We start from the raw sequence: 144179 nt of genomic DNA on the forward strand, positions 1-144179 counted from the left end.
TGCTGCTTTGAGGCAACTGTCCTTCCCTTGTAGCTACACACCTGTAAGGAAGATTAATTGCACGTTCAAAATATGATCGTTGGTCACATGTAAAGCCTAGCCGTTTCAAAGGGTTCCACCCTTAAGATCTTTGCTATCTGCGAGGCCGGTTGCAGATAAGATTGCAGGTTGACTGAGTAAACCAGTATCTGGCCACAAACTTGCAAATGTTTGGGATGGCATGTCGGTGCTGAGCAGTGGTGGCCTGTCATTCTTGGCCCATGTTAGCGCGAGGAAGTGGGCTGTTTAGGTGGGGCTGCGCAGTCAGCTGCATTATATTTGGAGAAGAAAAACGCTAGACTTGCTAAGAGTTGTGTTTGACACTTAACCTCCTGCACTTCTCGGCAAATAAACTATAAGTCGTTTGTTGTTCTCCATCTAGACCATACTTCCTTCTCAAATGTTTTTGTGTCCCATCTGCCGGGGAGCCGCAGGATCTTAATTGTAGGACGGCATCAAAACCTGCCAGTGAGTTGGTGGGAATGTAAATGGGTGCAGCCACTATGGAGAATAGTATGGAGGTTCCTCAAAAAATTAGAGCTACCCTATGACCCAGCAAGCCCACTCCTGGGCATATACCCAGACAAAACTATAATTTGAAAAGATACATGCACCCCTATGTTCATAGCAGCACTATTCACAATAGCCAAGACATGGAAGCAACCTAAATGTCCATCAGCAGATGAGTGGATAAAGATGTGGTAAATATATACAAAGGAATACTACTCAGCCATAAAAAGAATGAAATCATGCCATTTGCATGATCTAGAGATCATGGGTGGATCACAGGGTGGATCTAGAGATTATCATACTAAGTGAAGTCAGAGAAAGACAAATATCATATGATATCACTTATATGTGGAATCTAAAATATGACACAAATGAACTTATCTATGAAACAGAAACAGGCTCACAGACATAGAGAACAGAACTGTGGTTGCCATGGGGGAGGGTGGGGAGGGGAGGGATGGAGTAGGAGCCTGGGATTAGCAGATGCAGACTATTATATAGAGAATGGATAAACAACAAGGTCCTACTGTAGAGCACAGGGAACTACATTCAATATCCTGTGATATACCATGTTGGAAAAGAATATGAAAAAGAATGTATGACTGAATCACTTTGCTGCACAGCGAAAACTAACACAACATTGTAAATCAACTGTACTTTAATAAAATAAACTTCAAAAAAAACCAAAAGCAAAACCTGCTAGTGAGAAGTGGTCGGCAAGGAGGGCACCTCTTTGCCCAAGGCTGTGTGTTAACCACACACTGACGTGAGCATAAGGGTTCGAGGCCACACAACGAGCACGTTTCGTCTGGGTTAATTGGCCCTCGGCACCACCTCCTGCCCAAAGCCCACTGAAAACTGACCAGCAAGGGCTGTTGTTGCCCTGGGCATAGAATAGGTGCTCAACAAATGCTTATAGATTGGTTGCCTTGCGACATGTATTGAATGTCTGGAGGGTACAGAAACGGTGTCTATGCATGAGGAGCGTATGGGTTTAACAGGACAAATAATTTCTGAGTTGGGCTAGAAGGTGTGAGCCTGTAAAGTAGGTAAAGAAAATGAAGACGTGAAGGAAGGTAGCACAGGGCTTTGGGACGTCACGGCTCGTGGATTCCTGTGTTGAAGCCTGAGCCCCACCTCTCTGAGTCACGTCTGGGCAGCAGGACGCTGGAGTGATGCGGAGGTGATGGGAAGGTGTCTGTCCTGGCTTTGACCCAGGGTCTTTGTTTTTCTGGAAGCATTCCTGCCTTTCCCCTGGACTCTTGGGGCTCCTCTGCATGTGTGGGAGGGGTTAAATCATGGATGGATGGATGGATGGATGGATGGATGGGTGGGTGGATGGATGGCTGTCTGCTTAGTTTGAAAACAAACATGGGAAACTGGGAAACTATGTAGGTCAAATGGACAAAGTTATTGGGAATGAAGATGGATCACTTATTGATTCAGAAAGCCTTTAGCTTTCAGTTATAATTGAAGAAATACAATAGGGATCATTCAAAGAGATGATGACTTCATTCTGAATCATATGAAGAGAAGTATCACTATTGCATGGGGGCGCTGAGATGGGGAGAGGAATAGATTCATGCTGTTTTAAATTTCAGCTCTAAAGACCCAACCCTAGGGCAAGGAAGAGAGGCAGTGTGTGGACTCGAGGTAAGAAGCCAGGGCAGCACTAAACAAACAGAGCTGCCAGGTCCCAGAGGCTTGATGGTTTCAAGTCCTCAGTCCTGGTGTCTGGAGCCATGTTTTATGGCACCTGCCTGAAGCTTCTCTCTCTTTCAAATTAAAAAAAAATTGGAATTTCAGAAAGATCATAGGGCACTGTTGGTTTCCCCAGCCTGGCTGAGCCTGACCTCTTCTCCTGGTTTCCACTGGCAAGCGAGTGGGAAGTGTTTTTTTTTTTTTTTTTTTTTTGTGGTACGCGAGCCTCTCACTGCTGTGGCCTCTCCCACTGCGGAGCACAGGCTCCGGACCCGCAGGCTCAGCGGGCATGGCTCACGGGCCCAGCCGCTCCGCGGCATGTGGGATCTTCCCAGACCGGGGCACGAACCCGTGTCCCCTGCATCGGCAGGCGGACTCCCAACCACTGCGCCACCAGGGAAGCCCGGTACAACCACTTTTATGCTCATTTTATCTGAGGCAACTGGGGGCTCAGAGACACTAAGTTACTGTCCTAAGTGAACAGGGGTGTGGAGTGCAGATCCTGAGGGGTCCATTCAAGAGCTCACGCTGTCTGCAGCCCATCCCCCTGCCTCCCAAAGTTCTGGGGCCCAGAGTGAGCAGACAATAAATGGCATCTAATTATGGCCCGTGCTTATCTTGCTGTAACGCATTTGGCAGCCAGATAACTTCAGATCCAGATGCTTTCCCCACAGCAAGGTCAGACTGTGAGGCTATTGGATGAGGGTCAGGAGAAGCTGACCAGTGTCGCGGGCTGGGGCAGTGTGGAGGAGGCAGGACACACAGGCCCACGCTGCCAGGCTGCCCACCACCCAGACACCTTCCCTCTTCCTGTTGCTGCTGTGATCAGCTTCATGGCCTTTGCGGGGGATGGAAGCCTGTTTCCCACGCGCTCACCATGGAAATTTGTAAGACTGATGCCTTGGAGCCCTCTGTCTTTAAGTGCTATTTGGATGGCTCGGACATTAGTTATTCCTCTGCTATCATGAAATCCATTCAACAAATATTAGTTATGTGCCTAGCATGCCGTAGGGGCTGGGAATTCAAGATGGATAAGAAATAGCCTCTGCCCTATAGGGACTCCCTGTTTGGTGGGGGACAGTGAAATACTTGTGGGAGGAAAGGCAGGTGGAGAGGTACAATGTGAGCGCAGAGGCAGACGTGAATAAATGCAAGAAGGCTCCGGAGAGGGTGACATTTGAGCTGCCTTGTGAAAGGTGAGCTTCCCGGGTGCTGAAGGGAAGGGCACCACAGGTACTCAGACAGCCCAGGCACATGGGGAGAACGCTAGCAGTTCAGGATGCTGTAGGGAAACTGGTTGGAGCTGGAAAATGATTTGACTTATCTTGTAGACAGTAGGAGCCTCTGAAGTTTTTTGAGCAGCAGAGAGGTGCAATCAGATCTATATGAATTTTAAAAATCACCCATAAAATAGTGTGAAGACAGGCTGAAGAGGAATAAAGCCAGGGTACACGTGTTAGAAATATTCTACAGCACAGAAGGCAGTGGCAGTGACCTCAGCTTGGGTAGTGGCACTAGGAAAGGGGGGCAGGGAACAAACAAGGGACATACCTGCTGTGGTCGCAGAAGAGTGTGTACACGTGGCCGTTTTCACAGATGTCCTGGTTCATTGGAAAAATAGCTTTCCCTCGAAAATGTCACCGACTCGAGTGACCCTGGTTAAATAACGTAATTCCTCTGTGCCCTATCTGTAAAATGGGCGTAATTCCATGTACTGAATAGATGTTATGAATGTTAAGTATAGCAAGCACATCATACTGCAAATTATGAATTGTTATTATGTGTGAATTATTTTCACCTTCCCATAATTTTCCTCACTTGAAACTAAGGTTAATATCAATATACTGCCCTGCTCTCATGAGATAATTGGGCTAATATTCCGATTGAAGATAAAGCTCCTCATTTTTCTGGGGTAGATTTTATTCTTGTGAGATGTGGGTATGTAGATATGTGTATTTATCTCGCTCTAGTGTCAAGATAAAAATAGATACTATCCTTCAAAAGAAAGCTAAATAAGTGAAGTGTGTTTATAAAGATTTATGTACGGGGCTAAATTAACTCTTGAGAACTGAGGTATTTATAGTCATTATTTCACTTCATTTAAGAACAAGTACAGATGAACATGTCAAAAATGCCGACAATTATTGGGCTCTTATAATTTGATTTCTTACATATTCTAATTATATTCTTTTAATTAGTAACCACTCTTGTTCTTTTTTTTTTTTTTTTTTTTTTGCGGTATGCGGGCCTCTCACTGTTGTGGCCTCCCCCGTTGCGGAGCACAGGCTCCGGATGCGCAGGCCCAGCGGCCATGGCTCACGGGCCCAGCCGCTCCGCGGCATATGGGATCCTCCCAGACCGGGGCACGAACCCGTATCCCCTGCATCGGCAGGCGGACTCTCAACCACTGCGCCACCAGGGAGGCCCCACTCTTGTTCTTTTGCTTCCCCTGAAGTGAGACTGAACTCACTTCCTAATGCAAAACAGTTTGTAATTTTTATGTAAGATGACATGCTATTAAGTAAAAAGAATGACAATTGTTTTTCCACTAAAGACTTTTCCACTAAAGAGAACTTAAGTAAATCACTGAGTATGTATCTCATTTTAAAAAGCATCTTGAAAAAGTCACGGTGTCATCACTCCCAGATTCATCTGATTCGAAGTAAAGATGACACTAAAGCTGCCTACATTTTAACTTTGGGAATTTATCCAAGATTTTGACCAGGCAAGGGTGAAGTGGAACAAAGATGGCACATTTCAAAAGGTTTTTAAAAATATAGCTGTGAGGATCTCATTAGGAATGTGCTTGAGAGCTTGTTCAGTTGTTATAATAACACCAGACAGCATGCATTCAGCTCACTGGCGGGTCAGGAGCGGCTGCACCACGTGCTTCACACACATCATTTCACGGAACACGAAATGACTGATCGCTTCACATCACCAGAATTCTCTTTAGCGCGATGCTTTATCATCACCTCCCATGCTCCCAAATTTAATTTTCCTGCTTCAACATGATATCAGTTCCTGGGGATAAAGGCACTATATATCAGGTTGGACAAATATTTAGAGGGGGAAAAAAAGGGAGTAATGAAGTCTTGAGAAGTTAGAGATACCTAGTCTCTGTGATCCCATTTCGTAGGCTCTGCTTGTCTCTTATTATAGAATAAGACATTTTTGTTCTTGCAGATACATGCTGAAATATTTAGGGTACAGTGTCTGGGTGTCTGCAATTCACCTTCAGTGGTTGAGTAACAAAAAAATTCTTGTGTGCAGAGAGGTAGAGAGACAGGGATAGATAAAGTAGCAGCGGGAGACGGGGGGAGACAGAGACTGAAAAAGATTGAGGGAAAAAAAAGTGGCAATGTGCAGACAATTGGTGCATCTTTTACCCAGAGCTAAAACTGAAAAAACAGTATATGTGAAGAATTTTTTAAGATTTAGCAATAGTTGAAGGGCAATAGAATTTGTCTGTGAATGCATTCAAGGTCCATAAATAAAACAAAGGTGACTCCTCCAAAGCAAATTTTTTCTCTTTATTATGGTAACCTCAGTATGTTGACATCATTACGGTAACTATGATTCCCATTTTTAAAACAATGATTAACAGACTTTATTTTTTAGTACAGTTTTGGATTTACAGAATCATTGGGCAGATAGTCCATAGAGTTCCATATACCCACCCCCTACCCCTCTAGCCCCGCACACAGTTTCTACTGTCATTAACATCTTCCTTTGGTGTGGTTACAATGAATGAACCAATACTGATGCATTTTTATTAATTAAAGTCCATAGTTTACATGAAGGTCCCATTTTGTGTTATACATTGGGTTGTACAGTCTGTGGATTTTGACATATGTATAATGACGAGTCCACCACTATAACAGCATACAGAGCAGTCTCACTGCCCTAAAAATCCTCTGTGTTCTGGGCTTCTCTGGTGGCGCAGTGGTTGAGAGTCCGCCTGCCGATGCAGGGGACACGGGTTCGTGCCTCGGTCCGGGAAGATCCCACATGCCGCGGAGCGGCTGGGCCCGTGAGCCATGGCCGCTGAGCCTGCGCATCCGGAGCCTGTGCTCCGCAACGGGAGAGGCCACAACAGTGAGAGGCCCACGTACCGCAAAAAAAAAACAAAAAACAAAAAAACTCTGTGTTCTGCCTGTACATTCCTCCCTCCTCCTAACCCCTGGCAACCACTGATCTTTTTCTTACTGTCTCCATAGTTTTGCCTTTTCCAGAATGTCATATAGTTGGAGTCACATAGTATGTAGCCTGGCTTCTCTCATTTAGTAATATATAGTTCAGATTCCTCTATGTCTTTTCATGCCTTGATAGCTCATTTCTTTTTATCATTGAATAACATCCCATTGTCTGGATGTACCAGTTTGTTTATCCATTAACCTATTGGAGGACATCTTGGTTGCTTCCAGTATTTGGCAATTATAAACAAACATTTGTATGCAGGTTTTCATGTGGACCTACGTTTTCAACTCTTTTGGGTAAATACCAAGGAGCTCGATTGCTAGATTGTATGGTAAGACTACACTTAGCTTTGTGGAAAACTGCCATGCTGTCTTCCAAAGCAGCTGTACCATTCTGCATTCCCACCAGCCATGAATGAGCATTCCAGTTGCTCCCCACCCTTGTCAGCATTTGGTATTATCAGCTTTTTGGATTTTAGCCATTCTAGAAGGTATGTTGTGGCATTTCATTTTTTTAACTTGCAATTCTCTGACATATAATGCTTATTTGACATCTGAATATTGCCATCTCTATTTTGATGAGGCATCTCTTCAGATCTCTTGCTCATTTTTATACTGGGTTGTTTTCTTACTGCGATTTGAATGGCTTAAAAAAAAGTGGGTCATTTCATGAATAAATAAACAGGAGAGAGTAGGGAATGTCATTTATTCAGCAACTGTGGCAGAAACTGCATTCCCCCTTTCCCTTACTAACGGAACCCTCACATTGGTGCAGACAAGGTGTCTGGCTTATATTACTTAGTATTTCAGACTCTTTGGCACTCAGGGGTATGTCACAGTGTGACACAGGTCTGGCCAATAAGAAGCAAACAGAAGGTGCTGGTTAGGGCCTCCCAGAAAGGTTGTTAAGGGGAAGATTCAGTTGGCGGGCATCTCTTTGATCTTACGTCCTTTACCCATCCCCCTACCATTTTCCAGAATATGATACAATGTCCAGAAGGGGAGCAGCCATCTTGTGAGAGGAAGACAAAGTCACATGTCAAGGACAGCAGAGCCAACGGGGAGAAGGAGCCTGAGATATACTGACACCCTGGAGATATTGCAGACCCTCCAGGCTGTCTCCAGACTTCCTGTCACGTGGTAAGAAGCAACCCCTGTTGGTATGCACTTTACTCAAGTTTCTGTTACAGGCAACCAATTTACTCCCTGATTTGGCAACATTTTTCCAGCTAAGTATGTGGCATTAGCCCCTCAATGCAACTGCTCTGAGCAATTTTATTTAAAGGGCTGGTTCACAGAAGTACTATATTTGAAGAAAATTCTCTACATTATGGACACAATACTAAGGGTAGGGTTATATTTACTACATATTCAGCACTGCACCAGACAGCACGGGGGAAGGAAACAGTAGTATAAAATAAGGACCTTACCCTTATGGAACTTACCATCTAATTAGAGATAAAACCGACTTATATGAAACAATCCTGAACACTTCAGGACAGTACAATTAAGGGCTAATAGTGGGTGTGAATTAAGTGTTGCAGCAGTTCATATAAAGTTGGGGGGGTCACTGAAGACAGGAGAAGCAAGGGAAATGTGATCAGCAACCCTGAAAACAGACTCTGGGTATCTTACACCTTCACATTTTTGAATTCTAAATCAATGACCTAAATATAGACCTGGAAGCTATTCCCCTGGGTAAATGAAGATAAAATGAAGGAAAGCCGTTTCAACTTGAATAACAAGTCAGCTTTGCATGCAACAGAAATTTATCACCCTAGTATCAATACTACAAATACAGAGTACTGTAATATTTCACTAAAATCCTGTTTACCTTATTAATGACCAGAATATTTCATGTTGACATGATATGGAAACTAAATATGTCACCTTAAAATAGAGCTTTAAAGACGCTTCCTTTGGAAGTAATGTAGGTTAATAGATTACACATGAAGAGTGATGCATGCGTTTTCTTCTGCATTTCTGGTGCTGCAAACTTTGCTAAAATTGTTATCAGCTGCTATGCATTTTTCCTAGCATTTAGTTGCTGTTACGAGCCGGATCAGATGTGGGTAGTTATCACATGTCTATAAAGACAACCTGAGTTAGTTTTTCTAGGACTCTTTATTGGGATTTGAACTTATTTCCTAAAAGCTTTTCAATTTAGTGACCTTATTGGTAAACCAAAAAGCATAAAGGCAAGTAAAATAAAGTGAAATAAAGATAACACTTCTGTTTGATGTTTTTAAACCCTTTTCCTTCAGGACCTAGGAGAACATAATTGGCTTCTCCTTTTTTTCTTGTCTTCCTTTCCTTCCTTTTCCTCCTCCCTTTTCTTTCCTTAAGCTTACCCCCGAGTCATCAATCAAGTCCCACTGCCAGGGGGCTTGGCTGGGTAGTTTAAGGGATACCCTGTATTTAAAGAGGTATTGTGGATTCTCTCACATCTGGGCGGAGGGAGACTAAAGTCGGAGGCGGGGGGAAAAGAAGAGAGGAATCTGCAGAGGGAATGAGAAGATTCTGCAGGCAGAATGCTGACGGATTTGAGAAGGGCATAAGACCAACCGAGGGCATGGCTGTAATCCTCTCAGGGTTGTGGACCCTCAACTCTGCAGCACACAGGTAGATGGACCTCTGTCTCCAAGAGCCCTCAAACCCAGGGAAGGTTAGGGTATGGGTGGAAACCCAAAGGGACTGCAGTGGTACATCGTAAGCGGAGGTGTGGCACGGCCCCCAGGCTAAACACTGCCCCAAGAGTCCCTACCTGTCCACTCCGGGAGGGACTCCGGCCAAAGCCTCAGCCCGACCCGGGGCGGAGGACGAAGGGCTAGAGCCGCCTCCTCCGCAATCCCCCGCCCCCCGGCGCCGACGCGCCGCGCTCCTGCCACGCCCCCATTGGCCGAGGCGCTCGCCAATCCGGGAGCAGCGGCCGGCTCTCCGGCCCTGGTTGGTGGAGCCGGCGCTGGGCCCCCCTCTCGCTCCGGCCTGGCACCCCGCCGGGAGGGGGCGTGGCCGCGGCCGTGGCCGGGCTGGAGGCGGCGTCGCTGGTGCCGCTGCGTGCGGGGCGGTGCGGGGTGGGGGCGCCGGGCGGCCGCGGGGCGGCGGGACCATGGAGCTGGGAGCGCGGCGCCGGCGCCGGCGGCGGAACCGCGGACCGGTAAGTGCGGGCTGCGGCCGGCCGGCTCCCTGTGTCCGGCCTTGACCCCTGCGCTGCTCGGCTTCGGGTCGGGCGGCTGCCCCGCGGGCAGAGGCGGGCGCGGGCCCCGCAGCCCCGCGGCCAAGTGAACTTGCTGCATCGCCCGGGCGCTCGGGCGGGCGGTGGGGCCCACTGCGGCCGCGCCGCCGCCCGCGCCCGCCCTGCAGCCTGGCGCATCCTCCCCGCCGGCTCCCGCGCCGGCCCGGGCTTCCCGCCGTCGCTGCGCGGCCCGGCGCCGTTCTCGCCCGCGCCGCCCCCCGACCCTCGGCCTCGGTGTGCGCCGCCCGGCTGCGGGGCAGGCGCCCGCCATCCCGGCCGCAGGTGGCGCCCGGGCCTCGGCCCGCGCCGCACGCATGGGCCTGGGGCTGCCCCGCGTCCGGGAGCCTCGCGTCCCTCCGGGCTGCGCGCGACCTCGCCGCACCTGGCCCAGTCCCCGCGTGCCCGCCGCCCGGGTCCGGCCCTCTCCCCTCGGCTAAGCCCTCCCCGCGGCCGGTGCCCCCTCCCCCGGGGCTGCGGGCGCCCGGGGTCCCGGTCCCGGCCTCGGTAGCCGGGCTGGGCTCCGGGTGCCGGGAAGGGGTCGGCAGCCTGCGAGCGGCCCGCTGCGGGGCGCGGGGACTGGGCGCTCCGGGGCCCGCGGGCCGGAATGCGTCCTCCCGGGAGGCTCTCCCGGCGGGGCCCGGCTCTCGCGCCTCCTCCGCGCCGGGCCTTCGGCGAGGGGAAAGCTTTTGCCTCTCCGTGTGTGCTGCTTAATCGGCAATGGCGATTTCTTCTTGGTTCAGCTTCTGTGCAAGGGAGAGTTCCCCACTGGAGAGCAGAGTTCTTAATTATTAAGAAACTCAGCTGTGGGTTTAAGGATGAATGGAGCATCTCGTTTCTTAGCTGCTATTGGGCGCAATAGGAATTCTTTCTCATTTGGGGATGAATTTTAAATTCTCAGTTATTACCAGCAGTAATTATTAAGTTTTTAACAACTGACAATTAAAAAGACCTGTTTTTGCTTTGAGGCTCTTCAAATCAAATGCATCGTGAGGCATGAAAGATTAAGAATCGGAATCCACATTTTTTAAGGGCAGGAGCCAGCCATTAGAAATGTTTTGCACCTTAAAAAAAATTAGGTTTGTCTAAAACTTAAAATGTCTGCTTCTCTATCAAAACTAGGTTCAAAGTGTTATAATTGACTTACTTCTCTATTGCCTCTACGGCAAATTCTATTGAACGCTGGTTGCTTCTTTTTTTACGTGCCTTACCCAACTTTCCTTTTCTAGCAGTGAAACAATGCAGAGATTCTTTAAAGCTAGTTCTTTTATCTACTTGAGAGGTTAAACGAAAGAAAGCCGGGTTTGGCCTTTCCCATAGGCAGTTCTCATTGTGTGTCTGGTCTCCTTCCTAAGAGCGTAGTCCACGTCATACTAATTTTTCTTCATTTTTTAAAAACCTCCTTAATTGATATTCATGAGAGTTGCGTCTTTTCAGATGTTTCAAGCTCACTAGGTTGGAAAGTTTGGTTGGCTTTATATAGTTACCGTCTGACCTGTAGTCTCTGTTTTCTTAACACAGTGAAAAGAAGCTCGTTCTGGAACTATCTCCTTATAAAAATTGTTCTTGCATTTCTGGTTGCTGTTTTCTGTTTGCCTCAGATTTATGACCTAATAGGCAATGATGTGCTACACCATTTTTACAAAATTCTGAAAATAAAGGTGAAAAAACACACTTTGCCGAGCGGTCCTGCCAACATATTATAGCACCCATCTCTTCTCAGTGTGTCCTTGTAGACGCGCCTTACCCTTCCCATGGAAGCCTTCATGTGGCAAGGAACCTTCTGGTTATTGGAACGTTTTGATTGAAATAGTTGCCTGTTATAAGTATTCAACATATAGCTCATGGGCCACTGCTTATGGTCGTTTAGAGTTCCCAGGACTTTCTCTGAAGAATATTCGAGATTGTGTTTTCCGCTCACAGGCTGCTATAACTCCTTATGTTTTCTTGGGAGCGCCTCCATATGGCTGGACAGACTGCAGATGTTCGACTTCTCTTTTCAGTCCTTTTTTTTTTTCTCAGGGCCTGTTTTTCCTCTTTGAGGTCAGATGTTCTCAGGAGCTGCTCTTGGCGTTGGGACCCATGCATGCCTCTTCCCAGCTGGTTCTCTACCCCTGACTTCCTTTTAGGCTGGTAATGCAGGAGTATCGTAGACCAGCAATGCGTAAATAACGCATGTTGTAACATACATTTACCATCACTGTAGAGATAAGTGGAGCAGGAAGTCTGAGTTCCTCTTCCTCCTGGTCCTGTCGCCCCCCGTCTGGTCCTGTTTCTTTCTCCAGGGGTGACCGCACTTAATGCCATGGGGTAGTCACCTTTTTTATTCAAAAGCCCTTCAGTGGATGCCAGCGAAGTACCGGGCGCTGCTATTTCAGTACTGGGATTGCAGAAATAAGAGACGACAGCTCTGAGGATGCTCATGGTGCGCCGAGTTCCCGTGCGACGCGGCGGCTGCTGAAGCAGAGCAGAGGGCCGTGGAGCATCCCGGGACTGGCCGGACCCACTCATGGGCCCGCCTTATTCATTCAGCGAACTCCAGGGTTCACGGGGTGTTCGGGGACACAGGGGAACAAGGCAGGTGCCTCTGTGGGCCCCGGATGAGCTCCCGGTTCGCCGGCGTCTGCGACCGTGGGAGCCGCTGGTCACGGCGCAGTGTGCTCCGAACGGGCCCTCGCGGAGCTCCCGGGATGACCAGAAACCCGAGCCTGGGGACGGTTCGGAGAGACGAGGAAAGCGCCCCCAGAAGTGCCAGGGGGAAAGGAGAGAGTACAGAGGCCTGTCGGGGGCACGAGGCTTTGGAGCAGCTAGAGCCGAGGTTAGGGCGGCGTGGGGGGAGGGGGCCAGGGCGCCGCGTGGGAGGAGGAGGGCTGGGCCGGGCCTCCGGGGCCCTGCGAGGCCCGTTAGGAGGGGCCTGGCCTCCCCGCTGGGTGACCCAAACGGACGCAGTCAGACGTGCCCTTGGAAAACGGATAGCGGGGCAAGGCTGGAGGGAGGGGCGCCTGAGGGGGTAGGACGGCGTTGTCGGCGCGCGTGTGTGCACGTGTGTGTGCGCGCGCGTGTGCTGGGAGAGCGAGGGGACAGGGCAGTGCCGAGTTGTGGCCGGGCGGCTGGTGGGTGGTGAGGCTGTCCTTAGGCACCAGGACAGCGAGCAGCCGCCGTTTGGGGGAAAGATGCTGCCCTTGTCAAGTTCAAGGTGCCTGCGGGACGCAGCGGTCAGTGGCTGCACTGGGATCCGGATATTGGGAGGTGTCTGGACTGGAGGCACGCGTGTGAGAGTTCTCAGCACCGGTTCCCAAACTGCTTGCCACAGTGAACTCGCAGGGAGTATGAGTTCGATGAAGGATGCTCAGCAGTGCAAACAGCTGTCAGCCCTGCGGGACCTGCCTGCTCAGTTTCTCCAGGAGTTTATGTCACGTTCCTTCTGATGACGTCATCTTTGCAAAGCTGGGGTTTCACTGGTTGCTGTTGTGCGTGCAGATCGGTGTGGACCAGGGAACGGGGGAGGTGCTATCCAGTCTGACTCCAAGGTGTGAGAAATTATGCTGTTTGTGTTTTACTGAAGAGAGAAGTGAAATACCCACTTTCTCTCAGTTGAAGTGTGCTGTTTTCAAATGGGTACTAAGTTGCTAGGACATAGATACTTGTTATTTGCAGTATCTAATGGTTCCATTACTCAGTAGGCATCTGTCCTTGCAATCAGGGCTGAGTGAACGGGTGCAGTGAGAAGAGAAAGTTCTAGAACCTCTGCCTTTGTTAATGGAGTAGGTTCAAGAAGCTTGTGCAGAGCATGCGTGAAGAGAAGGAGTGGGGAGGATGGGATCTGAAGGACTCTTGTGTTTAAAAGATAGGCTCCCACACTGAGACTGAAAGGATGGGTGTCTGGGAAGCCACGGTCCAGGAAAACCTCAGCAAAGAGGGATGGTAACAGCCAGGTCATTGTAACATAGCTGACGGCAGTGATGCCACAGTGATGGGGACAGGAGTGAGACGGCTGGTTTGTAAGAGGGTTTCCTAGTGAGCGGGGCCACAGAGTGTGCTGGTGCTGAAGGGTGACGGAGGAGGGTGGGTGAAGGGGGCCCTTTTCTTCTTTTTTAAGGGAGGGATTTGTGCATATTAAAGTACCGAGAGAGAGAGGTTGCTAGACAGAGGTGGCTAGATGGTGCTTTCAAAATTTCCATTGGTTTTAGCCCTAGGATGTAATTACTGATTTTGGCAAGAGGCATCACAGTGGAGCCTTATTGCCGTGGATTAAGGGGTGACAGTGCTAAGGGGGTGAAGCCAGTCAAGGGAGGCTGGATTTTGAAGAGGAGAGAGGGGCATTCACTAGAGAGGAACGTCTGGTGCAGGGTGGAATTTTTTTAACAGTGACTTTATTTTCTCTTATTAAAAACAACCTTTTTAGGATGCTGTTTTCCTTTTAAGGCATGCTTTTCCTAGGACGGGTGGTCCTTCTAAGGGTGGGTTTGTGTGCGCACAGCCTTGTCTTTTTCCAGGTCCTGGTGTCCTCTGCGGTCACGTTATCTGTGACGTCCTCTCCGTTGCTGCCCTGTCCTGGCAGTGCTTTCTCAGCCACTTACCTCAAGGCCAGTCTTGTTTGTTTTGTGTCAGAGCCTATCCTCCTAACTTAGTAGATGTCCCTAGATTAGAATATTTTCCCATACTCGGGTTTCAGTCCTGATCTGTAGAGCCACCCTGTTCTGTCTCCTGTCCCCTGACCTGGGCCTGTTCTCTCTGACGTTAGCTCTTGGCTTCTGTTGGCTTTTTTTTTTTTTTAATTTTAAACATCCCAAACATCCCAGGGTATTCTCCCACCTTTCAGGTCTACTAGAGCCTCTGGGCCTTGACCCTGAGCACAGCATCTGGGATCATCTCTAAACTTTGTACGGGTGACATTGTCCCTTGCTCCTCTTGTTGGGATGCCCTTTGACCTTCTGGAGCAGTGGTCTTGAAACTAATGTAAAGACGTCTTCAGCTATTTTATATATTCTTGAACTTTTTCAATGTTTTATTTATTTTAACTTTTTTCTTTCAGTTTTTGCTTTCTGGTTCTTTTCAGGAGGTCCACACGTGTTTGAGTGCCTACTATATATCACGCTAGTTACTGCTGATAACAGTGTTGATACAGCCAAGCTCCTGTGGTCAAAAGCTAGAGAGCTGAGGCAAAGGGTCCATTGTCCTGCTCACTTAACTATAAACTCCCTCCTGGTCAACACCCAGACAGCGTGGTGCCTGTTTGGTAGGTGTGTCTGCCTTTGTCAGATAACCTCAGGTAAAGACCTCGTTAGGCCATGGCCTTAGCTCGCAGTGGTAACACACATTGTCTTCCCCCAGCTGATGTGACCTTTGGTCTCTGAGTACTTCTGATTTCTGAAAACCGTACTGGACCTGTAAACGTTGTGCTGCAGCGCAATCCAGAGATTGCGTCGCCTACTACAAACGTTGCATTTTAGTTCATCTCATAGCATCCTGTCATTGAGTGCTGGCACTTGTTTTTGTGCACATGAACAGTTCAGTGAAATTCTGTTGTGATATAAAAGTATGGATGTGATTGTAAACCACAACCCATGTAGCCATATTTTATCAGCTAAGTGGATGAAATAGTGTATTCTTTGCCATAGAAGAGCTTCAACAGATATTCTTTCATTGACTGAATATGTCATAAGTTTTGATTCATGACCTAAGCAGAACACTACCCCTACTATGTAATTTAAAAAACTTGATCTGAGTCATTTTGCCCTCAAAATATGTGTATGACACAGAGGGTGTTGGTTTTTGCCTATTACCTTATGTAGTCTTGTGTTAGGGAATTACCTAGGCTGATATCAGCTTTCAGTTGACTTTGTAACTCTTTGCTGGGTGGTGTTCTTTCCTCAGGTTAGAGTGAATGCTTAAGGAGAGACCATGGATTTGAATTACTCCCTGTGGTGCATGGAAGGAATAGTGTCTAAACAGGAGGGAGCAAAATATCCAATCCAAAAGGAGGATGGCATGAACCAGAAGGTTGCAGGGAGATAGAGCCTGTGCTCATGTTGGTCTCATCCTGTGCGAGGCTGTCCACAGCCTAGAAAGGGGAGGGATAGATTCACTTTCCATGTCTGCAAAGTAAGACCTTAATTTTGGGGGCATGATTGTACTTTTTCAGATTAGGACATTCGTCTGTTTCAGTAGAAATAGAAAAACATTTGTTTTATAACCAACCCTGTAGATTTAAAACATATCTTGGTTCTTAGTTTTCCATAGGATTTGTCTCCCGTTTTTGTACACCTTTAGAGTTAACTACCTTGATTATTGGTTTAAAAACCAGCAGTCTCAGAAACCCCCAAATTCCCCAGTCACCGGCCTTCAGATTTTAATTACACACTGCAAACAACTTTGTTTCCAAAGGCTTGACTGAAGTGGGAATTGCTCTTTGAGATATCCCAGGGAGGAAGATTATTAAAACGTTACTTCTTGGGCTTCCCTGGTGGCGCAGTGGTTGAGAGTCCGCCTGCCGATGCAGGGGACACGGGTTCGTGCCCCGATCCCGGAAGATCCCACATGCCGCGGAGCGGCTGGGCCCGTGAGCCATGGCCGCTGAGCCTGCGCATCCGGAGCCTGTGCTCCGCAACGGGAGAGGCCGCAGCAGTGAGAGGCCCGCGTACAGCAAAAAAAAAACAAACAAACAAACAAAAAAAAACGTTACTTCTTTTTAAAAATTGGCATTGTAATTTTGAACGGTTACAAGGCTTATCAGCGATAATGAAGTCCCTACCTGAGCTGTAATTAAAAATGCACAGCTTCTGTGCTGTTTGTCCATTGCATCACATAGGCTAATTAAAGACTTCTTCCATTTCCAATATGCCCAGTTTCTTTCATTCTATCCCTCCAAAAAAAAAATTATGGCCATGACAAAACTTAGGGTATCATTTGAAAGAATTGTGTTAGGGTTTAGGCATTAAAGGGTTTAGGACAGAATTTTTCTTTTAAACTACATTTATGGCTACTTTTTCTGCTATGCAGTTCAGAAGTTTGTGGCTTTATTTCTTAGGCTATTTGGTTGCTACTGATAGTCAAATTTCATTTGAGACAATATTGCCCTGCATTTTAATATTTACTCAGCATTTTTTCTCTTTTTGGACACTGATATAACTTAGATCAACTGTGTATAAGTAAAAGTTCCATGTACAGTTTTTTTAAATGGAATGTATATTTTATCCAATTTTTTACTGTTTGAGATGCTTATGATTTTATTGGACGTAAGTGGTGGGAGCTTGTCTGTCTTGTCCCCCATTAAATAAAGATTTGAATGAACTTATAGGAAATATTCATCATAATAAAGCTGTATATAAATAATGATAATTAAAACTACATGAGAGGGCCTCCCTGGTGGCGCAGTGGTTGAGAGTCCGCCTGCCGATGCAGGGGATACGGGTTCGTGCCCCGGTCTGGGAGGATCCCATATGCCGCGGAGCGGCTGGGCCCGTGAGCCATGGCCGCTGGGCCTGCGCGTCCGGAGCCTGTGCTCCGCAGCGGGGGAGGCCACAACAGTGAGAGGCCTGCATACCGCAAAAAGAAAAAAAAAAAAAAAAAAAAAAAACAACAAAAAAAAAACTACATGAGGATCAGGAATGAAAACAACAAAACCTGTACTTTCAGTGATGGTTGAGCCTTCCAAGTTGGTGTTTTAGATGTGGTGGGCTTACTTGAATAATGCAACGTGTCAGTGACTCAGCACGAGAAGCATCTCTAGGCTTGCAGTGGTGTGTGTTGGAAGCTCTGTTGGAATTCAGTTAGTTTATTCCTCCACTTACAGATGATTTGAAGGCTGTTGTATTCTGCCTCCTATATTAATGCTGGAAGGCATGGATCATATGTGGTCACTCTGCTTGTGTATGTTTTGGAGGGAGAATGTATGAGGAGCTTTGGAATCAGGTGGACAAAATCCTCTGAGCCTGAAAATCCTGCCAGGCCAGCATAATCTTTTTTTTTTTTTTTTTTTTTTTTTGCGGTATGCAGGCCTCTCACTGCTGTGGCCTCTCCCGTTGCGGAGCACAGGCTCCGGACGCGCAGGCTCAGCGGCCATGGCCCATGGGCCCAGCCGCTCCGCGGCATGTGGGATCTTCCCAGACCGGGGCATGAACCTGTGTCCGCTGCATCGGCAGGCGGCCTCTCAACCACTGCGCCACCAGGGAAGCCCTAGCATAATCTTAATATCTAATATTGTCAAGGATGTTACAAGAAAAAAACCTTAGGACAGTCTCATTCATGAACATGCTTGCAAAAATCCTAAAAAATAACAATTAGCTCTATCAACATAAAATGATAATATATCATGAACAATTTGTGTTTATTCTAGAATGCAGTGTCGGTTTAGCATTCAACAAATCCAATGCATCTCACCATATCGATGGAGAAAAAACTATACAGTCATCATTAGATGCAGGAAACACTAAAATTTAATATCTATTCATGATGAAAAACTTTTAAGCAAACTAGGAAGAGTATCGGTAAGAAAACTTAGAGCAAATATCATATTAGTGTTGAAATAATGAAAAGTTATCTTCTAAAATTGGAAATGAGATAAGGATGCTTGTAATTACCACATTTATTCAGCATTATATTGTAGGTTCTTGCCAGTGCAGTAAGATAAGAAAAAGAAATAAAAGATACTAGAGTTGGAAAAGAAGAAAAAAATTCAGTATATGCAGGCGAAACTATTGTGTATGCAGAAATATCCAAAAGAATCCGTGTAAGTTATTAGACTTAAGGTGTGTCTTTAGCATGGTTGCTAGATTCTCTATAGCCGTAAACAATTAGAAAATGAAGTTAATAAAGGTACTACTTATAATAGCATTAAAAATCCAAATATATAGGAATAGAACTTGCAAGAAATTTATAATACCTTTACATAGGAAACCATAAAATATTTAGAGAATTTAAGGAACAGGTAAGAAAAGAGGGAATATACCATGTTCATGGTATGAAAGACTAAATATAGACGTTCACCCTAAATTGATATAGATACTGTTCAACCCTAGTCCATAGCATGAAAAAATCTTAGGAGGTGGAACTTGACTATCTGTTTCTAGAATTTATATAAATGTAGAGGGCAAAGAATTTCAAGACATCCTTGAAGAACAACAGGTGGCAGGACTTATCAGATATCAAGAGTTTATAAAGTTGTAATATTCTAGACCATGTGGTATTGTCACAAGTGTGGGCAAACAGATGAATGAAACTGAACAGAAAGCCCTGAAACAGAACCAAACATGTGTAGACATTTGATTATGTTAAGTGCAAAATAGTTTGGAAAGGATGGTCTTTTCGGTCATTGGTGTGTGATCCTTGAGATGGATGTCCATAAATGACATTTGACCCCTACTTTATAACATACACAAAAATCAATGCCAGACAGACTGTAGATCTAAAGATGAAAGGTAAAAAATAATACAGGGTAGCTTCATGGCCTAGAGTAGGGAAAAATGTCTTAAATAGAAAGCCCTGACCGTGAATGAATAGATGCTAAATTCTTTGTTGGGAGTTTTTAACCACAGATGGGTGTTGGATTTTTTGAAAGAAAAACCTGTATCTATTGAGACACCCATGTAGTATTGTCGTTTATTAATATGACATATAGTACTAATTGATTTTTGGAGGTTAAACCAACTTTGCATTCTTTGGATAAATCCCATTTGTTCATGGTATGTAATTCTTTTTCTGTGTTTCTAGATTTGATTTGTTAATATTTAGTTGAGTATTTTTGCATCTAATTCATGAGGGATATTGATCTGTAGTTTTCTTGTGTTATTTTTGTCTGGCGTTGGTGTCAGCATAAAACTGGTTTCATAGAATGAGTTAGGAAGTGTTTCCTCTTCTAGAAAAATTTGTGAAAGATTGGTATTTCTTTTTTAGGTATTCACCTGTGAAGTCATTTGGGTCTGAGGTTTTCTCTGTGGGAAGATTTTTAATTACTAATTCAATTTCTTAACTTGCTATACATTTATTCAGCTTATCTCTTTCTTTTTAAGTCAGTTTTGTTAATTTGTATGTTTCCAGGAATTTTCCTTTTCATCTACGTTGTCTAGTTTGGTGGCATAAACTTCTTCAGAGTATTCCCTCGTAATCCTTGTGAAGTTTTTCTGGTTGGTAGTGATCAATGTCTATTCTTCATTCTTGATTTTACCAGCCTGTGATTTCTCTCGGGTTTTTTTTGTGGTCATTCTAAAGGTTTGCCAGTTCTGTTAATCTCCTACCATCTAGGTAGACCTTTACCTCAAAATTGTCGAAAAATTATCTGTGACTGTGTTTTACTTTTTATTTTTTTAAAGAGAGGTGAAAAGCATTTGTTTTAAATTAACATTCATCTTTTCAAAGAAACATTTGAGAGCTTATCTGAGGCTAAGATGTTATTCAGTAATAATTTGGTTTGGTAGGTTAAAAGTGAGAGGAAAAACGGAAATGAGTTTAAAGGAAATGATGGAAATCATCTATGTACCTATTTATGTTGACTGTGTTTTAGACTATAGAATTTTAGAATGGTAATTGTGTGGAACTGTCTTTCTATTGTGAAACTGTGAAACAACAAGAAGAGAGAAACTAGATTAAAATACAAAAGTCAATAAAATATCCAAGCTAGGGAGGGGGAAGGCTGGTGATGATTCATTATAAGCAAATTATTTAATTATTGTTTTTTTTGCTTTCCTTTTATTGAGTAATTTGAGATGATAGACAAAATTCAAATATTTTAATGTTCCATGGATTACATAGGTGAGTAGCCTGATTCCGGACAAACATTAAACTGAAGTGCCAAGAATAGGAAATAAGGTTGAATATAACAGTTCTCTTTTGCTGAGGACATTGATATTTTGGGTTGTTTTGCAGATACAACAAAATCTCACATCCATTATCACCGTGCCTGTTTTACCATTATTTTTTTGTCTCTTTGAACTTTTGGGGGAAAAAGAATGAAAGACAAGAAAAACATTATTCTCTTTGTATCTTGCTCCCTCTTTGTCCTCACCTTACGGTGATCTTTAGACATGATATACACCCCTGTGATGACCCTTTTCCACCAGGAGACAGCATTCCTAACGGTTAGCGTGCCCACTGATTGTGCGTGGTCATCAGAAAAGAATGAATGAGCCCAGAAAAAATGAAACTGAATCATGCCGAAAAACACGTGATTTCTAGATTGACTGCATTTCCGACACCTTAGATGTTGAAAATTAGAGATGCCTGTATTTCCAGTCATTTCTTACTGTGTATTTTTGGCTTTCCAATATGTAAATTTGCATTTAAAAATAACCTCTTAAGTTTTTCCATTTAGAAGGGTATTAGGATAGGTTTTTATTAATATGAATATGTTCAAAAGTTGGCTTTCATGTTGTTTTTCCCTCAGAAGTGCTGTAGCGTAAAGTAGCTTAAAGATTTGTGCAGTTTCTGTTTCTGTCAGGAACATCTCAAAGAACCTCAGTGAATGAAATCCCACTTTCAGTCGGCTTTGTGTAAAAGCGGCCAAGCATTAGATGTATATGCATTTATAGGTCCAGTTAGCATTCAAGTATTATTTCTGAAGTGTTGGATTTCATATAATACATTTTGGTGCTTGTTGACTTTTTTCCCCCCTTTAATTCTACTGTCAGCCTCAAATTATTTCTGGTAATTTTGGAATTTCTTTTTTTCTTTTTTTTTTTTTAAAGATGATGTTTGTTTTGCAGACATTGGTCATTGGTGAAATGAGGAATCCTTATCTGGATGAATGGAATGTGATTTCTTTTCCTAAATTGAGTGAAATTTGATACATCCTGGTCTTCTCATGAAAGTACTAAAATAAATCATAAGATTCAGCAAATTTCATTTAAATTTAAGTTCCCAGAATTTCTGAAGCGTTAGGGATATGAACAGTAGTTAGTTAAATCACATTTTAGGAAAGCTGAATAAATAGACACCCAGAGAGGTTTGAGTTGACCAGAGCTTTTTGATGTTTTCCTTCCCTCTCCCCCAGATGTATAAACGGTCAATGCTGTATCCTAATATTATATTTTAATACTCTCACTGTTAAATCTAGCATAGTTTTTTTTTTTTTTTTTTTTTTTTTTTTTTTTGCGGTACACGGGCCTCTCACTGTTGTGGCCTCTCCCGTTGCGGAGCACAGGCTCCGGACACGCAGGCTCAGTGGCCATGGCTCACGGGCCCAGCCGCTCCGCGGCATGTGGGATCTTCCCGGACCGGGGCACGAACCCATGTCCCCTGCATCGGCAGGCGGACTCTCAACCGCTGCGCCACCTGGGAAGCCCTCTAGCATAGTTTTATAACTTTTTTAGTCACTAATATTTCCTTGCTGCCATATGTAAGTTGTTGCATATTGCTTCAGTTTTCTTAATTTGCTGAGATATCCTGTATGTATGTTTTAAGAATGTATGTATTTAATAGACTTACTACCCTGAGTTTTACTTTTGCTGCTAATTGCTCCTTTTGGAAGGAAAACAAGCGATAAACTTGGAAGGAAGCAGTAGGAGATGGGTTAGCTGTGTCTGTGAGGACAGGGGTCAGTCCTGAGTGACTTGCTAAGTTTCAGAGAAGTTATGATGAAGATATCAGTTGGAAGCTTTCACTCTGGTTCCAACCAGAGTTACTCCCTTCTGGCTGCTTGGCATTCTGATGAAAATTTTGTTAAAAAAAAAAAAAGTTACAAAACCACTGCTCTGTGGGCAAGGGGTCCCAAGTTATATTATCAATGGAAGACAATCAGAGTTTCTTGGCTTTTTATTTTTAATGACCATTTACTAGAGATTCTTTCCTTGACAGTCATTTGCTATGATGCTATGCCAGCTAGGCTCTGGAATCAGAACAGAGGGGCCATCTGGAACATTGAAGAAAGAGGAATATGCCTTGGTGATTATTCAGCCCCTGCTTTGGGATAGGATGTCAGTAGGTGTGGACTCCATGTTTGCTGGAATTGCTTCCAGGTCTTAGAATCAGGAGTAAAGTCACTTTCGTTTAGTAGCTGGTAGATGTGTGGCTTGTGGACACTATTCTGTAAAACCTTAGATTCCCCTTTACAGGTTCTTGAACCAAATTTGTGGTTCACCTGAAGCAGATGTACAGGATCTAGGGGATGCCTTCTGTATGTGTCTCATTTGTAGCTCATTTAATGCTTCTATTCTTATTTTTCTTTTCTTTTTTTCACCTACTTCCAATAAATGCTGTCTTGTTTCTGGAACACAGTGGGATGTGCACAGGGCTGGATGATTGAGTGCCTCTCAGACCCGATGAGAGACAGAATTGCAACCCAGTCAAGAGCAGGTGTTTGGGGCCAGACTGATTTGGGGTCACATCTTGGCTTTGCCGTTTATTAGCTGTGTGGTTTTGGGGGCCATTTCTTTTCTTTTTTTTTTTAAGAATTAGTTCCTCAAAGTTGTTTATTAATTAATTAATTTATTTTTGGCTGTGTTGGGTCTTCGTTTCTGTGCGAGGGCTTTCTCTAGTTGCGGCGAGCGGGGGCCACTCTTCATCGCGGTGCGTGGGCCTCTCACTATCGCGGCCTCTCTTGTTGCGGAGCACAGGCTCCAGACGCGCAGGCTCAGTAATTGTGGCTCACGGGGCTAGCTGCTCCGCGGCATGTGGGATCTTCCCAGACCAGGGCTCGAACCCGTGTCCCCTGAATTGGCAGGCAGACTCTCAACCACTGCGCCACCAGGGAAGCCCCCTGGGGGCCATTTCTTAACTTCCGTGAGCCTTGACTTCCTTGTCTAAGAAAACAATGCCTGCGCCGCAGAGCTGATGTAAGGAGTAAAGGAAGCCATGTGAGTACTGAACGCAGGGTTGATTTCTGTACTGAGAGTAAAAAATCGCCCAGGAATCGGCAGAATAAAGAGCAATAGCAACAGCAAGAAAATTCCTAAGAAGCCTCAGGCCTGTGCGCGTGTCCTGGGACCACACCTTGGAAGCGAGATGTCCTTCTCAGCTGTCAACGGATCTCCTAAGAGGGTCCGTACCTTGAGGGCATATTAGTCACTAAGAAAGATGTCGAAGGGCACCTCTATGGACGTTTAAAAACGGGGCAGAAAGAAGTGAATGCTAAGTGATAATCTGCAGCCTGGGGTCTTAGTGAGAAGAGGGTGACAGCTAAGGTGCCGCGGCTTGGACAGAGTTCGTGTGGGCACCGTGTGTCAGCTCTCACAAGGGTGCACGTCTGATGATTTACGTGTCAGGTGTCTTCATTATGTGATCAAGTTCGATGTCTACAGCAGTCCTCTGCGGCAGCCCTCAGGTGGTCCCGGTTCATGTGAGGGCAAGTTCCAGAGGCAACAGAGACCAGCAAGGATGGGGAAAAGTAGGGTGACTTTCCTTAATGGATGAGACACAGAAAAGTACTCCTGGGCCTCAGGCAGCGGGTGAATGGGTAATGCCGGCTGAGGGCCTGATGCAGCGGGGGCCCTTTCTCCTGTACACCTGTTGTTATTGTGTCTGTGCCCAAAACGGTCACACACGAGATGCGGAGAGGGTCATGGTCATAGTCAGAGTCGGCACAGGTGAGGGGGAAGCAGGGCCCAGGGGTCCTCAAACCCAGGCACAGTTCTTTTATGTTAGGTGGTGTTTTCATTAAAAATGCCTTATTCTGTTAAAAAGCATTTATTTTTTTAATTATGAATTTGATGCTATTTCCTGTTTTTGTTGCTTCTTTGAGCAGTTTTTCAGAAAAGTGGCCCTAAACACACTGCACTGGGGCTTGGGGGCTGTCTGTAAATTATCCTTCTGTAATCTGTAGAATGTTCCTTCTTAAAGCTGTGACAGTCTTGTGAAGCCACTCTTGCTTTCTTGACGTCTGCCTTTGCGGTCGCGAGGCTGTGTCAGGCCCGTGTCCTTCCCCTCAGATGGTAGGAGCAGGTGGTAACGGGCCTCAGGAGAGTGGTGCCACCTCAGCAGCCCGAAGAGGTTTGGAGGGCGGAAGCCACGGCTCACCAGGAGGTGATCTGCTCGGAAAGATCCCGAGAGCTCAGTTCAGTGAAGTTCACTGTGGGCTCAGGGCAGTGAATCTCTGACCTCCTGGAAGATGCTGCATTTTGGCCTGATGTTGACCGAAATCTCTAACTTTTAAGTGGTACCTCTGGTGCTCGCCTACCGTCCCCCTCCCTTCCTGGAAAAAAAAAAGAAAAAAAAGACACCCCTGGTTTTACAGGGTTATGGAGATCTAGCAAGCATTATAACAAAGGCACTTCATCATGGCTTAGTCACAGGGGACCAGTAAATTAACAGAATGGGGAGCCTTTCTATTGCTTTTTCTTGAGGGCTGATGGTTTCTGCTGGAATACAAATGAAACATCTCAGGATTTTAAAGATCTTACTATGAAAACCCTTGACTGTGGCAAATGAGGGTGTCTTATTATAATTCAAGGGAAATACTTGCTAAGAGTGCTTCTCTAGAGCGCTTATTTTTAGAGTAAAAGTGTGACGTTAATTTCCAGTACTAGGCAGTGAACATAGTTTTTATGAAACAGTATTCGTAGGATCTAGAATTAAGACTGTATGGCCTCTGTTAACCTAACCTATATTTGATATATTCACTGCGGAATACTGAGACTCTGGTTGTTAACCAAAGAATTATTTATTACAGAAATTATTAAGGACAGCTTATTGGGATTGACTTATAATTTCATTCATTTCTTTATAATTACCAGATAAAAGGATGATTTATCTTGAGTTCAGTCGTTCCTCAAATTAAAATAAGGAACTTATAAAATATTTTTCAGTTTTATGTTATCTGGGAAGCATTCATGGGCGGCAAAGAAACACGTGAGATAATTATTCAGGAATTTTACTTGCTAGTGTCTGTGTGTTGAAGGTACATATAGGACAAGGGGTTTTGGAATCTCTTGCAAAGTCAGAATTGCCCTGTAGATGATCCTACCGAGAGTCAGAACTGTTTCAAAGTCTTTGTAAATGGAACGAAGTGAAAACAGTTCCTCCTTTGATAGTCCTGGTGGCTGGTGCCGTTTGGCCAAGGTTATGGAGGAGAAGTAGCATCCAGCCTCTGGGAAGAGACGGGGGGCTGGGCAGGTCCCTTCTGAATCAGAGCTTTCATCATGAAATACATAACGTCCTCCCAAGTGACAGTGTGGCAAGCAAAAGAGGAAGAAAAACTCTGAAAAAAATGACAGAAGTGAGTGAGTACATAATTGTAACAGGTAATATTTTCATGTCAAAGAGAAAGAATGAATGGATGAGAACTTGGCGAAATACCAGATAGGGATAAAGGGGAAAAGTCCACAAGAAGTAAAAATTGCCTGGTTTCTGGACCAGTATGATACTGAATAATGATTGAGTTTAAATAGCAGCTGTTTACATTACCCTCCAGATAGAGCGCCCACTCAGCTGATGGGCTGTTACGTGGTGCCTTCTGGTTTGGGGCCGAGTCACTTAGGTATACCCATGAACTAAGTTTTTAAAAATCCCATGGTTAGAAGGGATTTGCTTATAAGTAATACATTAGATAACTGTAATTTTGCTTTATTCAGTCACGTGGGGAAATACGAAGATTGAAACATATGTTGCTGCTGTTGATAAGGACATCCGTTCCTCACGGTTTGTTTCACTGATAAGTTAGATGGTAAGCTTCTGGAAGGCAGAAGGCTGGTTCTTCTTCATCTTAGAGTTTGGCTGACATGCGGCAGGCGCCCAATAGTGTCTGTTGACGTTGTAAACTAGGTGAGCATTCACTGCTGAGTCTGCATGCTGACTGTCAGACCATACATCCCAGAGCAGACTTATTCTGAAAAAATGCCTGTTGCTTTGCCATGTGTATGTTTTGCTAAAGTTAAACTGTGGCCCCCAACGCCTAATGAAAGACTTACTGCGTTGCTGATGGTTTCTGGTGTGAGTAGAGGTCACAGCTGAGGGTGGTGCTGTAGAAATCTCGCTCCACAGGCCTAGGCGAGAAAGAAAGGTTTGAGGTTGTTTCCATGGATTCTGTGAGGTTTAATTTTTTATTGTTTTAAAACTGTCTTCTGAGTAATCTGGGATTGTATGGCAAACAGAAGGAGTACTGTGCTTGGGTGGCAGAGAATCTGGGTTTGTCTGATGGTCAGAATTGTAACGCTCTGAAGGGGCTTCATTCGGTGAGTGATTTTGGCTTTGTTTTGTAGAATTTTCAGTAATGAAGTAATATTTGATTTTTTCAAGTAGTTTAACATTTGGCTTCTGTTGTACAATCATGTTTCACAAGACCTTCTCCACTGCAAGATTATTAAAAAAAAATCTTCTGTGTTTCTTCTGGTCCTTTGTTGGTTCCATTTGGAACTTCTTTTGGCATGGGTGGTAAGTAAGGACTGCGTTTGATTGCGCCCCCCCATGGATTGTTACAGTAGCATTTAATGAATAATCTTTACTCCAGTGATATGAAATGCCACATCCATTTTATACTGAGTTCCTAGGTATTGTGAGTCATTTCTGCATGTCAGCAGCACACTAATTAATCCCTGTAGCTTTACAGCGCCTCTGTATCCGATAGGGATGCTCTCCACTCTTTAGTCTTCTTTTTCAGAATTCTGTATCTTTGCTTGTTTTTCCGTAAGAACTTTAAGATCGCTGTGTCTAGTTCCTAAGAGGATTGTTGGGGATACTTAGAGAAAAACCTTCCTCTGTGCTGAATGACGCTCTGGAATCTTAGAACCCCATCTGTGTCATAAGTCTGGAGACTTGTTTTTAGACTTAGTTCTGACATTAACTGGCTCTGTAATAAGAAAAAAAAATTAGATTCATGTTTTACTATTTTACAGGTGTTTGCAGGTGGCTTTTAAAGAATTAACTGTGTACTCATGTTTTTTTTTCTTTACTTTCTCAATCACTAGACACAACTATTGTAAGAATCCTTAACATTTTTTAGCATCACAGAGGGGTCCTCGCCCTTGCAAAAGTTGGAAACAACTGAATTAGAGGACTCTAAGCTCTTTTTTGTTCTAAAATTCAATTCTAAGTAAATGAAAGGTGGTATATCATCAATCCAATCAAGGATTGAATTTAAATCATTGTAGCCACTGAAAGGGCTACTCTACCAAGAGAAACTGCAGAAATGGTTCTTGGCAAGATCATTTGTCTGTTTCTTTCTTTTTCTCTGGAAGCAGTTGGTGTTTTGAAAGGAAGCATATTGTCTAGATTTTCAAAGTTCTCTAAAAACAGGATGGGGGAGTGCGTTATTTTCGAAGCATGTAACATGATTGCATCTTCAGCAGAATTAAGTGCTTTGAGAGCTTGAATTCTTTGTGTTGTCATAGTTGACTATTATGATTGAAATAAGTATGTATATATCTTCTTCCCTTTCTGAGTGTTCATTGTTAGGTCGGGGGAGAGCCTTGGACAGAAGGATTATGGGAGAAGACAATCAAGGCTGTGTTAATTTTCTAAAGTCAGACTTTACGTTTTGAAGGGCACATCACATCTATAGTCTGTAGAATTCTGTAACAGACTGGAAAATAATGGAACAAATGATGAGAGAAAATTGGCCTTCATCTGTTGGCAAATGGCAGTTACCATTAAATTAAAGTGAGTTTTAAAAATGAGGAGACGATAATTCTTTTTTTGCCCCCTTTGGAAAATTACTTTCAGGATTCGTTGATTTTAAAATTGTTACAGGACTTAAAAAAAAAAAACCTAAAAAAATTTACCAGAAATCCTATAATCCTATCAGAATAATATTCTGAAGTGGAGGGCGAGTTTTGGGATTTGTTGAATCTAGCTACACCGGACTCAGTCTATTTAAGAAACGTAGATCATCGTGCTCTTAAACAGGAAGTCAATATGGTCGTCAAACTGGTTGAAATCAGCACTATGAAATTAGAAAGATTAGAGAAGGGAGTTTAGGAAAAACAAGAACATAAGCAGAAAATAATCCTAGAGTATAAATGTGAAAAATTCAAAGTGAAAGTCAGTTCACTGAATCCAGATGCCGTTTGCGTGCTAAGCAGGAAGAGAATATGCCAGGAACTCGAGACTTCTTTAGATGAAGCTCTTGATGTGAGTTTAGTTTCCTTCGTTCGAGCTCACGTGTTGGGAGTCCACCAGAATCAGGCTCTCAGATCCCTGTTCCTGGGAGGGAAGCCGACCGGCCCATTTTGGGTTGTGTCCGTCCTGGTCACCGTGTGGCCAGGAAGTGTGGGGAGTTGGGGGGTGTCACACTAACCCTTCCGGTTTCTGCCAGTGTTAAACAGCATCCCAAACTGACTTCTGTGTCAGCTGTCAATCACAGACTACCTTTTGGGAAATACATATTTTTTTCCTTAGATTCTAATTTGATCTTGGGCACCCTTTGCAGTCTAAAAAAAAGCTTCATTTATAGCTTCTGCTTGTGCCAGTGAAGTGTCAGAGTGCCTGAGGAACCCCATCCTGGCCAACACGGGGGTTTTCATGTTTCAGTCCTTGCTGATATGGTAAGTGAAGAGTATATGGCATTGCGGCTTTCATTCGCATATATGGATGTCACACGAGGTCGGGCGTTTCTTCACGCCTGCTTTTTTGTTAATCGCTGGATGGAGTGTGACTTGGTTCTCTTCTGTTTCTGTTCAGCTGAATCGCTGGGCTGCAGGGAGTCTTCTGTTTTGTTACAGGAATCGTTTGGGAAAAGTTTCAGCTTTTTCCATCAGGCATCAAATATAGCACTAGGAATGGTTCATCTCAAGACTGCGTTGGGCAGAGGGAGTGGGCAGGTGCCAGCAAAGCACAGAAGGAAGTGATCGGGGAGCAGGCTGTCTGGTGGGAACCGCTGTGAGGGGTGGATCGGTAGACCACACACTGAGCCCAGTGGGCCTCAGGAACTGTATGGTCTAGACCAGGGGCCCCCAACGCCCGGGCCACGGACCCGTAGTGGTGTGTGGCCTGTTAGGAACCAGGCCGCACAGCAGGAGATGAGCAGCGGGCGAGTGAGCAAAGCTTCGTCTGTATCCACAGCCGCTCCCCGTCGCTCACATCACCGCCTGAGCTCCGCCTCCTGTCAGCATTACGGTGACTTGTATAATTATTTCATTATATATTACAATGTAATAATAATAGAAATAAAGTGCACAATAAATGTAATGTGCTTGAATGGTCCGGAAACCATACTCCAGCCCCTGTCCGTGGAAAAATTGTCTTCCACGAAACCGGTCCCTGGTGCCAGAAAGGTTGGGGACCGCTGGTCTAGATAGACACTTGCTGATATCTCAAGTGACAACATTCCGTGAAGGTCAGAGATTCCAGCCTGGTGCAGCGTTGTCAGTAGACGATGTGTGGGAGGGGTGTGGCTGCTTCAGCGTTAATGGAATTCTACGAGGCAGCGCGGTACCACGATCATGCTTTGGGAATGACTTTGCTGTATCTGGTATTTAAATCTTCCCTTTTGTTATTTCTCCAGAGCACCACAGAGCTGGGCAAATTTTATGTGTGTACTTCTCTTGAAATTAAATTAAAAACAGCCCCGTTGGTGGAGGTCGGGTTGGAGTGGACCTTCTCCCTCCGAGAGAATGTTAGCCCTCGTGCTTTGGATGGTCTTGAACACAGAATCTCATGGCCAGACGTTTCTTTAGATTTTTGCATCAGCGAGCACTGTTGTCGTGCCTCTCATACTGAATTAGAGCAAAGCAGTGTCCTGTCCCGTTTCTGCATTAGTTCCTTGACGGCCCCCGCCTACCCCCAGTGCGAGTGAATGCGACCGCATCAGCTCGGGTTACAGGAGTGACTGGAAAATGTAAACATGTCTTTGCTCTTGTGTGTGTAACTTTCCCTCCCCCTGTGAATGAAACCAGTTCCTTTGGGGAGACTGATGCTGAAGGCCCATATCTGAGTAGTGTAACAACAGGATTTCTCATTAATATGCTTTGTCTGTCCACAGCTTGCAAGACACTGTCAGGGTATTCTTGGCTGGAGGCCGGGATGCTTGGGTTTCCATCCTGTTCATTTCTTATCCGTGATCCTCTGCTGAGAAGGTCTCCCCTCCCCATTTAATCATATTCAGAAAAAAAAGGGTAAACCATCTGATACCTGTTTTTAATTGTTTCTGTACTGATAAGATTGCCATCTCTCACTCTGTGTATAAAGATGTAATGTGGTATTTACTTTTGCTTCAATAATTTTTTTTGAATGTTGACCTTTTTCATTTGAGGAAAAAACTAAAAGGAGGCATAAGGTGGAGAATTAATGATTCTTTTAAAATGTCCTTCTCCTTAAACTGTCCTTTAAAATGTTCTTCCTACAGATCTCATCTTTAAATGTAGATCTTAAACCAGAAATATCCCCTAAAAATCTACTCGTGGAAGGTAATCTGGCTGAGATTTAAGTACAGGCAGATATAGATGAGATTACTAGATGAGATCACCAAAGAAAAGTTCCAAATAAGTGTATCTGAAGTCTGATAATCTCACAATTCCCTAGTTTCTTCTGTATAAAATGTAGGAATGAAATGCCACACAAACTTCCAGCCGCTAGCTATTGACTCCCTGTTACGTGCCGTGTACTAGCTGAGTGAGGTGACCAGCCCTTAGAGAGTTTCAAATCCAGGAGACACAGGATCCGACTTCCCTGTTGACAGAATTGCTCTGGCTTCCGAGTGGAGAACAGGCTATTGGGAGCCAAGGGTAGAGGTGGGAGGTCGGGTTGGCGCCAGCAGAGTTAAGGTGAGAGTGGAGGCCAGGTTGGGGGGCTTGGCGGAGCCATAGGTGAGAGCAGAGTGAGTGTACTGCTTTGAAATTCAGGGCAGTGGTCTGGTCTGGTGATGGGAGCTTGGGCGTTGTCTGGACTGGATGCGATCTGGGAGGAGGGGCTGTGATGGAGGGGAGCAAAGGTCCGGGGACCGAGCTGTGGGCCCTTCTGCTCTGCGTGAACCCCAGGGTGCTCAGCTGCGTTTTCGGGGGGGTGGCTGACTGGCTGACGGAAGGAAATATTTACCAGGGAGTAGCTTAGAAGGACCTAGAAGGGAAGAGGAAGTTGTTTTTCTCTTTTGCTTCCTACATCAGAGTGATTCTAGGTTGCTCCGGGCTTTGCCTGACCTCCATAGGATAAGCTTTCCTGTATTATGGTTTTAATGAAGTTGATGATGTCACCTACCTCTGCAGAATGCTTTATTTAACCAATCTCCATAATATAATGTCTCATTCTGAAACTTGACTTTCTAAACATATAAGTAATTAGTATGCATTTAAATCTTACTTTTCAGGAAATATTCCAGAATACAGGGAATATTTTTGTGGCTTTTTGCAGAGTGAATCGCAGTAGTTTTCCTCATGGAATTATATAGTATTCTTACTTTACAAGGTTTTCTCAATTTCTCCATATCTAATATGAGGACATTCTTACCAGTTATCTGCTGAAGGGTAATTCTTTGGAGGGTAAATGTCATTCGATTTGTGCGTGTGTTTTAAGTATAGACACATTATTTTTCAAAGAAGTGTCTGTGTAATATGTTGTACAACTCATGTCAGTATTCTCAGTGCTTTCCCTCAGTTTAGGCTTTTCACAAATGCTTAAGGAATGTAACATTTTCATTTGGGGAACTGGTCCTTAGGTTTCTATGGGGGATGTTGTGATTTTGAGGGAGTCCCTGCCCTATAATATGGGTTCAATGAATGAATGAACAAACTTAGGTGAGTGAGAGAGTGTGTGTGTGTGTGTGTGTGTGTGTGTTGGAGGGGGGCGTTGATCTGTCATGAAAATGGAAAGGTGCCAAATACCATTTTAGCTTGTGTTTGGAAGGATCACTTCTCTTGTGAAATTATGGAGGAGATCGTGGAGGAGATCATTTTGGTCCAGAGCAGCCCAGCAGGAGCACAGGCCTCCACAGGCGGGTTGCTTTCGTGCGCTTCCTGAGTTTTATGTTTGAGGTTGAGAAAGGTGAGAGCTTGTAAGTTCTGCTTCCTGGGGATGCTGAAGGGTAAACCATAAAGGGCCCAGACAGTTTCTGGTTATAATAAGGCCACCTTTGTTTTTCTAGACCATTTATTAAGCCACCTGAAATTTGCTTTTGGTTTTCAGGTTACATTATTTTTTACTATTAATCTTGCAGTTTATTTATTTTAAGTCAATTTCAGGTACTTTTTATAGTTGATAGTATTCTTTTTACATCACCTGTTATGTTTGCCTTGTTAGCATTTATTTCCTATGAGGTTCTCTTGCAGATTTATTTATTTACCTTTTCTGGGACACTTATCAGTAGAATCCATGCTCCACAAAAACAAGGACTTATTTCTTTTATTGCATTTTCTTCCCAGTACCTAGGTACTAGTGCATAGAAGGTATTCAACAAATAACTCTTTCATAAGTAAATACTGTATATACTATTTTATATGCTTTCGCATGTAATCTCATGTCATAAGACTTTTATCACATAATTTAAAAGTCTTCTAAAATGCAATGTAGGTATTGCATAATAATTTATTTTACAGATCTAGCATAATTTACTTTAAATTAATTCTTCTGTTTGGCATACTTAGTTTCTCTTGTGTTTTCTTATTACAAGTAACACTAAGGGGAACATCTTTATGTATAAATCTTTGCCCATATTTGTGTTTATTCCTTTAGGATATATTGCTAAAGAATTAGTGGTTTAAATAATTTAAATAATTTAAGGCTCTTAACATATACTGACAACAAAAGCGTCACAATGTATGCCCCACTGACATTTCAGGAGAGCCCCTTTTCCCTGGAATTTGGTCTCTGATGCCATTTTCTTCCCGTCTCGTGTTCATTCCCCTTGGCCTTGCCATCTGTCGTGTCTCTGTTCCATTCCCTCAATTACAGCAGCGCTGGAGGCTTGTGACTTCTTATTCCAGCCTCAGCTCTGTGTTCACTGGTGATCTGGAGGCCCCTGCACGTCAGTTCTCCACCTCCAAGTGTGTAATTATTGTCTTTCCATTGCGACCTGTTCTCCCCTTCTCTGTTCCCTTTTGAGACAGATTAAGGTTGGAGGCGGGGGAGTGATTCTCAGTCCTTCCCTTTTCCTGTTTATTCAGTGGTGATGAGTTACTCTCCAGGCGACTGAAATCTTGCCTTCCTTTCTGGGCGGTAATCATTCCCCCTTGTTCTATCTCCTCTCGTGGGCCGTGTTCTTCCTTGTCACCGTGTGCGCTGAGCCATTCAGCTCCCACACCCCAGACGCAGCTATGGCAAGGTGTGACTGGGGGCTAGGGAGCCTTGAATGTGACAGCTGCGTGTGTCAGTCTTGTTTGAACGCACAGGTCCCCTGTGGGGGGAAGTTTATGGACCCATTTGTTACAGTGGCTGCTGCTATACTTTCCTCAGGGAGAAAAATAACTGAGGTTACTTGGTGAATTGCTTGTGTAATCTTTATGTCAGGTTTAATATTACACAGAAAGCTTTGAAATAGATTTTGATTCTGGAATATGTAAAAATTGTCATGGTGATCGGAAAAAAACCCAACCGTCTGCTATGCAGCATCTACATCTGCTATTTCCATCTGATAATGTGCAGATTTCCTAAGTATTTTTGTATATTTATGTAATAATTTTTTGGTCCAAATTTAAGATTCAGCATATTTAATGAAACTAAACAGTAATCCTGATTTGGTTATGATCTATTTGGTATCTGACAGCATGTTGATTGCTGACTGTATGGTATTTTAGGAGGCTGTTATATTGTTTAGTCTGAGGTTGAGGAGAGAAGGATATTGTGTCACCGGCGGGGGGGTCAGAGTGACTGCTCTGGCACCTGTGTTACGTCTGTCCTTCTCTTGAAGGAGATGTGGACATGCAGAACTCCAGGTGTAAGCTGAAGATAAAAAAGAAGGCTGGACCTCTCTCTTGGTCAGTTGTAGAAGCTCCGCAGGTCCCTGTAGGGGCCGACTGTGGTTGATGTGAGGGTGGGCTGGGAAGTCAGGGTCGAGAGAACCAAGTGGGGCCTGGAAGTTCAAGCTGTGGGTCCTGGCGGGAACAGAAGCCAGGTGAATATGGGAGTCAAGGCGGGGCACATCAAGGGGATAGACACCATGGAGACACCCAGTGGGTCCCGTTCCCGGGGGCTCAGGAACCAACACACAGTCAGAATCCAGGGACCGTTTATGAATGTGGGGAAGCAGCAAAGACTCAAACCAGTTGAAGATGTAAAGCAACTTTAGTCATTGCTAAGGAAACCTCTTCTATATTTATTTACGATGGCCTGGGACAGACTTCCAGGATTTTCTAAGCTAGTTGCAGTGAGCAAGGTGGGCCAAAGCCAAGAGTCATGCCATAGTTGGGGTGCTGAAGTTAGACCTTGGTCTCCTTGATGACTCTTTGATCGGTGGCATCATGACAGTGATTCAGTGTATCCCTGTGATGCGTGTGGTATCATTCTAGACAGTACGAAATGTAAGATTCCGTTTTTACCCTCCAGGGCTTCTAGTTGATTGGAGAAGACAGAGCCTGTGCATTGAAGGTAAACCTCAGTGGAAAGGAGAGGTGTTGGGTGTCACCTGGGTTCTGCTCATCCTGAGTTCCTTTGGAGCTGGAGGATGGGAATTGTGTGAGTCTTAGAAGGGGCTGAGTTTGGAACATAAGGTGGGACTTAGCGTGAGGAGGATGTAGGTGAGGGCTTCTCCCCCCTTTACAAGCTGTTTCACTCTCGGAGGCTGCTTCCTCAGTTGTAAGCTGGTTAAAGTAATTTCTGCCTTGTTTGTGGCAGGGCTGTTGTAGAGATTAAACGAGATGATTTACGTGAAAACCCTTTGTAAACGGCACCATGGATTCAGATGTAAGGTGTTATTAATAATTTGCCATTTGCAGCGGGAGCCTGTTGGATCACAGCTCTGTTCATTCATCATATGTGAATGAGACTGTATTTTTGCAATCAAAGGTGTTTAATGAAGGTCATGATCAGATGTTGAGGAAAAGAGTCAAAGAGACTGTTTTTAAGTAAGGTGGGTGTATGTCTGAGATTTTACTTATAAACTTATAAATACATAATTAGTGTTGAAAATTAATGTTTAATGTGCATCTGAAGTGCTTTACGTTTTTGGTTAATAAAAAGAGGAAATATATTTGAAGAGTAAGTTACTGAGCTGTGAAAAAAAACAGGAGTCCATTTAGTAGCAAAATTACACGATGCTTCTCATTCCTCATTCTAGAACAGACTATTTTTAGCATCTCTTTGAATCAGTGATGAATTCCAGTTACAGGATTCAGTAATTAAAGCAGAGAAAAATATAACATGGTTTAGGCAAGAAAATCTTTTTACTTGAGTTGGATCTGTTTCAGGGTTTAGACTATTATCCTCAGCCACCCCCCGCCCCCTCCGGAATCGTTGGTTTGTCATCCCTGTGGGGTCACAAGCAACAGGAAGGGTGCCAGGACCTCGGCCAAGGACACAGTGTCCCATTTCTAAGAAGGGAATTCTAAAAACTCTGGGCTGTCTTAACGGGTAAGCTTGTTGTAACTGTCGTCTGCAGGACTCTGGAGCAGTGTTCAGGGATCCCTAGGCCTCCCCCCCGTTTTCCTGCCCCCCATCCCTTCCCGATGGTCGGTTCTGGCCCTCCCTCTCCTGCATCTGTCCTGCCGCTCCTTTGTTCTTTCCGTTCTCCAGCTGCCTGTGAATCTTGCGAAAGCAAACGGCGTGCTGCTGTGAGTTGGTCCCACTCCACGTTTGTGTTCAGTGGCTGTGGATTGTTCCATAACGTGGCTAAACAGCTTTCTGAAAACTTGCTCCCAGTCAGCAATCGTTCTTCAAGCTGGAAGCCTTATTTTATCCTGTGCAAGTTATTATTATTTTATCTTTTTATGCCCATTCCGCAAAAGCTCATTAACTGTTTGGTTGCACTGAAAGTGGTGTTCTGTTGACCCCAATTCTCCTGCTGTTCCCCTGGGCGGAGCCCAGCCCTTGAAATGGTGACCACAGGGCCAGCACCAGGTCACAGGACACTACTGGTTGAAGTAGGTCATGAAGATGCATGATGATTTTTTTAACCGAGTCATTTGAGAAAGTTCACTTATTTGACAGATGTTTTTTGAGTTGTTGCTTGTGTACCGGGCATTGAGCCAGGAATTAAAAAAAAGAAAATGAGAAAGGTCTCTGATAGTGAAGAGTGCAGTTTTAGGACTCAGGTGGCGGCCCAGGGCCAGACCTCTCTGCAACGAGTGTTAAAATATATATATATATTTATAAAAGCTTAACAGTCATAGGTAGGCAGAAGCAACACATAACTAGAAAATGCACTTTTGCTTTGAAAACTGATTGTTTACCATGAATTTCCGAACTTTTTCAGCCTCTGAGTTCTTTGATCTCTCAGCAGCTCGGTACTTTGTGTTGCAGTAATGAATAACCAGGCAAACGGGTAAGACCAGAACTAAATCTGGGCTTCTGCAGGCATCTTGGTTTTAGGCTTTTGTGTGCTCGTTTATTGATTCACTGTTTGTTTTGTTCTGGACTCAACACTGTGCAGGAGGCTTTGGAGCTCCTTTCTGTGTGAAGCCCTGCGGGTATAAGGACGTGGGTGACCCTCTTCCCACGCTGGGGGCTGTCACAGTGCCCGGGCAACAGGCAGGAGTGGTGCCGGGTCAGTGATGGATGTTCTCAGGGGCTTGTTATCACGTGTGAGGCCAGCCTTGTCCCAGGGATCACTCCTTTGATTCTCGCTCTCATTGTTGTATTTCGGGGAATTTAAGCTTAAATAACCTGCCTTAGAGGGTGTAAGTGGGAGGCCAGTTTGAGCTGAATCCTGGCTTGAGAGCCCACTGCACCATGGCATCCTGTGTCGCTTGGCTGATTTGGCGGGCACAGAGGAGGGGGTGGACTCTGCCGGCAGCTGAGCAGAGCTTTGCGGTGGAAGTGACCCCTCGCTGGTCAGAAGGTAGAGGGCAGGAGGGCAGGTGTGGGGAGATGCAGGTGTGGGGAGGGGAGGTGCATGTGTGGGGAGATGCAGGTGTGGGGAGATGCACGTGTGGGGAGGGGAGGTGCACGTGTGGGGAGATGCACGTGTGGGGAGATGCAGGTGTGGAGGGTGTGTGCATGAGGGCAGTGTGGGGAGGAGTGATGGGAGGGAAGCCTGCAGGCCCTGCCCAGGAATTGGCCTGTCCCTGTGGGGCAGGGCGACGGTGTCAGGGACCCCAAGGTGAAGCTGATGGAACAGGCCAACTGGCCGCGTTAACGGAGGGTGTACTGCTTCCCTCTGCTCCCCTGCTGTCCCTGCGTCTGTGAAGGGCGGACTGGGGCACCTGGGAAAGGCCCGAGGGACTGGGACGCCTCGCCTGCCTTCAGAGCCTTGGAAGCTTGCAGAGTTGAAGGCTTTGGTAGATCCTCTGGTTTCAGAGGGCAGAACAGAGGGCATTGGTTTGAAGTGTTAAGGACGCAGGCTTTAACCGAATACAGAGCCGGGGTTCTTAACGAGAGGTTACACATGCCTCTCCCTGACAGCGTTCACGAGAAACACCCAGGGACGGGGCAGACGGGAGTCCGCGCTGAATGGCGGGTGGGTCTCTGGGCCCTTCCGACTCTGGCCTGTGCATGTCCTGTCGCTGCCCAGGCCCAGGCAGGCAGTCCACACTCTTTATTTTATGAGCAAGCTCTGGACCTGGGAGCTTTTGGACCCCCTCGAGAGGTCTTCATGTTTAGGTGGTGAGGTAGCACGTGTCTTTATATTAACCTCGCATCCTCTGTGCGTTTCAGAGGACAGGAATCAGTCTCTCGGTGTCGCTTTGCTCCGCACGCACGTTTTAAGTCTTGTTTATTGAAGCCGGCACTGGTCCTTTCCTCCCACGACACTGTGCACGGATCTCTCTTGCCAGTTGGCACTTTCGGACCTCGGTGTGCTGTCTTTCTGTACGTAGTGTCCCTCCTGCCTGATTCATGGCTGTGTTGCTCCTGTATTGTAGAAAGGTACTGAGTGTCTGAATGGATCATGAGCGGTTGATGTGGCCCAGATCTTGATCTGCGTCATTCGATTCTCTGGCCGGGGGCTGTTAGCCCAGAGGTATGGGCCAGCTGCGGCTCTCTGCACAGCCACATTATATCAAGAATTGATCATTTTGTCTTCCTACTTTACTAGGTAGTTATTGTTCATCAAGTTAAGGGGAAGAAACTATTGTTTTATGACGCTAGTATTTAGGTCTGTGGTACATACTTTTTAAATGAACAAATTACTTAAAACTGGGAGAATTTGGGATTCCCTGGCGGCGCAGTGGTTGAGAGTCCGCCTGCTGATGTAGGGGACACGGGTTCGTGCCCCGGTCCGGGAAGATCCCACATGCTGCAGAGCGGCTGGGCCCGTGAGCCATGGCCGCTGAGCCTGCGCATCCGGAGCCTGTGCTCCGCAACGGGAGAGGCCACAGCAGTGAGAGGCCTGTGTACCGCAAAAAAAAAACAAACTGGGAGAATTTTTCATTTGCACCCTCATAGAATAATTAATGTGGTTTTATTAATTGTTAACTGAATGTGTCCCTGGCTGGGATGGGCTTATATGTAGGTGTTGAGTCAGTGTCAGCTGACACTGTTTCTGTGTTGTGTACAGCAGTATTCCTCCTGCTGCTTGTTTTATGGGTACACACCCACACACACACCCCCCACACACACACACCCTTCCTCACCAGGTGAAGCTCTCTGGGCACCAAGACCGTGTCTTATTCCTCATCCCTCCTACGTAAGAGCTCACTTACGCGCTGAGGTGAACTGCGGGGCCAGCTAAGTGTGTTCCTTGTGGCTCTGATCTAAGTGCTGCAGGGCAATTCTAGCCACGGGAATTGAAGCTCAGGTAACCGACCTGAGAGGCCAAGCAAGGCAGCACAGAAGCTGCTGTTTTGTCGTGTTGTTAGACACGCTTCTAGCTATAAACATTCCTGTTAGATGTGCTGATGAGATGTTTCTCTGAAGATGATGGAGTCTGCGTGTTGCAGAGTGTCCAGCGGTCTTGTAAGTAGAGCTTGCTGTGTGCATAGTGAAGGCATTGATGACACGACCTCCTGGATGGAGAGGAACTTAGGATCTGAGCCTGGTGAAGCAGGTGGCCCTGGAATGCAGGGCAGAAACTGCTGTCCTGGACCACGTGTGTGTGTTGTATGTACATGGCTTCCCGTTTCTGGAAAACTGGAATTCAGAAGCTTAGGTGAGATGGCAAGGACCAAAATAGTAAACAAATCCTAATACAATCAGATTAGGATAATATTGGCAGATTACCAGTGAGTTACTTAGACACAGCCTGTTCTCAGGTTAAATGTTTTCACGTGTTTTCACGTCACAGAGTTCTTTCTTTCATGTTGACTTTGGAGGTTGTAGGTAACTAAGAGGAAAGGGCATATTCCTGGGAAACACTTTACTATCATTGACCTTTTAAAATGCTCTCTAGGACAAAATAAGGTATTTCATGAGTGAATTCAGTCTCTTCTCTCATCAGAGTACAGGAGAGTGTAGACCAGATGTCAGCTGAACTGCTTAGGAGCTGAAGGGTCTGTAATGTATCTGAAATTACTTGACCTCGTGGTAAAGCTGCCGCTCCTCTCCCCTCCCTGCTTTCTTTCATTTTTTTTTTAGAAAATAACATATTTTACTAGACAGCAGTTTATCCTGGCTTCATTGATTATCTTTAATCTATGATGATTTTCCAAACTATGGTTTCAAAAATATAGTTTTTCCTTTTTCCCCCTTTTCTCTCTCTCTTGTTTTCTTCAGAGTACAAGGAATTCATAGTATAGGGAATTTTAAGTTAGTAGTAGTATTTTAAGGATTAGGCTGCGATCTGGAGCCAGCATGAGTACATTTGGATGCCACCATGTTGAGGGCATTACTCAAGACCCGAATGGCGAGGACAGGCACCTCTTGATGGGGTTTTAAAGGGAGGAATCCTTAAGATCACCCAGTGTGTCACTCTGTCCGTTGGCCTGTTCGTCCATCTATTCAACAGGTACTTGCGTGTCCGCGTGCCTTCCTCTTGGTGATCCTTTCCCAGGTCTGATGACAGCCCCTCAGCTCAGAATCTCGAGTCTGCGATGTTAAGAGCTGCACTGTTCAGTCCCGTAGCCACTAGCCACGTATTGCTCTTCAAGTCAATATTAATTAAAAAGAAATAAAATGGAAAACTCAGTTCCTCAGTCACACTTGGCACAGGTAAAGTGGTCAGTCGAGTGCTGTCTGTGACTGGGCCCACGACGTGGGCCGGCGTCCATGTGTGGAACACGCCCATCCCTGCGGGGGGCTGAGCCTGGCATTCCTGCCTCTGCTCCTGGGCTCCACCCCCGAGACCCCTCGGTGCCTATCCGCTCTAGTACTCAGTGCCTACCTCTCTCAAGTTCATTCCCATTAAAAAATTCTCCCATCTTATTGTAGGTCTGGGTCATCTGTCATCTGAATTAAGGCCACAGTGTTACCAGGGCTGTGAAGCCTCCCTGCCCCGCCCCCCCGGCTGCCCCCCACCCCCCCACCCCCTCTCGATACCAGGCACACACAGTTGTCACATTGAATACCAATTCCTTGTTGATACAGCCTTTCTTCTGGGGGATCAAGAGGTTCTTGGGGGTGCAGGATTGGGTTTTGGCTTTCCAGGGCCAGGGCACACGAAGCCTGACACATCACCACAGCAGGCAAGTGTTTATTGAACCGACAGAGGGAGGAACGGTGGGTGGAGGAGGCTTCACAGGTTGCGCTGTAAAGACTGGAGCCAGTTTGGATGCACAGAAGCCACACGACGAGAGGCGTTCGTGGCAGGGGAGCATCACAGATGCAAGTCAGTCGGCAGGAAGTTAAGGGTGGCTGTGCTCCCAGGTGCAGCCCGAGTGGCATGTTCAGCACCATGGCCAGAGCTTAACCAGTGACAGAAACCATGTAAATCCTGGTGCTTCATATAAACGTGTTTCCCTGTCCTAATGCAACACCTCTTAGTAGAGGTGCTGCGTTTCACACTTAACAACCTTAACCTGTACCTTCAAAGGAGTTCAACAGACGCTTTTCCCCTGTAAAGTGAAGCAGCACGTTCACAGAGTCTAGTTAACTCTTCAAGACCTTGGTGGTTCCTGACTTAGGTTAGACGGGTTATCAGCTCAGCAGGAAAGAAACGCGCGCGTATGCACGTCCAGAGGAGGCCATCTGATAACAGTCACTGAGAGCAGTGACGGTGGCCGGACAGCCCTGTCCTGGCTCCGCCTCTTCCAAGCTGTGTCGGCCTGGGCAAGTCACCTTCCCATCCTCGATTGCCTCATTTTTAAAATTTATTTATTTATTTTTGCTGTGTTGGGTCTTTGTTTCTGTGCGAGGGCTTTCTCCAGTTGTGGCAAGCGGGGGCCACTCTTCATCGCGGCCTCTTGTTGCGGAGCACAGGCTTCAGACGCGCAGGCTCAGTAGTTGTGGCTCACGGGCTTAGTTGCTCCGCGGCATGTGGGATCCTCCCAGACCACGGCTCGAACCCGTGTCCCCTGCATTAGCAGGCAGATTCTCAACCACTGCACCACCAGGGAAGCCCAATTTCCTCATTTTTTAATGGAGATGTTACCTGTGTTGACTGAAGAAAATCACACAAGCTAAATGCTTCGAGTTATGTTTTATTTGGGAATTTACCGAGGACTGTAGCCCAGGAGACAGCCTCTCAGATACTCTGAGGAAGTATTCCAGAGAGGTGAGGAGGGAGCCAGGATAGGAGTGTTTGCTGGGGGTGGGGGTGGGGGGGGAGGGGCATGTAGAGGAACATCCAAAGATGACTACCAATCACAAAACCCAAACATCTCAAGGTAATGATTTTAGTGTTTTTCTATGTATGGGAAGATGCAAGGGTCTGGGCTCTTTGACATTCTTCCTTAGACGTGCATCTTAACCATCTAGGACCAGTATCCTATTTTTCTCCATCCTGAATCCCCTCAGGGCGCACCGTCAGGGCAGCTGCAGTGGCTGCTAGCTTGATGGCGGGCAACATTTTTCAGTCCTGCCTTGTGAAGATTAAGTTGATCCTAGGTGACTCGGCACTCTGCTTAGTCCTCAGTAAGGCATTCACCAAGGGATAACTAGTAACAGAATTCTACTTCCATAGCCTTTCACACAAATGGGAACATTCATAGTTGTGTTTCCCAAAGGAAGAGTTAACACATGATTGCGAATGTAAAGGGTCATCCAGGACACACACATTTGGATTGCCCTTAGGTACAGTTAGTTGTATAGTTACAAAGTGCTGGTTACTTTCAAAATCATGCAAATAAGGTGCTCTGGTTCAGGTGAAATTTGGCCTGGATAATCTAAAACCCAGGGATGCTTCTCTGTATTTGGAGATAGGATGATCACTTATGCAAACGACAGGAAAAAGTCACTTTCGCATCATCAAGTGCTGTCCAGCCGCTCCGAAGGAAGTGGGAGAAAGTTATGTGCTGCTTTTAATTCTAACTGTGTGGTATTATCGAATGACCTTTCTATTTTTTTTTTTCACACTTTCAAAAGGATGGTGACAGTCTTAACTGTGGACGTTCTCATTATCCACTGGCCCACATACAATTCACGCACAGCCAGACAGTCCCTTCTAGACTTCAGGTTGCTTTCTTCCCTACGGAGATCACACCCCCTCCCTTCCAGGGCCTGCATGGCCTTTTCCCTCCCCGCTCTTCCTTGACCTCCCACGAGGCTTTTGCTGTACCCCAGCCCGCTTCTGGGCTGCCCGGCTCTTTCCTGCATCTACTGTATTATAATTATCTACGTGCATCAGTCACCCTTGCAGGACCCAGTTCTTTCATGAGCAGGCGTTTTCTCAGTCATTTTTGTGTCTGCAGGGTTTAAAGGCGGGCCAACTTACGCAAGATACTTGGAAATGTTTTGCTGAATGAACGAATGCTTGTTCTCTACGTGTTTCTTAAATGTATTCTCCTAAGTGAGTGGTAACTCTCTTTGGGTAGGAAACTGTACTATATTTTTGGTACTGCAAACAGTGTTTATCTTCAGATAACTCTGTAGGTTGCTGTTAATATCAGTTATCCTGGAAACAGTTTCTAGGGTCAGTTCAGCAGGTATTAAGTCGTTGTTACTGTTTTATCCCCACCTGTACTATTAAAATATTTGTGAAGTGATCACCAAGATTTTTATTGACTTGAGCTCTTATGCGAATGATCTGTATTCAGTTAATCGTGGGCGGTCACAAACCTAAAATGTGTGTAAGCAGTTCAGTTGAATAGACCTGTGGTATACTGGGCTTTTTTGTTTTTCTTCCCTTTGGCTGTTATTTACTATGCCTTAAAGTTAATTTCAGAGCTTATTCCAGGATAGAGATTGGGAATTATACCGGAATTCACATTCCTTATTAGCTCCCTGCTTAAACTAACTTAAAAAGAACTAGTTCTGGGACTAGAGCTCCCTTGACGAAATTATTGGAATGTGAAATTTGAATTTAAGACTTTCTTGGAGACGTGAATGCATTTTGCTTGCTGGTATTTAATTATTTTTCTTTTTCTTTCTTCTTAGTTTTAATTTTGATTGCTGTTACTACTGATATCTGAGCCAAAGTGGTGATGCTACCTGAGGGACATTTCTGCAACCCATAAGTCAACAGTTACATGGTAAGACTGTGTGCCTTTTACCCTTAAAGCCATTTAATTTCTATAACATTATAGTTTAGAATTTTAATTTGAAATGGAGTAGGATAAAATATGTTAGTGTTTCAAAATATTAAAATATCAATATATTTTAATATATAAATATTAACAGCAGATAATATTTTAGAGCTTTTGGTCCTAATCAACAGTGAGAGGTTGAAAGAGAAAAACTATAATTTGATATATTTGTTTCCTATTAATTTTTACGTGAACAAGTATGGATATGCAGTTTTTGACTCATTAAACTGGGGTCTCATTTCCCCCCCTATATATCTTGCCCATTTACTTTCTGTTTCCTGAGGTTTAACCAGTTCGTTACTTTTTTGGATCTTGTTAATGACGAGTGGGTATGAGAAGCTGAGATGATAAAACTTAAACCTCCTCAGGTGTTACTGTAACTCACTCTGAAGTGGAGTGGTGATTCCAACAGTGGCTCAAATGAGGTTTTGAATTATTTACGGGTTTGAATGACCTGTATTTCTCTACCTTTGAGGAATGCCTCAAGAGTAACGAGGATGGTGGACTGGGAAGGCAGGTCCTGCTTGGAACCTCACTTTCCTTCTGTACAGAATTCTGCCGTCTGTCTCGCCTGCTTTACAGAGTGAAAAAGTCACGTGATGTTTGTGGAATTGTCCTTTTTTGCATTAAGGGCAGAGGGAGAATGACAAGCCTTGGTTCTGAGATGGTATTGAGAGAGAGCGCATTACTCTCGATATCTGTGTGGGGGGCGTGCCAGGAGCCTTGACCTCTAATCCTGCCTCCCCTTGACCTTGGCCATGGCGGTCCAGTAACTTCCTATCAAAAAATTGATGTTGATTCCCATACTTCCATGTTACAGGTAATTTTCTAGGAATATGTATGAATTCTTTGACCATAGCAGAATTAAGCTAGAAATCAGTATCAGATGTTTGGGAAATCACCAAATATTTTGAAATTAAATATCACATTATAAAGATCCCATGGGTCAAAGAGGAAGTCACAAGGGAAATTAGAAAATACCTTGAATTGAATGAAAATGAAAATACAATAAGATTTATGGGATGTTCCTAAAGCAGTACTGCAAAGGGAAATTTATAGTGTTAAAGGCTTATATTAGAAAACAGAAGTTTTGAAACAATAATGTAAACTTTTACTTTATCAGCTCAGTGCTTTCTGTCCACCTAGAGGGTGGGATAGGGAGGGTTAGAGGGAGACGCAAGAGGGAAGAGATATGGGGATATATGTATATGTATAGCTGATTCACTTTGTTATAAAGCAGAAACCAACACACCATTGTAAAGCAATTATACTCCAATAAAGATGTTAAAAAAAAAGAAATTAGAAGGCATTGAACTATATTCAATATTCTGTGGTAAACCATAATGGAAAAGAATATGAAAAAGAATATATATGTGTATAACTGAATCACTTTGCTGTACAGCAGAAATTAACACAGCATTGTAAATCAACTGTACTTCAATAAAATAAATTTTAAAAAAAGAAACTAGAAGGCAAAGAGCAAATTAAACCCAGAACAAGCAGAGGAAGAAAATAATAAAGATAAGAGCAGAAAACAATGAAATAAAAAACAGGAAAAAAAAAAAAGGAAAAAAATCAGTGAAACCAAAAGCTGTTTCTTTGATGAGATCAATAAAAGTGACAAACCTGTAGTCATACTGATTAGGAAAAAGAGAGAGAAGAGGCAAAAATTTCTAATATCAGAAAAGAGAGACCATCAACATAGATCCTACAGATATTAATAGGAAGATAAGGAAATACTGTGAGCCACTTAATACATATGATAACTTAGATAAATGGACAAATTCCATCAAAGATACAACCTACCAAACCTCACTCAAGAAGAAATGGATAGGGACTTCCCTGGCGGTCCAGTGGTTAAGAACTTCGCCTTCCAATGTAGGGGGTGTGGGTTTGATCCTGGTTGGAGAGCTAAGATCCCATATGCCTTGCAAGCCAAAAGGCCAAGACATAAAACAGAAGCAATATTGTAACAAATTCAATGAAGACTTTAAAAATGGTCCGCATCAAAAAATCTTAAAAAAAAGAGAAATGGGGCTTCCCTGGTGGCGCAGTGGTTGAGAGTCCGCCTGCCGATGCAGGGGACACGGGTTCGTGCCCCGATCCCGGAAGATCCCACATGCCGCGGAGCGGCTGGGCCCGCGAGCCATGGCCGCGGAGCCTGTGTGTCCGGAGCCTGTGCTCCGCAACGGGAGAGGCCACAGCAGTGAGAGGCCCGCGTACAGCAAAAAAAAAAAAAAAAAAAAAAGAGAAATGGGTAACTTGTATAGCTCTTTATTAAAGAAATTGAATTTGTAGTTAAAAATTGTCCCCAGAAGAAAGCTCTAGGCCCACATGGTCTCATTGGTGAATTCTGCCAACCTAGTAAGAAAGAAATAATACCAATTATATACAAACCCTTCAGAAAACTATTTTATGAGGTCAGTATTACTCTGATACAAAAAACAGATATTTCTCCACAAAATATTAACAAATTAAATACAGTTTATACAGAAAGGGTAATATATCATGCCAAAGGATCATTTATTCCAGAAATGCAGGAATAATTCACAATATCAACAAACTAAACAACAGAATTTTTAAAACCCCTATGATCAACTCAATAGATGTAGATAAAGCATTTAACAATATTCATCATCCAGTCATGATTAAAAACTCAGAAAACTAAGAATAGAAGGAAACTCAAAAAAGTTGGAGTAGAAGGGAGCTTCCTGAACTTGATAAAAGCTATCTATGAAGAACCTACAGCTGATCTTAAAATTACTGGTGAAAGACTGAATGCTTTTGCCTAGCATTAGGAGCAAGGCAAGGATAGTCACTCAACGTTGCTATTCAGAATTGTCCTAGTCAGTGCAATAAAGCAGTAAAAAGAAATAAAAGGCATATGGATAGGGAAAGAAGCAAAAGCAATTTAGAACTCCCCTAGCAAGGGGCCTGAGAAACGTTGGTTTAGCCTGCCAGCCTCTGTGATATAGAAGGGAGAACAGGAGTTGGGAATAGCTGTTGAATGCCAGCACATAAAATCTACTACATTTTGGTTTCTGTGGTCATGATCTGAAAATCATAAAAGCAAGGCAACATTTATATCACTTGTGGGTTTAAATTACTGTTCTTTAACGTTTAAAGTTAAAAGTCAAAATAATCTATTGTGAGAGTCTTATTTCAGCATTTTCTTTCCGTTAATATAACTGGAAAGCCACGTGTAGTATTTAAAAGTTACGCATTGGTTTAAACTTCATTAAATAGCCTTTGTTTTTTAATTTAAAGAAAAAGGCTATCTGAAACAATATTAAGATGTCCTCTAAAACTTTGTGAGGGCAAACAACATTGTTTGTTAAATCTATTACAACTCTCACTTAACTTTGGAGAAGTTAACAGTTCTTAGAATATACTGACGTGTTTTGTATAATAATACAAGACACATATTGTGCCTTTTAATTGCTGCTATGTAATTTCCAAGTACTTGCTGCTTTTTATGGTGGTTGGCAGTGTGGAACCGAGGAAATCTTGAGTCCTGGTCCCAGTTGTCTGGGAGAATTATATGACAGGACAGTGTCTCTGGGTGGTTTTACTGGAATCATTTCTAAGTCTCTTGCAATGAAATTGTCTTTCAGCCTAAGTCGAATACTTACAAATATTAAACAAACTTAATAATTGTGTGCATTTCATTACATGTTACCGGCCCTGTCACTTGGTGCTAAGTACTTGGTATGGCACAGAGGAGGAGTGTACATTTAGAAGTTATGGAAGATCTTGGGTTCAAATGCTAAAAACATAGAGGCTTAATTAAGCTTTTGAGCAAAATCCACGTAAATCCGTGATCCTCCTTTCCCTTATCTGTAAAAGGAGGATAATAATCTTGATAAGCTGCTGAAAACATTGAAAATATTCCTCAGAGCATCTGAGAGACCATGGACCCTCAGATGGTGATGCTGGTAGAGGGTCTTAGTTGCAGAAACATCATAAGACTTCGGCACCCATTAGAACTGGTTTTGAGCTCTAAGTTCTTATACTTACGAGTCATGTCACTTTGGATAAGTTAATTTTTTTTTAAAATTTATGATCTAGTAAGCACTGTTGCATTTATTAATTTATCTATTTTTGGCTGTGTTGGGTCTTCGTTTCTGTGCGAGGGCCTTCTCTAGTTGTGGCAAGTGGGGGCCACTCTTCATCGTGGTGTGCGGGCCTCTCACCATCGCAGCCTCTCTTGTTGCGGAGCACAGGCTCCAGACGTGCAGGCTCAGTAGTTGTGGCTCATGGGCCTAACCGCACCGCGGCATGTGGGATCTTCCCAGACCAGGGCTCGAACCCGCGTCCCCTGCACTAGCAGGCAGACTCCCAACCACTGCGCCACCAGGGAAGCCCTGGATAAGTTAATTTTTGAGCCCTGAGTTCTTTATCTGTTAAGCGAGGGCAGTGCCAGCCCATAAGGTTGTAGTGGGGTGTGAATGACATAACGTATATAGTAAAATGCTTAGGTAAGTAAAATGTTCCCATTTATCACCTTTAACGGGTTTACCATCGTTAGCTTTATGATTTTGTTCCATTGGTTGATTTTCTATAAAGTGAACTAGAAACCCCGAATGATCACAGTTCACCTGTTGGACTATGTTGGGAAGAATGAAGCTGATAGGATGCCAGGCTTGATGTTTTGAGACCAAGTGTTGCAAATTTTAGACATTTTACTAGTATTTCTCTGGTACTTTCATAGTGCAAACAGTTGGGAGTGGTTAACTAAAATAACCATTCAGTTTATCTTAACTATCTTTCATGAACACAGCTTCTAGTTGCCAGAAATATTGCCATCAGGATGCTTTTGGTTTCTAAAAATACAGACTCAAGATTTGTAGCATGTCTGCTAGGGAACAGTTGGTAGGTTCTACAGCTTTACTGCTATTTTGACCTTATTTTAGGATGTCGTTCGTATGAATTGCCAACGTTTGGCTATTTTTGACCAACAAAAGTGGTAATTCCATGTGGTTCAAGTGGATATTTCAGGCTATTGGTGGTAGTGTTTTCTTTACACACTTGGTAAATGATCTAATTTTATATCTTATAGTTTGTTGTTTCCCCTAGGAGCTTAAATTTATTTTTAATGCGTTTTGGGTTTTCTTCGTTAATTTGTTTGGTGAATGTTATTCTCAAGTAATTGGTGCAAAAGAGTAGGGCAAAGAAAAATAAGTGCTACATCTTTCTTAACAAAAAGAGGAGATGCTGCCTAACCTTTGAGAAGACTTTCAGTTTATGGTCAAGTAAATAATTAGAAACAAAAACTAGAGGCTTTTGAGAATTAAACCTTGAGGTCATAGGTCATACAGGTAGAGTCTGAGTCCCTGAAAATTCTTTGAGAGCAGTTCACCCTCACAAGTGCTAAAGCACTCTGGATGGTTTTAGCTTCTGAGGGTTTATTCATGTGTTTCATGTTACGAAAATACTGCAGTGTTCACTCAGTTTAATGTTGTGTTTTATAAAGTGTCCATAGGTCATATGTTTATTGTACTTTGAATAAGAAGCTAACAATTTTAGTTTTATTTAAAAGGGCATTCGTGGAACAGACACTTAGTGTGGATCATAAACAGTGATAATAATATTGGGGTGAGCAGCTTAGGAGCCTTTCCTACGCATCACAGTGTGATCAAAGCCTGACTGTGGTGCTGGTAAACCATTCTTCCCCTTCTTGTCCAACTAAAGGGAAAAGGGAGGTACAGAGTTAGTTTTTTAATGTGTCAGGTAAGCACTGATTCCTTCACAGGGGTAGTATCTGGGGTTTGGGATCCACTTTACGCTGTTCGTGGCCTTGGTGTACCATCTCATCGGAGGTCTCATCGGAGCCCTCGGAGGGGAGCAGGCAGGCGTTGCTTCCGTCTTGTAGGTGAGGACTGGGGTGTAGCGGGATTGAGATCCTGAAGAACTTGGGTTCTGCTCGCTGGTCTGGCTTGTTCGGCTGCTGTGCCAGGGCCAGGCCCCTTTCAGGACGGCTGTCTGTGCTCACTGTTTGCACTGCCCGCTCCCTGATCGTGGAGCGGGGACACATCCACTTTGGAGGATGGAACTCTGTAGGAGAAAACTTTTCCTAGGAAGTGAGTTAGCATTTCTGTTTGCTGTATTCATCGAGCCATTAACTGTGGCGCTTGACGAGTTGCTAAATTTATCTTTTTCTGTTTTTTTCTGTCGTGGTCTTTCGTCCCATGTCTGTGGCTCACAGTAATTCTTTCTACCTGACCATCGTGTCAAAATCTAAATAGGAAATACATTTCCAGGCATCTCCCAATTTGTATTCTGCTCTTATCTCTTATCCAACCCCACGGATCCAGTTTTTAAAGCTTTATTGAGGCGTAATTGACCAACAGTAAATGATGCATATTTGAAAGGTACAGTCTGGTGAGTTCTGACCTGTGCACACAGCTGTGAGCACGCACGCTGTTGCCCATGGAAGGTTCCTCCGGCCTTTGTCACCCTCCCACATCTCCAGGCAACCACAGATCTGCTCTCTGTCGTGAGATTGGTTTGCGTTTCTAGAATGTTACTGTAAAGGAAAAGTAGTCCTCTGTGTGTCTCCTGCTTCTTCACTCTGACAACAGACGTGTGGTGTCCCCACAGCAGGCAGTTTGGTGACACTGGCCAGGTGGCTTGCAGTTCAACTCAGTTCTGACATTTATCTGGTGGAGAGGGCACCCATCCCACAGGTGAAGGGTCTGTCCCACAAGATCCCCCCCACCCCAGCCCAAGCCCCCCAGCTTCCTTTGTTACCTGCACTTCTGGCCGACTGGCTGTAAATCCAAGGTTCCCATGACCCCTGTCTGAGCTTGACTGTGCACAGAACTCAGGAAACCAGTTTACCCACTAGGTGGATGATCAGGCTGTTACAAGGACCTTCAAGGATGTGAATGAGCAGCTCTATGATGAGATGCAGAGGGTGAGGTCTGGCAGGCCCCGAACCCCATGAGTTTGGGGTGCACCACCCTTCTGCCATGTGGATGCATCCGGTTCACCAGCCTAGGAGCTCTTGAACCCCATCCTTTTGGGGGGTTATGGAGGCTTCGTGACAGGCACGATTCGTTAGGTCATTGGCCGTGGGTGACTGAACTTGGTCTCCAGCCCCTCTCCTTTCCCCAGAGGTCTGGGGGCGGGACTGAAAAGTCCAACCTTCTAATCACTGGGTTGGTTCCCCTGGCAACCAGCCCCCATCCTTAGGGAAGGTCCAGAAGTCACTTCATTAATATACGCAGGTGTGGTTCAAAGCGGTTGGTTTGTGTCAAAAGACTCCTTTATAGCTCTTATCACTTAGGAAATTCCAAGAGTTTTAAGAGTTCTGTGCCATTAATGGTGATGAAGACCAAATACGTATTAGTTATCATAAATCATAGTATCATAGTTACATAGAAGGACCCCTACAGTGTGCACTCTTTTATTGTCTGGCCTTTGTTCAGCATAGCCATCCGAGATTCATCCTTGTTGTTTCCCATATCAGTAATTCATTCCATGTTGTTGCTAAGAAGTGCATTTTGTTGGGCTTCCCTGGTGGTGCAGTGGTTGAGAGTCTGCCTGCCGATGCAGGGGACACGGGTTCGTGCCCCGGTCCGGGAGGATCCCACATGCCACAGAGCGGCTGGGCCTGTGAGCCACGGCCGCTGAGCCTGCGCGTCCGGAGCCTGTGCTCCGCAACGGGAGAGGACCGCGTACCGCAAAAAAAAAAAAAAAAAAAAAAAAGAAGTGCAGTTTGTTTATCCACTCACCTGTTGATGGGTTTTGGGGTCGTTTCTATTTTGGGGGTTGTTTTTGGCTTTTGCAGATCAAACTGTATGAACATTCACGTACAGGTCTTTGTGTGGGCATGTGCTTTTTTTTCTTTTTTAATTAATTTATTTATTTGGTCATGCTGGGTCTTAGTTGTGGCAGGCGGGCTCCTTAGTTGCAGCATGCCTGTGGGATCTAGTTCCCTGACCAGGGATCAAACCCAGGCCCCCTGCATTGGGAGCTCCAAGTCTTAACCACTGTACCACCAGGGAAGTCCCTGGGCATATGCTTTTATTTCTTCTGCGTAAATTCCCAGGAGTGGAATGGTTCCTAGGGTCGTTCTGATAAGTGTGCATTTAACTTTTTAAGAAACTGCCGAACTGTTTTCCAAAGGGATTGGGTTGTTTTCCATTCCCTTCAGCAGAGAGTTCCGGTTTCTCTACATTCTTACCGATGTTTGGTGTGGTCAGTGGTTTTGCCTTCAGCCATTCTAATAGGTGTGCAGTGCTATCGCCTTGTGGTTTTAATTTGCATCTCCTTCATGGGTAATGACTGATGCTGTGAATTGTCCTTGAGGTGCTTATTTGCCATCTGTCTGTCTTCTGTGGAGTGTCTGTTCATATATTTTGCTCATGTTTTTAATTGGATAGTTTTATTATTGAGTTTTGAGAGTTCTTTGTATGTTTTGCATGTAAGACTTTCATTCAATAAGTGATTTGCGCTTTCATCCATTTGATTAGCAATTTCCCCCCCTTTACTCTAGAATGAAGCTTTTGGGAGTGACTGGGATTATTTTACAGTCTAGATCTCCTAGGTTCCATTTATCTTTAAAAAAGTTTATTTAAGTAGCTGGTTTTGTCTGGCTGGTCAAAACAGGGAAGGAAAGCAGTTCCTGGTAAAAGCATCTCTGAGGTTCCTGGATTAGTAACATGAATCAGAATAAACTTTTATGTGCAACAGAGAAATAGAAAACAGGTGTAGGCTCAAATATAAAGTATATTCTACAGTCCCAAATGTACTGAGTGTCTGATTATATGGATACCAAGACACTATAAAATGACTTAGAAATAAAATATGAATATATTTTTAAAGCGTTTTACATCTAAAAGGAATTTAGTAATTTGTTGATGAAAAATTAATCAATAGTCAATCTAAGAAAGAAAGAGAAAATTTTATTCAGGCCATCCTGAAGATTATAACCCAGGAGGCAGTCTTTTAGAAATCTCTGAGGACTCTGCTCATTGGAGGTCAAAGCACACGTTATATAAGTTTTTGAGACAAAGAGTCATACGTCAAAGGAACATATTGACAGTTTGTGAGCCCAACAAGGCAAGTAGTGGGTCATGGTGACCCCTTGCAGGATTGAGAAAGGAATGTTATTCCTAAGCCATTGCCTCACTGGCACCAGTAGGAAGTTGCTTTTTTTGGGTGAGCAGGCATTCCTGTGTCTTTAAGGGGATCCAGTTAATATAATGTGTGATACAGATGCAAAGTGCACACTAAAGGGGGAGGGTAGTGGCCAAATGGCAGAGAAAATTTTGTTTAAAAATTTTCTTGTTCTGCCTTAAAAATAATTCTGTTTCATCACTTTAAATTAAAAAAAAAAACAACAATCCAAACTAAAGAAGGACATAACAGAGCTTAAAAGTCAATTTAAATATAGATACCCAGATAACTGGTGGAAGGTTCTAGAAGAGAAGCTTCCTTGAGCCCCATGGCCACCCCCGTGATGCCCAGGAGAGGAGGGCGGGGCAGAGACCATGGATTGTTCTTCACTTACTGGATGCTGTTCACCACTTGCTTCTCCATATCCCACTCGTGGTAGGTTATTTTCTTCACTTTTTCTGGCCTTGAGGTTTCTTTCGACAGCAGACAGACGACAAGACAGGAGCCAGTGGTGAACACGCTGGTGCAGAGGAAGCTCAGCCTCAACCTCTACTCTCTGCCTTTTCAGTTAGAACCAGATGTTAGCGTCCACCTGAAAAAATGTCCAGGGGATGTTTTGAAGCCCATAAAAGACAAGCGACCATTTCTTATCTCTGAGCGTCCTCCAAAAATAAGCACTTGACAGGGGTTTCATATCACTATGTTATTCCATAGACATAAATCTGCTTTTTTCCCCTGGGGTACTTATTATTTACTTGTTGAGGCTGTTGAGCAAAACCGAGATGATACTTTCCAACCCTTGGGAATGAACTGCATTCCTCCACTGCCTGATGTTTCCAGAGTAGCCTCCGTGCGCCGAGCCTGCACTGCAGGGCCGGTGAAGCGGTGTGAGCTCCCCACCCCCCAGTGAAGTCTTTCCAGTTGTGTTTTAATTTCCCAGGTATGAGAAATACCTTAAACTAGTGCTTGTCACCCTGGATTGTAACTTTATTGATATGCCTGCCTCTCTCACTGAACCATTACTCCTCGAGGAAAGGGATTTTGTCTTTTTTTTTTTTTTTTTTTGCGGTACGCAGGCCTCTCACTGCTGTGGCCTCTCCCGTTGCGGAGCACAGGCTCTGGACACGCAGGCTCAGCGGCCATGGCTCACGGGCCCAGCCGCTCCGCGGCATGTGGGATCTTCCCGGGCCGGGGCACGAACCCGTGTCCCCTGCATCGGCAGGCGGACTCTCAACCACTGCGCCACCAGGGAAGCCCTGTCTTATTTTCGATGTTTATTCTTTGTGTTTCCGTTGGCTAAAGTATAATAAAAATCCACGAGGTGTTTGGAGCACAGGCGAATCCAATATGGATATTTCTGGAAGCCAGCTGAATATCTAACTGGAAGGAAGGAAAGCACACCAGAGCTCGGGGGCCCTGTGAGCGCAAATCTTTTTTCGGAGGAGGAAACTGAGGCCCACCTTGGTTAAGAAACCTGCACGGGGTCACGCAGAGCCAGTGGCAGAGCTGGGCCTGGAGCCCACGTCCTCCAGTTCCTCTGTGCCTTTCTGTCCCTCATCACGCAGAAGCCTACAGACCGTGTTCCAGTAACAAAGCCTAGACATTTATCCCAGTGAAACACGACTGTTACACTTATGCAGTCTTTCCCCCACTTCGCCCCCCGACTTCATCACGACTTTCCCCTGAAGCTTACGTAAAAGAGGTGAGGCAGTGTCGTTCTAGAAGATCACAGGACAGGGTGGGCGTGGAGGAAGCCCAGGCTCTTCCTCTGGCTGCGGGAATGTGACGGCCTTGGGGGTATCTTCCGGGGAACGTCGGCAGGCAAGCGGGGTCCCGTAAAGCCAGGGAGGAGCAGACACGGTGCTTGCCCCTCACAGTCAGAGGGGCGCAGCGGGAAGCATGGTGGGCATCAGAGGCCCGGCTCTGTGCGGGCGCAGGGATGGGGCCACATGTGCTGGGATCACGTTTTTTCTGAGGACACAGCTCCTACATACAAGTCAGTGTGATTAAAACTCCGGACATGTGCAGTAGGCACACGTGTAGTCTGCTGTGTGCAGGAGAGTCTGGGCCTGTAATTTCCTCTTCTACGTGCTGCGCTGTAACTGCCAGGCATGTGGCCGTCAGAGCAGAGGTTACCAGCACATCCGGAGCAGAAGAGAAAGGATCATTAACGCTGTCAGGTTCTCTGAGCTGTGCGTGTTCTCCAGACTCAGGAAGTCCTTATGGCTGCAGGGTGGAGACAGAAATGCATCACAGTTTTGTCAGTTTTGTACACTCAACCAGGGCCATCAGTAATATAGTATTAAATATGTAATAAGGACTTAGTGCAGTTTCTTTAAGTGACACTCTGCATCCAATCAACCCTTTCTACAATCGCAATATAAACTGGGGAATGATCACAATCGTGCGTTTCTGGGCCATAAAACAAATCTCAGCAAATTTAAGGGAGTTAAAGTCAGACAAAGCATGTCCTCTGAACACAATGAAAACCACCAGCAGTAGGATATCTGGAAAAATCCACTCATTGTGTCTGTATTACGAAGTCGACTGCTTGCCCGAAAGAGATCTTCCAGATGGTTCACGTGGACAGGAATGGCCGTGGAAAGGGACATTCTGAGAACTTCATACTATTTTAAACATCTGTGGAATTGCTTCTATAATTTTTTTTAAGAAAAAATAAGCATTCCAATTAATCATGCTGTAGGAGAACTGAAGAGTTTCAGTATATGGAATTTTAAAAAGAGGGTAAATAAGTTATTGGAAGATAGGGAAGTTTGAGTGAAAGTAGAAAGCACATTGACATGATTCTAAAATTCTTTAATCCTTTGACTTTAATTACAAGAGTACTACTTGGAGAAGTTAAATGCCAGTTTGCAGACATATAGTTGCATAATGAGTAAAAGTACAGGAAAAATTCAGGTTTAGGTTAATTGTACAATAAGTAGAATTAGATGGGAAATATTAAGTATCTTATTAGATGGGAAATATTAAGTATCTTATTTTAGTAATGAATGTGATATTAATATTAAAGTAATAAGATCATTAGTATCTTACATTTTGTTGCCCAGCACACATTTTCACGTGAGCCTCCATACAGCCTGTAAGGAAGCCACGGAAGGTGTAATTAGTACACACTGACTCGGGGTTATTTTGAAAAGGTGATGCAAAAATCAACGTCTAATGTCCACTTGTATTATTCTGTGTCCTTATGGGATCCCACCTGCAGAAGTTTGACGGGGGATGTGCCTGTGTGAAAAGAGGAGAGGAGGCTGGATGAGCCATCCTGCGTGATGCACGTCCGACCCCGGGGTGGGGGCGTAGGAGAAGATTCCGTCCTGGTGGGCTGAGGTCTGCAGGAGCCCCGTCGCCGTCTGGTCTTTGCTGATTCCTCTCAGCGGCCCCATTCTCATTCCTTGCTGCTGACTGACCGTCAGCCTCCCTCTCAAGTGGTGAAGAGTTCTCCATCTCCGCTGCTCCAAAGAGCAGCGACTAATCTGGACATGGTGGTCCCACTTCCTGGTTCCGGGGGAGGGGCCCTGGCCTGGTTTCCATCGTGCCTGGAATCTAGTTGACAGTTGCGTGAACCAGGGTGTGTCTGTAAACGGAGACACTTCCTAGAAAAGTTGGACAAACTGCAGGCTTAACAGTAAACCTTATGCTACCTTGAATAGTCCTTAAGCATTTGATTAGCAGTGTTAGGTTTTTTTTCTTAGCACGTAGGGCGGCTTTGAAGAATGGTTGGGACGTTCCAGGGATGGGATGGTGAAGCACATGGAAGTTGTTTGCTGGTGACTGGTTGGATTCGCTCATTACATGTCTGTTTCTGTAATTGCAAAGCGTTTAAAAGAGAATCCATTGACTCAACATTTTCTCCTTTACCTCTTCTTTGCTCTTCCATTTATTCAAAACTGGATTCGTGTCAGATAACGGCTGTCTGGGAAAAAATACATCTGTTAGAGTACTTCACACTGACAGGAAAGCCATGAAAGTCATTGCTGGGTGATTAGAACTTTCAAAAGGAGCTGTGAAATGCAACTCTTCTGAAATTATACAGACGGCAGCATGTCCTCTCTCTGTCGTCTTGTGTATTTAGACCGGTGTGGGGACCCCACATCTAGGTGTGATGACAGTGAGAAGTGAAGGCTGGGATTAATTAGAGCTGAAATACTGAACAACAATAGGTCAGGTGCCCAGGGAGGGGCAGATAGACATACATGTGTGTGTGTGTGTATATGGGCATCATTGGGATGCTCGAGCCATGGTGTGGGCTGTGAAGGGCTTCGTGGGGAACAGTCGATAGACTCAGCCCTGAAATCTGGGCAGTGTACGGTCTGCCCTGGGGGGAGAGCCGCCCTCTGCGCTGGCCCAGTGCAGGCACACCGGCTCTGTGGGGTGCTTGGGGTAGTAAGTGGGGAGCTGTGTGAGCGTCTGACACGCAGCCTTTTCTGACTCCTTCTCAGACCTCTCACTGTTTAGAACATGGTGTATTAATAGGAGACACAAGGTACAGTGAAGCCAGTGGATCCAGAGACAACTGCCACTGACAAGAGAGTGAGTCCCTCCCAGCTCCCAGGGGAGGGGGCCACACGGGGAAGCACCAGGGCCGTCGGGAGGCAGAGGCAGGGGGTATCTGGGGGAAGGAGCCTGTCTTGTGGATTTTCACGGAGGCACCGGTGAGGCAGGGTGAGCGGGCTTAGGAGCAGCTCATTTGAATAATCTCAGGGGCTCCGGGGTGTGAGGTCACCCCTGGTGTCTGGCGCCTGGGTGATGAGGGCAGGTGGAAGGTGGCCTGCTGAGAGCAGCGGAGGTGGTGGCGAGGGCCCTGCACTGGTGGGTTTGATGGGAAAGGCGAGTTCAGGATTTGGCCAGTCCCGGGGCGGTGGGGGGGGCAGCCCCTGCAGGCTGAGCGTGGGCTCCGGTGTCGAAGCATCAGAATCCAGAAAGGACAAGATGTGGTTAACGCCCCTGTAGAGACTTAAGCTTTTCTCTTTTGTGCCCTGATAGCATCACAGGCGGGGCACCTTCAGCGAGTCTGTCAGGGACACACAGAGCCTCCAGGCAGCTCACCGATGCCAGAGGCGGTGTCTCAAGTGTAAACGTGAAGGACTTCAGCGGGGGCGGGGCGGCAGGTGGGGGGCTCCGAAGAGGCTGGTGTGGTTTTCAGGGCGGCTTGTGGGAAACGGCGTGTTAGCCCCAGATACGCCAGGACGACGACGTGATGGCACATCTGATGTCGGAGAGTCAGGGAAGGAGGGGGAGGTGCGGACCGCTTGGCCTGCTTTGGACGTGCAGGTGGGACGTCTGCGGGGTGCGTGTATAGTTAGGATTTTGTGTATCTGAACGACGGTGGACCCAAAGAAATATGGGTGGTGGGCCGGGGGGTGTCAGACTGGCAAGTTTTGGGGCTGTCAGAGGTCGAAAAATACGGGGAAAGAGGGACATTCCATCTTGAATAAATACAAATGGACGTGGAAGAGAATGTTATATACACAGCACGGGCTCCGAGCTCATGTTTACCGCAAGCCCCTGTACAGCCCTCTCGTGAGAACTTATTCGAGAGCTCGTTCACGTGCGGGCCGTCCTCACCGAGCGGCGTTCTGAGCAGGTGGGTGCAGAGCCTCGCGGGCCCCTCCGCATCCCTTGCTCACCTGCGTCTGTAGAAGCGGTGCCCCCGCCCCGCCCTGCAGCTCTCTCTGCCTCTCTTTGTGCATTGTAGTTGCTGTTGCCTAATTTCCTTCTAGTTCTCCAGTCTCTGCTGATTGGTTTTCAGTATTTTTCTTTCCTATACTTTATGCTTTTATTAAGTTTGTTAATGATTTTTCTTTTTTGCCTTATGAGATTTTCTAGTTTATTATGACTAGTTACCAGCCTCTTGCTCTAATTGATTCTCCCAGGAAGAAATGACACCTCATAGTAAATCATAGTTACACTTTTGACTAGAGACTAGTATATCTAGAATTTTCATAGTTTAACACGCTTTCCTTGGATGTGTACCTCTTCTTTGACATCATTTCTTTTTTCTGGCACCCTGGGAAATTTTTAGTTTATTTTTATGCATATAAAGATTCTCTCGTCACCACCTGGTCCCTTTCTTATTCTTTTTTAAATTAATTTATTTTTTTTGTGGTACGCGGGCCTCTCATTGTTGTGGCCTCTCCCGTTGCGGAGCACAGGCTCTGGACGCGCAGACTCAGCGGACATGCCTCACGGGCCCAGCCGCTCCGCGGCATGTGGGATCCTCCCGGACCGGAGCACGAACCCGTGTCCCCTGCATCGGCAGGTGGACTCTCAACCACTGCGCCACCAGGGACGCCCCCCTTTCTTATTCTTAATAATCACGAGATGTTTAAGGATGGGGTGGGAGACAGTGCCTATGTCTTCCTAATGTCAGCATATGTATACTTTAAGAAAAACAGTTTTAGGAACGGATGTAGAAGTATGGCTAACATCACTGAGATGAACCAGACTCTAACAGTTCCTTTGGCTGCCCGACTTCCCCAAAGTAGTCCCCTAAATAGGACTCAGATATTCTCCCATCAGTGATGTGGCTTTGGGACATCCCAGTCTGATGTTCTGGATTTGGGTGGGGAATGGGATGGCCTTGGAAGGCCAGTGAGAGCATCCTGAGGCCTGTTAAACCCACCCTGCCCAGTGGACACCGCAATGTCTGCACGGAAGGAGGCCCAGCAGGTTTTCAGTTGAAAGGGTCAGGGGCTCCTCCTCACTTCTTCCCGTTTCTAGATAATTCCAGTCTCTTCTCCTTTGGTACCTCTCAGTCTCCCACTTGAACTTGTGAAGGTGTTAGACATCAGCATCGGGCCGGTACGCAGTTGGCGCTCAGTGTTTGATGGATCCATGGCTACTGCGGTTACGTGCAGTTCTACCTTCCTTTCTTTGTTTTTTTTCAGTTGAGGCATGGTTGCTTTACAGTGTTGTGTTCGTTCCTGCTGGACAGCAAAGTGAAGCAGAGTTCCCTGTGCTATGCAGCAGGTTCTTATTAGTTATCTGTTTTATACATGATAGTGTATATATGTTCTTAGACATGATTTTAATGTAGATGTTGTTATCCGTCTTCTGTGGTTCAGCCTTATTTTCAGCCAGTGAACTGTTCCTTTTTTATTGTTAGAATCAGAGTAAGAATTAACATCATAACAATGTATGAGATATAATAAAATTAATATAATCTGTCACATTGTTTGAGTGTCCCTACATGCCAGGCCCTGTTCTAAGTGGTTTCTTGTGTAATAACACATGAAGTCCTCACTCCGTGAGGTAGGTCCCGTTGTGATCCCCGTGTTGTGGGGAGGAAAGGAAGGCATGGAGGGGTGAAGTGATGTACCACAGGCTGTGCACCTAGGTTGGTGGATGAAGTAGTATTTGGGTTGGAAGGTGTGGTCGGTGAGCTCAGCCAGCACCTTAATGGGCAAGAGGCGGAAATAGTCAATAAAAACACTGGCCAGTTGAGCAGAGCTTTTCCTCTACAGCTGCCCCTGACTTTCGCCCTCTGCTAGAGCCCTTGTGAGATAGACCCTGTCCACCCTTCTGATTTCAGGTCAGCAGTCACGTCCACAGAGAGGCTGCCTAGGGCCCCCCAGGGGGTTTCATAACTTGAGTCCACTGACCTGGGTGGTTGGACCGATGTCTCACTTCCACGGGGGAGTGGGGCCTTGTCTGTTTCACTCACCACTGGGTCCTCGTCACCTTGCACACTGCCCGGTGTCGGGTCAGTGCTCAGCAGGTGTTTATGGGATGTGTGAACCGAGGTAACGGAGAAGGGAGGAAGGAAAGAAAGATTTACCGTGTGCCTCGCTAGTTCCGGGTTCTTGAGGTGAGCCCTGGTGCCAGTTGGGGATAAATTTAATTCAGTAACAGAACACCCAGCAACAGTGACTTAAACAAGGTATTATTTGTCTCCTGTAACAAGAATTCCAGATTGCGGCTGCGGGGCCGGTTTCATTGCTCAGACGCCACCAGGCTCCTTGGCTCTTCTCGGTTGCTGCTCCTGTGAATTGGGCCTTGTGGTCACCCTGTCAGGGTGGCAGTGTGTCCCAGTCATTGGGTTTTCTCCTGCTGTAGGGGGCAGTAGATTTGCTGCATACGTGGTAGGCTTGAAATTCTATATACCTCCTTCCACGAAAAGCTGAGATGTCCTTGGCTGTATAATGTACTTTTTGAGGAGAGAAGTGGCTTGAACTCCCAGGGTGATGGCGAAGGCTTTCCCGAGTGTCCGGTGACCCTTTGCAGCCCAGGTTCGGCCTTTCCCGTGTCCTAGTCTGTAAGCTCTGCCTATGGTTCTGGGCTGTTGTGTCCTTTCCTCTCTTAGTACGCGTGGGCTTGTGACTTTCCTCTCTCTTGTCATTTTAGCGGAGTGGGGGAAAGGTAAAAATGCACGTATTCAGTCGCTAATGCTTAACTGGAAATCTTGCGTACATCCTTTTTCTACAAAAGTAGGATTGTGCTGTCCATATATCTTTGAAATCTATGGCATTCATGTAAGTAATTCGACATCTGTTGCTTATTGAGCCGATTCTCTCACATAGAAATGATAGGATAATGCAGATTCCTGGAAAAGAGTCAGTTTTCCCGGGAGTTGAAACTCTAGGCTTGTTAAAATGTGAATATGAGCTTTTAAAACTGTCTTTTTTAATTTTCAGATTGTGAGCCATGCCTTTAGTGAAGAGGAACATCGAACCCCGGCACTTGTGCCGGGGAGCCCTGCCCGAGGGCATCCCCAGTGAACTCGAGTGTGTGACCAACAGCACCCTGGCCGCCATCATACGCCAGCTGAGCAGTCTGAGTGAGCGCTCTTGTCTCGGGTCTCCTTTCTTCTGATTACCAGTGACATATTAATTTTAACAAATTTAGCAAATTGATTTCGATTCAATAGTTATGTGATTGTCCAGAGAAGAGGCTGCAGCTTTGAAGGAGAGAGCCTCCCTCCCGCCCACCCTCCCTCTTGAATTTCCCAGCGTGCAGTCAGCTGTGGCCCCCTCACTGGTCTGGTGATACCAGCTTCGTGTGATGAAGTTAGCATTGACCAGTTCACAAGTTACTAGGTACCACCAAATGTGTAGATTTAAAGTAGTGTTCATTTTTAAAAGCTAATTAAAAATGAGGGTAAAATAATTGGCATATTAAAAAACGTGAATTATGCATTAAACTTGGACAGGACTAATTTTTTTTCAGTGTAATGAATTGAAAACTAGGTCACACCTATGATATGCCCGGCTTTAGAAGAGAGGCTCAGTACATGTTTGTTGATTGAATAATGTTCCAAATAAATCAAAGAATCAAGCCCCAAGCTAGTGAGACTTGCTGATTTTAACCTACTAAAGGTTAAAATGCAGGTATTGACTTCCAAATTGAGGTCAGCAGATGAGTTGATGGTTACACATATGCAGTGCCATGTACACATTACATACACAGATTATAGAAATAGAAGCAAACGCAAGCGTAAGGAAGAGAGGACTTCCTGTTACTCTAATTTTGAACATTAATATGAAATACGCAAGAAATATTCCATATCTTAAGACTCACATATGCATGAAAATGCGTTTCCTTCAAAGCTTTTTGAAGTTGCAGTCTTTCTCCCTAACTTTTATGTTTACGTCGTGATCTTATTTTCTCACTTTGTCCCACTCCTTTTCGGTTTAGATGGTTCACACTGCATTTTGGATGACAGGTTTTCACAGTTAAATTTTCAGAACCTCTGTTAATAATAAGAAAATCCTCCATGAAATTTCACATCCTGGCTGCATCAAGCAGGGGAGAGTGGTTTTAAAAATAACTCAAGTGCTTTTATTTGTTTTGAAGAAGAAACACTATGGATGAGTATTTTTTTTTCTTTAAAAGAATTGTAGCACATCATTATTGATATATTTTTGATATATTATGTCTATAATCATTGGCTAAACAAAAGTAATTTGGAAATTGCTTAAAATGTGCTTCAAAATAGATTTCTTCTGGAATCTGAACTAATTATAATTGATTTTTGGTAATGGTTGTTGGTAAAATGTATAAATTCATATAATTACAGGAGGATACCTTGTAAATTATTGAAGGGTGAAAGTATTTCTCTGTGCATTCATGTATCTCCGTAAGAATGTTTTTTTAGTCTCTTGTTTTCTTATGGCTGAAACGTCTATTGGCATAAGGTCTAAGTGATGAAAACCGACATGAACTGTTAAGGGTTTAATAATCACACCACGTCTCGTGCACAGTGTTACATCAGAGGTGCCTGCTTGGCCACAGTCTCTTCTAAGTGCAACTACCCGCAGGGTACGTTTTGTTCTGTAGAGTCCGTGTGTAGGGAATGATCACAGCCCCTCGGAGGATGTCTGCATCCTCACCCTGGGAACCCGCAGATGTGCTGTGTGACTGGGCAAGGGGAGGATTAAGGCTGCTCGTCAGCTCACCTCACGAGAAGGAGGTTATCCTGGGCTGTCTGGTGGGCCCTGTGTAATCCCGGGGGTCCTGTAAGTGGGACGAAGGAGTGTCAGAGTGATAGGATGGGAGGAGGATCCATCAACCGTTGCTGGCTCCGAAGACAGGAGAAGAGGCCACGAGCCAAGGAGTGCAGGTGGCCTCTGTACATTGCAAAAGGCCGGGAGCTGGACTTTCCCCTGGGGCCTCCAGAGGGAACAGAGCTCTGCCAGCGCCTGGATTTCAGCCCCGTGGTAACATTTCACACGTCTGATCTCTAGAGCTGTAAGATAGTAATTTTGTGTTGTTTTAATCCACTAAAGTTGTGAAAATCTGTTACAGCAGCAGTAGGAAACAGTGCCCCACTGGGGCCGTGGTGATGTTTTTTTTTTAAATTCATGCTCATGCCTAATTCGAAATTTTCTGCTATTTCTTTTTTTTGAAGATGTTGGGGGTAAGAGTTTATTAATTTATTTATTTTATTTTTTGCTGTGTTGGGTCTTCATTTCTGTGCGAGGGCTTTCTCTAGTTGTGGCAAGCGGGGGCCACTCTTCATCGCGGTGCACAGGCCTCTCACTATCGCGGCCTCCTTGTGGAGCACAGGCTCCTGATGTGCAGGCTCAGCAGTTGTGGCTCACGGGCCTAGTTGCTCCACGGCATGTGGGATCCTCCCAGACCAGGGCTCGAACCCGTGTCCCCTGTATTAGCAGGCAGATTCTCAACCACTGTGCCACCAGGGAAGCCCTGTGGTGGTGTTTTGTACACATATCCTGCTCTAGCCTCATGAGTGGACCAGGCATGGGTCCTGGCCTCAAGCACGGTCCACCCCAGTCAGCCTGCTTCAGCCCTGATTCTCTGCTAGAATCACTGGGGGAGCTTGAACAGAAGATGCTAGGAATCACTGCAGGGATTGTGATTGGGGTGACCTACGAAGTCAGATGCTGCATGTCTGGATCGAAAAGCCTGTCTGGGCCAGTCGTGTTCTGTCGGGAAGTTTGAACTAAGACACAGCGCGTGTGCTCGTTTATCGTGGGATCTACCGCTGGGGTGTGGCCCAGGACCGAGAGGTCCCGGTGGCCATCGCAGGCCTGCATGGTTATTGTGGGGGATGGAGGGAGGCCGCAAGGAGCTAGAGGAAGCCAGCGGGCAAAGAAAGGCAGGAGGGCGCGGGGAGAGAAACAGGCGCTGGGCACGAGCGAGGCCCCGGGCCGGCGAGGCAGGAGGGTTGCACTGATGGCCCTGCGCCCGGTCAAGGAGCCACGTGGCCGGTTCACGGCAGACCCTCACAGGTGCCCAGGTGCCCCGTGCTCGCCGCCCAGGGAGGACGGGGGCGCGAGAGCCAAGGGTGCAACTTCAGAAAACGAGGATGGTTGTTAATTGGTGGTGGAGCAGCAAATTACTGATAACCAGTGATTTATTTATTCCTGTTTATTCACTCGGTGCCCCTGTAGGTGCAGCATACAGTAAATAAAGTCAGCTGGGTCCCTACTTAGAAGTTACAAAAGCATATATAATTGACGTCAATATGGTCGTACGATAGGCAACATGCACTTATGACCTGCCATAAACTCCCGCACATGATGAGCGACTCTACATTTTGGGTGAATCTTTAGTTTTTGTAGGTTTTTTTCCCACTGAGTGGAAATATAGGAGATGAGAAAAGGTATATGCAAAAAAATTTTTATCATCTAAAATTGTTAAGGAAAATAAGAATTTAAAAGAATGTTTATAAATCAATAAAACAATGTTTTTTTCTTTTTTTTTCCTGGGCATAAATAGATTTTTAAAATTTTTATTGGTGTATAATTGCTTTACAATGCTGTGTTACTTTCTGCTGTACAGCAAAGTAAATCAGCCATACATATACATATATCCCCTCCTTTTGGATTTCCTTCCCACTTAGGTGACCACAGAGCACTGAGTAGAGTTTTTGTGCTGTTTTCTAATTTTCTAATCATTCATCAGTTATTTTTAAAGTGAAGTTTTAGGGAAAGTATGAGTCTGTAATATTAAAATTCGTCTGTTACTGAGGATTAATTTTCAAGATAAAGTCAAAACAGAGGCTATTTTTTTATTCCTTTGAGTTTCTGACCATCATTCATAGGGTCCTGCCCACCCTGCCCCCAGCGCCTCCACCCCCAGATTAGGACAGGTGATGTACAGTCATCTGAACTTGCTGTAAGTGATACAGAGGGAGGCTAGACTTTGTCTACAAATGCCATCTTGGGGGAATCCCAAGGGGAACTTTAGGGATTTGCCTTGACCCTAGAGTGGTCGTACCTGCCTGAGCAGCAGACTTGTCCTGGGAGACTTGTCCTCCTGCCGTAATCCAGAGTGACTAATTCTCTAGTGGGTCTAAGGAAGGAAGAACAGACCAAGGGGCCAGAAGGAATTTCTTTGGTCTTTTCCAAAAAGGAAGACTAGCAATTGAGGGCCCGATTCACCAGATCATTCTGATTCTCATCACATCTATGGGGGAACAGTTCAGGGTCATGAGGGTTTAAATAACTTTACATCAAACAAGAGAACCTGGTCCTGGTACCAGATAGGCCTTTGAAGCCCCAGTGACTCTATGTAACTTTGGGGAAATCTTTAGGTTTTTACCAGTTACGGTGCTCCCACTACATCCAAACTAGACCCTTGACTTTAAAGGGCCAGAAATTTTTGTCAGAATTAGATATTTCCCAGGCTTTTCAGGGAATTGTTTCTTTTCAATGAAAAAATACTGCTTATTGGTATTGAGTATAAGAACAGTCATAGAAATGAAGAAGAGGAAATTTGTAACTTGAACAGCCTTATAATTAGAGAATAAGTATCAAAAGCTTTCAGAGCTTTGTCCAATAAAATAAAAAATTAGTGTTTAGTAGTTTTCAGATTTTTTTCCTTTGAGTGTTGCTAACTTCTAATATGAGTGACGGTGTGGGGAGGGGAGTGGGAGGGAGAAGGAAAGCCACTTTTTAAGTGGTTTTGGTTAATAGTGTGTTACTTGGCCTGTTGGCCATCTGTATGTCTTTTATGGAAAAATGTCTGTTCAGGTTTTCTGCCCATTTTTTGATTGGGTTGGTTGTTTGTTTTGATATTGAGTGTACGAGCTGTCTGTGTATTTTGGATAATAATCCCTTGTCAGTCATATCATTTGTAAATATTTTCTCTCACTCCATAGATTGTCTCTTCATTTTGTCAGTGGTTTCCTTTGCTGTGCAAAGGCTTTTAAGTTTAATTAGGACCCATTTGTTTATTTTTGGTTTTGTTTCTTTTGCCTTAGGAGACAGATTAAAAAAATTGCTGTGATTTCTGTCAGAGTGTTCTGCCTATGTTCTCTTCTAGGAGTTTTATGGTTTCACATCTTACAATTAGGTTTTTAATCCATTTTTGAGTTTATTTTTGTATATGGTGTGAGGAAATGTTCTAATCTCATTCTTTTACATGCAGCCGTCCAGTTTTCCCAGCACCACTTGTTGAAGAGACTGTCTTCTCTGCATTGTATATTCTTGCCTCCTTTGTTGTAGATTAACTGACCATAAGTGTGTGGGTTTATTTCTGGGCTGTTTATTCTGTTCCATTGATCTATGTGTTTATTTTTGTGCTGGTACCATGCAGTTTTGATTACTGTAGCTTTGTACTATAGTCTGAAGTCTGGGAGGGTGATATATCCAGTTTTGCTAATTATTAGAGAAATGCAAATCAAAACAATGGGATATCACTTCACACTTATCAGAATGGCCATCATCAAAAAGTCTACAAATAGGGCTTCCCTGGTGGCGCAGTGGTTGGGAGTCCGCCTGCCGATGCAGGGGACACGGATTCATGCCCCGGTCTGGGAAGATCCCATGTGCCATGGAGCAGCTGGGCCCGTGAGCCATGGCCGATGAGCCTGCACGTCCAGAGCCTGTGCTCCACAACGGGAGAGGCCATAACAGTGAGAGGCCCACATACCGCAAAAAAAAAAAAAAAAAAAAAAAAAAGTCTACAAATAACAAATGTCAGTGAGGATATGTACACTGTTGGTGGGAATGTATCAATAAATTGGTGAATTCACTATGGAAAACACTATGGAGGTTCCTCAAAAAACTAAAAATAGAACTACCATATGACCCAGCGCTTCCACTCCTGGGTTTATATCCAGAAAAAATGAAAACATACATGCACCCCAGTGTTCATAGCAGCACTATTTACTACAGCCAAGACATGGAAGCGACCTAAATGTCCATTGACAGAGAAATGGATAAAGAAGATGTGGTACATATGTACAGTGGAATATTACTCAGCCATAAAAAAGAATGAAATTCTGCTATTTGCAGCAATATGGATGGACTTAGAGAATATTATACTTAGTGAAATAAGTCAGTCAGAAAAAGATACTGTATATCACTTATATGTGGAATCGAAAAAATAAATGAACGTATCTAGCAAAACAGAAACTCACAGATATAGAAAACAAGCTAGTGGTTACCAGTGGGGTAACCACTGGGAGGGGCAAGATAGGGGTATGGGATTAAGAGATACAAACTGCTAGGTATAAAATAGGTAAGCAACAAGGATATATTGTACAGCACAGGGAATTACAGCCATTATCTTATAATAACTTTTAGTGGAGTATATAATCTGTAAAAATACTGAATCACTATACTGTATACCTGAAGCTAAAATAATACTGTAAATCAACACTACTTCATTGAAAAAAAATTAGTGTGTCACTTGGTTTTCCAGTAATGGAATATTGATATATTTTTCTTCAAATAATGACAGTTTAGGGTAGCAATTAACATTAAATCAGGAGTGCTTTTTCATCATTTTCCTTGATTAATTATCTGAGTGCTCTTGTTCTTATCAGCTAGTTGCTCAATTAAAATTACAGTGTCTTGCAATCAAATTCCTACTGATATTATAATGTAATTTTAATATAATTTGCTTTTAAAAGGAAATAGGGCATTTGTGACAAGGATGACGCAAATCCATTTCAATACCTCCCAGGCTGGTTTCCACTTCTTTCACCTCGTTCTGTGATTATAGCTGTCTTCCTTTTCCTTTCTTAAGAGTATGTCACAAGGAAAGGAGTTAGACCTTAGGTGCCTCACCTGCCCCAAAGTTTTTGGTTATATTTGATGGTACTAATAAGGTCATATAGAGAACTTAGCACAGGACAACACAAAGGAAAAAAATTACAAATTTTTTTATTAATCAGGGGAAATCATTGAAAATGCTTTGTATATATCATTATAAAAGTGATACCTCATACATACGGTTTTGTAGCCTATACTCAGTTGTATATAGTAAACATCTTTGTTGATTCTTCTAAGACATTTTTAATAGCTAGAGATTACTGTGTTATATTGATACAGTATCATTAACCATTATCTTGCTGTTGGACATAACCGTATGTTTCTTTGTCAGGGAGTCACTGTCATAATTCTTGTATAAAACTGGTACATACCTTGCTCGTCTTTTTTGGCACCTTTTTTTTTTTTAAGATTTCTTACTCTTATAGGTTATCAGACTTTCTCACAAAGAGCTAAGATCGTTCTTACAAATGGTATAAAATTTTGAGACTCCATTAATTTTAAACGTGAGTCTCTGAAAAAAAGTTATTACAAAATCTATTTTCTATTAATTTCTACATTGAGTACTTGTATAAATGAGAAAGAAATTGTTTTCTTCTCAGATTTTAATTAGTGATTATTATTTTTATTGCTACTCCTTACGGTATGTATTATGTCTCGTATCAAACCAAATGCCAAATCGTCACAAAAATGCTTCCTTGAGGGCTTGCAGTGTAATACATCTGCTCTATGTAATTGGATCTGAAATTCAGGGTTGTATTAATTGATTATACCAAGTGCAGTTCTAGTCAGAATAGAGATTTAAGTATTTTGAAGGCATGCACTGAATAGATTTCTTGGATGTTTTTAGCCAAATGGGATCTTTGAAGTGAAAGGGAAGATGTAGACACAGTATATGCAAGAAATAGATCATAAGTTCATTTCCATGCAGGTTAAGGCTGGGTTGAGGTACTTTAAGAGAAAACGTATGGATGTAGTGGACAGAGTTGACTGGAAGAAACAGCACGAATTTTTCAAAGTTTACTGCTTCAGTCTGAGATAAGTGTTTGCAATACTTGCGGATAAAAATAGGAAGCCAGTGAAGAGAGGTAAGAGAAATGTGTACTTAGGAAAGTATAAGGCACAACTCCGTCAGCCGTAGAACTGGAGGTGAGTGTAATAAGAGTCCCCCACAAAGGCAGGACTGTTGGGAATCCGAGCACTTACCGCCCCACCTGGAACATCGGAAACACTTCCTTACCAGAAGAAATGACGAGGGGGCCATTTCTCACTTCTCCTTGCCCTGGACGGGCTGCGACCTGGCTGGGTTTAAGTGTAGACTAATTGTCCAGAGCACAGGTGGAGCGCGGGCCACGTCCCAATGTTCAGTCACGCCTGCCGTCAAACCTCCCTGCTTTTGTCATCGGTGTTCTTCCCATTTCATGAGTTCGTAGGCTTATGGTAACGTGTCTTCAGTGACTTACAGGTGTCTTTCTGATGGTTGTGATTTGCACTGTTATTATCATCTAAAAACTTAGAGGGAAGATTTTCAAGGATTTTAATGTTGTTTTCTAAAGTTGTCCTAACCATGATCACTCTCCTCTCGGGTCCACAATTGTGATTACCAGCGTCCTGAGTTCAGTCGTGTTCCTCCTTGACGTCGCACCTTTCATAGGAGTAAACATTGTCTACTTCATTCTTTTTTTTTTTTTTTTTTGTGGTATGCGGGCCTCTCACCGCTGTGGCCTCTCCCTTTGCGGAGCACAGGCTCCGGACGTGCAGGCTCAGTGGCCATGGCTCACGGGCCCAGCCGCTCCGCAGCATGTGGGATCTTCCCGGACCAGGGCACGAACCCGCGTCCCCTGCATCGGCAGGCGGACTCTCAACCACTGCGCCACCAGGGAAGCCCTGTCTACTTCATTCTTGACTAGTCTTTTACACACGTTGTCCAGCAAAAAATTAAAATAGGAGACACATGGGGAAGGAGAAAAGCACGACTCATAATTGAGAGAAAGAGAAGTTAGTAGAAACAGGATCCACAGATGACTCCAGCCCGACGCTTCAGGAACTTAGAAGCCACTCCCGCCTGCATAACAGGAAAAGAGCTCAACAGACCGAAATCCACCAGCTTCTCTTAGATCCATCAGAGAACTGAGGTCACAGGACAAACTGCGGCCCCATAATTTGGGAAGACAGACAGATTCTGAGAATCACAACTTACCAGGATATAGAAGTTTTGAACAACACTCCCAGCCAATCTGACCTAATTGACCTTTACAGCACACTAAACTCCCACCTGCAGAATACACATTCTTCTAATGTTCAGTTCACATGGAATGTTCCTCAAGATGGGACATACGCTTAGCCAGAAAATAATACATTTGAAAAGATTAATACCATAAAGAGTATGGTGTTAATGAGAAAATAATTATAATAACCTTTTTAGATAATTCTCACATATTGGAAAATCAAGCAATAGCTTCTAAAATAACTCCTTGGGTTAAAGAAGAAATCAAAAAGGAAATTGCAAACTGTCTCTAACTGTGTGGGTAATGAACACACAAAATCACCAATGTATTTGTGGGATTGACGTAAAGAGGTGCTTAGGGGGAAATTTGTACCTTTAAATGCTTATATCAGAAAAGAAGAGAGATGTAAAATCACGAGCATTCCTCAGGTGAGCATTCAGGGTTGCTCGGCAGTCCTGCTGTAATTCCTTCGCTAATTAGTTTTCCCCGCCTGGAGATGCCCGTTTCACATCTTCTCTTTCCACCCCAAACTCTGAGCTGGTGGTTTGCTTATTTCACTGGGAAAATAAGAGCATTCAGGGGGGAAACAAACACCCGCCTCCTGCCGGACCAGCCCTCTGGACTGCCTGTGCACCAGCGCCCTGCCCACCCTGCTCTACAGTGCTGGCCCCAGGACCCACTCCAGGACTGGGTTAAGCCCCGTCTTTCCCGTGTCCTCCACCCCACGCCGTCCGCATCATGCCTACGGGACGTTAACATACTGAGACATCACCCTCAGGTCATCCTCTCCCCGTCGCCCCACTTCTTGCTCCCTTCGCAGCAAGCTTCCTTGGAAGAACCACTCCTGCCTTTACCCGCCTCCTTGTCTCTTGTCCCCACTGAAGTTCTGTTGCATCTTTTCCCGAGACTGTGCTTGTCAGTGTCACCCACAGTGACGCCCACGTTGCTAAGTCCAGTGCTCCGTCTCAGGCGTGTGGCCTGATGCCTGAGCACCGTTCGACCCCTGATAACTCCCTCCCCGTCCTGCAGGGCTTCCTTACGTGCCTCGGGCCATTACCCTCAGGGTGTCTCTCGCCTCACGAGCTCTTCTGTGTTCGTCTCCTTCCGTGGGGCCCCAGGGTGTGGCCACAAGCCCTCCCCTGCTCCCGGTCCCCAGGCCACCGCATCCGCCGTGGCCCGAATACCACCTTCACGCTGACGGCTTCCAAACGTACGACCTCTCCCCAGACCTCAGGCTTGTGTGTACAGCTGCTTACGGAAGCATCTCACGTGCAGCGTGATGAAACCGAAATAAGGATTTTCTTCTCTCTTCCCCCCCACGGAACGGTGCTCAGGCATCAGGCCACACGCCTAGCAGGTGGCGGCGCTGCTCTTCCAGCTGCCGTGGTCTTTCCCTTCTCTCCTCCTGCATCCTCACAATGTGTGCTGAATCCGCACACCCGCTCCCACCTCTGCTGCCGCGGTTCTGGTCCCAGCTGCCCCAGCCCTGCTGTACGGGGGCCCTGTGGGACCTGCCCGCCCCACTCGGGTCCCCCCACCGCAAGGCAGGGACATCCCTGTCTCCGTCCTCCTCCGCCGCTCGCCCCCTCCCTGACGCTGTCCTCACCCGCAGCCTGTCTCTGCCTGGAAGGTGCCCCCTCACCTCCAGCCACCGTCCGCTCAAAGGTTACCTTCTCAGAGAGGCCTTTTGTGACCACCTGAGTGTCACCCACTTCCTACCATATTCTCTTGCAGTTTTGTTTTCTTCATACCACTTGTCATGTGATGGATTGTCTGTTTATTTATTGTCTGTGTGGTATTGTCTGTATATAATAAAAGCTGTGTTCATTGCTGTATTTCTTCAAGTGACTAGCATAGCGCCTGGTACACAGTGGGCGTTTGATACATATTTGCTGAATAAGCTGAAAATGCGTAACAATCAACATCTGTTATCTTAGTTCTTATAAAATGCTTAGAAAGAGTATTGTAAACAAGTATACAAAAAAGTTCACTGTAGTTAACTCTGCGTGACATTTTTTACTTTTTATTGTTCTGAGTTTTGCAAATTTTCTACCATGAGCTTGTGTTGCTTTTATATACCCACAAAGACATTTCAAAGAATCACGCTGTATACTATGTTTTTTTTTAACTTTTATACATACTTATAAATACAACAAACACAAAAGAAATGAGTGTTAGCCGTTGTTGTCTTAGATTGGACTTTGGGCCGTTTTTCCTATTGTTTACATTTCCATATTTTCTACATTTCTTGTAAGCATGGATTACTTTCGTAGTAGGAAAAAAGTGAAACTTTAGAAAGGAAAAAAAATAACTTAGGGCCCAATAATTATGACATTATTTTATGGAATTCAGAAGCAGTTGGACTTTATTACAGACACTGTAATAAATTTATTTTTTAATTTTTAATTTTGAAATGATTTCAGACTTACAAAAAGGTCAAAAAGAGTACGAAGAATTCTCAAACTTTCACCCATGTATTATTTTACCTCATCTTTTCTTTTTCTCAGAAATTCCTCTCTTTTCCTCCTGCCCTGCTTTCTCCTCCTGTGTCCCCTCCTCTGTCTCTGTGTGTACATACATGCATACACATACATACAGAGTTCTTATACATACAAACACATATCTATTTCTATCTTTCTCCTTTAATCTGGAGCAGTTCCTGAGTCTGTCTTGACTTTTATGACTTGACATCTTGACATTTTAAGGGGAACCAGCCATGGTTTTATGGACCATTCCTTGGTCTGTATCTTCTGATGCTCCCTCATGACTAGATTTAAGATGTTCTCAGGACTGTCACAGAGGGTTGACACCTCCTACTCAGGGCATTTTACCTGGAAGCACACGTTACTGGCTTGTCCCGTAACTGCCCCTGTGAACTCTGATTGCTTGGTTAACGTTTTGTCTGTGGGTTTCTCTACTGTAAAGTTTTATCCCCTGTGTAATTAGTAAGTATCTTATGGGGAGACGCTTTGAGACTATGTTCTATCCCAGTTCTACCCAGCAGTCTTAGCATCCATGGATGATTCTTGGCCAAAGCACTTATTATTGGGGTGGTTACAGAATGGTGATTTTTGTCATTCCCTAATTTCTTCTGCATTTTATTAGTTGGAATTCTGATGTAAGTGCTTTCACTTCTTTCCCTGTTATTCATTCATTCATTCGTTTATTTACAACAGTATGGACTCATGGACTCTTATTCCATTGGATTATAAGTCATCATCTTGGTTATTTGTCTTAGTGCTCACATTTTCCCAGACTTGGCCAGGGGGACCCTTTCATGCTGGCTCCTGTGTCCTTTTGACATGTCCCCACCACTCTCTGAATACTTCTTTACTTTTTTTGAAAAGCACACCAAGATATTCTAAGCATATCTTGTACTTTTCCACCCTCATCCCTAGAACCAGTCATTTTTTCAAGGAGCCTCGTTCCTTTTAGTGGAAAACGGAAAGCCAAAATCGTGACGAACCCAAGATCAAGGTGCTAGGTGTACGGATTAAAATTTCTGAAGGACCTCGTTATGACTGGTTCCTTGTTCTTCCGAAAGGACTCTCACAGACACACTGATTGTTTCCCGACAATCCTAAGTACAACGGAAAATCCGCACATAATTTTGATGCTTTGGCAGTTGGGAGGCACACTTCGCGACCTGACACACTTGGACATAAGCTCACGGTGGTGCTCATAAGTCTGTAAATGGAGTCTTTGTCAGTCAAGAATGAATAGATGGTGCTTACCTCTGTGTGGTCTTCAATTCAAGTCAGAATTATTTTAGTTTAGCTATTATTGGACTTGCCACTGGAAGAGTGAGTACAATTAAGCTTTTCGAATAAGTTGCCGTTTGCAAAAACGCACGCTGTAATTGCAACACTTTATTCTTGTTCATCGGAAAATATAGTTCTTCCATTTCCTTCTCTTTAGTCGCTTGTCAGCTTCCAGCAGCTGGAAAAGATTAAGTATGCAAGTCTTCAATTTCTGTTTCTTTTTATAAATTGAGAACTTCCAATGGGAGTATAGTAGCAGCTGCATGTTTGTTTCAAGTGCGTTAAGCATCGAAGGTGAGGGGCCCGTGTTACTGACCCTTTTCAGCTTCCTTAGCGTCTAGCAGAGTGCGCTGCTCGGCAGTGCTTGCTGTGCTTTGAGAACGCTGCTGCCTCTCCTGCAGGGATTGTGCTGTGTACGCCTGTGCTCCTGCTGGTATATGCTGTCCCTATTAATTAGATTTCTGCCGACTTGAAGGGAAAAGGGTTCTTCTGGAGTTGCACTGGAATCTTTTGTTTTCTAACCATGAATGGGCAAGTAGAAAAACAAAAATTAGTTGGTTCCACTTGGACTGTGTCTGACGTTCTAAATAAACAGCCACTAGACCTGGATCTAAAGCATTCGGAACACGGTGCTTTGTCTACAGGTCATCCCGGTGAACGGGCAGGCATTTTCCCAAATGGGCTTCAGAAAAGAGTATTTCTGAAAGGTGTTACCGGTGTTTCCAGGCCCAGTCAGTTTGAAAACGAGGTGTGCTAGGGGCTTCTGCAGAATCCCAACACACACGAGTGTATTAAAGATTTTAAGATGCCCTGAGGCATAGATACATGTTTAATCCTTCTAGTCCAGCATTTCCCAAACTTACATGAGCAGGGAGCCTTTGTTGGCCGTGTCCCTGTTAACAAGGAAACACTGGCACAGGTTATGTGTTTTTATTCAAGAGATGCTGAGCCCGGGCTCAGCACGGACAGTGCAGAGAAGCAATGCAGATAAGGCTCGGCTCACACCGTTGAAGAGCGTCCGTCAACAAAGACAAGAACAGGGGCACGTGATGCGTCCTGTGACGGAGGCGTCCTGTGGGTACAGTGAGTCCCTGACATGTGAACAGGTCCTGTTCTGAGAGTGTGTTCGTAAGTCCAGTTTGCTCATAAGGCCAACAAAGCCTAGGGACCCAGCTAACACAGTTGGCTATAGTGCTGTACTGTAATAGGTTTATTTTTTCGGTACGCGGGCCTCTCACTGCCGTGGCCTCTCCCGTTGCGGAGCACAGGCTCCGGACGCGCAGGCCCAGTGGCCATGGCTCACGGGCCCAGCCGCTCCGCGGCATGTGGGATCCTCCCGGACTGGGGCACGAACCCACGTCCCCTGCATCGGCAGGCGGACTCTCAACCACTGCGTCACCAGGGAAGCCCTATAATGCTTTTCACACGAATAATGCATAAAAAACAAACACAAAAAATAAAACATTTTTAATCTTACAGTACAGTACCTTGAAAAGTACAGTAGTACCAGCCACATCATTGCTGCTTTTACACTTGGTTCTGGACATCCTGGGCTTGAAATAAAGATACTGGACTACTGTACTCTATACAGTACTGCACAGTAAAGTACACAGAAGCACAACCACTTGGAAAGGACGCACGCATGTGACAGTGTACACCAGACACGTGAACTAACTTACGTGACTGGACCTGGGAACGCATGTTCGGATCTTTGAAGGTTTGCAACTTGAAGGTTCGTATGTAGCGGACTTACTGTATTTGAGACCACAGAGAGGGGTCTCTGATCTCACAGACCCCAGTCTGCATCTTGAAGGATTGATTTTAAGTGTATGCATTTTTATTCTTTCATTCAAAACTCTTTTTGAGCACCTATGATGAGCCAGGCATGCCTTAGACCTTGGCGACTGAAACAGCAGCACACAGACCGAGGAGAGATCTCCTCTCCTGGATCGTATGTCCTAGTGGCAGGAGCCAGGCAGGAAACAGGATGAATAAGTACGGGTGTGTAACTTACTACGTGGTGGTAAGTGCTCGGGAGAAAAATATAGCACGGCAGGGACGGGCTGCGTGTGTGTTTGTTTACGTCTGTGAGTGTGGGCAGGAGGCGATGGCCGTTTAGCTGTAGTCGCTGGAGAAGGCCTCCCTTGGAAGGTGACCTTGGGTCGAGACCTGGATGGCCGCAGTGGCCCAGGCAGGAGGGACAGGAGGTGTGAGCCTGAGAAGGAGCGGGCGTGGCCGGCGCAGCTGAGCATCAGCAGGGGCCGGTGTGGTCCTCGTGGGACGTGGGAGGGAGAGGGAAGCAGGGGATGGGCCAGCAAGGCAGGTGAGCCGGGCCACGTAGAACCTTCTGAGCCGTAAGTGGCCTTCAGCGTCTTCTGAGCGAGGTGACTGCACGGATTCGAACCTGAGGAGGACTAGCAGGGCCTGTGAGCCCGTGGGGCGGGTTTTGGCAGTGCGTCCTTCTGGAGCCCAGAAGAGGGGCAGAGCTGAGGTGCACAGGGCCCCCCGCGTCCTGCTGAGAGCCTCAGGGGTGGCGCTAGGCTGCTGGGAGCCGTGCAGGCTCGGCGCAGCCGCAGCGTGCTGCAGGGATTTGAGGGTGGAAGGTCAGTCTGGAGGCAGAGGAACAAAGCTGTTGATGTAATTCGGGCGAGAGACAAGGAGGGCCAGAGCCGAGGGGTTGGGGGGCCCCCGAGGGGTTGGGGGGCGTAAGGGGCCGAGGTTTGGTGTCAGTGGCCCTGCAGGGAGGGAGCCGTCACGGGGGACTCTGTTCTCGCTTGGGCTTCTTTTGGGGTGGTTGGTGCCTTTCCACGTGGGGATGCACGTTTGAGTTAAGGTGAACATGAGTTCCTATGAGAACTTGTACTGGCTTTGAGATTCTTACAGGACATCCATGTGGAGATGGTTATGAGGTAATCACATGCACAAGTCTCGCTCAGGAAAGAGTTGAAAAGGCAGCAAACAAACATTAACTCTGGATGCCACGTCTAGTTACAGTATTTAAAAACATATATAATTTGTGTGCAGACTGTTTATTGAACAGACCCCTCACCAGAGAAGATGTACAGATGGCAAACAAGCACATGAAAAGATGCTCCACATCATATGTCATCGGGGAAGTGCAAATTAAAACGAGATATCACTACACACCTATTAGAATGGCAAAAATGCAAAACACAACACCAAGTGCTGACAAGGGTGTGGAGCAACAGGAACTCTTGTTCATTGCCAGTGGGAGTGCAGGACGGTGCAGCCACTTTGAAAGACTGTTTAGCTGTTTCTTTTTTTTTGTTGTTGTTGTTGTTCAAAGGTAAAAGCTTTATTCAAATATGTTTTACTAAAAGGAACCGTATTTTAGAGATTGATCTATACATAGGTTTGTTAGCTGTTTCTTAAAGAGCTAAACATCCTCGTACCGTAGAATCTAGTAGCCATGCTCCTTGGTATTTACCCGAGTTGAAAACTTAGATCCACACAAAAAGCTGCACCCAAATGCTTATTCATAATCACCAAACACTGGAAGCAGCCAGGATGTCCTTCAGTAGGTGAACGGATAAATAAAACTGTGTTACATTTAGACAATGGGATGTTATTCAGGGACAAAAAGAAATGAGTTATCGGGCCATGAAAAGGCACGGAGGAACCTCAAGTGCATATTACTAGGTGATAGAAGCCAATCTGAAAAGGCTCCATACTATATGATTTCAGTCCTATGACATTCTGGAAAAGGCAAAACTATGGAGACAGTAAAAGCAAGATCAGTGGTTGCCAAGATGGGGTGGGGTAAATAGCTGGAGCACAAAGGATTTTTAGGGCAATGAAACTACTCTGTATGATAACTATAATGGTGGATCCTGTCATCATATATATATGTCAAAGCCCATAGAATGTACTACACCAAGAGTGAACCCTAATGTAGACTGTGGACTTGGGGTGATAATGACATGTCAGTGTAGGTTCATCAGTTATAACACATGTGCCATCTGGTGCAGGATGCTGATAGCAGGGGAGGCTGTGTGGTGGGGGGGCAGGTGTTACATGAGAACTCTGCTTTCTGCCCAGTTTTTCAGTGAACCTAAAACTGTCTAAAAAATGAAGTCTAGTTAAAAAAAAAAAAAAGGTATCTCTGGGGAGAGAGGATGCAGGCGTGCCTTGTACACTCAGTAGGCAGTTACTAAATGTTTGTTGAGTGAATAAAGGAATAGCGTTTGAATTTGGAAATTCATCGTAAGAAGATACTGATTCCTATCTTGCTTGTTAAACTTTCAGAAATGTTATTAATTACACTTTAAGAAAAATTGGGAAGTATGTCTAGCACTCACAAGCATGAAGAGGTGATCCATAGAGAAAAATTTAACTCAGAATTCAACATGTCGATTTTTAGGGAGGGCCAGAGTCAGCACTGTATACCGAGATTTTGAAATATGAATTAGAAGAAGTGAATGCCATTGGAAAGTTGTCGGCACCATATAAGATGCTAACATTTCCAATTGTGAATGAGGTAAAATCCTAAGTTTAGAAAGCAACATGATTTATTGAATTACCTTGGGAAGTAAAAAGAAACCGTAGGTCCTGAGATGTTTATACGTAAAGCATGCAAAATGAGAGAGTAGTTTTTCCTAAAGAAGTTTAATGGAAAGCAACTTGTGGGATAGCTCATGTAACAATCAAGTAAAAATTCTATACTATTTTGGGGCATTTAAAAATTCTACAACTTTGGGTCAGTCTCAGATATGTGTGAATATTCCTAATAAATTTTGAAAAATTCTACAGGCCTTTGACTGTGATACTTTATTTTTGTGATCATTTGCACAAAACCCCACGTGTTGAGATTGGAGTTTGGCTTGGGTGAGAATGTGGGTTCTGACCAGGTGGCCTTCCCCATGCATTCCTTCTCCAGGCAAACACGCTGAAGACATATTTGGTGAGTTGTTTAATGAGGCCAACAACTTCTACATCCGAGCAAATTCTCTTCAAGACAGAATTGATCGCCTTGCTGTCAAAGTCACCCAGCTGGATTCAACAGTGGAAGAGGGTAAGTAATTGCATGAGAGCCGTGAGCTGGAAGTGATGCGGCCGGGACGGGAGTGGTTAATCGCAGGGTAATTCCTGCTGCTTCCTTGGGGTCCTATGCTCTTACTTCATGTTGTCTTTTCCTAGAAGAACAGTGAGGGGGAAGACCCACAACATGGGGTTAATTAGTAATTAAAAGAGTCCTATCTTGTCTGCCTTGTGTGCCACACTCTCTTTTTAAATAAACTACACATGTAGTATTTGTTTTAAAGGACTCTTTGAATGCATTCAGTATTAGAAGTCCTCATGGAGGTTATTGGTAGTTATTGTAAAGATAATTTCTTACCTAAAAATCCAGACTCTGTCCAGCTAAGGGGGAGGGTGAGCTGTCACCTGATGCTCTCCTTAGGGCCGACGCTTCTCAGTCATGTGGCTGATCCTGCTGGTTTAACTGCCCAGAAATAGTGTTTACTGAAGGCCTCTAGGCTTCAGGGTTTTAGAACAAAGTTAATATTGACAGGCGCTGTGTAGTTAATTGATGGTCATACCCTGAAATTGGGGTAGTTTCAACAAAATGAATATTCAACAATTCCTTAAAAAATTTTTCCACTTGCTGTCTCTTTTGAACAAAAGACTGAAATTAGACTGGAAAAAATCTGTCCCCCCAAATCAAGATGTGCCATTTTCTATTTACTCTGAGGAAAACGTTCAGATTAAAAGTTATTTTTGCCTGTATAGAAGCGTACTTACAATTTCTCTTGTTGCATTAAAACAATCCTAGCATCTGATTTCTCTACTATGCCTTTAATAGTAGTATTAATAAGAAGTGAAGGTTTTCTTTTTTTTAATATAGTTACTTATGGAATTCATCGCTCATCATTTAAGAAAAACATGTTTTCTCGTGTTCAGATCTTTTTCAAAGGTCAAAATTAAATTAGCAAACTAAAAATTTAACAGAAATGTAAAACACTGATATTTTAATATCTGTTATGAACATTCTTACTGACTTTTCCAACAATAAGTAGCAAGCTGAAGCTGTGCTCTTGTTAATCTGATTTTTAAAATTTATCTCTTATTTAAAAAAATAAAAATTTGAATAGCTACTTGGTCTATTCAGATAAGACATTTTTACCATTTTAAATCAATCATTCACTTTTCAAATGGTCTCACAAGTGATTTTTTCAAAAAACACTTGTCTGTCTTCAGTTGTTTGTTCTTGCAGTTGTAAATGCTTGTGGTAAACCGTACGCGGCGGAAGGTTAGTCTGTCGGTTAAATCTCATGAGAGTCTACAGCAAATCTCATATCCGTAAAATTTCTTTCCAATCAAGAGTTTACCTTATTACTTTCCTTGCCACGGATGTAATTGTAGAAAAATGCCTCGGCCGAGTTAGGAAATCTGTGCTCTACTTGGGCCTGCCACTGTTCTGCTGGGTGACCTTGGAAAGGTCATTTAACACCCCTGACCGTCAGCTTCGTTGGTCCAGTGGGTTAATGCAACAGTTTACCCACCTCAAAAAGTCTGTGTCGAGGTCAGATGAGTTGACACCTGCGATGTAACCTGTTGTACAAACTCAAGAAATGAGTATAATTAGCCTGGTTCTCTCGTTCCTTAGTGTAGATTTGTATCATGCTGCTTAATTTCTAGGACTACAGGTATGTTGAAAAGCTTTGCCCTCTCTCTTTAATGTTAGTGTCAGAAAAATTTAATGCACTTTTTACATTTGTGTGTTTTTTGCAGAAGTATTTCCCACATGTAATTAAACTGGTATTAACTGTTTGAGTGATTTTCCCCCCTAAGATACCCAGGGGTATTGTGTTTACATTCCTATTATACTCACAACTCTATTCCTGTGTGTTTTCTGAGAAATGCTATTTAAGTAAAGAATGATGCTCTAATACTAGGTTCAATGAAATCATTATATCGCTACAAAAGAAGGAAAGGCGTGACTTACAGAGATAACTGTAGTTTAGCAGAGGGAGGGAATGCATGTACTATTCAAGCATGGTTTTAAGTGAACAATAAAAGACATTATTTGGCTATTCTAGGAGAGGTTTAGGATTGTGAGTCAACTTATACGTGTTTCTAAAATATTTCCATATAACCCGACTTGGGGGACTTTTCTCTAAATAGTGTCACTACAGGATATCAACATGAAAAAAGCTTTCAAAAGTTCCACAGTCCAAGACCAGCAGGTGGTTTCAAAGAACAGCATTCCTAATCCTGTTGCCGACATTTACAACCAGAGTGATAAACCACCTCCTCTGAATATCCTTACACCATACAGGTACGGCTTTGTGTATCCCCAGAGCCTTTTCAGTGTAAAGAAGTTGAGAGAGGCGAGCAGTGCGGTGAAAGTATCTTTTCCGACTTGGAGAATGATAATTGCGGTGTTAGCCACAGTGAAACTAGTTATTTACAGAATTGCTAAAGTTTGAGCGTTTCAAAATATAACTAAGTTTACCAAGAGACGTGGGAGCTCTCATGTTAGCTTTAAATGCAGATATAAGTGGGCACATCACGTAATAACCCTGTGTGATTGTGGTGTTCCTCGTGTTCAAAATCAAGTTTAAAGGAACTGCATAATTCACTTCTAATGCAGCAGAACACGTGTCTCAGCATTTCAGCCCTGCAGACATGTGTTACTGACTTCAGAAAAACATGTTCTGCAGCGTTAGAGGTTTCTAAGGGTGAATATATATATGGTCAAGAAATGAACCTTCTGTGTGAAGTGGTAGGACACACTATTAGGACCAAACTTCCAGGAAAAAGAATAGAAAATGTGCAAAAAATGAATCTTAAGAAACTAACTAAAAATGCTCTTTAGAACTCCTCTCCTACCGCCTGCCACATCAGTGTGTTCTTTCCCGTTTCATGTACTTCCCTGTTCTTCCCTGTCTTTTCACCCCACTGTCAAGCTCACTGCTCCAGCTTCTGATGAGCTCAGGCTGGTGGTGGGGTCCGCACGGCCCCCAGGACTAGCTCTGCTGGGTAGTGCCCCTGCAGAGACCTTCCTGAAGTCACTGCGTCCTTCACGTCCATTATTGCCCTCCTGGGCCCAGTGGCCCTTCTCAGGGAGTGCCCAGAGGTTTTTTGGGTCTGAATTACTATCCTTTCACAGGGTCCCAAAGGAGATGTTTGGAGCTGCCCTTTGTTGCGGCTCTGCTAGTAAAGCAGTAATTCAGACTGCGTCCCTTTCTTTCAGCATGGACAGAAAGATTCTCCAAAAAACGTAATGGAGATTCCATGGAAAACCATGATGGGAGAGGACCAGGGTACCACATTTTTATATGAAACAAGCATACTTTTCTGGAGGTTTTAGCACACTCACTTAAAGATATAGATGAATAGTGGTATTGTAACTCTAACGTTTTAACTTGTGACTTTGCTTTTATTCCATAGGCATTTTTCTGGGGCAATTTCAGTTTTACCTATTAGCCCAGAGCCATGAGAACTCAGTAAAATTTTCCTAAGAAACCTCACTAAATATTTTGTTCTAAAGGAAAAAAGAAACCCAGAAAACTCAATGAACCACGTGTATTTGATTATTCAAGATCACGATTAAATATTTGTGGTGATTTAAAATGTTTAATTGCATAAAAAATGAATCGACCTTTATATATTATATATTGTGTATTTACTCAGTTTTATGGAAAAGAAAAATGTCTTTGACTTTTTAATAGTGTTTAAGAATAGTAGTGCCAGCTCAAATCTACTTTTTATTAATACAGAAATGTTTGGGGTAAGAAAACACATAAACTTTTGCATTTGGACTTAAATATGACACAGTCACAACGCAGTCTTAAATATGAGATGTACAATGTGACTGAAAAATCGAATGTTTAGTTGTGATAAACAGGATATTTCTGCTTATATTCTGATGCCAAGGTTAACATTTGCTTAAGTTATTAAACATATTTATTCCATTAAGTATTAGCTCCTCATCAAAGTATTAGCTCCAATTTTGAAAAAAAGAAGATGCATTTTATACATCTTAAAATTGCAGGAAGTTCCTGCTCAGTTTTTCTGTCTTCACCTGTATTGAAGGCCTAGTATCTTAGGGAAATAATTTATATTTTTCACAATAATGTTATTAATAAAATCTCAATAGTGCAGGTTGCTTCTCACTTAGGAAATTTGGAAAAGAAAGGATTTTAAGTAATTAAAGTTTAAAGTACAGAGTGAATTGTGCTAATTTGTTAGTGACTTTAAGACAGAGCTACCAGATGACCCTCATCAAAGCCTGGGTCTCTTTATTTGATGTTGAGAAGCTTACAGAACATGGCATAGCAGGAACTTCAAGACCAGGTTCCCTTGAGTAATTCATGTCACTTTCTTTGACTGTGTGGCCACAAACTCTCTTCTATACTCATTTCTCTGATTTTTTTTCGTTCTCTGTATGCCTTAAATGACTAATTGAAATGCTAATTTTTAAAAATAAATTTATCTTTATTTTTGGCTGCATTGGGTCTTTGTTGTGGCGAGCAGGGGCTGCTCTTCGTTGCGGTGCGCGGGCTTCTCATTGCGGTGGCTTCTCTTGTTGTGGAGCACAGGCTCTAGGCACATGGGCTTCAATAGTTGCAGTACGTGGGCTCAGTAGTTGTGACTCATGGGCTCTAGAGCGCAGACTCAGTAGTTGTGTCTCGCGGGCTTTAGAGCACAGCCTCAGTAGTTGTGGCGCATGGGCTTAGGTGCTCCATGGCATGTGGGATCCTCCCAGACCAAGGATCGAACCTGTGTCCCCTGTGTTGGCAGGCGGATCCCAACCACTGCGCCACCAGGGGAGTCCCTGACATGCTAATTTTAAATGTAAATATTTTGCCTCCTCTTGAAGGTAATATACAGGCCAGATACTTTTTAAAGCATTAGTAGAATAAATAGAGTGTTCACTTCTTATCATGATTATTTTGAGCTTTGCTATCTATTGATTTATATTACAACTTTGGATTCATATTGGCTGCATTTTTATTGGCTTATGATAAATGAATAACTTATATAAAGACTTGGGGCTTCCCTGGTGGCACAGTGGTTAAGAATCCACCTGCCAATGCAGGGGACACGGGTTCGATCCCTGGTCCGGGAAGATCGCACATGCCGTGGAGCAACTGAGTCCGTGAGCCACAACTGCTGAAGCCCGTGTGCCTAGATCTGGTACTCTGCGACAAAGAGAAGCCACCGCAATGAGAAGCCTGCGCACAGCAACGAAGACCCAATGCAGCCCAAAATAAAAAAATAAAACAGACTTGAAGTATTCTTTGGAATATAGTCATTGTAGCGGTTCTTGACAATGCAGTGGCTACAAGTGAAGTTTCTTTGCCGGTTACCTTCCATTTAAAAAAGTATCTAGGTCATCGCCTTTTATCCTAGTTACATTTATACACCATGAACCTTTTGCTTCTTTCCTAATTGAATTGTAGACATTGGGCAAACCTGATGAAGAAAAACGCACAGAGTACTTGCTAATGTTTATCCTAATAACACTGTCGCTCCAGAGTAGAAGTGAATGTATATATATATACTAAGAATCCATCCATCTCTGTGTGTAGCCCCCATTGGAATAAACAAAACATACCTTGAAATAACTGTGGAACTAAATATTGCTGTTTATGAGCCATATTGTGATTTGGGGCAGCACTTTGCTATACCGAAATCTAAATTTGCAAGAGTAGGTTTTACTTCATTATTCTAGAAAAAAAGTGCTGTTCTTGCATGTTCACACATTTTTCCAAATAAAGAAAATTGGGAGACTTAACAGTGTATAAGGACAGTTCAAATTCCTCATGTAGATGTTATCATCTCATGAGTTAGAATTAACGTTAATGTTTACCCCATATGAAACTATCTAACGACCTTTTCTCCCCCCCTACTTGTAATACATTGGTTTATAGAGATGATAAAAAGGATGGGCTGAAGTTCTATACGGATCCTTCCTATTTCTTTGACCTCTGGAAAGAAAAAATGCTACAGGACACAGAAGACAAAAGGAAAGAGAAAAGACGTCAAAAGGTAAATAATTCTAGTATGGGAAACGTGCATATAAACGTGTAAATGGGATTCTCCCTTAGAAATTAGACGTTTAAAATCAGTAAATTCTTTAAATGGTTGAGATGTTGAATTTCGTGCTGAAGTTTTTTTAGAGGTTGCATTTGTCACATGAAGATACCATTCAGTCTAACACAGTAATACTATTTTCAATAAATACTGTTGATTTGTTCTCTAATACTTGCTTTGCTTTAATAAATACAGTGGCTGAAATTTCAGTTTTGTTCGTAACTGTAGTTTATAACTTTTCTCTTGCTCTTCAAATTTCGCAAAGCAGTCAACATTCCATATCAGAATTTTCTGCTTTGGTCTTTTTAACATTGTTAATTGTTGGGTTGTCACCTAACTGTAATTAAGACCGTGGTGAGAGGTTCATATTGGATTGAAAAGCGTGTGTGATCTGCACATCTGGAGGAGGGTAGTATTTACTAAAAATGAGATTCCTTTTGGTGGGGTGGTCGTAGGCAGGAGAACTGCAAGTTGGAAGGTCGAGAGAAGTCTGTACTGCAAACGCTCTTGGGAGGACAAACCCACTCTCAGATTAAGGAACTTCTGTTTTGAAAATGATCCCTTTGGGGCCCAGAAATTAGGCTTAAACCATTGAAAATGAGAGTTAACACTCCAAAGGCAGATATTTGCCAAGCATTTTATATGTGAGCTGTGTTTTAAAAAATGACCACCTGCTTTGTTTGACAAATATTAAGGTGTGTGAATTAAGAGCTTAGCATTTTGTGGGCTGGCTGCCTGAAGGTTCTGAGACATCTAGTAGGTGTATTGGCCCAGTAGGAGTGACAGTTCGAGATGGAAGAGGACTTGAGATTTGAAAACAGGATTTAGGAAAGGGAACATGGAAATAGGTTGCAGACTGCAAGTGTGAGAGGTTACCACGAATTCTGGGAGAGAATTCCACAGACTTGGTTATCTGCGTGCTCTTCTCGTGCTGATGGGTTGGGGAGATTTAATGGGAAATCTTCGAAGAGTTGCTGGGTATTCAAGTGGAGAAATATTCAAGCAAAGAAGCTGCAAAGTGTTCAGGTGAAGAAAAGAAAGATACTAATCTCTCCAAAGGAAAAGGAACAGAGATTTAAAGGCCTGTTGGTCTTAATCCCTGCACTTTTTTGTGGTAACAGGGCAAACCCCCAAGTACTTGTAAGAGTACCCGCCTTTAAAAATCGCCTGCTTTTAAAATGGCCTCGCAGGATTTCCTGGAAGCATCAGTGATACTTTTGACTAAAATATTTAACTTTTCTGCCACTGTTCTTTAGTCTTAATCTGCTCTGTGTGGTTACTGTGTCTTCAAAATTGTGTGTCATTTCCTTGGCAGTTTTGTCTCGTTCCATATTCGTCAAAGACATAAAATTCTGATGAGAATTTCTTATTCGTTCATTTATATAATGGTTCTTCTTTGAATGGCTTGTAAATGCTGTGCTGAAAAAGAAAGGATTATCACTCTCATGGAGATGAAAATATAGCGGGGGAAACAAACATTAGATAATCATGCCGTCCTTTGGAACTCATAAAGAGGGAAAGAAATTTGAAAATTTTAATACAAATCTGCTTTATATAGGAACAGAAAATGAGGCAAGATATCCTTAATTTCCCAGGATTTTAGAAACCCAAAAGTCACTTTCACTTTGGAACAGACAGTTCTATCTGAAGGAAGGATTAGTTTAGAAAATTTGGGGATAAGACATCCATTGTTTCTGAACATTAAATTTCCTTAGTTTGATGGTCGAAAAACATTTTTTTTAAAGTTGTGCAAATAATCATGTCGTTGTAGGGCTGTAGTTACAGTGCTGGGACGGAGAAGCCTTGGGGGAGGTGGCAGCCGCGGGTGGGGTGACAGTGCAGAAGGTGAGGTGGTGAGTTGAGGAAGGCCTCTCGGTGTTGCTCACTGAGATGCAAGGACTGAGAGCAGAAGTTAGCTAAACAGAGTGAGTGTGTGTGTGACTGTGTGTGCATGTGCGTGAGGGGGGTGCCGGAGGCGTGCTGGGCAGATGGAGGGGCTTTCAGGTATTGATAGGGGCAGCTAAGATCATCCTGGGGCAGGAAGCAGCTTGCAGTAGTCTCAGGATTTTAACATAGGCAGTGTAGTTGAGATACAGATGCATCGTGGTTAACATTTTATTATAGTTGGTTTGTGTGTGTGTGTGTGTGTGTGTCGGGTGCGTGTTGATGGGTAGATTGGAGGCTAAACCATTGTAAAGAAAGTGGCAGATACAACACTTATCCCTAAATATGTCAGCATACATCTCTTAAAAGTAAAGGTGGGGCTTCCCTGGTGGCGCAGTGATTGAGAGTCCGCCTGCCGATGCAGGGGACGCGGGTTCGTGCCCCGGTCCGGGAGGATCCCACATGCCGCAGAGCGGCTGGGCCCGTGAGCCATGGCCGCTGAGCCTGCACGTCCGGAGCCTGTGCTCTGCAACGGGAGAGGCCACAGCAGTGAGAGGCCCGCGTACCGCAAAAAAAAAAAAAAAAAGTAAGGGTGATAGTTATTAATTAGTGTAATACAGTGACGCTTGAGTGAGATGTATATTGGAATCCATTGAGGTCTCCCCTCTTTTTTCTCTCTTTTGGTTTTAAAAGTGTTCAGACAATACATGCCAGTTGTAAAATGCCCCACCTACCCTGAAGTAAACACATTCGTTTAGAAAATTTGGGGGTGAGTTTCTCCCTTGTCCAGGCATAACCAACCTCTGGTAACAGATGTGCATACTTTTCGACCTTGTAGGGCATTCATAAATACATGTGTACACATTTCACAGAGTATTTTTTATTCCTAGAATTGACCTGTATACACACACACACAGACATATACATACAGTGATGTAAGAAAGATGTACTTCATTCTTTTTAATAGTTGTGTCATATTCCAAAGTTTGGATGCTTCATAAACTATTTACCCATTACCGAATTAATGAATATTTCGGTTGCTTCTAACTTGTCGCTGTTACAGCACTGTGGGGGGTCCCTGTACTCACGCACGTATTTCGTCAGAGTAAGTTCCCAGAAGTGCAGTGTGAACTGGAAAATTTGAAAGATACCATCCTATTGCTCCTGACCCTTTAAGGACTGAACCAGTTTATACTCCTAACAGGCCTCCTCCAGTCCTGAAGGTTATTATTATTATTTGGCATTATCTTCATTTATTTAAAAATTAAAAAAAAATTTATACAGTTTTTAAAGGTTACTTTCCATTTACAGTTATTACAGAATATTGGCTCTGCTCCCCATGTTGTACAACACGTCCTTGAGCCTGCCCTACACCCACTAGTTTGCACCTCCCCTCCCCCGTCCCTGCGTGCCCCCCACCACTGGTAGCCACTAGTTTGTTCTCTATATCTGTGAGTCTGCTGCTTTTTTGTTATATCCATTAGTTTGTTGTAGTTTTTAGATTCCACATATAAGTGTATCATACAGTACTTGTCTTTCTCTGTCTGACTTATTTCACTGAGCATAATGCCCTCCAAGTCCATCCATGTTGCTGCAAATGGCATGATTTCGTTCTTTTTTATGGCTGAGTAGTATTCCATTGTATATATGTACCACATCTTCTTTATCCATTCATCTGCTGATGAACTATTATTATTTTTTGATGAGCTTCCCCACCCCCCCAAAAATCTAATACGAATTGCACATCTTCCCGTGTCTTCATTAACACTTGGCCTGTGTTCTGTGAACGTCACGTTCACGTCGTCTGCCAGCACGTCGCCTGAGCCTCCCGGGTACCTGGGCTAACAGCTCGCCTTCTCCCCCGTGGGCCTGCTCGCATCCTGGACACCTGAGCAGCTTTCTGCCCGGCATCCCTGCCTTTCCCCGTGGACTCTGTCCCCAGCACAGGGGCTCCTCTCACGCGCCAGCCCCTCCCCCTCAGTCTTCATGGTTCCCGTTGCTCTTGGGATAAAGAACAACATTTCTACGCAGCCTTCAAGGTCTTACCCGCCGTTTGCCCGAATTCACACTCACCTCTGTCGCTTCTGGCGAGATGCTGTCCCGTTGCCTCTTGTGTGCGTCTGCCCCCCTCACCCTGCAGAGCTTGTCCCAGCCTCTCGGGCACCCTCCCTGACTTCCAGACCGGACGGCATTCCCTGTGTAATACATTCGTGTTGTTGCACATTTCATAATTGCACATTTATCTGTGTGGCTTTGTGGGCTTCCCCGCTGGACCGCAAGCTCCACGAGGGCAGATCCTTGTCTTTTTTTGTTTACCATTTGTACCGTCCGGGCCTGGCAGCTGCTGGGACGTAGTGAGCACCATTGTTCACCTGGATGTGATCATTCAGTCCGCGTTTACTGAGCGTGGACCCTCTGGAGAGCCATGCGTGGAGGTGCCGTGAGGGGATCGTAGGACTTACAGGCGCAAAACTCACCTCCCTAAAGGTCAGCACATCTCACGGGGGAAGCAGGAGGGATGTAAACACACGTAGAGGTAACTGTCCTCACCTTTAAAGAAGCACCTGCGTAGGACCCAAGTTATTTATTGAAGACAGTTTTGCTGGCAAAGTAGGGCTGGAGCAGGAATGATTCTTTGTACGGGAGGGAAGGTAAGTTCTTGTTTTTGTTTTTGTTAAGCTAGTTGCAGGGTTCGCTTAAATATTCTGGAATAACCTTTTCAAACTGAAATGGAGCATTTAAAATTATGTTTTGAAAGATGATTGCACGTTAACAAGTCAGAATGGTGTAGGGGTGGGAAACGACTTCTCTGTCTGGTGCGGGCAGGTATTTCACGTGTATAATAGAGATCTAAAAGGTGCCGTACATTGAAAACAAGCTAAATCCTGGTGAAGTGAGAATTCTTGACCAGAAATGATGGGGAGCGACTCTGGAAGTTCCAGCACAGTACCTTTGATGTGTCGATGTTAAATCGTTGGGTATCTGTTACTTTGGTTGGGTCTGAGTTGGGTAAGCGTGTTAGAACGTTCTGGACCCGGGAGTGCTGGAGACGGGCCTGCCTTGTCTGCGCCCCGGGCTCGGGGCTGCCGGGGCCACTGCACTAACCTACTCTTTTCCTTCCCTCTGTCTCGGCACGCCTGCCTTCCTTCCTGGACGTCAGGAGCAAAAGCGTATAGATGGCACAACCCGAGAGGTGAAAAAGGTTAGAAAAGCCAGAAACAGGCGCCAGGAGTGGAATATGATGGCGTATGACAAAGAGCTTAGACCCGACACCAGGTTGTCACAGAGCGTACACCACGGAGCATCTTCCGAGGGATCCCTGTCCCCAGACACTAGGTGTGTGTGCGTGTGCGCGTTGTGTGCACGTGCGTGTGCAGGCCGGGCTTGGCTTCCCTGCAAATGGAAATGCACGGTAGCATTGTGCTTCTGTGGCCCACAGTGTATTTCCAAACTTTCCTTAAAAATGAACGGGATATGTTTTGACTTCGAAATAATAGTTTAAAGCAGTTTTCTATGACGTTGGGTTACTTTGTGTGATTTTCTCTCTCTCTGACTTGATCATTCCATTAATCTAGATGTACTGTTTTAACATTGATTCTGAATTTGGGCGTAGTAGCTGCCTGTGACTGACCATTTTAATTTTAATAATCATTTAATTCTCTCTCTGCCTCTTTTGCTTAGAATGTTGCCTTTCCTTTGCCACTTGGTATCTGAAACGATTGGTAGGTGGTAGCTGATGTGATCAAGGAATAACTGTTGTTCTTTTTGATAACCTTTTCTAAAAGTGATGAACAAAGATTTTTTTTCTTCAGTTCGCTAATCTTATGTATTCTAATTGCAGGAGGAGGATTCTGTTGAAGCTTATTTTAAAAATTTGTTAGCAATTAAGTAAAAATCTCTCTTGCAGATGTGAAAGATGTGGTCAGTAAGCAGCATTTATCCCAGAAGGGCTTCACTGAAGGAGAAGAACTGACCAGTCAATTGTAACTTACGGTTAATTTCCTATTTCTGCTTCTGTAAAGTTGGAGTCTTCCATCAGTGTTTAAAAATGTGAATAGAGAATTCTTAATGATTCAAGGATGTTTCACAAACAGCAACAACCTGGACCTTGCGTTAGATCTGGGTTTTTTTTTTTTTTTTTTAATGTTTATCTTCATTAACCTCAGTGTTTAGCACAGACTGACAGATGGAAGATGCTTTTACTGTTTGGTGGTTACGGCCCCCGTCAAAACTCCTGCCCCACAGGGGCCGTCAGCCGTTGTCCGTGAGGCAGGTCTCGGTCATTTTTCTGTACAAGCTGTGATCGGTAGCTATTGGAGAATTACTGGATCTCTAAGTGAGCTCTGGCCTCAAGTTTTAACCTTTATGTCAGTTTATTTCTGTGGAAAGTAAGAATGATGATACACTTGTGCTCAGAGTTCTTTGGGTGGGGAGAAGTGCTTGAACTTGATAGCTCCCAGGAGGTCCATTTGGTTTTTGTTTTTTTCCAGCTAACTTAATTGTGACTGTTTACTCATGCAAAACATATACTTTGTAATTCTCCATAAATTCTCTTTCATTTCAGTAGTTAGATGGAAAATGACTTTTTTTAATCCCTCAGTTGAATAATTGATATTTATTCTAGAATCTGAGATTAGATTGCGCCATACTGGGTGTACAATTGATGGATGATATCCCTTGAATTATTTTGGAAATTTTTATTTTTTATTTGACTAAAGTATGTCACTATTTTTCTTATTATGAAAAAAGATAAACTTTCTATATTTGGAAATTATAGAAAAAATTAAAGTATTCATAATCCTGTTATCCAAAGAAACCACTTTTTTTGCATTTTAGTGTATTTCTTTCTTTGGTCTTTCTTCTGTAAATGTGTATATTTTTCTTTTTACAAAAGTGAAATATTGCTCTGTGTTTTCTGTCTTTTGATTTTTTAACTTCTTGTATTCATGTTTTAAGTATTATTTAGAAACATGGTTTTTAATGGATGTATTCAGGATAACTGAGGGAAATTTGAGTATCAAGTATCATGGTATGTGTATAAGTTGTTCATATAACTTATCTATTTTAAGCTGATCACATAAACTGATGATAAGTTTTTACTCCCTTTGTAGATGGTCAGGAATGGTTTGATTCTAAGCGTACATTTAGGATGAGACTTGATGCAGTGCCTGCCCACTGCTCTCCCCGGCGATCCGGAAGCAGGATGTCTCCTTGCCCACCGTCCTCGCCCCTTTCCTCCTCCTGTCCTGGGTGTTGCAGATGCCCGGCTCTGCCCCACCCTCCCACCCACAGAACCCTGAGGGATTCGTTTGATTCTCCCACTGGGTCTCCACTGCTTACACCTACTTCTCCCTGTTTCCATCTTGTCTTCACTCCTCCACGTTCTCTTTCCCGTAACAGATAATTCCCGATGCTCATGCAGCTTCAGGACCACCCGCTCGTGCCCACACCAGTGCCGTGTCTTCTGTGGCTGATTTCTGCCTTCCTGTAGGGGTCCTTGTCTCTCAGAGGTCACCCCCCCTCCTCACCTCTCCTCCAGCCCACCGGTGTCCCCTGTACTTGGGCAGTGACCCCTCGAGTGACCGGTCCCATCTCCCACCCACCCTTCATCAGAGCCCTGTCCTCCCCTCTCTCCTGCTGTAATTCTTGATGTCGGACATTCACCGCCTGTTGCTTTCCTCCATCCAATTATGCCGTTTGTATTGGCTCCTTTCGGCCCTTTATCACCAAGCTACTTTACAGGACAGCTTTCCAAATTGTGCCAGAATATTCCCAGTTCCTGGCTTCTCATCCCATCAGAAGCACTCCACGTTTTGTAGATAAGTCTGTTTCCCTTAGAAAGTTATGCCCAGTCTATGACGTAGCCCCCCCGACAGAGCCAAGCACCCATCATCAAGGACTCCAGAGTTTTAGGTATTTACATTTTAAAATAAGATAAATCTAAATACAGGTCAGAGTCTTCCCCCGTTAAAAATATTTTTAACTCTCTGACCAGCAAGCAGTTGCCATAGTTCAAGAGACAGTCATACGCGCACTGTAATCTAGAGTTTATAGTGCACTTAGGGGAGAAGAAAGTGAGTTACAAGTTATTATTATATTGCAATTAGGGGAGGAAAAAGAAAAAAGCCAGCAATCTTTTGCCATTTAAAGAACTTTTCTGTGTGGTGTGATACTCCAGGGACGCTACTGTCTGAATTCCAAAGACCCAAAGTGTGTTTGCCTCTTTCCTTCAGAGAGAGAGACACAAGCTGAATCCTAACAGAAACCAGCAAGTAAGTGTGAGAAAAGTAAGAACGAGAAGAGAAGAGTGGGAGAGAAGGAAGATGGGCATTGAGTTTATGAGTGACGCCAGGAAACTGCAGCAGGCAGGGAGCTCGGGAGACGACAGGACGCCCAGAGGGTTTGTCGCTCCGCTTGTTCTTGGGTCGCAGCCTCAGCAGCCCCCTGCTTCGGCGTCACGAGAGGATGTGCCCCCTGTACTGACCACGCGTCCCGTAACCCGGGTGACTAACACCCTGTGACGTTGCCGAGCCCTCCCCTCCCCCAGCGGCCTTCCGAACCCTGCTGACTAAAACCAGACGCGCGTTCCTTTCAGAGTTTCCCTCCCACCCGTGCGTTCGGAGACAGCAAGAGGGCCTCTGCGCATGGCACCGCACTCCTCCTCCTTTTTTGGCTAAATATGTTTCTTCTGTTTAAGAAAACTGCGACGCACCGTATTGCATCCTTGATTTCTTTTGCTGTTCTTACTGTTACTATGTATCCGGTTCGTCTGCCATTTGATAAGGTCTCATCACGTGCTGTCAGTTTCATTGCACTAAGATCTTAGGTCTCCGGTGCCATTTTCAAGTTAGGCACAGTGTGTCTTGCAGCCTCCCCTCTTAGTAAAGGGTCGGCTGCGATGTTGAGGAGGGGGCTCTGCTGTCTGCCGCTTGCCCGTCCGTCTGACGCACTCACTTCAAAGCTGCGGCTCTGAATCCACGTAACCCTGGTGCTTGCCGCTAAAGTCGTGATGACATTGTCGCTTGTGGGCCTAGACCTAGTTGATGGGAAAGGGAATAAGCGTGTGGTTTCTGTGCCTTGGCCGCGTTATTATTCAAATACATGCTGATGCCTGGGAGGGGAAATCTTTTTCACTTACGTCGTTTTCTCCCACCCCTGGTTCTGGCCGTCAGGTCCCACGCATCGGACATCACGGATTACTCGTATCCTGCCACCCCCAACCATTCTCTGCACCCGCAGCCTGGGACGCCTTCCCACGGAGCCGGTGACGCACCGCCACGCGGGCCGGCAGTCCAGGCCCCTGAGCACGAGTACCGGCCCCCGTCGGCCTCAGCCAGGCACCTGGCCCTGAACCGGCCCCAGAAGCCGCCTCCGCCCCCGCCGCAGGCCGCAGAGGCGTCGCAGGCCCCTGCGCCCCTGGCTCCCGCCGACTACGGGTAATTCCTCACTCTCGGGCTCTGACCGTGGCTTGCCGTTGCACTGGGGTCTTGCTGTGCGTGGTGGAAGAATTTTCACTGAATAATCACACTGTGGAGGCCAGGATGCAGCCAAGAGTGACCGGATACGGATACTGTCAGTCACGAGAAATCCTGTGTGAGAAAATGCAGTGTCATGCTGCTCCCCCTTTTCATTACAGATGAGCCTCAGGTTGGTGTCTGTATTCGTGAGCACACGTTCCCTTTATGCCTGAATGGCTGAGCCAAGGCATTGACAGAGGATGAGCTGCCAGTTTTGTGAACCTGTCCCAGATGCTCCCGGGTTTCTCTGTATATGCCGGGCAAACCGCAGAGAACCCGCATCTCAAAGGAGACAACTATACAGCGCGGCGCTTGTTACACTTGTTCATGTAACCCGGACCTCTTGGTACCAAATACTCCTCTGCCACCAGGTCCTCTTGTTTTCTGTCGTTTGGGAAAAACTCGAACACCACCTGAACGAAGACCCTCCTGTTGAGCGTTTATGAATTGAAGCCCCCGCCTGTGTTTAGATAGGCTGTAGTTTTCGCACAACCTCAGTCTTTAAAGAGTTAGCCCCTCCAAGTCAGCGCCCAGGGAAGCTGAAAATGTGTTTCCATCAGCAGTGTTTCTCTTCACTCCAGAGCAGCGTGGGTCACATTCCGAATGTGTGTCCCTCAGCTCCCCGAGGTTTTCTCCCTGTGGTTGGTTCTCTTTAAGTCAGGATCCCCAGAGTGTGTTCTGTGAATCTTACCAAGTATCAGGCAGAGAGGGTTTGCGGTCCAGTTGGCTTAGAAAGCTCCTGGCTAAATAGAACTCAGCAGGTTTCTTGGCTGGAGGGGTTTTCAAAGCTTTGGATATTCTGATGGGCGTCACGGGCTTGGGGAATTTCCATGGAGACGCGATATAATACACAGAATTTTCCAATCTGATTGGCCACAGAACCCTTGTTAGATGGGTTTTCAAGCCACCACTTCTGAGATGCCTCGTGCAGAGGATGCATTTGTGCTGCCTTCGTACCTCTGCAGTCAGCTCTTGCAGCGTTCCACAGAAGGTTACTTTTTCGGTGGTTAACTTTCTGGTGCACGTCAGTAGATCTTGAATTCCGGCCTAGGGATCTATGTGCACCTGTGATCCGAAGCGTGGATGTTCGTGGCCTGCAGTGTTGTAAATCCAGCGGCCAGCGCGCGTCTTGTCTGGGGAGGCCTCTCTCCGCGGCGTGTGGGAACCGCCGAGGTCGGGACCCGGGGTTGCTCTCTGGTGACTCTTGTTTCGTGTCTCCGCCAGGATGCTCCCGGCACAGATCATGGAGTATTACAACCCCTCAGGACCCCCGCCGCCGCCGCCCCCGCCCATGATCCCCTCCGCACAGACTGCCTTCGTCAGCCCCCTCCAGATGCCCACGCAGCCCCCCTTCCCGGCGTCCGCCGGCCCCTCGTACGCGGGCCCTCCCCACCCTCCCTCCGGTGGGCTGGTGGTCACGGCCCCGCCCCCCCCGGGCCCCCCGCCGCCGCCGCCGGGCCCTCCGGGTGCCGGCTCTTCGCTCTCCTCCTCCCCGATGCACGGCCCGCCGGGAGCCGAGGCAAAGAGGCCGGAGGCTGCGCAGCCGCCCGTGAGCGACGCCCGGAGCGACCTCCTCGCTGCCATTCGGATGGGTGAGTGCGCGTCCCGGGACGCTGCCCCCCGTCCCGCCAGCTGCAGCCTCGTCTGCTTCCAGGGACCCCCTCTGCCCCAGAGGGCCGGTAGAAGAGGGTTCAAGGAGCCTTGTTTGGTTTTCTTTCTTCTTAATAGTGGATACATTTTTTTTTCAGTGCAAAGTAAGCTCAGTGATAAAGCACTGAATTCAGGAAAGCTTTACTTGAGCAGAAACATGATAAAAATGATCATTAATTAATTGGATCTTTTTTCTCTGTGTTCTGCTCTAAGGGCCAAAGTATAAGTGAAAGAAAATGAGCTCATGTCAGTGATTTAGTTTTTTTAGAAACCTAGGATGTAACTTACTTAGCCTTTTCATATTTTTAGTTTGATGTGCTAAGCCAGTAGATTTTCAACATTTATTTAAGTAGCAAAACCCTTGTCAGGTGAAGGTCCTACACCAAACCCCAGAACATGAAACCTTTAAGAAGTGGAGCGTCTCTGGTCAGATCTGGGCGGAGCCCAGATCCTCCCCCATGTGCCCCTCCCGGTCAGAACCCACGTTAAACGTCTATTCCACGTCATTTATTCTTAACCCCAGGTCCCGGCCCACATTGGCTGAGGGTCCGACAGGATGTGGAACTCTGCCGGGAGCTTCCCATACAGTGAGGGCTGCCGCATCTCCCGGGCGCAGTTTGGTGGCTTTGGTCTGCAGGTGGCTGGGGGAGGGGCTGGCTGTATGTCCTCGACGCCCCTCCCAGGACACGGGGACAGCACTGCCTCTGCCCCTTGTGCAGGCACCGCGGCCAGGCCTGGGTGTGGCGTCTGCCCTCCTGCGGGTCCTGGAGCTCTTGTATGCGTTGACGTTACTGACGCACGATGATTTTGTCAAGAAAAAAGTCCCAGCATCAGAATACCTCGCTGATCACGCGTTCGGGGTCCTGGTAGGACAGTGTTTTGCTTTTTGACACCTGTGAGCCTTGTCCAATGAGAGGGATCCGTAACCTGGATCTGTCAGAGGAAACCTCTGAGGGGCCCACATCGAGGGACATCCTACAAAAACATGGAGGTCGTAGAACACAGAGATTAAGGGAGGTTAATGAAACGTGGCAAGTAATGTAACAGGTGAGATCCCAGGGCGGATCCCAAACCTGGTGGAAAACCTTTTTCGTTTGTTATATTAGGTCTATTTGCAAAATTTAAATAAAATTCATAGAATAGATGGTACTGTTGTATCTCTGCTGATAGTCTGATTTTGATCAAATTTTTTTTTAGGAAAGACACATGAAGTGTTTTAGGGGCAAAGGGACATTATATGCCACTTAACTCTCAGATGGTCCAGAAAAAAAGTATGCGTGTGTGTGTAAATGAGAGTGATAGAGGATAAATCTGGTCAGATGTTATCAGCTGGGGAACCTGAGTAGGTTATATGGGAACGTTTTTCTTCTAGTCTTACAGCTACTTTATAGGTCTGAAATTATTCTGAAAGAAAAGGTTAAAGAAATAACACAGTACATTGTTAGATATCCCATTTTGTTACTTACAAAAGTAGGAGAGTAAGATGATTGTGATCTCATGCCCATTTTCAAGGGTAATTGTTGAAGTTAAGTTTCTCACGTAGCTCGCCCGCTTCGCCAGAAGCTCTTGGCTCTGTTTCCCAAGCCTTTGGGTTCCAGGCTGTCCAGGAACACGGTCCACTATGGGGGCCACCGGCCACCGTCAATCTACCTTGAAATAGCCTTTTGTGCCCGGTGGCTGCCGGGTCAGGCTTTGCTGTCCTGGAGTTTTCTTTCACGGTGCTCGTGTGCACTGACATTGTAACTGACTTTCTTTCATTTCAACGCATCGCTGCAAAGAATGTTATGACTTTACACGTTCCTTTTTTCTTGGTCATGAAACTCTGTTTCCCAAGCTTCTCCCCTCAGATTTCTCAAGCTTTTTCTTAGAGTGTCAGTAGGGAGAACAGCAGCCGGGTAGACTTCCCTGTCCGTGTCTGTACGATTGGAGCAGTAAGCTGGGGGGGGGGTGTCATTCTAAGCCGTGTCCCGTGTGTCCAGGAATTCAGCTGAAGAAAGTGCAGGAGCTGCAGGAGCAGGAGGCCAAGCGCGAGCCCGTGGGCAACGACGTGGCCACCATCCTGTCCCGGCGCATCGCCGTCGAGTACAGCGACTCGGACGATGACTCGGAGCTGGACGAGAACGACTGGTCCGACTGAGGCTGGCGCCCAGGGCACCGGGCTGGGGCGTGAGCCGACGATCCCTGTGGCCCCGGCGCCCACATAGCGGTATTATAATCCCGTAGCTTAGCGACTTTTGTATCGATAATGTGAGATTGCTCTTGCACATGCAAACATTCTGGGTCTTTCAGTATCTACTGTGGAATACTTAAGTGCCACGAAACATAGCAAACCGTGCTGCACATGAGGAGATAAGCTGTAGCTATTGCATTGTCCTGAAAACAGCCTTCTGCTTCCTTTCTCTTGGCCATGAAAGTACTTAGTGCAGTTTGGGTTCACTCTCCTTGATCATTAAAATCCTGCAGACTCGCTGTGTGTTTGTGAAGCTGCCTGATGTCTGGTCTTTGCAAGATTAATGACTGTGCGTCAGACTGATGTCTTCCCATCAGTAAGTAATATTGTTTCCACTTTTTTTTTTTTAATGTGTTTCAGAAGAAGTTGGTTCTAGAGAGAAAGATTTGACAAGTAGGAGAATTAGATGTTTCTGTTTTCAGTCTCTCGGCCTGGTAGCCTCTGTGGGTTGGAATGTTCTGTTGAAGGATTGCGTTTCCTTTGCTCACTCTTGTGAAATGTGAACTTGGCCCTTTGCAGGCAGGAGCCCCTGTGGGCACCCGTGGAGTCGGTGCTTGTTGAGGAGTATTGTAAGAGGTTTCAGCAGCGCAGTAGCAATGAAAGCGGGGAACAGCCCCTCTTCCTCAGGGCCATTGCCATCTGCGATGGCACGCAGAACCCTCGGCAGTCCCTGCAGCTCGGGTGCCAGCCTGCCCGGACCCGGGTGGCCCCGGGTGCAGAGCCCTGCACAACCTCTCTTCCGGAGCCATGTGCCAAGTGAGGCCACGTGGAGGCCTCGGTGCTTCAGAGAAGGCGCCAGGTGGCACCTCACCCCACCTGGTCTGAATCCTGACAGCTTCAGTGTAGGTGAAAGGAGACTTGGGCAGCTTTTCACCTTCCCTGGTGCTATGGCCGGTTAGGGACCCAGCACGAGTAGGGCCTTTGCTCTGTCCTAGAAGCACATCGGTCCCTTTCCCACACGGTCATCAGCACACGAGGCTGGACCAGGTACCTCAGAGGAGAGTCGCCCCTTCACTGGAGCAGGTCACGTCCCTTCCTCGTCCCCTCCCACGTGGTGACACGCGAGCCCAGGCAGATTTTCCTGCCCAAGGCAAACCCCTGGGAAACTCATGAATGAGAGCTTACATTCTGTAATGCTGGGTGAAGGGTAACTGCTTGTTTGGAAGGAATAAACACCCCAGGCTTTGATCTCAGATAAAACTTCACAGATGTACGAGACACTTTACCCACTGAGCAGTTCCTTCTTCTGTACCGTGTGTCAAACGGACTGTGGGTCCTGGTGACTCTCCGTTGTGACCCAGGAATCTGTGGCTGAGACAGGTGTTTGGGTGGACGGTAGAATGCCAGCAGGACCCTGGCTGCCGGGTTTTGTTAGTGAGTTCTCCTCGGGACGTCACCGGCCCCCCATCACGTCTGTGTCCCCAAGGGACACTTGTGGCCTGTGGAAGGTCGTGGTCATCCTGTAAGGCCAGCCTGACGGGCTTCTAGTCACCTAGGTTGGAACTCTGAAAAACCTCAGGTCTGTATTACCTTTCCCAGTGCCCGGGCCAGGTTATCTGAGTCTTTTCAGCTAAAGCCAGCTGTCTGGGCACGTGGTTCTTGATTGAGTTGCTGTGGCACCATACGTTTATTGCCTGTAAGTAGTAGTTATTAATGAACTTTTCAGTTTCTCTCTTTAATTTCTCTCCTTTTTTTCCCCAATGTGGAGGCCAACTGTGTTGGCATTTTCCTTGGGACTTTTACCAATTTTGATCGTATTTTGTCTTTCTTATAATATTTTGTCTTTAGCTTTACTTTGGATAAGGAATCACCTGTGTCATTCTAGAACTTGTATTTGGTTATGCTTGTTTTTTTTAATGTCCCTTCTGTCCTCAGGATGGAGAGAATGCATAAAGCTACTATCCATGTCAGGATTTCTTCTATTTATATCTCATTACAGTAAAATTAGTGGCACTTTATTCGTAAATATTCATGAGCCTGTTAAGTATTGGTTGTCTTCCTGTAGTTTAATTAGCAAGTTATTTTCAACTTGATATTCTGACTAGTAAAAAAGCTTTTGCCCTGACGTGTTATGTAGCCTTTAAAAGAAGGGGAGAGGACTAAAATCCAGTTTAGATTATTTTTTGCAGTATTTTTCTCAGCGCATTTGATTTATTCTAAAAATGAAATCCAGACTTTTTCTAATATGATAGTACATGAAAAGGAAAAAGTGACTATTTTGAATTGTCCGTTCTCATTTTCAAAAAGTATTTACAAAACAAATGGAGAAAAACATGTAAATGCATCCTTCATATCCATGGATTTTACATTTTAAAGTAGTTGTATGTTGTAAGGTTATTTTAAATTGTCCCGTTTCCCCCTGTGTGTATTTAGTTTAATTTCTTACAAGCTTTTCCTCATGTCATAGATCAGGCAGAGGGGTGAGAAGATTCCTCAGAACCACCCATGATGTGGTTGATTTTCTGTTGTTGGCCCCAAACCACAAGATTTGGTCACTTATGTTTTTCTTCAGTAAAAGTATACTGTTGCAGAATTAGCATTTTCATTTCAGTAAATTTTTAGAGTATCGAAATCTTTTCTGAGCACCAAGTGGCTAGGTTATGAAAGTTTTGTAATAATTTGCAGCTGAAATTCATGATACATTTTCATCCATTGAACACTCATGGGAATGTGTCAGCGACAGTAGCAAGTAGTTTTTGTTTTCTAAACCAGAGTCTGTCGTCTTGCAGTATTACCAATGCTGTTGTACATGGAATTTAAAGTGGTATAAAAAAAAACCTCCTAGTAAACAATTTTTATCTGTTTGTATATCTTACTATAGATTATGTACAAGTAACATCTAAATAAAATTACACTTTTAACCCTAAACACTTTTGCTTATTTATAACAGTGTTGTACGTTTAATCTTTGGCGGGGAAGCGGGGGATGTTGGGGGTTGGGTGGGGCTTTTTTTTTTTTTTTTTTGCAGTTCGTCGGCCTCTCACTGTTGTGGCCTCTCCCGTTGCGAAGCACAGGCTCCGGACGCGCAGGCTCAGCGGCCATGGCTCACGGGCCCAGCTACTCCGCAGCATGTGGGATCTTCCCGGACGGGGGCACGAACCCGTATCCCCTGCATCGGCAGGCGGACTCTCAGCCACTGCGCCACCAAGGAAGCCCGAGGGTGGGGCTTTTAATGAGCATTTTCATTATTAGGTAACAGAAGATTCTGCTCTGATTTCCATTTAAATTTCTGCACAATTCTTATGTAGCCAAGAGTTCAGGTTGAAAAAAAAAAAAAAAAGTTCAGGTTGGATTCTCGAGTGAGTCGGGAAAGCACTGGTATAGTTAGAAAGAAGAAGCCGTTCCCAGAGCAGGAAGCAACCTGCCCAGAAGACAGAGGCGTCTCGACCACGTCCAGTCTCGGTTATCACAGCGACTGATATTCTGGAACACTGATTGCTTCTGAGATGCTTCCATTTAACCTTTGAAAGGGGCATTCTCTCTGCTTCCTATGGGAGAGAACAGAGTGAAGATCAGCTGCTGGCCCGGGGAAGGTTCTCGGGGGATCTGAACTGCAGCACTGCAGGGGGTCGGGGGGTAAGAGGGGCGCCTTAGGGGGAACAGGCTGGCATCGAGGCTGCTGTGGCCGCTGCCCCGAGCTGCCCGTGCGCACGGTGTGCTCCGCGTGTGCTACGTTCATCTGCGTGTCCTGAGGCCCTCCCGGCACGGCCCGACCCCTCGATGGTGAGCAGCTGCTTGTGCAGTGGTTGGATGAATGACAGATTTTCCAGTTACTTTTTTTCACCAAAAGTTAATTGTGTGCAATTTTTAAAACATGAAGCATTTTGCCAGGTACCCCGTATTTCCTCCTTATCAGTCCTGGTCCCTGGATGCATGGCTCCCACTCTATCTGGGTGTGTTCCCAACATCCTGGGCTCCGCAGCACAGACGTGGGGCCTCGTGTTTACTGTTACAGCCTGTTTGTTGAGCACGGCACCTGGCACTTCATAGGGGTCTACACATCTTTACTGACGGATGGTCTTTTGCAGAGCAGAAGAGAAGCCTTCGTCAACACACACTCGAAGGCTTAAGAAGAGTGTAAATGCAATAACCCACATAAAGTGCACAGGACTGTGTCGGACACCTTGTCGACAGATGGGCATGTTGGCCATAGGCCTCTGCAGGCCACTTGCTGAAGATGAGGCACAGGTCGGTCTTCACCCTCATGGAGCATCTCGTCTAAAGAGAAAGACGTCGTATGTTGTCGAATAAGTAATTTCGATCATTGTCCGTGTACTTTTAGTCAGGGGTGAGGTGAGGTCTGCTCAGTTTAGACTGGACCAAGGGAAGCTGAGGTCTAGGAATGGACAGAAATTAGCTGGGGGCCAAGGGCAGGGAGGGGATTTCTCAGTAGCGGGGACAGCATTGGTGTTTGCTGAGTGGGAAAGACCATGACAGGTGACCACGGAACCCAAGTATCAGTGAAATGGAGTGAGAAGAAGCGGGGTGTCATGAGATGGGGTACAAACAGGGTGGAGACCTTCCTGGGCCCAGTACTCAGGACCGAGGGGGCTTTTTTTTTTTTTTTTGGCTGCATCAGGTCTTCGTTGCTGTGTGTGAGCTTTCTCTAGTTGCGGCAAGCAGGGGCTACTCTTTGTTGCGGTGCGCGGGCTTCTCATTGCGGTGGCCTCTCGTTGCGGAGCATGGGCTCTAGGCATGCGGGCTTCAGTAGTTGTGGCGCATGGGCTTAGTTGCTCCGCAGCATGTGGGATCTTCCCAGACCAGGGCTCGAACCCATGTCCCCTGTATTGGCAGGCGGGGTCTTAACCACTGCGCCACCAGGGAAGCCCCTGAGGGGGCTTTTTAAGCCACCACAGCTGCAGCTTCAAACGTATAGAAAATCTCTCCATATTTGCAGCTTGTTGGTTATTCATTGATCTTGACAGCCTCATGCCTTAGTACTAATGCTCTATGTAGCGTATTAGTTTTACTTAGGTCAGTTTTACTTATTTATTTATATTATATTTAGAAGGCTTCTTAGTGCTAGGCTAGTCCAGCTCCCTAGCCTTAAAGATGGGGAATCTGGCCATTGCTTGGGTTGCAGAACTTGGTCTCTTAAGTCTTATTTTCAAACTGTGGCACCCCTGTTCCACAGCAGACCTGTTCAGTAAATGCCCATGCACCCGTATCTATCCATCCACCCATCCATCAATCCACCTTATTTTATGCATTTCAAAGTTCCAGTATACTTCACCCCTGAGCACTTCAGTATATCATAAATTAGAGTTTAATATTTGTATTTAATACTTTAAGGTAAAAGATATTTAGAGTGAAATGCACACATCTTAGGTAGACCATTCAATGAGTTTTAAAATGTGTGCCCTCGTGTAATGCAAATCCCATCAAGATAGAAACATTATTCTCACCTCAGAAAGTTCTCTCGGGCCCTTTCAGATTCAGTTCTCTCCTATTCCAGTCCCTAGAGCAACCACTGTTCTAGCTTTTTGTCTGTTTGTTTTCCATGGGTTAATTTAGCCTGTTTAGAACTTCATCTATATAGAATAAAACAGTACATGCCCTTTTGCATCTGGCTTCTTTGAGCATAATGTTCTTGAAATTCACTCACGTTATTGCATGTGTCAATTGTTAGTTCCTTTTTATTGCTGCGTACTGTTCCTTTGTGTGAATATACCACAGTGGGTTTATCCATTTTCTTGGATAAGACTTACACAAGTCCTTTCTGGACATACGTGTTCATCTATCTTTGGATAAGTATCTAGGAGTGCAATTTCTGTATTGTAGGTAGGTGCCTGTTTAGTTTTATAAGAAACTGCCAGACTTTTGCAAAGTGGATATACTGTTTTATCAGCAGCAGCAATGTTGCTCCACATCCTTAGATGTGATTTTCTTTGTATTTATCCTACTTGGGGTTCACTGATATTGAATCTGTAAATTTATGTCTTTCATGAAATCTGGGAAATATTTGGACATTATTTTTTCAAATATATTTTCTGCCCCTTTCCATACTTGCCTTCTTATACTGCTGTTACAGGCAGACCTCGTTTTGTGCTTTGCTTTATTGCACTTCGCAGATACTGAATTTTTTTCAAATCAAAGCTTTGTGGCAACCCTGCCTCAAGCAAGTCTTTCGGCGCCGTTTTTCCAACAGCATTTGCTCACTTCATGTTCTGCGTCACATTTTGGTAACTGTCTCAATATTTTAGGCTTTTTCATTATTATATTTGTTGTGGTGGTTTGTGATCAGTGATCTTTGATGTTACTATTGTTAATTGTTTTGGCATTTTTTAGCAATAAAGTATTTTTAAATTAAGGTATTTACATTAATTTTTAGATATATTGCTATTGCACACTTAGTAGACTACAGTATAGTGTAAACATAAATTTATATTCACTGAGAAACCAAAAAGTTCATGTGACTCACTTTATTGCAGTGTTCTGGAACCAAACCTGCAGTATCTCTGAGGTCTGCCTGTATACATATGTTAGACCTTTTGATGTTGGCCCACAATTGCTTGGGACTCTTTCGATTTAAAAATTCTTTTTCTCCCTGTTTTGTGGATTGGATAACTTTTATGTCTCCATCTTCAGGTTCACTGGATCTTCATCTGTCATCTATAATTTGCTCTTAAGCCCATCTAGTAAATCTTTTATTCATTGTTCTTTTTTTTCCATTCTAGAATTTTGCTGTTGGTTCTTTTTTATAGTTTCTCTGCTGAGATTTCCTACTTGTTCATTTATTAAAAGCTTATTTTCCGGGACTTCCCTGTTGGTCTGGTGGTTAAGACTCTGAGCTTCCACTGCAGGGGGCGCGGGTTCGATCCCTGGTCAGGGAACTAAGATCCTGCATGCCTCGCGGCACGGCAAGAAAATAAAAATTATTTTCCTTTACATCTTTGAACATAGTTACACTGGCTCTTTAAAAATTTTTGCCTGCTAATTCCAACATCTGGATCTTTTCAGGATGAATCTCTATTGATGGCCTCTTCTCTTGAGTGCATGATGCCTAGTATTTTGGGTTTGTATCCTACACTTGGTGAGTAACACATTTTAGAGACTCTGGATTCCATTATGTTCCTCTGAAAAGTGCCAATTTTTTTTTTTTTAAGAGAGACAGTTAACATGGCTAGAATTAAGCTCCCAATGCTTCCCCACTCCCCTTGCAATGTACAACAGCAGAAATCTTTTAAGTTCTCTTAGCTTAGTCAGGCTGCCTGGAGTTTGCCTTGCTCATGCCTAGTTGCAGGGTCAACAGGAGGTGGGCAGTTCTGCACAGAATGTTTGGGTCCCTTCTCTGGCTCTCCTTTCTTGGATCCTCCTTCACTTTCTATCTACTCTGGTCACTCTGAACTTGGTCCTCTTATTCTTTTTTTTTTTTTTTTTTTTTCTTTTTGCGGTATGCGGGCCTCTCACTGTTGTGGCCTCTCCCGTTGCGGAGCACAGGCTCCGGATGCGCAGGCCCAGCGGCCATGGCTCACGGGCCCAGCCGCTCCGCGGCATATGGGATCCTCCCAGACCGGGGCACGAACCCGTATCCCCTGCATCGGCAGGCGGACTCTCAACCACTGCGCCACCAGGGAGGCCCCTATCCTCTTATTCTTTAAGCCAGTGGACTTTGCGATACGCCAGCTAGGCTTCAGGGTTTCTATTCAAGTTTAGCTGCCCCGCTTGGCAGGATGGAGCCTGTCCTCAGGCAAAAAAGCCATTAAAAAACAGGAAATGCACCAAACTTCTTTCCTTCCAAGCATCAATTTCCTCTCCTGTCTTTTTGATTTCTCTCCAGTGCCTTAAATAGTTGTGAGGTCTATTTTGTCCAGTTTATAATTGTTTTCTGTAAAGAACTGGTCTGGAATGGGTTAGTCCTTCATTCCCAGGAGCCCTCAGCCTGTAAATATTTGATGCAATGTTTACTTTTAAAATATTTTTAAATGTGATTTTTAAAAATGCAGACTGTGGTTGAATACCAAAATATAACAGACCACCAACGGTTCAGATTTTCTACCAGGCAAACTTGTTTTTGCAAGGACTCTGCAATAGAACTTGCAATATCTTTATTCATATGGTATAGAAGGATTGCACGCATGGTGTGCTCGGAAACACTTGCTGTATGCATCTCCTTACGTCTATGAATCAGGATATTCTCTAAACTGCAAGCAAAACACAGTACATAAATAATGTGGAGATTGAAACTACTTTTGCAAATTGCCAGCCTTAACCCCAGTCTCAAATTTTTATGTTCCCCAAAGAACCTTAATGTTTTCATTGAGTGTTAGAAATGTAAATTCTATTATTGGGGGTTCATTTGAAAATACGGTTTCACTGCTTAACAGTTTGAGAACCACTGCTTGACATCATCACTCTCTGATTTTCTTACCTTTAGGCCAGGAAGCATTCACTGTTAACAGCGCGTTGTACTGTGCACCGGTCTCGTATTCGGCGGAGGCAGTACTAATACAGAGGTATGTCAAAGCTTGAGGAGACTTGCATATTGAATTTGCAGGTGTGAGTAACTTGCAGAAGTATCTTGACAGGGACTTAGAGGAGAAAGAGATTTGCTTTCAAAGTACACTTCCTTCACAGAGCTGACACCTGCTGGACGTGTATTTGCCAAAACACAGTAGCTCTGTCGTGAATATTTGCTTCTGTCGTCTTTCCAAACCCCCCACTGCATTCATCCCGCACATTTGTGATTTGAGTAATTAGCTTCAAACACAGCACCATGATTAGCTAGAGGTGGTGAATTGGTAGCTGATTCACAATGAAGATAAATGAAGAAAATATGCCCTTTGAGAGTAATTTAAAGTCTACCAAGTAATTTAAAGCCTACCAAGCCTTCCCATGAAGTGACATTTAAATGCATTTAATATTCTAGGATTGCTTCGGCTGTTCTGGCCTAAAACCAGTTTAAATTGAAGTCAAGCAGTTGAAGAGTATGTAGCCTTCACATCCTGCAGACGTGAGTGTAACTTAGTGTTTGCGTGGATCAGACGTGAGTGTAACTTCTTTGTGTTTGCGTGGATCAGACGTGAGTGTAACTTCGTGTTTGCGTGGATCAGACGTGAGTGTAACTTCGTGTTTGCGTGGATCAGACGTGAGTGTAACTTCGTGTTTGCGTGGATCAGACGTGAGTGTAACTTCGTGTTTGCGTGGATCAGACGTCGCCTTTTGCGTGCGCGCATGCCGGTGGCTTGAAATGTACCCTCTCGAAATCGAGACTTTACGACGTTGATCATTAAGGTGGGGTGTTGTCACCTTTGAGCTCCTTTGAAATATTTCAAGGATCCAGGCATTCGTGTGATTTGTACGTTAGAGAGTTTCAACGGCCTGTGCGTGGCGGCAGAGCTGAGTGGTCACCGCGGGGATTCTCCTGATCCCCTCCAGGGCGCTCCCACCCCTCCACTCCCACCCCCCCCGGCCCCAGCGGCCAGCTGGCGGCCACAGCGGGTTCTGAGGGGCCCAAGGCAGTTAACAGAGGACTCAGCCGGGCGTGGGAGCCGAGGTGCTCCTGAATGCGGGGGGAGGAGCCAGGCCAGACGCCCCTTCCCTGTCTTACCAGCAGAGCCGGAGTTTTCTCCCAGGGCGGTCCTCACCCTACCCACCTCAGAGTTACCTGGGATGCGTATTAAAATGCAGATTTCTGGGCCCTCTCCCCAACCTTGAGCACGAGACTCTGGAATCCACAGTTTATCCCGTCATGCAGTGATTCTTAGAGACACCAAAGTTCAAGAAACACCAGGTCAGCACCTGCCCTTACACGGTGGATAGGAGCCCAGAGATGCCACCTGCAGTGACCTAGGCTGTTGCTCAGCCGGCCGAGGCACCGAATGGACTGGATGTTGGGCCCCCGACCACAGGAAGGGAGGCTCTGTGCAGCCCTGGTGCACACAGGAGTGAGCTGAGTCCCTCCTGGTCATCTTCGTCTTTGGACCCCAGGTGCGGGGATGCAGAGTCGCCATCCCTAACTTCACATCCGGTGGCCCAGCTCCGTGTTCCTTTCCGGGCGGCCATCCCTTCGTTTCCAAACCTGCCTGTGGCTCGGCACCTCCACCAGGCTTCTCACTTGTTTATATCGATGGGTCTTGGCTGCCCAAAGCACCTGGGAGATGTTATGGTCCTGGGGCAGGTAATTTAGGAGCCCCTTTGAGCTCTTGGCCTCAGTACCTGGGAAGACAAATGCTGGGGCCTGATCCTTGCCTGGGGGCTGTCCCCATTGATGTCACTCACTGGACAGGGCTTCGTCCTCCTGTGGCTGGACTGGGAGATGTTAATCTGATTCTCTGCTCTGTTTGTACCGCCGTGGGGTCCTTGGGGTGGGAACAAGGTGGCGTGATGCATGCAGGTGTGTGAATTGGCCCCAAGCTCCCGGGACTTCTCTCCTGGGGTTGTGAGCACCCCACTCTTAAAGGTTCCCTTATGGGAAGGTTCCCTTATAAGGTTCCCTATGGGAACCTTCATGGCCCATAAAACCAGCTTGTGGGGCAGGTGATGATGGCGGGGGGTGCCCTACCCCTCGGCCCTGCGGGGATGGACAGCGTCAAAGGCGGCGTGAAAGAGAGCCAAGCACTTCCTTGATTTTCTTCCGGTCGCGTGTCTTACAAAGATGCTGCTGTGGGGTCTTGGCCCGTCACGTGGGGCGGGGAAGGGGGAAAGGGGGCTTCCTCGCCCCAGGTGCAGTTGGTCTGAAGAGCTGCCCCAGGCGGGTGGGTCCCTAACCACCAGTCCGGGGATGGGAAACACCCTAGGTTGTCCTTTCGCATTTGGTAACTGCCTTTAAATGGGAAACAGAATAAACATCCTCCAGTCAGCCCCACACCTAGTAACATGGTTATGTGCCCTCTGCTAAGACAAGCAGTCAGAGACTGATTAATGCCCCGGCGGACCCTCCACCTCTGCATGAAAAAGACGTGCCTGTGCTCAGCCTGGGGGCCCAGGGAGCCTGCTGGAGCCTGCCCACCCGCCTCTGCCCCCCGTGGCAGGCCTCACGCTAGGATGGCGGCATGTGCTTTCTGACGGAGCACAGCGATTCTGTGCGGTGGGGACTGTGATCCATCTCGTAGGTGAGAAAAGTGAGGCCTCGTGACCCGCCCAGGGTCCCAGGATTGAGGTTCAAACCAGGCCTTCCTGATGGGACTCCGCTCCCCAGCCTTCCCAGGTGTTGGAGGAATTTGCAGGAGGACTCGCTGGGCAGCCTTCACCACTGCTGGACTGAGGCTGGACTGCAAGGTGGGAAGCTAGGGGCTGGGGCACAAATGGACCCCAGAACTAGACGAGTCCGTGCAAGTGGCAACATGGCCTCTTCACGGTAGGCGGCAGGGCTCAGGCGAAGAGGGCTGCTGGTCCCCTGCTTTGGACTAAAAGCAAATCGTTGGAGGTCCCGAGGCGCTGTGCTGCCTCCCGGAACCCTCCCTGACTCCAGCAGGTCCTGAGCCCCGCCCAGGTCTCAGTGGTGGGCGTGGACATCCCCACGGGATGGGGGTGCACGCACCCATCTCCTCAAGTTTTTGGAAAGTTTACTCGCAATGGAATCGTCCTGACCTCAAAGCTGCCGCGTTGTCAAGACGTCCTGCTTCGTGCCCTGCCAGCGTCTGAGGAGCGGTTTCTAGGGAGGTGGGGAGCTGGCCGTGGACCTGCCTGGGGAGCAGATCCGGCCACCCGGCCTGGCCTCGCCCGCGGGTGGGTTGCGCCCGTGGGAAATGCTCACAGCTCGTGCACAGGCCCGCTCCGTGCTCTGGGCCGGGCAGGAAGACGGGAAGGTGGGTGTTTTGGAGGGCAGACTCGGCAGGCCTGGAGGGCAGGAGTGGGTCTGTCAGGAATAGGCATCTTGTATGATGATGACACCAGGGTGGGCCTGCATCTCAGGATGTAAGGTTCCGCAAACATACTGCGCAGGCAGATGTTTGCAGAGTGGGTGTTGCTGCCCGTAGGATGCCACGCCCGGAGCCCACAACGCCCGTGGTCTCGGGGTCTCTGGTCTGGGGTCCCTGGAAGCGACTGAGGATTCTGCACGCGGGAGGGCGGGGCGAGAAGCGGCGCCTCTGGAACCACCTGGGCAACAGCCGGGGGGCGGGGCTCGGCATCCGCACGGGGCGGAGCGACCCCCGGCTTAACACGGAGGCCGTTTGGAAACCTGCCTTTAAAGGAATTGCATCACCCCCTGAGGCCCCCTGCAGAAGACAGGTGGGTTCTGAGTCCCGGTCCTTCGGTTTTGGGAGGATTCTCCACGGGGAACAGACGCCCCCTGTACAGATGAGCTAGAGAAACGGCTCCCCTCTTCCGTCCACCGAGGCATCCGTGCGGTGTGACCCCGAAGTACGGACCGGATGCAGGGAGCTTCCGGCCTCCCTCTGCTAGGGCGCGTGTCACCAAGTGCTAGGGAGCCTCCCGAGGGCGCCGCCCTGCGCTTCACCGGGGAAGCTGCGCCCCCCAGTGGCCACATGGCGCACCAGCTTCACTCCTGCGGCTCATCCACTGACCCGTTCTTTCCCTCAATCCGTCCTGCAGGTGTTTCTCGCGCCCTGCTGTTAGGAGTGAATTGGGACACATTCTCCAGAGGGCAGTTAGCAAACATCTGTCAACACTGACTGTACCTAGAGGTTGTCATACTGAGCGAAGTAAGTCAGACAAAGACAAATATCATGTGATATCGCTTATATGTGGAATCTAAAATATGACACAAATGAACTTATTTACAAAACAGAAATAGAGTCACGGATGTAGAAAACAAACATGGTTACCAGGGGGGAAACCGGGGGGAGGAGGAGGGATAGACTGGGAGATTGGGATTGACATATACACACTACTGTATATACAGTAGATCACTAATAAGGACCTACTGTAGAGCACAGGGAACCCTACTCAATTCTCTGCAATGACCTGTATGGGAAAAGAGTCTAAAAAAGAGTGGACATATGTATATGTATAACTGATTCACTTTGCTGTACATCAGAAATTAACACTACACTGTGTTGATAAATCAACTATACACCAATAAAAATTGTTTTAAAATAATGGTAGGGGATTTCCCTGGTGGTGCAGTGGTTAAGAACCCGCCTGCCAATGCAGGGGACACGGGTTCGATCCCTGGTCCGGGAAGATCCCACATGCCGCCGAGCAACTAAGCCCATGTGCCACAACTACTGAGTCTGCGGTCTAGAGCCCACGAGCCACAACTACTGAGCCAGCGTGCCGCAATTACTGAAGCCCACGCGCCTAGAGCCCGTGCTCCGCAACAGAAGGCACCGCGATGAGAAGCTCGCGCGCTGCAACAAAGAGTAGCCCCCGCTCGCCACAACTACAGAAAGCCCACGCACAGCAATGAAGACCCAACACAGCCAAGATGATAATAATAATAGTAATAATAATAATAATGGTAGGCAATGCCAACAAAGAAGGACAAAAAAGAAAAAAAGAAGACGGTACATCCGCGTGATCAAGCAAATCCACATTGAATGGATTTTCCACAAGTGTGAGGACAGTATTTTCAGCCCCACGTTCTCCTCCAGCACTTGGCCCCTCCACTGTCAAGAGGTGGATTCTATTTCCCTCCCCTTGGAGCCGATGGGACTTGGGGGCTGCCTCACTGCAGGCCTGACTTCCAAGGCAAGGTCACAAAGGCAAGAAGCCTGGCTCTCCCTCAGGACCCACCTCTGGGCTTAGCCACCATGTTGTAAGGAAGCCCAAGCCACCTAAGGGGCCACATGCAAAGTCTGCTTCCAGCCATGGTCCCAGCCAGCAGCCAATATCACCTGCCAGCCCCATGAGTGGGCAAGACCTCTTCAGAGTCCCTGCCATGAACTGCCACAGTTGACACCTGCTGAGGCAGGGACATCCATCCCGACTGAGCTCGTCAGGGCAGAACTGCAGATCTGTGAGCAAAAATAAATGTCATCATTTTAGGTTACTCAGATCTGGTGTAACTGGTTATACATCTTTAGGAACTGAGACAGATTCCAGTAACTGGGACAGATAGGTATTTCAGACTTAACACGTGCAAAATGACATATTCCCCACAGCATGGTTTAAAGTAACAAAAGATTGGAGACAACCTACTGTTCTAGCAACAGAATATGGATTACATTATAGTATATACACAATGGAATACTCTGCAACTGTACAAAGAACGAGGATGCTTCAAATGCATCAGTGTGATTTTCAAGATATATCATTAAAGTGAAGAAACAAAGAGCAGAAAAATGTGCATATATGCTATTCATTAGATTTAAAAAAATGTCTTTGCTTATATGTGCATAAACTATTTCTGAAAGGACCCATAAAACTGTGACAGCGTTACCTCTGGAGGGCACCCGGCCGTCTGGGGGTGGGGAAGGGCATCTCTGCTACGTCCCCCTTTCAGTACCTGTCAATTCTGTAACCAAGTAAATGTTCACCTACCTAAAAAAAACTCATCAATTATGTTTAAATGTATAAAGGCCTTTTGATATGCTGGACATGGTGACATAGAGACGAAAGACTGCCGCTGACCATCATAACATTCACCTTATTTTTCTACAATTAAGGGAAACAGTAAAGTACGGCAGTAAAGAGTGAGGCTCTAGAATCAGGCTTCTGGGGCTCAAATCCTGCCTCTGCTCTGTGACCTTGGGCAAGTTACTCAAATGACCGATTCTTTAGTTTCCTCCTCTGTACAGTGGGGAGTGATGGTGCACTCAGGTCAAGATATTTTCCAATTTGTGTGAATTATTTAGAAATGTTAATTTCCGGGCTTCCCTGGTAGCGCAGTGGTTGAGAGTCCGTCCGCCTGCCGATGCAGGGGACCACGGGTTCGTGCCCCGGTCCAGGAAGATCCCACATGCTGTGGAGCGGCTGGGCCCGTGAGCCATGGCTGCTGAGCCTGTGCGTCCGGAGCCTGTGCTCCGCAATGGGAGAGGCCACAACAGTGAGAGGCCCGCGTACTGCAAAAAAAAAAAAAAAAAAAAGTTAATTTCCAAATGAGGATTTTCTAGGTTTTTTGGCTTGTTTTTGATTTCTAGCTTTACTGCATGTAGTTCTAGAACATGTTTCTCATGATTTCACGCATGCTTTGTATGAAATTTGATGAGATTCACTTTACGACCCAGTATACGGCAAATTTTGGAAAATAACGTATAGGTTATTGGATGCAGTGTTTCATGTGTCCATTGACTTTTGGTATTGTCAACTCTTCCATATTGCTACTGAATTTTTAATCACTCAGAGGATGTGTTTAAAATAGCCCATTGAGAATTTGGACTGGTATCTATTCATTTTTGTAGTTCTGTTAAACTTTTCTTCACATATATATATATATATATTTTGCGTTGCGCGGGCCTCTCACTGCTGTGGCCTCTCCTGCTGCGGAGCACAGGCTCCGGACGCGCGGGCTCAGCGGCCACGGCTCACGGGCCCAGCCGCTCCGCGGCACGTGGGATCCTCCCGGACCGGGGCGCGAACCCGCGTCCCCCGCATCGGCAGGCGGACCCTCAACCACCGCGCCACCAGGGGAGCCCAGAACATCACTGTTTTGATGCATGTTATTAGGGTTTGTAATTTCATGCCCTGTGTGTGTAATGCCTACTACGTACATCCATGGCGGGCATCGTTCTAAGTGCTTTAAATATATACTAACTCTGTTATCCTCTTAACCATCCTACAAGGTAGTTACCATGAGTATCCCATTTACGTGTGGAGACTGAAAAATACAGAGACTAAGCAATTTGCTGAAGATTACACGTAATAGTAAGTAGCCGAGCTGGAATTTGAACAGACTGACTCTGGAACCTGTTCTTTTAACCAAACTGACATTGTTCTACTGAAAGAGCTTCTATCATTATGACACGAGCTTCGTTCTGGTGATTATCTTTGCCTTAAATCTATTTTGTCTAATATTTATAATGCTTCAGTGGCTTTTTTTTTTAACATCTTTCTGTTGCATCTTTTACCGTCCTTTTACTTTCAACATCTGTATTCTTATGTTTTAGATATGCCTCTTGTTAGCAAATATTTGGATTTTTTTCCTCATTCTGACAGCTTCTGTGTTTTAAATGGAAAAATTTTAATGGGTCATTACTCTAAGAATTACAATATGAAAGCTTAATTTATCAAAGTCTAAAGTTAGTCAATAATTTTCTGCAGAGGTAATAAAAATATTTGTTTTATGACACACACGGACCAATCAGAACCCTAGTGGCCAATTCACTTGGGATGATGTACAGGTTCACGCTGCCTGGGTGCCAGCCCTGTCTGCTCATGCCTTCAGGACGATACAAGGGTCTTTGCAGCATTTATCCCCGTTTTAGCTCAGCTGCTGTAATGAAGTACCACAGCCTGCGTGGCTTAAACAGCAGAAATGTATTTTCTCACAGTTCTAAAGGCTGGAAGTCCAAGATCAGGGTGCCCGTGTGGCTGGATTCTGGTGGGGCCCCCCCTTCCTGGTTTGCAGACGGCCGCCTTCCCACTGTGTCCTCACACGGCAGGGTGGGGGGGGAGGGAGAGCTATTTGGGGTCTCTTCTTTTTCTGTTTAAGATTTACTCTTGGATGTGGACCATTTTTAAAGTCTTTATTGAATTTGTTACAATATTGCTTCTGTTCTATGTCTTGGTTTTTTGGCCACGAGGCATGTGGGACCTTAGCTCCCTGACCAGGGATCGAACCCGTACCCCCTGCACTGGAAGGCGGAGTCTTAACCACTGGATGGCCAGGTAAGTCCCTGGGGTCTCTTCTTATAAGAGCACCGATCCCGTCCGGAGGGCCCCTCTCATCACTTAATCACCTCTCAAAGGCCCTGCCTCCAAATGGTGTCACAGCGGGAGTAGGGCTCCAACGTGTGAATTTTGGGGAAATACGATTCTGTCCATAGCTCCCCCGCTACAGCTGACTTGCATGTTCCTTTTTTTTAACCTTGTAAGATAGCAGTGTTTCATGTCCTTTTAGATTTATCCCAATATTTATCATCATTTTTGCTCGTCCTTTCTTTGCGTATCTCAGACTTCCACCTGGGATCATTTCCTTCTGTCCTGAAGTATGTTATTTTAGAATTTGCTTTAGTGAGGAGGATCTGCTGATGGAACAAAACTCATTTTCATCTGAAAATCTCTTTATTTCACCCTCAGTTCGTTGTTGAGTGATTGTCCCTCATCTCCACAGGCACACCCCATCCCCCAGCCCCCTATCCCCACGCTGCTTTGTGCCCTGCGGCGGGGAGTCCGCCAGAGACATTCCCCCCCCTTGCCAGCCTTGAGCTCTGCCGGGGGCCTGTCGGTGTCCAACTGGGAGACAGAAACTGTACTAGTTATATGAACAGGGGTATTTTAATATAAATATATATATATTTTTGGCCCTGCAGCTTACAGGATCTTAGCTCCCCGACCAGAGATTGAACCTGTGCCCCCGCAGTGGAAATGTGGCATCCTCACCACTGGACCACCAGGGAATTCTATGAAGAATTATTAAGTAGAACAAGACAAGGTGGTTAATTCCTAACAGGTAAAGTCCTACCAGGTGGTTCATTCCTTAAGAGGCCCCCGAGGAGCGCAGAGGTAAGAGGTATGAAAGAACAGCTGCTGCTTCTCGGCTGGGCAAGAGGGGGCAACGGAGGAACGGAGGACTAGGACAGGGACCCCCCCAACACGGCGGTCCCGCAGGAACCCACACTCTGCTGGGGGGAAGCCAGAGACTGAGACAAAACAAGACCTTTGCCAGGCTGTGGGCTGGCACCGGTCTATACAGCAGCCACTATTCCCGGAGGATGGGCAGGCAGGCGCCTGGCCTGGCCAGAGGGTGCGGTGCAGGGGGGCTGGGCTCAGGAGAGGGTGGGGCTGGGCCAGGGCTGGTCTGAGAAGAGGCAGAACACAGAGCGGCCAGCAGGATGTTGAAGGAGGAAACGAAGTCAGAGGGCTGACGACACTCCCACTTAAGGCTCACTGTGACGCTGCAGTCCTCGGGAGAGGGTGGGATTAGGGGAGGGGCCATCACGGAGGTGGAGCGGGGAGCAGGGCCCTGCCTATGGCTGGAGCTCTGGTCACCCATCGGCCCTCCGCTGGCTGCATGGCCCTGGGCAGGTCGCGTACGGTTTCTGAGCCTCAGTTTCCTCGCCTGTAACAAGGTGAGAATGATGCCTAGTCCACAGCGGGGGCGTCGGGGGACCGAAATCCAGCGATAAATGGATCTTAGCGCTGCCGCTACACGTGCTTTCGGGAACCAGCTGGCTGGGAAGCTAGTTCACGGAGAAGTGCAGGGACCTTCCACAGGGGGTCAGCACTGCCTTGAGCACCTCGGAAGCTTCCTGCCTGGGCATGTCTGAAAAGAGCAGGATGAGGTGTCACCCGGCACAGGGTCCCTCAGCACCCCTGCGGGGCCTCCCACCTGCCTTGTCATCCCCGGCCCTCAGGTGACCAGCTGCCCAGTGCAGGTGGACATTGCTGCTGGGCCCGTCCTCCACCCCGGGGTCTGGAGCCCACCAGCTTCCCGGCCCTCCAGCTGAGCCTTCTGAGTGTAGGGTATGCAATCAGAGTGTTCTAACCCAAAACGTCTGCTTCCCAAGGCTATTTCTGCCTGAAAATAGGCATTTCCTACCGCACAGAACGTGCCCCTGATGGAGCCTGGGAGAGGGGGGTGGTGTCGGTGCCCGGCCTGGGTCCTCACGCCTGCCTGGAAGGAGCAGGTATTAAATCGCCCTCCTCCAACTGCAGGCCGTCAGTTCTGCATCCAGACGTGGGTCTGAGTGGGCGGGTCCTCTCAGGCAGGATGCTGTGTCACGTCGCCCTCGTCTGCTCTCTACCCGCTGCCTGGTGGGCATGAAGGACACTTTAAGAGACCTCGATGGGGGGTTGGGGGCTGTGTGGACAGAGCTCGTGTTCAGTGAAGGCGGCTGTCACTTCAGACCGAGCAGCCGGCGGGTGAGCGCCTCCCTGACCTGGAAGCTTTTCCCCACAGCATCCTTCTGCTACACGGAGCCGCGGACTCAAAAACAGACGTCACAAAAGCATAGTAACTAACTTAAGTTCCACGTTCGGAGCCGCCAGGCTGTTGTGAAAGAGAAACTGAGGCCAGAGCAAGCTGGAACGGCCAGCTGAGGCTGCCGTGGCCCATGGACAGGCTGGGATGGGGGCTGGGTGGAGGAGGAAAGCCACAGACTTACCTGCACCTGTGCTTTGGGACCCTGAAGGCCCTCTTGGGGGCTGGAGAGAGAGGGAGGGCCGGCCTCCGAGGACGGAGAGGGAGGATTCTGGCCGTGCTTCATCGTGTGCATCCCCATCCCCGTCCCTGGGCCGATGGGAGGAGGACCACTTACACTGTGGGAGAGAGGGGACCCTGAGTCTCCTGGACTCAGCAGCTGAATGTGCAAAGGCACCTCAAGTGAAAGAATGAATTTAGTCTTCATCTCTGCTAGTTACCGACTTGGGTCTGAGAAATCCCTTTATCCACTGTAATCTTCCTGCCAGCAGGTTCATTACGGCTCTCTGGTTTTGTGCTTCACCTTGCTGAAGACTTCTGAGTACTTTTCTTTTCTCCCAGAAGTAGAGGGAAACGCGCACATACCAACTGGCCCTCTGGTGTTGGAGGTTAGGGTACCTGTGCAAAGGAACGGAGCAGGCGGGCTTGTTCCATGTAAGGTTTCGGAGGATTTCTTCTGAATCAGTGGCTTTGATTCTAAACACGTCACAGTGTGGAAATCTCAACTGAGCTGCCTCAGTGACAACACAGCTCCGTGGAGGGCACTGTGGGTGAGATGAGATTATCTCTAAGTCCTAGTCTCTTGTTTGTTTTTTGCGGTACGCGGGCCTCTCACTGCTGTGTCCTCTCCCGTTGCGGAGCACAGGCTCGGGACGCGCAGGCTCAGCGGCCATGGCTCACGGGCCCAGCCGCTCTGCAGCATGTGGGATCCTCCTGGACTGGGGCACGAACCCGTGTCCCCTGCATCGGCAGGCGGACTCTCAACCACTGCGCCACCAGGGAAGCCCCTCTAGTCTCTTTTGAAGCCAAGACCCACCTGTGGAGGTCGTCCTGACCTGGACAGGCGTCGGCAGGAAGTCGCCCTGCATCCACCAGTCTCACGGGTTCTCAGCGCCGGGTTCTAGGAGGTGGACACCTCAGTTCTGCCCTCGACCCTGATCTACTCCGCACGCAAACCCTCCGCGTAGCTGGGCTCCCAGCGAGCGCACTCCCCGTCTCCCTGCCCCGTCAGCTCTGCATCTTGGGGGCCTGGCCTCGTTCACTCTGCGCAGTAAAGTCTTCCAACCGAGGTGCGCTAAGGGCCGAAGCTTCTGGGCAGGCTGGTGTTGTGAGAAGGATTACGTTGCCGCGTGTGCTTGGTGAGAAGCCTCAGCAGAGAAAGGCAGGCGCAGAGGCAACAGGGCCTGTCCCTGTGTCACCTGACCTTGCCTGGCCTGGGAACGCGCAAGTGGAGGGGGAGCCCCATTTCCGAGAGCCTGGCTGAGGCCGATCTGCTCCCTCCTGCTGCCATTCAGCCCCGACCTGCGGGACAGAGCTGAAGCCGAGGGTCCCGGCGAACGTCCTACTGTGAGAGGGAGGGTCCCCTGGGGCCAGGTCTCCCGAGGCCTGTGGCTACTCGGGCTTGATGCACGCTTCCCACCATCCAGAGAAATAGGGATGAAACAGGGTGAGCCTGCCCGGATACAGAACCGTTGCTGTCTTCATGTCCCCATACTGGTCAGCATTCCCTGGAGAAACAGAACCAATGGAGCCGTGGTTTCGCGTTGGAACCTGGGAGCAGTCAGCGTGGAGCTTGTGAGAAGAGATTGACCTTCTGATAAGACAATGGACTTGCTTGCGGACCAGTATCAGTAATTCACCTGTATTTTCTTCACTCAAGACTATGTCAGTTCTCCAGCTCTGGAATTCAGTTTAGCCTGAAGAGACCTTGGTTGTCTCCCTTCTCATCCTGAGATCTTGTTGTGTGAAGTCAGGAGCCGTGGCAGCCAGTGTTCATGAAGCAGTGACTCTGCAAGTAGATAAAACATCAGACCCTTCCCAGGTCTGGACAAGAGCCTGGGATTCACTGAGTCTCTGAATTCCTTCACCCCGCAACTCCCTCCCTCCACAGCAAAGTCCTTATAATCTCAGCCACTGTTCTTTGAGTAATTTAAGCCTCTTTCCTTGCAGCCAAACGCATCTGTGGAAGACACAGTGGATTGGGTCTGTCAACTCCATTTCCCCTCCCAGCCACAGTCCCAGCCAGCATCACCTGCCAGCCCCGTGAGTGGGCAAGATCCCTTCAGAGGACTCAAGTCCCCACCATGAACTGCCACAGCTGACACCTGCTGGGGCAGGCACATCCACCCTCTGAGATCTGCCGGCCAAAACTGCAGATTTGTAAGCAAAATTAATGTTTTGAAGTGCTTTTTCTAGATTTTTCTTGTTTTGAAGTCCACTTTCTCTAACATTAAGATAGTCACTCTAGGGACTTCCCTGGTGGTGCAGTGGAACCCATGTCCCCAACCCCAATGCAAGGGACACGGGTTTGAGCCCTGGTCCGGGAAGATCCCACCTGCCACGGAGCAACTAAGCCCGTGCGCCACAACTACTGAGCCCACGTGCCACAACTACTGAAGCCTGTGCGCCTAAAGTCCGTGCTCTGCAATGAGGAGTAGCCCCCGCTCGCGGTAAATAGAGAAAGCCTGCACACAGCAACGAAGACCCAACGCAGCCAAAAAAAATTAATTTAAAAAAATAGTCACTCTAGTTTTCTTAGGACTAGATTTGCATCATGTATCTTTTCCATCCTTTTACTTTTAACCTGTATGCGTTCTTATACTTATTCAGCCACGCAGGGACTTACGACTGTATCTTCATATCCCCAGAGTGTGACTAAGACCAGGCTGGACTTCAGAGAAGCCTTTTTCTAAGCCTCAGGAAGATCGAAAGAAAAAAGAGAGAGCAACATGAAACTGGATTTTCTGGATTATAAGGTATGACCTATTGACTTTCACCTCAGGTGACCCTTGGCCCAGCTCCTGTAATCCCTGATGTGGCCTCAGGTGACAGCCCTTCGACACCCTGTCCATCATAGTGTGAGCAGGGGTGCAACCCTAGATGCTTCAGGATCCCCTTCCAAGAGAACGAGGGCCAGCAAGTCCCAAACACACAAGTCTCACCAGCATAAGTCCTGCCTTGAGAATTTTAATATTCTGCTGGAAGAAAGTGAAAGTGACCCCTCTCTGCTTCCAGATCCAGTAGATCAGGGGTGAAGGGTGAGGCCACAATAGGACGATCGACAGCACACAGTATCGGCCGCTGATGGTGTGCCCATCAGGGACGCACCTGCTGCCCACACGGGACTGTGTGAGGGGCTTCTCGCTGTCAGTGTGGCTCAAGGTCTGATAACGAGCGCGTGGCCTTGGGAAGAACGGTCTGTGACTTTGACCCCCAACGTTGCAGCTGTCGCCCCGTCCCTCGGCCCCCTGCGATCTGGGTGCTGTACGACCTCACTGGGCTTCACTCCGGTGCGCTTCGTACACTGCTCGGTGCCTCCTCTACAAGGTCCCACTTTTCCTTCCCTCATCTGCCCTGTTCTGAGGACAGACCCTGGTCTCCCTGGCTTTTCAGGACGGTCACCAGCGTTACGAGGCCCATCTCTGTCTTGAACCGCTGACCACATTGTCCTGGCCACTCTGGCAACGTTTGCCACTGTCACTAAGACCGTCCACACTGAGTCTACATTTGTCACGACAGCCCTCCCGTCTCCCTGTTTCTAATGTTTTCTAAAAGCTCTGCTGGCGATTCCGTGAGTACACAGGTGACTGTGTTTCCCTCATGGGGAGTGAGACACGCGGCTGGTCCTCAAACACCAGCGTCCATCAGACTCACCTGGGGGGCATGTTAAAGCCCCGATGGCCGGGGTCCCTCCCTGGGTTTCTGATTCAGTAGGTCCGGGGTGGGGCCGTTGCTGAGTCGGGCCCCCAGTGGATGAACCCCTGCAGGATGCGGTAGAGCACGTCTGCCCCTGGCCACTGGATCGTCCTCCCCCTGGGGTGAGGGGGTAAGCCTGAAGCAAAGCCGCGTCTTACTGCGTCTCATGGCAACTGATGCCGTTGGCTTCCTGGTGGGGTTTAGAAAAGTTACTGAGGAGCTGTCCCAGGTCACCAGGCACCTGACATCAGGAGCTCTGGGTTTCCTCTCCCTCCCGCCTTGGAGGACGAATCCCTGGTCTCAGCCTTCGGTGGGAGGAGCCAGCTGCTGGGCTGGCAGTCATGGGCTTAGGCATTCCACTGCTTTTCATGCCCTAAAGTGGATCTCAATCCCTCTATTTGCTCATTTCTCGGCACCTGTTTTTTTCTTAAATATATTTTATCCTTTTTTTTATTGTGGTGAAATACTCATAACATAAAATTTACCATCCTAGCCACCTTTAAGTGGACGGCGGAACAGCATCGTGTACGTCTGCATCCCTGGGCCTCCGTCTCCAGAAGTGTCTCATCCCCCAAACGGAAACTGTCCCCGTTAAACACTAACTTCCCTTCTCGCCATGCCTGGTCTCAGCACCCACCATCCTACCTTCTCTCTCTGTGCTCTGACTGCTCCAGGCACCTTATGTCAGCAGAGTCACCCAGCATTTGTCCTTTTATGTCTCGTTTATTTTGCTTGGCATGGTGTCTTCAGGTCTGAACTGTTTATCTCAGTTGGAATTGTTAAGCCAGAGTGATGTAGACAGAAAGATTTTGCACTCAGAGGTACCCAGCTTTGAGTCCTGTCTCTGCCTTTCCTGGTTGTGTGATTTTGGACGATTTACTTCATGTGCCTGGGCCTCCATTTCGCCTGAGTTAAAGCAAATCTTATAATTTATCTCATTAAGTTGTAAACACAGGCGCCTGGCCCAGCACCTGCCCCACACAGGTAGTGAAAGCTGGTTTCTTCTCTTTCCTGACCTGAGGAAACAGGGGCTCAAAGAGGTTAGGTGGCCTCGGCAGGGGTGTGTCTCCAGCTGGGCAGGTCGTGAGCCCTGAGTCACGCTGCTTCCTGGGCTGCTGTTTTCTGTTTCCTGCAAAAAGAAGTCTTGTTTCTACAACAAGAGCTGGGACTAAATCCACGTCTGCCACGCTGGCGTGTGTGAAGGGGCTGCTTTTGCCTTTTGGAGTATTTTAAAATGAGCTATCCTGTTCTTTTTTCTTTTCCCTCTCTCATGTTTAAAATGCAGTGTGAACAAAATATTTCTGGCCTAGTAAGCATAATATATTGAGAGATTTTTATAAAGAATTAATGTAACCTGGAATCCAATTAAGACTAAGAAAGTAGTTCTCATTAAGTTTCCAAATTATGCCATGCAGTACAATGGTATGACGATTAGGATAGTAAAATAGCAAGATAGCGGACTTTTCTTAGCATAATGCAAACCTGATATTATGATCATTTAAAGCCACCTGTTCATCAGGCCTCGGTGGGTGGGTCAGGGGTGCCTTAATGCCCTGGAGCCAGGGTTCCCAACGTTGGCTGTATATAAGAATCAACTGGGGCGATTTTGAAAGTCCCAATGCCCAGGTTGTGCTGGTAAATAGGAAAGTGGTTGACTTTTGTGTATTAACCTTGCATCCTGCAACCTTGCTACCATTGCTGATAGTTTAGGAGATGAACCCTATTCATCTCGTGCGTAGCCCTTAGCCAACTGCCAGTTTTCGAATAACTACCATTTATATTGGGCTCACCACGTGTTGAGCCATCTTCTAAGTTCTCTGCATATGTTAACTTCTCCGTGCCTCAGTTTCCCCATCTGGAACACAGGGAAGGGGGAGCTGTTTTGAGGATGGAGTTCACGTGCCTGTGTCACAGAGGTAGAATGAGGATTTGAAACCCCAGCATCGTGACTCCTGGGACCACTTTGGGAGGTGATCCCATCACTAGCACTTTCAACCGAACAAGCCTCTTATTTGGGGAGCCCTTGGCCCTTCCTGTCCCAAACCCTAGTGTTCTTTTGGGTCACTTATTACTTTCTTGTCTTTCTTCTTTGCGAAGATGGGTTATATTGAGATCTTACTCTCTCCCAAAAGCTGAGTTTGGGTCGTTTTTCAAAACATCATCCATGCGTTTGTCCCAATCAAGTGCAGTTTTACAAAGAGAAGAATGTACCTGCAGAAGAAGGGAATCCATCACTACCACAGAGTGACCAGCATCACGGGCTTCCGGGGCTCCGGTGTCACTGAATTCCATGGCAGGAAAGGGCAAGTCATTGTTTTTAAAGAAGCAGACTTTAATAACTGATGAAGTTATATTAAATATTGATCATGTGCAATGAACGAACTCTTGAAGGAATGATCGAGATGTCGGATATTAGCTCCCTTGCCCTCTGGCTTAAAACAGAAAGGCTCCCATTACTGACATAAATGCTAAAATGAGCGATCTGCCCGTATCTCACAGGTAATAGTGGGTGGCTCTAGCACACGTATCAAAACAGGCTAAGGGACATGGCAATATTTCTGCTAATAATGCCGCTAAGGGACATGGGCAAGATTTATGTGCCACATACATAAGACTAAGGAGATGGCCACAGGCTCCTTTCCCGACGCTCAGGGTAGGTGCTGGGTTCCACGAACACGCTCTCCAAGACACATCTGGACGCTCTCCCCTCCCTCCGTCCTCACGGCCCCCCTTACCCAGGTCAGCGCTCTCCTCCCTCTCCCTCTGTCGGGTGGGGCATCCCCATCCCACTAGTCTCTGTGTCACTCTGCTTCCTGAAATCTGCCTCTCGAAGAGTGGCCGGGTCATTTCATAACCTCCCTGATTAAACCTCTGTTATCTGCAGCACCTTGCAGAGAGTTCTAACGCAAACCACAAAGGCCAACCGCATGTATAATTTTCTATTTCTAGAAGCCACATTGCAAAGTTTTTAAAAAATGAATTTCAATAATATATTTAACCCAATACAGTATATCCAAAATAATATCATTTCAACACGAAATCAATATAAAAAGTTGCTGAGATAGCTGACATTGTTTTTTCCCTAAGTCTTGGAAATCCTGGTATATTTTCCAGGAACGACACATCTCAACACACGTTCCAACACTCAGCGGTGCCCGTGACAGCCGCTCCCTCACTGGGTGGGGCAGCTCTGCAGCCTCTGGCTGCCACCCACCTGCAGTGTCCACCAGGCTCACTGCGCTCAGCACCACTGGCTTTTGGTTTTCACCCTTGAACTTGTCGAGTTCCCTCCTGTCTTAGTCCACGGCACACGGAGTTCCGTCTGCCTGGAGAGCCGCTTTCACCGATCACATCAGCCTAACTGTCCCCTTCTCCTGCTCTTTCCTCCCAAGCCCTTCATACAACTCACGGTTACAAATGTACTTGTTTACTGAACGCCCATCTTCCTGTAAAACGTATCCTTCCCGAGGCCGGGGATTATTTCCTCTTAGCTCAGCACTATGTATTAGGTGTCCAGCCGGCATGGTGTGTGGGAGGGACTCAAAATTTCTTGCTGACTTAACAGATTCCCGAGGTATGAATTCCTTAGTCTAGTATTTTTCTAAATGCGAGTTGCAACCTATTAGAAGGTGCGAAATCAACTTGCTGGGTCATAAACAGCATCGTCAAAAAGAAATAGAACAATTAGTGTACATGTGTAGAGGGTTGTGAGGTGTCATGCTTCTTACCGTGATTTGTGTTCAGAAGCCTGTGGAAGTCTTGCTCTAGTCAGTGCTGAAATGCAGGAGGAGGGTTCCAGTTCGTCTGGGGGCCAGCAGGCCCCGAGTTCCTAGGCGTGTGGGGCCAGAGCTGGGATTCTGCTGCACGGTTCCCTAAAGCCATGGCCAAACTCAGTAGAGAAGCCTCCAGACAGGGCGTGGGCAGCTTCCTCAGGAGGCCACTCGGCAAGGGGAGGGTGCTGGCCGGTCCACTCTGCGTGCTGGAGCCCCTGTAGCTGGGCTGAGCAGAGGGGTGTCAGGGGCAGACCTTCCCGTCGGACCTCCTCAGAGACCAGGATGGGCGCCCTCCTCACGCCGGTCCAGGGATGCCGCCCTGTAGAACACAGGGTGACCTGGAGCTGGAGGTGGCAAGGAACGGTCCCCCCCAGAGCCTTCAGAGGGATCCCAGCCCTGCCAACACCTTGCCCTTGGACTATCAGCTCCAGCACCGCAAGGGAAAGATGTCTGTTGCTTTGAGCCCCCCAGCATGGGGGACTTTGCTACGGCAGCCCTAGCAGACTGACTGATCGCCACAGGACGCAAGGCCTTGCGGGGGGGTTAGGATGGGCTCCCCTAAAGGTTTGCAGCAGCGTTTCTTGTGAAATGACCTTATCAGCCAGCGAATTTAATTAAAAGCTTTACGCGAATGTCTTCTGAAGCACACTTGGCCCCCGATCCTAGCTGCGTGTACAGTTCAGTGGGGAGAGGGGCCCACCTGCATCCCCACTCACAGTTGAATTTCATTTAGTTAACAATCCAGAGCCCAAGGCCATGCTCCCTGTGGCCACGCTGGGGGCACCTGTGGAACCAGGGTGGGTCTCATCTGAAGCTGGCCCCAGGCGTTTAAACGATGAACCCCACACACGCCAAGCAGGTGTAGAAGGTTCTCTACTCACCCAAGGAGGCTTCCTGGGGAGAGCGGGCAGGCTTCCCAAGCAGGTCCCCAAATGTCTTGAGACTGCAGGGGAAGACAGGCATGGGGTTTTTCTGGTATTTAGGGATTGGGGCCAGGGCGAGGGTCCTGCACAGGCTGGGAGGAAATCCTGTGGTTCGAATGTCTCACAGGCATCACGTACCACAGGGGGCTCCTGACCAGCTGTGAACAGATGCAGGGGGGCAGCTTCAAAGCTATCAGCCTGCGTCTGTCACACCTGCAGTCTGTTCACCCCTCTCCTCTGGGGCAAAGGCTTTGCCCCCCCACAGCACCTGGGCTCAGACCCACAGGCTTCCTGCCTCCTGTGGCTGGTGTGATCTCACGGAGGGGCTGGCACTTCTGGGCACCATGATGAGTGCCCCAGGTCCCCACGTCCCTCGGTGAGATTCCGGGGACAGCTGTGAGGGTCTGGGAGCCGATGACTTCACAGCGGCTTTGAGGGACCTTCTTCTCCAGAAACGAGCTTCACCAGGGCGGCTGTGACACAGGTGCGTTGAGAGATGTCACAGCCGAGCAAGACGTTGTCTTTAAGGGGCAGACATTTACAGAAAAATGACTGATGGGCACTCAGTGTGATTCTGCTTAGACTCCTGGAAGCTTTCCCTAGAACGTCCGCCTCAAGTCTGTGGCTTCAAGTCGAGAAGCTTGCGGCCTGTCGATTTCCAAGCCCCTATCTTACAATCTCTAGGACAAACATTCCCTACTTGGGTGGTGGTGGTGGTGGTTGTTTTTCCACAAACCACCCAAGGATCTGGCTTCTCCGCTGGTCTGAAAGCAATCATTCGAACACTGACATCAGGCCTTATGCAGCGGTCCTGGGTGATTCTGGGCACCCTGCACAGGAGGCCAGGTGCCACCCACCCTCCGTGGAGGACTGGCAGGGCCACCCGTGTTCCACCTGGTAGGCCAGATCTTCCTCTGCCTGCATGTCAGGCCCTGCAGTTTTCTCCCAGTCAGTGACACCCAGAGACACAAGAGAACCTACCACCCTGATGGCACCTCGGGGAGGGGCCCCCGCGCATCCCAGAGTCCGCTGCTCCTGCTCCTCAGGCCACACCCTGAGTGTGGCCGGGTGTCTTGGTGAGGGTGGGTCTAAGTACCACACCCTCTGGAAACTTGACCTGGAGGGGGGCTGTGTGTTTTGCCCAGTCTCCCCGTCCCGTGGTGCACTCTTTCTTGGGAGGCTTGACAGCGCTCACGGAAAACTGATCGGTCTTCCACCCGTCATGTGTGTCACATGGGCCTGTAGACGTCTGGGTGTCAGTTGTAGACAAAGGTCGGGTGTTTGCCCCCAGCTGCAAATTAGGGCCATAAAGAGATTCCTGAAGAAGCACAGACTCTACTTGCTGGACAGTTTGAGCCTCAGCTCTGGCCCAGCCAGGACACCTGGTTAAATACATTCAACAGTCCAGGGCAGAGCACAAAGACGGGACAGAAAGCAGAAGCAGACCAACCAATTACTACTGGACTTTGACACATCTGGACTGTTGTTGCAGTCTCCACGGTAACCACTAGAGGAGTATGAAAAACTGTATAAGGAGATGATAAAAATGAGATAATAAAATGACATGATAACAGTAATCTATAGGGCTTCCCTGGTGGCGAGGGGTCCGCCTGCCGATGCGGGGGGCACGGGTTTGTGCCCCGGTCTGGGAAGATCCCACATGCCACGGAGCGGCTGGGCCCGTGAGCCATGGCCACTGAGCCTGCGTGTCCGGAGCCTGTGCTCCGCAATGGGAGAGGCCACAACAGTGAGAGGCCTGCGTACCGCCAAAAAAAAAAAAAAAAAAAAAAAGTAATCTATAATATACAGCATCATTAATTGTAAACATGATAAATGTTCTAATTAATACAAAGTTTCCCAGACTGGATAAAAACATAACCCAGCTACAGGCTGTTTACAGGAGACACACCTAAAATATAAGGAAGATACAGCAAATTCAAAAGAAAAGGGTTCAAAAAGAGCATGCAAACACTAACCAAAAGAAAGCTAATATCGCTCTATTAATATTAGACATAATATGTCCTAGGATGAAAAAGCATTATCAGTATTGTCATAGATAAAGAGGGATAGTTCATAATAATGAAAAGTTTTAACATTCCAGAAAGATACAATAATTCTTAATTTATGTGCACAGAATAATATAGCTTTAAAATATATAAAGCAAAATTCACAATCATTGTGGGAGATTAGAACATCCTTTTCTCAGACAATAACAAAAGAAATATATTTAAAAGTTAGTAATGATATAGAATAATGTATAATACGGTATGAACAATGCCTTATTAGCAAACATAACCTAATGAACAAATGCAGAATACTGCCCTCAACAGCTGCAAAATACATAGTCTTTCAGGACATAGTGACACATGGACCATATGCTGAACTGTTTAAATCTCAACATTTTCAAAGGATTAAAATCTAATAGAGGGCTTCCCTGGTGGCGCAGTGGTTGAGAGTCCGCCTGCCGATGCAGGGGACATGGGTTCGTGCCCCGGTCCGGGAAGATCCCACATGCCGCGGAGCGGCTGGGCCCGTGAGCCATGGCCGCTGAGCCTGCGCGTCCGGAGCCTGTGCTCCGCAACGGGAGAGGCCACAACAGTGAGAGGCCCACGTACCGCAAAAAAAAAAAAAAAAAAAAAATCTAATAGAGCATCTTTTTTCACTTCAATGCAATTAGGCTAAAAATCAATAACAAAAAGATAAGCGTATTTGATTGGAAATTAAACAGTACTTTTTCTAAAGAACCTATGGGACAAAGAAGAAATAATAAAAATTAGAAAATATTTTTAAGTTAAATTATTTTTAAATAGTATATATCAAAACTTTTGGGATGCAGCTAAAGCCATGCTTGAAGAAAAATTTATAGCCTTAAATGCTTCTATTAGACAAGAATAAATGTTAAACATCAATGCACTAAGAGTCTATCTCAAGAAGTTTGAAAAAGAACAGGAAAATAAAGCCAAAAAAAGTAAAGTGGCTTTTATAATAAGGATAAAAGCCAAAATTTATGACTCAGAACAATAAACATGCAAAAGAGGATCTAGAAAGCCAAAAATTAAATCACAACCCCTTGTAAAAAAGGAAAAAGCAAAATGTCAGGAATTATAAAGGGGATTTATGCTAAAGATACCACCATCATTAAAAAGATAATAAGCAATTATGCCAATACTTTTGAAAATGTAGGTGAAATGGACAAAGTCCTGGAACCACGGCATGAGTCCTGCAGCTTTTATTAAGCCTGAGACCATGACATGCTACCTATGAGTGTCACTTGTCTGCTGCTACACTGCCAGACCGATGTGCTTTAGAGAGATCAGTCTTGGTACCAAATTCAGCCTGCAGGAGGGATGTGGTCACCTGTGACAGAGTCCTCGGGAGCCTGAGAGGCAGAAGCATCCTCCACTCCCTGGGTGGAAAGGGGGCTCCAGGAGCACGAGCTCTCCTCATGCCCCTCCCACATCAATATCCACATCAGTTTACCCAGCCAGGCAAACTGCCTCTAATGAGCCAGCTCCACTCTGGGAGGCCTGCCCAGGAGACACATGCTGGCTTTAGGCCCCTTCAGCTATTTCAGGGCCCTGTGTGCCTCCAGACTGTGCTCTGACAGCATGCAGCCCCTGCACGGGCCTCTTGCAGTGTCTTCAGATGGTTCCAGGAACTGGCTATTGGTCCCCACGCAAAGCTGGCTGGCAGAGCGAATACACTGCAGTGTTTCTCCAGAGGGCGTGTGCGGGGCAGTGACTTTTCCCTGTTCTGCAAAAAACTAACCCTCAAAGCAGTCCCTGCAGGCTCCACGGGACAATGAGTGTCACGTTTGTGCCTGGGCGGTCCCACCCGACTCCTTGTGGTGGAGGAGCACAGCAGGAGGGCGGAGGAGGACCAGGTGGCACCCTGCAGAGCTGCCCTGAGCTCCCGCAATTAGCCTCTGATCCCTATCCTTACTGGGTGTGTTCAGAGACCCGGCAGACCCATGTCTAACGGTGGTAACGAGTCTTTCAGCCACGTCTGCCCGAGAACAGCTCTACGGGCAGAGATTACTCCTGAACAATGGACGGCGTGCTTGGGGCTATTGTGAGCTGTCCGTCAAGGAGGGGTGGGTGGGTGGTGGGCTGCGCTGCCAGCAACCTGCTGATGGAGGCGACTATTTTAGACTATGCTTTATTTTCCCCTAAATACAGCATTCAGTCTTGGCTGGAGTTGGTCTGCCTCCACAGCCCTGCATTTTATTTTCATCTCTATAAGAGTCAGGGATATTCACTCTTTCCCAAATGCTCATTCTATGGAATTTTCATCTTTCCCCCAATTCACATAAAACAATAATATATTGAGCCCCTATTACATGCAAGTTCATATCAAAATATCTGACTTTGTACACCTCCTTGCCCCTGAGCACCTCCCCCATCAATGGAGGGCAGTTTGTCAATAATCAAAGGAATCTATTTAATCCGTATAAGTGGTATGGACTGGAATGGGATGCCGCATGTCGGGGACCCAGATCCTTCTGCCTTGATTCTCAGCATAACAGATATCATGTCAAGGCTAAGATAACTGCTGTAGCTCCAGCCATCACATATGCATTCCAGCTAGCTAGAAGAAAGAAGGGAGGAAAAGGTATGTTTCTTCTTTTTAAGGACATTTCTAGGTAGTTGTGGACACCAATCCTGCTTCTATCCCATGGGCCATCCCAGATGCAAGGAAGGTTAAGTGTAGTTTTTCTTCTTGGCAGGCATGTACCCCAGCCAAAATTTGGGTATAATACTAAGAGAAGGAGAAAACTCATATTGGAGGATAAATCTTATCCCAGCATACTAAGCAATTTTTATTTTCATACTAAAATGTGTGGAGGACCTCAGGAGACCCAGCTCATATCCTCAAGGAGAGGCTCACGCAAGGTACCAGTAAGACGAAGCAAGATCGCGCCTTCACAGAAACTCAGAGGGATGGTGACGTTCCCAGGCTATTCATCATTTTGGATATTTTGTGCCACTGCTTATCTTAAAAGCCTGGCGCCTTAAGAACTTTCTGGAAGAGATGATCCCTGCACATGGCCTCTGGCTGATAATAAATTCCTTTACGTTCTAATCCCAATTACCCCTATAGACTTTTTCTTGTCCACAGACACTGTTTTACTGAAATGATAACGTTACCTGAAAACCAAAGTACGACTAAGGAAAATACAGTAACTTAGCAGACACAAAATTCCACAAAGGCAGGGCTTGCTTTAAGATAGCATTACCTGAGAAGAACGCGTCGTGGCATCACTTTATGTGTCTAATCTCCCACGGTGGCCCCGAGGTGGTTCCCATAGCAACCCTGACTGCGCTGCAGTCCCTCCCCAAAGCAAGCCCACGTACAAAGCACGGCTGAGCAGTGCCGATTTTCCTTAAGAATTCACAGGGAAATGGATGAGAGGATGTGACCTCCCACACTTCACAGCAACCAGCTTAGTTAAATCCCCGTTCCATATTTTTGTTTTCTCTCAACGTTGTCCTTCGGTGGCCAGTCCTGGGGTCTCGCTCTCTCCGTCTGCCCAGTCTCCACTCTACCTTTGAGTCTCCCCGTCCCCTTTCATTATGCAGAGCTCGCTAATCTGGGCGTCCATGGGCTTCTACCCTGGCCATCACTGACTCAAACAAAAGCAGCTCTTCTCTAGAGAAGATTCTGCTGACACGAAAAATAAGACGTCCCCGATTTTTGACCCTGCTTCCAACTTAGGACCCGTGAGAGAAGGCCAAATACGTCCCCGTAACCAATGACACAGGATGCCCTGCTCCTGGCTGGCCTGCTTCCAGCCCCCCCACGCCAGCAGCCTCCAGCCAGGGCCCACCTGAAACCTTTCCTTGGGTCCACTACGACCTCCCAGTCTTCTGCCTGCCTTGGAGTCTCTGCCCAGACACACGTGATAGAGGCCGGGCAGGCTCGGAATAAATGGCCCGCACCTGTTACTCTTCATTTCTTTCCACATAACTTAACACGACACGCTTGTGATTATTCCGTATCTTATTCTCGTGAGAGCTACCTTTTGAACTTTCATGCGTGCATCGCACGGCACTGTATGGAAAGAACTCCACGGATGTAACCCTGCTGTATCCGTGGAGATGAGGTGGTTTCCACCCTGCCACGGTTCGTTACTGCAAAGGGTGCTGCGAGAACTGTTTGCTCCGTCATCCCACATGTGTGTGAATCTACCCACAGACAGACAGGTGGGCTGGCCGAGTGGTGGAACTGGTCTTATTTATTCCAAAGTGTGGGATAAACAACAAGGTCCCGCTGTAGAGCACGGGGAACTCTATTCAATATCCTGTGATAAACCATAATGGGAAAGAATGTAAAAAAAGAGTATCTGGAGGACGAGGGGAAGATGGCGGAAGAGTAAGAGGCGGAGATCACCTTCCTCCCCACAGATACACCAGAAATACATCTACATGTGGAACAATTCCTACAGAACACCTACTGAACGCTGGCAGAAGACCTCAGACCTCCCCAAAGGCAAGAAACTCCCCACGTACCTGGGGAGGGCAAAGGAAAAAAGAATAAACAGAGACAAAAGGATAGGGCCGGGACCTGCACCAGTGGGAGGGAGCCGTGAAGGAGGAAAGGTTTCCACACACCAGGAGCCCCTTTGCGGGCGGAGACTGCGGGGGCGGAGGGGGGAAGCTTCGGCGCCGCGGAGGAGAGCGCAGCAACAGGGGTGCGGAGGGAAAAGAGAAGAGATTCCCGCACGGAGGATCTGTGCCGACCTGCACTCACCGGCCCGAGAGGCTTGTCTGCTCACCCACCAGGGCGGGCGGGGGCTGGGAGCTGAGGCTCGGGTTTTGGGTTTTGGGTTTCGGTCGGAGCGCAGGGAGAGGACTGTGGTTGGCGGCGTGAACACAGCCTGAAGGGGTTAGTGCACCACGGCTAGCCGGGAGGGAGTCCAGGGAAAAGTCTGGACGTGCCGAAGAGGCAAGAGACCATTGTTGCAGGGTGCGCGAGGAGAGGGGATTAAGAGCGCTGCTTAAAGGAGCTCCAGAGACGGGCGCGAGCCGTGGCTATCAGCGCGGACCCCAAAGACGGGCGTGAGACGCTAAGGTCGTTGCTGCCGCCACCAAGAAGCCTGTGTGCGAGCGCAGGTCACTGTCCACACCTCCCCTCCCGGGAGCCTGTGCAGCCCGTCACTGCCGGGGTCCCGGGATCCAGGGATGGCTTCCCCGGGAGAACGCACGGGCGCGCCTCGTGCTGACGCAACATCACGCCGGCCTCTGCCGCTGCAGGCTCGCCCCGCCTCCGTGCTCCTCCCTCCACCCGGCCTGAGGGAGCCAGAGCCCCCGAATCAGCTGTTCCTTTAACCCCGTCCTGTCCGAGCGAAGAACAGACGCCCTCAGGTGACCTACACGCAGAGGCGGGACCAGATCCAAAGCTGAGCCCCGGGAGCTGTGCGAACAAAGAAGAGAAAGGAAATCTCTCCCAGCCGCCTCAGGAGCAGCGGATTAAATCTCCACAATCAACTTGATGTACCTGCATCTGTGGAATACCTGAATAGACAACGAATCATCCCAAATCGAGGAGGTGGACTTTGAGAGCAAGATTTATTATTTTTCCCCTTTTCCTCTTTTTGTGAGTGTGTATGTCTATGCTTCTGTGAGAGATTTTGCTGTATAGCTTTGCTTCCACCATTTGTCCTAGGGTTCTATCCATCCATTTTTTTTTCTTAAAAAAACTTTTTTCTTAATAATTATTTTTTATTTTAATAACTTTATTTTCTTTCTTTCCTTCCATCCTCCCTCCTTTCTTTCTTTCTTTCCTTTCTTCCTCCCTCCCTCTCTCTCTCTCTCTTTCTACTTTTTCTCCCTTTTATTCTGAGCCGTGTGGATGAAAGGTTCTTGGTGCTGCAGCCAGGCGTCAGGGCTGTGCCTCTGAGGTGGGAGAGCCAAGCTCAGGACACTGGTCCACAAGAGACCTCCCAGATCCACGTAATATCAAACAATGAAAATCTCCCAGAGATCTCCATCTCAACAGCAGCACACAGCTTCACTCAACGACCAGCAAGCTACAATGCTGGACACCCTATGCCAAACTAGCAAGACAGGAACGCAATCCCACCCATTAGCAGACAGGCTGCCTAAAATCATAATAAGGCCACAGACACCCCAAAACACACCACCAGACGTGGACCTGCCCACCAGAAAGACAAGATCCAGCCTCATCCACCAGAACACAGGCACCCTCCACCAGGAAGCCTACACAACCCACTGAACCAACTTTAGCCACTGGGGACACACACCAAAAACGACGGGAACTACGAACCTGCAGCCTGCAAAAAGGAGACCCCAAACACAGTAAGATAAGCAAAATGAAAAGACAGAAAAACACACAGCAGATGAAGGACCAAGGTAAAAACCCACCAGACCAAACAAATGAAGAGGAAACAGGCAGTCTGCCTGAAAAAGAATTCAGAATAATGATAGTAAAGATGATCCAAAATCTTGGAAATAGAATAGAAAAAATGCAAGAAACATTTAACAAGGACCTAGAAGAAATGAAGATGAAACAAGCAACAATGAACAACACAATAAATGAAATTAAAAATACTCTAGAAGGGATCAATAGCAGAATAACTGAGGCAGAAGAACGGATAAGTGACCTGGAAGATAAAATAGTGGAAATAACTGCTGCAGAGCAGAAGAAAGAAAAAAGAATGAAAAGAACTGAGGACAGTCTCAGAGACCTCTGGGACAACATTAAACGCACCAACATTCGAATTATAGGGGTTCCAGAAGAAGAAGAGAAAAAGAAAGGGACTGAGAAAATATTTGAAGAGATTATAGTTGAAAACTTCCCTAATATGGGAAAGAAAATAGTTAATCAAGTCCAGGAAGCACAGAGAGTACCATACAGGATAAATCCAAGGAGAAATATGCCAAGACACATACTAATCAAACTGTCAAAAATTAAATACAAAGAAAACATTAAAAGTAGCAAGGGAAAAACAACAAGTAACACACAGGGAATCCCCATAAGGTTAACAGCTGATCTTTCAGCAGAAACTCTGCAAGCCAGGAGGGACTGGCAGGACATATGTAAAGTGATGAAGGAGAAAAACCTGCAACCAAGATTACTCTACCCAGCAAGGATCTCATTCAGATTTGATGGAGAAATTAAAAGCTTTACAGACAAGCAAAAGCTGAGAGGGTTCAGCACCACCAAACCAGCTTTACAACAAATGCTAAAAGGACTTCTCTAGGCAAGAAACACAAGAGAAGGAAAAGACCTACAATAACGAACCCAAAACAATTAAGAAAATGGGAATAGGAACATACATATCGATAATTACCTTAAATGTAAATGGACTAAATGCTCCAACCAAAAGACACAGATTAGCTGAATGGATACAAAAACAAGACCCATATATACGCTGTCTACAAGAGACCCGACACATAGAGACTGAAAGTGAGGGGATGGAAAAAGATATTCCATGCAAATGGAAACCAAAAGAAAGCTGGAATAGCAATTCTCATATCAGACAAAATAGACTTTAAAATAAAGACTATTAGAAGAGACAAAGAAGGACACTACATAATGATCAAGGGATCGATCCAAGAAGAAGATATAACAATTGTAAATATTTATGTACCCAACATAGGAGCACCTCAATACATAAGGCAAATACTAACAGCCATAAAAGGGGAAATTGACAGTAACACATTCATAATAGAGGACTTTAACACCCCACTTTCACCAATGGACAGATCATCCAAAATGAAAATAAATAAGGAAACACAAGCTTTAAGTGATACATTAAACAAGATGGACTTAATTGATATTTATAGGACATGCCATCCAAAAACAACAGAATACACATTTTTCTCAAGTGCTCATGGAACATTCTCCAGGACAGATCATATCTTGGGTCACAAATCAAGCCTTGGTAAATTTAAGAAAATTGAAATCGTATCAAGTAACTTTTCCGATCACAACGCTATAAGACTAGGTATCAATTACAGGAAAAGATCTGTAAAAAATACAAACACATGGAGGCTAAACAATACACTAATAACGAAGTGATCAGTGAAGAAATCAAAGAGGAAATAAAAAAATACCTAGAAACAAATGACAATGGAGACACGATGACTCAAAACCTATGGGATGCAGCAAAAGCAGTTCTAAGAGGGAAGTTTATAGCAATACAATCCTACCTTAAGAAACAGGAAACATCTCGAATAAACAACCTAACCTTGCACCTAAAGCAATTAGAGAAAGAAGAACAAAAAAACCCCAAAGTTAGCAGAAGGAAAGAAATCATAAAAATCAGATCAGAAATAAATGAAAAAGAAATGAAGGAAACGATAGCAAAGATCAATAAAAGTAAAAGCTGGTTCTTTGAGAAGAAAAACAAAATTGATAAACCATTAGCCAGACTCATCAAGAAAAACAGGGAGAAGACTCAAATCAATAGAATTAGAAATGAAAAAGAAGAAGTAACAACTGACACTGGAGAAATACAAAAGATCATGAGAGATTACTACAAGCAACTCTATGCCAATAAAATGGACAACCTGGAAGAAATGGACAAATTCTTAGAAATGCACAACCTGCCAAGACTGAATCAGGAAGAAATAGAAAATATGAACAGACCAATCACCAGCACTGAAATTGAAACTGTGATTAAAAATCTTCCAACAAACAAAAGCCCAGGACCAGACTGCTTCACAGACGAATTCTATCAAGCATTTAGAGAAGAGCTAACACCTATCCTTCTCAAACTCTTCCAGAATATAGCAGAGGGAGGAACACTCCCAAACTCATTCTACGGGGCCACCAACACCCTGATACCAAAACCAGACAAGGATGTCACAAAGAAAGAAAACTACAGGCCAATATCACTGATGAACATAGATGCAAAAATCCTCAACAAAATACTAGCAAACAGAATCCAACAGCACATTAGAAGGATCATACACCATGATCAACTGGGGTTTATTCCAGGAATGCAAGGATTCTTCAATATACACAAATCAATCAACGTGATACACCATATTAACAAATTGAAGGAGAAAAACCATATGATCTTCTCAATCAATGCAGAGAAAGCTTTCGACAAAATTCAACACCATTTATGATAAAAACCCTGCAGAAAGTAGGCATAGAGGGAACTTTCCTCAACATAATAAAGGCCATATATGACAGACCCACAGCCAACATCATCCTCAATGGTGAAAAACTGAAAGCATTTCCACTAAGATCAGGAACAAGACAAGGTTGCCCACTCTCACCATTCTTATTCAACATAGTTTTGGAAGTTTTAGCCACAGCAATCAGAGAAGAAAAGGAAATAAAAGGAATCCAAATTGGAAAAGAAGAAGTAAAGCTGTCACTGTTTGCAGATGACATGATACTATACATAGAGAATCCTAAAGATGCTACCAGAAAACTACTAGAGTTAATCAATGAATTTGGTAAAGTTGCAGGACACAAAATTAATGCACAGAAATCTCTGGCATTCCTATACACTAATGATGAAAATCTGAAAGTGAAATCAAGAAAACACTCCCATTTACCACTGCAACAAAAAGAATAAAATATCTAGGAACAAGCTTACCTAAGGAGACAAAAGACCTGTATGCAGAAAATTATAAGACACTGATGAAAGAAATTAAAGATGATACAAATAGATGGAGAGATGTACCATGTTCTTGGATTGGAAGAATCAACATTGTGAAAATGACTCTACTACCCAAAGCAATCTACAGATTCAATGCAATCCCTATCAAACTACCACTGGCATTTTTCACAGAACTAGAACAAAAAAATTCACAATTTGTATGAAACACAAAAGACCCCAAATAGCCAAAGCAATCTCGAGAACGAAAAACGGAGGTGGAGGAATCAGGCTCTCTGACTTCAGACTATACTACAAAGCTACAGTAATCAAGACAGTATGGTACTAGCACAAAAACAGAAAGATAGATCAATGGAACAGGATAGAAAGCCCAGAGATAGACCCATGCACATGTGGTCACCTTATATTTGATAAAGGAGGCAGGAATGTACAGTGGAGAAAGGACAGCCTCTTCAATAAGTGGTGCTGGGAAAACTGGACAGGGACATGTAAAAGTATGAGATTAGATCACTCCCTAACACCATACACAAAAATAAGCTCAAAATGGATTAAAGACCTAAATGTAAGGCCAGACACTATCACACTCTTAGAGGAAAACACAGGCAGAACACTCTATGACATAAATCACAGCAAGATCCTTTTTGACCCACCTCCTAGAGAAATGGAAATAAAAACAAAGATAAACAAATGGGACCTAATGAAACTTCAAAGCTTTTGCACAGCAAAGGAAACCATAAACAAGACCAAAAGACAACCCTCAGAATGGGAGACAATATTTGCAAATGAAGCAACTGACAAAGGATTAATCTCCAAAATTTACAAGCAGCTCATGCAGCTCAATAACAAAAAAACAAACAACCCAATCCAAAAATGGGCAGAAGACCTAAATAGATATTTCTCCAAAGAAGATATACAGATTGCCAACAAACACATGAAAGGATGCTCAACATCTTTACTCATTAGAGAAATGCAAATCAAAACTACAATGAGATATCCTCTCACACCAGTCAGAATGGCCATCATCAAAAAATCTAGAAACAATAAATGCTGGAGAGGGTGTGGAAAAAAGGGAACACTCTTGCACTGCTGGTGGGAATGTGAATTGGTACAGCCACTATGGAGAACAGTATGGAGGTTCCTTAAAAACCTACAAATAGAACTACCATATGACCCAGCAATCCCACTACTGGGCATATACCCTGAGAAAAACATAGTTCAAAAACAGTCATGTACCAAAATGTTCATTGCGGCTCTATTTACAATAGCCAGGACATGGAAGCAACCTAAGTGTCCATCATTGGATGAATGGATAAAGAAGATGTGGCACATATATACAATGGAATATTACTCAGCCATAAAATGAAATGAAATTGATCTATTTGTAATGAGGTGGATGGACCTAGAGTCTGTCATACAGAGTGAAGTAAGTCAGAAAGAGAAAGACAAATACCGTATGCTAACACATATATATGGAATTTAAGAAAAAAAATGTCATGAATAACCTAGGGCTAAGACAGGAATAAAGACACAGACCTACTAGAGAATGGACTTGAGGGAGGGGGAAGGGTAAGCTGTGACAAAGTGAGAGAGTGGCATGGACATATATACACTACCAAACGTAAGGTAGATGGCTAGTGGGAAGCAGCCACATAGCACAGGGAGATCAGCTCGGTGCTTTGTGACCACCTAGAGGGGTGGGATAGGGAGGGAGGGAGGGAGGGAGGGAGACGCAAGAGGGAAGAGATATGGGAACATATGTATATGTATAACTGATTCACTTTGTTATAAAGCAGAAACTAACACACCATTGTAAAGCAATTATACTCCAAGAAAGATGTAAAAAAAAAAAAAAAGATTAAATGAGATAATGCATTGAAAGCATTTTCATTGTATCCAACTGGAAAAAATCCAGTTTTAATATGATGTATCCTTCTTATTCAATACTCCATTCATACTGAAGAAACTCTCTTTCAAGTTCTGTATAACTTTAAGGTAGTAATTAGGTCACTAATTGGCCTCCTTTCCTCCAGGACAGATAATCCAATTCTTTTCATCTTTCCTCATTGACTCTATTTCCTGATCCTTTAATCACTTTTTAAACTGAATTTATTCCAATTTATCTGTAACCATTTCCAAATATGGCGTCCCCAAATGGGCACATCGACTAACAGAAATGCAACCGGTGCCGAGGGGAGGGGGGAGGTCGTCCTCAACCCTCCTTCCCCATTTGCCTGGAGCCTTACACCTCTCCTCTTTGTGTCTCTGGGTTGAGATGGAGCCCACTGTACCACTGGGGTACGACCTACCAGGCCGTCACTCACTCAGCAGAATCATCCGAATCTTTCTGCCTTCGTCATGTGTGCAAACATACCTAGAATAAAATCGAATCTACTGAGGACATCTGCATGAATTGATGGTAGGATTGTGAATTGTTACCTGGAGGGCAGTTTGGAAATTTGATGCAGTAATTCCTCTTCTAGGATTTTTTCAATTAATTAATTTGTTTCATTGAAGGATGCAAATAGCATCATACTATTTTTTATACAAATGAAAGACAAACAATACTACGTTATGTAGTGTTTGTTTATATTTTTGCCACGCTCCACATCTTGTGGGATCTTAGTTCCCTGACCAGGGATTGAACCCCGGGCCACAGCAGTGAAAGCACCGAATCCTAACCCCTGGACCTCCAGGAAACTCCCCCACTTCTAGGATTTTTTGAGAAAAATCCTAGATGTGGGCAAATGTGTGTTCGGGGCTATTCCTTAAAGTGTGTTTCCAATAATAAAACTGGAAATTGGCTAGATAATCAATAAAAAGAGGACTGGTTAAATAACAACAGTATTTCCATCTGATATAATTCTATAGAGTCACTAAAAAGTATATATCTGGTCAGAGACCAGGCCATGCCTGTGGAAATGTGTTCACCATACATGAAGTGACAAAACAGCATGTTAACAAATTATGGTCTACGACAGAATGCAGGTGAGGCACTCGGCACTGTGCCGGGCCCTGTAAGTGTTAGCGATCATCACTTACAACAGTATGAGCTGAGGTTTTAAAGAAGCATTCATGAATAATGAAAGAAAATACACAACTACTCCAAGTGGTTATCAATGGGTAGAAGAATGATAGACGAGGTGGCTTTTTAAATTTCATTTAAATCGACTGAAATGAAACAAAATTAAAAATTCAGTTCCTTAGTCTCGCTAGCCACATTTCAAATGCTCAGTAGTCACACAAGCCTGGCAGTTACTGTACTGAATAGCACACACAGAACTTTCCCATTGCCACAGAAAGTTCCATCAGACAGCCCTGCTCCAGACTTTTTCTAGGTGATCAAAATAGATAGACATACATAGGAATAAACAGAAATAGGACTGATGGTTATTTTATTTTACTTCTCTTAAGTAACCAATGATACAGCTTTTTTTTTTTTTTGCAGTACGTGGGCCTCTCACTGTTGTGGCCTCTCCTGTTGCGGAACACAGGCTCCAGACGCACAGGCTCCGCGGCCATGGCTCACGGGCCCAGCCGCTCCACGGCATGTGGGATCCTCCCGGACCAGGGCACGAACCTGTGTCCCCTGCATCGGCAGGCAGACTCTCAACCACTGCGCCACCAGGGAAGCCCAATACAGCTTTTAATAGTAACTGTTTATATTTGATAGTTCTGAATATTTACCAAACAAAATTATATAATCCAAAATATGTAACACTGACATTAAGAGTAACTCACTAATTATGGAATTGTATGCTTTTAAAAATATATAAAAACACGTTTGGAAAAACTGAGTACGTGTTTCTGAATGCTTCAGTTTTGTCCTATTCCCATTTTATTTCATACCTTTTGCAGAAAAATCAAGCTTGATTTTATATATCCTCAACAGTTTCTCAAACTGTTTCAAAACCTAAAATGAGACTACATAGGTTATACACACACACACACACACTCCACTGAATATACTCTTACTAGATGTTGCTTGACGTAAGGATTATTATTCTTGGGTCTCAAGTTCTATGAGTCAGTTGACTGCTATACTGAAATAAACTGCCAAATCCATCATTTTCAGTGAAATCTTTTATCAAATATATAGACCATCTTCTTAGAAAGCCTGTAAACTTGGCAGACTGGAAAATAGACAATCTATGCTTTTCTCCCTCAGGAGAACTAAGAAAGCAGCTGTTCTGCTTTTTAAATATTTTCTGTTTTTGTTGGTTAGCATATTTTGAGAGTTTCTTCAATTTACCTATATTCCTGTAATTTCAAATTTGCAAATCCCTCTTCTGAGCTTGACAGCCCTGCTGTGACAAAGAATGGCATTGACTAGTGCGTCTGTTAAGTTCTGTACTGATGTTTTGGGCATGCAAACATCAGAGAGCCTGTGTTGAAAATGCAATGACTTCTGAAATGCAGCGTCACTTATTAAGCCAATAAACTGTTGGACGACTTGGGCCCAGAAGTGTGTTGAGCTCCAGGACGTGCAGCGCAGAGCACGAGGGTCCACAGGAGGAGGCGGCTTGTAGGACTGGCTCTCGACCTGCGGTGTGTAAGCATCCCCGCTTTGAAGGCTAGTTTTCAAATACTACCTTCAAGGGTGTGAAGAATGAGTACGTCGGGGCTTCCCTGGTGGCGCAGTGGTTAAGAATCCGCCTGCCAACTGCAGGGGACACGTGTTCGAGCCCTGGTCCAGGAAGATCCCACATGCCGCGGAGCAACTAAGCCCGTGAGCCACAACTACGGAGCCCGCACACAACTACTGAGCCCGCACGCCTAGAGCCTGTGCTCCACAACAAGAGAAGCCACCGCAATGAGAAGCCTGTGCACCACAACGAAGAGCAGCCCCCGCTCGCCTCAACTAGAGAAAGCCCGCGCGCAGCAACGAAGACCCAATGCAGCCAGAAAAAAAAAAAAAAGAGTAAGTCAATACACCCATTAGCAGCAGCACTAATAATAATACTAAGGCAAAATAACATTCACGTAGGTCTGTGCAGAGCGCTACATGCTAAACCCTTCCTGGGTCCCGTACCACCGGGCTGTGTGGTGGGTTCCTGGGTCATGCTCGTCTCATAAAACCAGGCCACGGAGGTTCAGAGAGGCTGTGTGAGGCACCCCAAAGCCGGCAATCGGAGATGATGTGAACCCAGGCGGTCTGTGTCCAGAGCCCGTGTCCCCAATCATTTTATTCATGAAGACTACGTAGCCATTGATTGACATCTTCCCTCTTACAATCATAAACCTATTTTTACTCCAATAGAAATGGCAGCTATGGTCAACGCTGCTGACTCAAGCCCTGTCACTCCGGTAGGTCTGCAGGTAGAGGCAGGCACACTGAGGCCGACAGGTTTTCTTTCCCAAACCTCTTCAACCCAGGGGCGCTTCCCGGAGGAAGTCAGTAAGAGCTGGCCAGTAACTAGAGGGGAAACCAGGTCTGAGAGATGGAAGAAACCATCTTCACACCAACAGCAGGGCGGGGTAGAGTGAAATAAGCTTCACTTTTCAAAAGTGAAAAGACCTCTCAGGATGTGTCACCTGTCCCAGAACTAAAGCAATGACCTAAACGCAGAGCGATGGCTTTTGAATGAGAACAGCCTGAACCAGGGCCGGCTCTGCTGCTCACCCCGGGTGGAGCCTGTTTACAGCGTTAAGTTTGTTGAGGGTGGGAGGGCTGAGAGGAAGCCCCTGTCCCAGGACAACCTTCCCACGGGGTGGAACACTCAGAGGGAGCGAGGTCCCTGGGGCAGCGCTGGGGGCTGCGAGACCAGTGTTTTCACTTAACTTTAGTCATAAACTCTGGATTCAGATGTTTCAAAAACACCTAGATTTTCACCTGAAGACAACCCAAATTCTCCAGTGCATCCACATCTGTGAAGTATTTGGTCACTGGTCTGGGAGAGCAGCCGCCTTTGTCCCAAAGCCTCCTCAGGG

At 45.8% G+C, this 144179-nt stretch overlaps 1 protein-coding gene across 2 annotated transcripts; it reads left to right on the forward strand.

The window, feature by feature from the left end:
* Positions 1–9520: 9520 nt before the first annotated feature.
* Positions 9521–101944, forward strand: WASF3 (WASP family member 3). 2 transcript variants are annotated; one of them, XM_082601910.1, is made up of 10 exons: positions 9521–9606; positions 44029–44123; positions 61955–62097; positions 79669–79803; positions 81915–82068; positions 85670–85787; positions 90877–91052; positions 94889–95152; positions 96458–96825; positions 98863–101944. In XM_082601910.1, exons 3-10 carry the CDS (start codon positions 61965–61967, stop codon positions 99018–99020), a joined length of 1506 nt encoding a protein of 501 aa, XP_082458036.1. In that variant the 5' UTR covers positions 9521–9606; positions 44029–44123; positions 61955–61964; the 3' UTR covers positions 99021–101944. The 2 variants fall into 2 exon arrangements, with proteins under 2 accessions (XP_082458036.1, XP_082458037.1); XM_082601911.1 differs by lacking the exon at positions 90877–91052 and adding an exon at positions 93950–94116.
* The last annotated feature ends 42235 nt before the right edge of the window (positions 101945–144179 follow it).

The sequence above is a fragment of the Mesoplodon mirus genome (assembly GCF_964341445.2).
Source record: "Mesoplodon mirus genome assembly, chromosome: 17".
Lineage (NCBI taxonomy): Eukaryota > Metazoa > Chordata > Mammalia > Artiodactyla > Ziphiidae > Mesoplodon > Mesoplodon mirus.

Bases quoted from the DNA above. Each gene is read 5' to 3' on its own strand.
- WASF3 (XM_082601910.1), top strand. From the start codon at position 61,965: ATGCCTTTAGTGAAGAGGAACATCGAACCCCGGCACTTGTGCCGGGGA. The intron at 85,788-90,876 runs GTAAATAATTCT...CCTGGACGTCAG, and splicing joins AAGAGAAAAGACGTCAAAAG to GAGCAAAAGCGTATAGATGG. The intron at 96,826-98,862 runs GTGAGTGCGCGT...CCGTGTGTCCAG, and splicing joins CCTCGCTGCCATTCGGATGG to GAATTCAGCTGAAGAAAGTG.